The following is a 144,179-nucleotide window of genomic DNA, read 5'->3' on the forward strand; positions in this document are numbered from 1 at the left end:
ATTACATTGTATATATACCAAATCTTCTTTATCCATTCATCTGTCAATAGATACTTGGGATGTTTCCATAATTTAGCGATTGTAAATAATGCTGCAGTAAACATACAGGTACATATAACTCTTTAAATTGATAAATATGTTTTCTTAATCCCTTCATCCTATTAAATCACTTATATTCTTATTGTCTGGTTAAAACTTTCTTTATAACATCTATGAACTTGCTTCTTAATGAAGAAAAACTAGAACTGATAATTTTTCATGACCCAGACAGCACTATTTATAGGCTATCACAGAATAAAACTATCTTAATTAGACACCATCACTACACACATATACCAGTGGTCTATGACCATTTATATCTGGTATTGGTATCTTTTTAGTCATGGAATTAGAAGATTTTTTAGTTGAGTAGGTGGCATTAAGGAAATATTTCCAGCCATCACATACCTGTAACTTGGAATGCCCTTTACTAAGCAACTATTCACAGAGGTTCTGTGCTGAGCAAATCAGATAAAGATCAAGCAGTCCTCATGAGAATAAATGAGGGAAAAATATGTTACTGAAATAAAGAGCAAAGCATCTCCAAAGGGAAAAATTCAAAGATTTTCTTGACTGTACCTGCCTTGTAAGGTCAAGAGTCAGAGTTCACTAACTCATTCCCACACATACGCGGCAAGTTTTTACTGACTGTGGCTAACACTATGTGGAGACACAACATGGTATGAAAGAAATATTATCTCTGCCCATCACTACTGTATCCAAAGGAGAGACAGACTTTGACAAGTAAAAGACAAGTAATTATGGGCATTCCGATTAGTGGGACCATTACATTGGAGGTATTCAAATGGTGCTATGAATTCACACTGAGACCAAGTCCTGTTCCTCAAGACCTCCTTGAATGACAATGACAATCTGGGGTCCCACAGGAGAGGATACAAGATAGCTCATCACATCCCATCCACCAGGGGGTGTACAAGCTGAGGCAACTGGTTTGTGGGACACCCCCACCCTAAAGTTGTACAAAGGAAAGGACAACAAAGAGTCACATAGGCACCCTCTCCTGATCATTGCACATCTGCTTCTATTTTAATGTGTGATATTAGGAGGCTTTAATTCAATTCATCTTTGCCATGCTTGAGAAGGATCTAAGAATTAGAGTATATGGCTGTGTGTTTCCTTTGTCTGAACTCACAGAAGCCAGGGCATTCCTCTGAACAAATCCTTGTTTAAGTAACAACTCACTCAGCAGCAAAGACTGAACACAACCTTATCAATTAATATATTTTGTTGAGAGGGCATTTATGAAATAATGTCCAAATTCATGTCTTTTTTCCATAAAAGGACACTTTCTCTCATTGTCACTTAAAAGACAACTATGTGGTTTTGGGAAGATGGTGGCGTAGGAAGACGCTGGGTGCACTGCGTCCAGATGACCACTTAGATTCCACCCATATCTGCCTAAATAACACAGAAAACCCCAAGAAGACTAGCAGAACCGACTCTCTGGAGCCAAACATAGATGAGAGGCCCACGAAAGAGGGTAGGAAGGGCAGAGAGGTGGTGTGCGCTACACGGACTGTCAGGAGGGAGCTGGGGCTGTGGAGGGGCAGCCCACCCGGCAAAGCAGAGCCCCTGAGTCTGGCTTGCAAAAGCAGAGGGGCCTGACGGAGTGTGTTCTGACAGCCAGTGGGACTTAACATCTGGAATAAGTCAACAGCTCTGCTTGGAGAGCGGAAGGCCTAGAGGACAACGGGAGGGAGAGTTTTTGAGCCCTGGAGGACAGAGCTCAGTTTGGTGGGGAAAAAAGTGCTCACCAGCACCATCTCCCTCACTGATCCCCCAGCCAAAATCCCAAAGGGAACCAGTTTCCCTCACGGATCTTGCTTGCACTGCACAAACACTCAACACTGCTTCTGTGGATCCATTCCTCTGACAGGTCTGCCTCCCTCCCGGTGCTGCAGGGCCCCTCCTGAAGTGGACCACTGGAGGCAAAGCAAGCTGAGTCTGCCCCTCCCACCCCTGTGCACCTTGCGGATCCACCCCAGCTAATACGACAGATCCCATTGAAGCAGCACCACAAACCTGGCAGTGTGCAAGTAGCCCAGACAGGGGCCACCCCACTCCACAGTGAGTCCTGCCCCTGGGAGAGGGGAAGATAAGGTACACACCAGTCTGACTGTGGCCCTAGTGGTGGGACAGACATCATGTCTGACTGTGGCCCTGCCCACCAATGAAAATTACTCCAGACAGCACAGAGGAAGAATCCTGAAGTTCTGCGCCACTCCAGGGACTATCCAAAATGATGAAACAGAAGAATTATCCTCAAAAGAAACTCCAGGAAGTAGCGACAGCTAATGAACTGATCAAAAACCATTTGAGAAATGTAACAGAAAATGAATTTAAAATAATAGTCATACAATTAATTTCTGGGCTTGAAAGAAGTACAGAGGATGGCAGAGAATCTATTGCTACAGAGATCAAGGGACTAAGAAATAGTCAGGAGGAGCTAAAAAATGCTATAGATGAGCTGCAAAATAAAATGGAGGCGACCACAGCTTGGATTGAAGAGGCAGAGGAGAGAATAGATGAATTAGAAGATAAAATTATGGAAAAAGAGGAAGCTGAGAAAAAGAGAGATAAAAAAATCCAGGAGTATGAGGGGAGAATTAGAGAACTAAGTGACACAATTAAACATAATAACATACGCATAATTGGGATTCCAGAGGAGGAAGAGAGAGGGAAAGGTGCTGACGGTGTACTTGAAGAAATCATAGCTGAGAGCTTCCCTGATCTGGGGAAGGAAAAAGGCATTGAAATCCAAGAGGCACAGAGAACTCCCTTCAGACACAACTTCAATCGATCGTCTGCACAACATATCATAGTCAAACTGGCAAAATACAAGGATAAAGAGAAAATTCTGACAGCAGCTAGTGATAAACATGCTCTAACATATAAAGGGAGACTGATAAGACTAGTGACGGATTTACCTACTGAAACTTGGCAGGCCAGAAAAGAATGGCAGGAGATCTTCAATGTGATGAACAGAAAAAATATGCAGCCAAGAATCCTTTATCCAGCAAGTCTGTCATGTAGAATAGAAGGAGAGATAAAAGTCTTCCCAAACAAACAAAAACTGAAGGAAATCATCACCACAACCAGCCCTACAAGAGATATTAAGGGGCATCTTGTGAGACAAGGTACCAGAGACATCACTACAAGCATGAAACCTACAGACATCACAATGACTCTAAACCCATATCTTTCTATAATAACACTGAATGTAAATGGACTAAATGCTCCAACCAAAAGACATAGGGTATGAGAATGGATAAAAAAACAAGACCCATCTATTTCCTGTCTAAAAGACACTCGTTTTAGACCTGAGGACACCTTCAGATTGAAAGTGGGGGGATGGAGAACTATCTATCATGCTACTGGAAGTCAAAAGAAAGCTGGAGTAGCCATACTTATATCAGACAAACTAGACTTTAAGTTAAAGGCTGTAACAAGAGATGAAGAAGGTCATTATATAATCATTACAGGGTCTATCCATCAGGAAGAGCTAACAATTATAAATGTCTATGCGCTGAATATGGGAGCCCCCAAATATATAAAACAATTACTCACAAACATAAGCAACCTTATTGACAAGAATGTGGTAATTGCAGAGGACTTTAATATTCCACTTACAACAATGGATAGATCATCTAGACACAGGATCAATAAAGAAACAAGGGCCCTGAATGATACTGGAACAGATGGATTTGACAGATATATTTAGAACTCTGCATCCCAAAGCAACAGAATATACTTTCTTCTCGAGTGCACATGGAACATTCTCCAAGATAGATCACATACTGGGTCACAAAACAGCCCTTCATAAGTATACAAGAATTGAAATCATACCATGTATACTTTCAGACTACAATGCTATGAAGCTTGAAATCAACCACAGGAAAAAGTCTGGAAAACCTCCAGAAGCATGGAGGTTAAAGAACACCCTACTAAAAAATGAATGGGTCAACCAGGCAATTAGAGAAGACATTAAGAACTATATGGAAACAAATGAAAATGAAAATACAATAATCCAAACGCTTTGGGATGCAGCGAAGGCAGTCCTGAGAGGAAAATACATTGCAATCCAGGCCTATCTCAAGAAACAAGAAAAATCCCAAATACAAAATCTAACAGCACACCTCAAGGAAATAGAGGCAGAACAGCAAAGACACCCCAAACCCAGCAGAAGGAGAGAAATAATAAATATCAGAGCAGAAATAAACAATATAGAATCTAAAAAAACCGTAGAGCAGATCAACGAAACCGAGTTGGTTTTTTGAAAAAATAAACAAAATTGATAAACCTCTAGCCAGGCTTCTCAAAAAGAAAAGGGAGAAGACCCAAATAGATAAAATCATGAATGAAAATGGAATTATTACAACCAATCCCTCAGAGATATAAGCAATTATCAGGGAATACTATGAAAAATTATATGCCAACAAACTGGACAACCTGGAAGAAATGGACAAATTCCTAAACACCCACACGCTTCAAAATTCAAACAGGAAGAAATAGAAAGCTTGAACAGACCCATAACTAGCGAAGAAATTGAATCAGTCATCAAAAATCTCCCAACAAATGAGTCCAGGACCAGATGGCTTCCCAGGGGAGTTCTACCAGACATTTAAAGCAGAGATAATACCTATCCTTCTCAAGCTATTCCAAAACATAGAAAGGGAAGGAAACCTTCCAGACTCACTCTATGAAGCCAGCATTACTTTGATTCTTAAACCAGACAGAGACCCAGTAAAAAAAGAGAACTACAGGCCAATATCCCTGATGAATATGGATGCAAAAATTCTCAATAAGATACTAGCAAATCGAATTCAACAGCATATAAAAAGAATTATTCACCATGATCAAGTGGGATTCATTCCTGGGATGCAGGGCTGGTTCAACATTCGCAAATCAATCAACGTGATACATCACATTAACAAAAAAAAAGATAAGAACCATATGATCCTGTCAATCGATGCAGAAAAGGCCTTTGACAAAATCCAGCACTCTTTCTTAATAAAAACCCTTGAGAAAGTCGGGATAGAAGGAACATACTTAAAGATCATAAAAGCCATTTATGAAAAGCCCACAGCTAACATCATCCTCAACGGGGAAAAACTGAGAGCTTTTTCCCTGAGATCAGGAACACGACAGGGATGTCCACTCTCACCGCTGTTGTTTAACATAGTGTTGGAAGTGCTAGCATCAGCAATCAGACAACGAAAGGAAATCAAAGGCATCAAAACTAGCAAAGATGAAGTTAAGCTTTCACTTTTTGCAGATGACATGATATTATACATGGAAAATCCAATAGACTCCACCAAAATTCTGCTAGAACTGATACATGAATTCAGCAAAGTTGCAGGATACAAAATCAATTGCATTTTTATACACCAATAATGAAGAAACAGAAAGACAAATAAAGAAACTGATCCCATTCACAATTGCACCAAGAAGCATAAAATACCTAGGGATAAATCTAACCAAAGATGTAAAAGATCTGTATGCTGAAAACTATAGAAAGCCTATGAAGGAAATTGAAGATGATACAAAGAAATGGAAAACCATTCCCTGCTCATGGATTGGAAGAATAAATATTGTTAAAATGTCAATACTACCCAAAGCTATCTACACATTCAATGCAATCCCAATCAAAATTGCACCAGCATTCTTCTCGAAGGTAGAACAAGCAATCCTGAAATTTCTATGGAATCATAAAAGGCCCCGAATAGCCAAAGTAATTTTGAAGAAGAAAACCAAAGCAGGAGGCATCACAATCCCAGACTTTACCCTCTACTACAAAGTTGTAATCATCAAGATGGCATGGTATTGGCACAAAAACAGACACATTGACCAATGGAATAGAATAGAAACCCCAGAACTAGACCCACAAAAGTATGGCCAACTAATCTTTGACCAAGCAGGAAAGAATATCCAATGGAAAAAAGACAGTCTCTTTAACAAAAGGTGCTGGGAGAACTGGACAGCAACATGCAGAAGAATGAAACTAGACCACTTTCTTACACCATTCACAAAAATAAACTCAAAATGGATAAAGGACCTAAATGTGAGACAGGAAACCATCAGAACCTTAGAGGAGAAAGCAGGAAAAGACCTCTCTGACCTCAGCCGTAGCAATTTCTTACTTGACACATCCCCAAAGGCAAGGGAGTTAAAAGCAAAAATGAACTATTGGGACCTTATGAAGATAAAAAGCTTCTGCACAGCAAAGGAAACAATGAACAAAACTAACAGGCAACCAACGAAATGGGAACAGATATTTGCAAATGACATATTGGACAAAGGGCTAGTATCCAAAATCTATAAAGAGCTCACCAAACTCCACACCCAGGAAACAAATAATCCAGTGAAGAAATGGGCAGAAGACATGAATAGACACTTCTCTAAAGAAGACATCCAGATGGCCAACAGGCACATGAAAAGATGCTCAACGTCGCTTGTCATCAGGGAAATACAAATCAAAACCACACTCAGACACCACCTCACGCCAGTCAGAGTGGCCAAAATGAACAAATCAGGAGACTATAGATGCTGGAGAGGATGTGGAGAAACGGTAACCCTCTTGCACTGTTGGTGGGAATGCAAACTGGTGCAGCCACTCTGGAAAACAGTGTGGAGGTTCCTCAAAAAATTAAAAATAGACCTACCCTATGACCCAGCAATAGCACTGCCAGGAATTTACCCAAGGGATACAGGAGTGCTGATGCATAGGGGCACTTGCACCCCTATGCTTATAGCAGTACTCTCAACAATAGCCAAATGATGGAAAGAGCCTAAATGTCCATCAACTGACGATTGGATAAAGACATTGTGGTTTATATACACAATGGAATACTACATGGCACTGAGAAAGAATGAAATATGGCCCTTTGTAGCAACATGGATGGAACTGGAGAGTGTTATGTTAAGTGAAATAAATCATACAGAGAAAGACAGATACCATATGTTTCCACTCTTATGTGGATCCTGAGAAACTTAACAGAAGTCCATGGGGGAGGGGAAGAAAAAAAAAAGAGGTTAGAGAGGGAGAGAGCCAAAGCATAAGAGACTCTTAAAAACTGAGAACAAACTGAGGGTTGATGGGGGGTGGGAGGGAGGGGAGGGTGGGTGATGGGTATTGAGGAGGGCACCTTCTGGGATGAGCACTGGGTGTTGTATGGAGACCAATTTGACAATAAATTTCATATTTAAAAAAATACAGTTGTGTACAGGGACACTTTGAATATATTTTTGTAGTCAGAGTCTCCCCAAAACACCACTGTACTTCTCCTTTTCTTTCAGTAATGTGTCCACATTTTAGGTTATTAAAACAAGGCATGTATGTTTAAAAATTAATTTTTTTTCTGTTTGGTACATTGATCTTTCTCTATTCAGCCACAGTTAAGAATCCAGCCATCTATTCAGAAAGAAGGAGTAGAACATTGTAAGTTCAGTAGAAACGCGAATCAAAAATCATGGGAACAAGGGGATTTTAACAATATTTATTGTGGCAGAGCAACTCATTCAGAGCAATCACATCAAAACATCAGGGATACAAACTTGAGATAGTCCCAAGGTCACTGTGCCAAAACCATGTTCCATAGGTGACACTCATGGAGGATGACAAGGAACTGAAGGATGAGAATCACAAGACTGGTGCCAGTGCTTGGCCTTTTGGTAACTCAACTGATGCTTGGTCCCAGGTTGGAAGCAGCCCCAAAGTGGGGGCTGGAGTTCGGGCCACAGTCAGCTGAGGTTGTGGCAGCCCTGGGGCTAGGGTCACAGCAGGAATAGGCTGGAGCAGGGAATCTTGGGAGGACCCCTCGGAGGACACTTTGGGGGGCACTTGGTTGTGGGTCCTTTAAGAGGAGGCTGGCACAGGTGCTGGGTTTGTTGGTAGGACATCAAGGTGGGAGTTCAGTCAACCTGAAACCAATATAGTTGCTTTATAGTCTTGTGAAATCTTAGGTCATTGTTTCCTCTTTGGAATTGACCTCAAGACTGCTGATATCTAGAACTGATCATGAGTACACACACACACACACACACACACACACACACATACAGTCATACTTACACGCTCAAGCCAAAGCCTCCATTGTATTCATATTTATATTCCTAATGTTAAGGCACAATCTTGTCACATAGACGATGTCCAATAAATGTGGTTCCCACACAAAAATGGAAGCTCTATAAGAACAGAGATTCTCCTGCCTGGTTTGCTTTCTTCTATATTCCAGTGTCTAGAACAGCACCAAGTAATTGGTAGGAGCTTGGCAAATAATGGTTGAATATATGAATCATATATGAGTGAATAAATGAATGAGAAAAGAAAGAAAGGCAGACAAGAAAGAAAGCAGGCCAGTAGAAAGAAAGTTAAGCCTCCAGTTGGCATTTCATGGTAATGTTGGCTGTCACCATTTTCTCCACGTGCATCTGCCATTGTCTCTAAGCATCTGCAAATGTGTGTGAGAATAAATGGCCAGGATTTGCCCTTCCAACCAGCTGTCTCAGGTGCCAGAGGCCAGACATTGGCAAGAATTTAGGCTGGCTAATCGCTCATGGTCCAGTCTTAGGGGCTATAATTCCCAGGCTGGACCCTGCTAGACCTACACAGAACCTCTCCTCCTTCCCCTCTTTCTTCCTCCCTTCCTTCCCCATGATCACCAAGAGCTCCCATTTGAAACAACACTCACCCTGGTCAGGCTCAGATATGGACGAGTCAGTCCCTGAGGTTCAGGGTGGATGAGGAGTGGACATCTGAGATGCGTTTTATAAGCTCTGCCCTGGCTGGGCTGCGGGTGAGCCATGGCTCTAGGAGGAGCATGAGCTGGTTCTGCCCACACTTGGGCACCTGTAAGGTGACATCCTTCTCCCTGCCTCTTCAATCCATCCCTCCCAGGGATATTCCGAATTACTCTTCTGAAGCTGAAGATCCAAACCTCATCAAATTATGTTCTTTCCTAAACTCAGACTCCATGGAGCAGTGTGAGAATTCCTGGTCCCTGGGCCAAGAACCTGGTTTCTCAAGACTCCATGACCCTATTCATTCTTTGAAATATATAAATAAATAATTTTCATATCTTCTCAACTTAGTCTATGATCCAGTCTTTAAGAAAATATCTATTTAAACCCAGGGGCAGTTTTTGAGCTGGATAGCTTCCAAGCTGATACCTGGAAAGAAGTCCTCTTTCTCTCACTCTCTCTCTCCCCTGTCGCCTTCTCCTGTGATTGTACATGTAGATAGAGGTAAAATAATTTGGGAACTCCTGCTTGGACTAACTTACTTCTAGATATATACTAAAGGATTATTTGAAAATAACTCTGCCCCAATGTTGACAACCCATGTTTTCATGTGCATCACTTAACTTTTTCAGTCTTCCCAATAACCAAACATGAAGGGCAGAGCTGTTGTCACCATGCATGTTCTGTTGATGGTGATAGGGAAGTTGAGATGGTGAAAGGGTCCCAAGTTGGGAAAGAGCTGGAGCAAGGCCCCGAGTGGGATTCCTGGCTGGACTCCCCTTACTGCTGTGTTTCCTGTGACACTCCTGTCTCCTAGGCATACCACAGCAGGCAGCACCCTTTTACTTAGTTGAAGAATTGGAGTCCTGGTCTTGTTTTGATAAGGTGTTATGCAATGGGAGCCCTGGGAGGTGGACAGAGTGAGGTTCTGCCTTGCTTTTTCTCTGCATCCTGTTTCACCTGCAAGGGCTGAGCTCACTCTGTGTTATACCTTTCAACTGCAACATGGACCTGATGGGGCCAGCCTTGGGCAGGGACTAGAGGCAAGCTTCTGCTCTGTATCTCAGCCCCCCCCACCCCCACCCCAGCATTAACTCAGCCCTCTTTTCTTTGTTGATGAATTAGTGTGGGGATACTTTAAAATAGTACCAGTCTCCAAGAAGCCCCCACAAGTCTTTCCTTCCTCATCACTGTGTCCCTTCTGTGGGTCTGCCAGCTTCTTTTTAGAACCCCCACCTGTTCTCCTTTATTCTACCGAAAGCCAACAATGTTTGCTTTTCTCTTGAGAATATTTCTCACATGGTTCTCTCTCCAGGGCATCTAGCCCTTATGTACGAACAGGGAGCCCAGGGAAGGGGTTAAAATCTGGGCAACTCTAATATAACTAGAGGCAGCTCTAACACTGGGGTTTCTGAAGACCCTGGAGGGCTGTGGGTCTCAGGATGGGGAATGGGCAAAAGGAAGAGGAGGAGGATGTGATGGAAGGGAAGTACCTTCTGCACAGGAAAGTATCATCAAGAACACTTCTGGTGTTGGGACAGCTCCTGAGGTCCTGAGGAGAAGGAACATGAAGACAACTAATCAGACAGTCTAATGTGAGCCTTGATTTGAGATGGGGTAAATAATCGGGTTGAGTAAAATACTGAAAACAGCAATCTTGTGACTTGTTTCCTACATGGTGCTCTGGAAGGAGCTAAGACACCATGCTGAGACAGTACCACCAAACTCCTTGGCTCCTGTCTGTCCCATGGGGAAGGAAGGAACTCAAGGTGCTGACCAATAAAATCCCTGGGCATGTGGGGAGTGGGAGGTGAGAGTGTTACCTACTGGGATGAGCTGAGTATGTGCCTCTACAGTGGCAAGCTACAGGTTGGACTGCAGGGCCAGGATGTCTCAGAGCCCCAGCCAGGGCTCAGGGGGCGACCTCACTGCACAGCCAAAGTGAGCCAGTGTGAACCAGGAGGATCATGGCCTGCCCAGGCAGTAGGACTAAAGCACAATTCACTGACCAGAATTCATCAGCCTGCCCCAGGATAGGAACCCTGTCTGTTCAGTCCTCCTATGGTCGGGGGGCAGCAAAATTCCAAACTCCAACAGAAAAAGCCCAGGCTTCCTTTTTTGTGTGGCCTCCAGCCGATATAACCTTCCTTGCTCTTGAACCCAGGTGCCATCAAGGGTAGAACAATGGGGAGGGGTATAAAGATGTTAATAGGAAGGTAAAATGTACACTGGCCGAATAATTTCCTAAAGCAAGATGTTCTTAAACCAGAAGAGACAGAAGTATAGATGTTTAATCAGTAATCTTACATGTTTTCCCCTTCATCTCCATGCCAAGTGGGTCAGTTGCTCAAGAAACAGCATTATATCCTTCAAAATGCTGTTCTTATTTCACTATAGTGTACAAAATTTCACTACCCCACCAAGTTTTATGAAAAGCCTGGTCTTCCATCCAGCTCTTCTGGGAAACAGTCCACCAGGTGTACCCCCTTCCACCTCTTTCCCTTCTTTGCCTTTTCCCAGGCTCCACCTCACTTCAGATCTCTTCTAGAAGCAGACATGTAAGGAAGTTTTGGATGTGTTTCAGGTGGCCTCCCTTTGACCGTCACCCCACTCACCTGCCCCTTGACCCACTCACCTGTGCCTCACTCTGCCATTAAGGACTAGCTCAGACCCACCCCTCCCAGGGGAGTTCCTGACTCCTGCCAATTGCCATTCCAGCCCATCCCCCAACCAGTCTCTATAACTCTCCTAACTGACCTGCTGGAACCCTGGGAACTTGTATTCTATAATCTACCCTCCATTTGGGATTATTCTCTTGAATAATGATTTACCTGGTCTTAATATATTGTTATTTTCCGGTGTAGTGGCACATACTAAATAAATTGGAATGCTCATGCAACTCTGAGTCAGCAACAGGACTTTGGAACTGGGCCTTCCCAGAGCCCTAGTAAGGCCCTGACAGCTCCTTAAAAATTAGATATAAATTCACATACCATAAAATTATTTATTTATTTGTTTTTTGTTTATCTCCAAGTTAGTTAACATATAGTGTAATAATGGTTTCAGGAGTAGAATTTAGTGATTCATCACTTACATATGACACCTAGCACTCATCCCAGCAAGTGCCCTCCTTAATGCCCATCACCCATAAAATTCACCCTTTTAAAGTATGCAATTCAGTGATGTTTAGTGTCTTCATAAGGTTGTGCAACCATCACAATCTGATTCCAGAACATTCTCATCACTCAGAAAAATCTACTAATAATTATTACCTTTTTCATCCCCATCACTGCCCCCGCCCCCCATCCCCTGGCAACCACAATATGCTTTTTCTCTGTGTGGAATTTCCTATTAAAGAAATTTGTGTGAATTGAATCATATAATATGCAGATTTTCCTGTCTGGGTTCTTTCACTTAGCATAATGCTTTTAAACCTCCTTCAAGTTGTAGCATGTATTTTTTTAAAATTGAATTTTTAAATGTTTTAATGTTTTATTTATTTATTTTTGAGAGAGAGACAGAGAGCAAGTGGGGGAGGGTCAGAGAGAGAGATGGAGACAGAGAATCCTAAGCAGGCTTCAGGCTCTTAGCTATCAGCACAGAGCCTGAAGTGGGGCTTAACCTCATGAACTGTGAGATCATGACCTGAGCTGAAGTCAGATGCTCAACTGACTGAGCCACCCAGGCACCCCTCAAGATGTAGCATGTATTAATACTGTATTACTTTTTATGGCTGAAAAAAAATTTTATTGTAAAGATATATAACATTTTGTTTATTCATTAATACTCACTTTTAACTGTGAATAATGATGCTATGAACATTCAATCACAAGTTTTTATGTGAAAATATGTTTTTGATTCCCTTGGATATATCCTCAGAAGTGAAATGACTGGATAAAAAATGTTTTATTTTTGGAGGAGTTGCCAAACTTTTAAAGATGGCTGTATCATTTTACATTCCCAATAGTAATGGATGAGGACTTCAATTTTTCCAATTCTTTCCAACATTTTTTATTGTCCATATTATTATTATTATTATAGCCATTCTAGAGGGTGTGAAGTATGGAATCTACTCTAGTTTTGAGTTACATTTCTGTAGTGAGTAATAACTCAACATTTTTCATGTGTATACTTTCTTTGGAGAAATGTCTATTTGAATGCTTCGCCCATTTTTAAGCAGGATGTTTTTGTCTTTTTATTATTGAGTTGTACGTGTTCTTTATAGATTCTGGATATCAGATATATGACTTGCAAATATTTTATCCCATTCTTTAGATTGTCTTTTCACTTTCCTTATAGTGCCCTGTGAAGGACAAAAGTTTTACATTTTTATAAACTCTAATTTACCTATTTTTTTTCGTTTGTGCTTTTGATATCATACCTAAAATGACTGCCAAATCCAAGGTCATGGAGATATACCCATATCTTTTCCAAGAGTTTTATAGTTTTAACTCTTATATTTATGTCTTTGATTCATTTTGAGTTAATTTTTGTATATGTTTGAAAGATTCACACTTCCCAATTTCAAAACTTACTTCAAAGCCACAGTTATCAAGCCTGTGTTATTGTCACCCTCCCACTCCCACCCCTACTCCAGAAACCTAAATCCAAATCTCCTGAATATCTCTAACTCCACAGGTGCAAGAGGAGCCTGTCACTTCTTCCTGTGACCATAATTTCTCTCCCCATCTTTGGTTCCTATGAAGGCTGGAACCCTGTGAGTCAGCCCCATGTCATTTGCCCACAGACAGGCACCTAATAATTCTGCACAGTGGCAATCATTATTCTCATGTGGCTTTTTTTTTTACAGCCTCCTAAACCTCCCTTCATCCACCTCATGCCCCTCAGTGATCTACCTTAAAACCACTGCAAGGATAGTAGCTCTAAAATAAACATCTCTGTCTAGCTTAAAGTATTCCTGTGGATCCTCACTATCTAGAGTACAAAAGCCTCCAATCCTTGGAAAGTATAGTCTGTTGATCTCTTTGTGTTGATTTGATAAAGTCCTGAGGTTTTTCTGATACCATATTAGTGAATTCAGTTCTCACAAAGGGCATAAACCCCATAAAGAAAAGACAGTGCTATTGTCATAAGGGTAAATATAGATCAATGGAATAGAATTGAGAATAAATTCATATATCTATGGCCAATTGATTTTTGACAAGAGTGTAAGACTATTCAATGAAGAAAAAAACAGCTTTCAATTAATAGTGCTGAAACAACTGGACATCCACTGGTTATTATTATATATTTTTTGTCACACAATTATTCAAAGTTTTCTCTTATAATCCCTTCTATTTCTGTGAGATTGGTAGTACTGTCTCCTTTTCCATTTCTTCTTTTAGTAATTTGAATCCTCCCTCTTTTTTTCTTGGTCAGTCTAGGTAATAGTTTGTCAATTTTGTTGATCTTTTCAAAGAGTCAACTTTTTGTTTCACTTATTTTTTCTATTGTTTTTCTGTTCTCTATTTTATTAATTTATGCTCTAATCTTTATTATTTAGATTAATATTTGCTTTGGATTTAGTTTTCTCTTATTTTCCTAGTTCATGAAGGTGGACACTTAGTTATTAACTTGAGATTATTTTTATTTTTTAATATAGGCATTTATAGCTATAAGTTTTCCTGTAGGCACTGTTTTACCTGCAACACAGTTTGGTATGTTGTGTTTGTTTTCATTCATCTCAAAATATTGTACAACTTCTGTATTAGTCATTTTAGGCTGCTATAACCAAAATACCATATGTTTGTTGCTTATATACCATATGCTGATTGCTTATTTCTCACAGTTCTGGAGGCTGGGCAATCCAAGATCATGGTGCTGGCAAATCTGGCATTTAGTGAGGGCTTCTTGGTTCATAGAAGGCTGTCTTTTCACTGTGTCCTCATATGGTGGAAGGTGATGAGGGATCTGTCTGGAGATAAAGGCACTAATCTCATTCATGAGGACTCTGCCTAATTCACCTTGGAAATTAGGATTTCAATATGTGAATTTTGGGAGGACACATTCAGACAATGGCAATTTCCTTTGAGATTTCTTCTTTCATCCATTAGATTTTTAGGAGTGTGATGTTTACTTTCCATATATTAATAAAAATTTCCAAAATTTCTTCTGTTCTTGATTTCTAATTTCATTCCATTGTGGTTGGAGAAGAAATTTAAATTATTTAAATTTTAAGACATATTTTATTGCATAAAATATGGTTTATCCTGGAAAATATTCCATGTACACTTGAGAAGAATGTGTATTCTTTTGTAATGGGATGGAGTGTTCTATAGATGTCTGTTATTCATGTTGCTCAAGCATTCTATATCTTTATTGATGTTTTGTCATTATTGAAAGTGAAGTATTATTGTTGAATTATGAATTTCCAATAATTCTATCAGTTTTTGTTTTGTGTATTTTGGAGTTCTGTTGCTAAGTTCATATATGTGTATAATTGCTATTATCTTCTTGATATTATATTTCCTTTTATTAAAATAAAATATTATTTATATGCAGTAATAATTTTTGTCTTAATATGTGTTTTGTCTGATATTAGACAGCCCCTTCATCTCTATTTTGGTTACTTCTTGCAGGATATATCTTTTACCATCCTTTTTGTTTCAACATATTTGTGTCTTTGAATTTGATTCTGTTTTCTAGTAGACAGCATATAGTTTGATCATTTAAAAAATTCATTCTGCCAATCTCTGCCTTTTAATTAAGGTATTTAATCCATTTACACTTAATGTAATTACTGATAAGGTAGGATTTATGCCTACATTTCATTATTTGTTTCCTATATGACTTAATTTTTAAAAATTCCTCTGTTAAAAGTATCTTTTCAGGGTGCTTGTGTAGCTCAGTCAGTTAAGGGTCTGACTCTTGGTTTTGGCTCAGGTCATCATCTATTTCATGGTTTGTGAGTTCGAGTCCCACATCAGGCTCGGTGATGACAGTGTAGAGCCTGCTTGGGATTCTCTCTCTTTCTCTTTCTCAAAAATAAATAAACTGGAAAAAAATTTTTTTAAGTATCTTTTCATTTCTTTTACTATATATATTTTGTTTGTGTGTCTATGTTTCAGTGGTTGCCCTTAGATTACAATTAACATCTAACATAACAATCTAGTTTGAATTAATATAGCTTAATTTCAATAGTATGCCAAAACTTGGTTCCTATATAGTTTCATTTCCTCTTCCCTCCTTTGTGCTGTTATGGTTATATAAATCAAATTTATACATTGTATGTCCATCAATGTAGTTTTATAATTATTGCTTTATGCAATTGTCTTTTAAATCAGATGGGAGGAAAAAAAGAGTTTCAAGCAAAAAAAATATTTATTGTGGTTTTTAAAATTTTTCTTATGTATTTACCTTTAGTGATATTCTTTTTTTTATATTAAAAAATTTTTTAATGTTTTTATTTATTTTTGAGAGAGAGAGAGAGATAGAGCACAAACATGGGAGAGGCAGAGAAAGAGGTAGATACAAAATCTGAAGCAGGCTCCAGGCTCTGAGCTGTCAGCACAGAGCCCAATGTGGGGATTGAACTCCTGAACCACGAGATCATGACCTGAGCTGAGGTCCGACATTTAACCAACTGAGACACTCAGGTTCCCCTCCTTTACTGATATTCTTTATTTCTTGCCATGGATTTGAGTTATTGTTCAGTGTCTTTAATGTAATTCTGAATGACTCCTTTTAGTATTGTAGGGTAGGTCTCCTAGGGACAAATTAATTAGTAGCAGAGTGCAACTAAGGACATTAGCTGTATGTTTTAACCAGGGAGAAAACTTAGTTCAGACACTTTGGTAAAGTATTATTAAATTTTAACTCTTTCTCCTCTAAGAAATCACTTTGGCTCCATAAAAATGTGATGTCAAATAAATCATCTTTCATAAAGATATTTTTAAAGGTGAAGTGGAAACTAATAAGGAATATTATACAGATGTAAAACATAAACAAACAAAACTGCTATCTGCTGCATCAAAAAGCCTGGAAATTAATCAATTGCCTACAATTCTTTCAACAACTGCCCCCTACCACCTGACTAAAAGGCTTTTTGCATAGAATGAGTTCCAAATCAGGTCGAGTACAGTCTTGCAAATGGCACCTTGCAGGAAGTATGAGACAAATAATGACAATGTTCTGGAAATAAGGCTTTAAAAGACTCCATCCCTATTCCCCTTCTGGTTGCTGTGATTACTGATTTTTAGTGTAAAAGTGGGCTGTTATTTTTCAAGACTACCATAAAGCTGGAGAGAGGGAAAGTAAAAATGCTACAAAGTTCTCAGTTCTTAATTAAATGCAGTCATTTTTACTTGAATAAATACTTTGAGACTCCAGAAATTTGATTTTGATTTTTTTTTTTTTTTTTGCCAGTTTTCTCATTACTTTCACAGAGAACAGAGTTTTGGAGGTCCTTACTCCACCATTTTCAATAATGTCTCTTGTAGCGGCTTTTAGGTTTTGAGGCCTATCTTCTCACACTCAAATTTCGCTGTTTTTAGAGTTTGATGGGTTTCATTTAGGATTGCTGATGATCTTAGGGGCAAACAATAAATGAGAAAGCACAAATATTTACATAATTATGAAATTTTATAAAACTGTAGCATGCTTAATTCAATGTACAAAATAATTACTTTTTACCTGGATGGTTTTCTGAATGATCTTCAATTTATAGAAATTATAAATGATTTATGCAATAAATACTTTTTAATGACAAATGAAACTGTATGGACATTCATAGATTACTAGTAATTTCAAAATGTCACTACAGAGCTATCAAAGAAAGATGTTTTCCACTAGACTATGAATAGTGAGTAAAGCATGAATATGAAAAACTTCTAGCAAAGAGATAAATCCGAAATGTAGGAAATTAGGAAGGACAACTTATTGTGAAGTAGTTTTCAAGTGGAGAAATATAAAGCTTTAATAAGTATATGAAAATGTGATTCACTAAGAAGTATGGTGACAATATACAAATATCATACACAAGTCAAATATCACACACGTCACAATATAAAAATATCATGAACAAGTTATAGTGACATCAAACTAAGATTGCCTTTCTGTATATATAACTTATATGTATATACAGAAATAGTACGGGTGAACTTTTAAGGAAAATAATCCACTGAATGGATTCTCCAGATGGAAGGTCACCATGTACAAAGGGCAGTAGCTATGTATGTAATCAAACATTAAATTCTGACACTGGCAAATGGCTCTTAGAGAGAACTTATTGAATGTTTGAAATCAATATTTTATAGATAGAAAATGGGTTTTTTATTTGTCTATTTCTCTATCATCTGGGTTTCAAAAATGCTATATTCAATTTGTTTTCTGTCCCTTAATTGTATCTCCAGCAGATCTTACAGCTTTCTGGTCATTTTCAGGGGTTAAGACTTCAGTACAGCACAATTTAAAGGTGTTCCTACCTAGTCAGCCAGACGTAAACCATGAGCCAGGAACCTATAGTGAGGAGAAACAGATGGTTTGATCTTCCACTTTGTTGCCTGTTCTTTCTTTCTGCCTCTCTCACTGGGCTTCTTTTGGGCATCCTTTTTTCTGTGTATTGGAGTCTCAGTAGATAGGCTGGGCGGGTGCTATAGTAATCCAGCCTATATAACCAGGAATGTTCCCAAGTTCCAGGGGCACATGGATGCCTGTGGCTGTCTGCACTACATTAAGCATCCAAATGAGATTTGATCTATCCATCCCACTTTCCTACAGGCACCACCAATCTCTCTGTGTGGTTTTTGATGTGAAATGTAATGTTGGGGTCTGGGAGCAAACAGTCAAGAAAGAATTCCTGAGATATCTTCAGTGCAAAAAAGGTGATTTTATTAAAACATGGGGATGACCCATGGGCAGAAAGAGCTACACCGGGATTGTGAAAAGTGATTATTTACTTTTCAGTTGGGATGGGATAAGGGATAGCATAAGTCTCTAAGGAATTTGGAATCAAGGCTTTCAGGACCTTGAGGGGCTAGCTGCTGTTAAGATAAGGTCATTTATTATTGTCTGATAAAACTGTAGTCATGAGACCCTTCAGATGTATATCAGTGACTCATATGTTTGGGGGATGATTGCTAACATATATATTGTCTGTGTATGTAGGTGCATAGAGATATAGGAAGTTTCCAAAAGAATTTTTATGTGTTAAAGAAGACTTACAGGATCCTGGAGGTCAAGCTAATTTCAAGCTAAGGTTGGATTTTGCCTCTAGTAAAGCATTAAAATTGACAGCTGAGCTCCTTGAGGTCACTCTGCCTGTCTCAAGGATTTGTCAATGGGTTGTAAATTGTAAGGAAATTTTATTTTATTTTTCCTACATTTCTGCTGCCTTTTTTCTCTACATCAGTTTTCTTGTGGACCCTTCTTTTGACTTGAGAGGTGGGGTAACAAATCCTCCACACTCACAAGGGGTAAAAGGGGAAATAAGCCACAAATGTTTCCCTAAAGATATCAATTCCCTAATCAAAGAAACTTTTCTACTCCAGAAGATGATTCTAGAATGTCTAGTCCATATAGACTGACTGGAGGGGTCAGTGATGGTCTCAGGACTGGCTTCTGTTTTAGTAAACCAGGCAGAATGTCAGGAAACAACTTGGTGAAACGTTGGGGTGCTATGGAGAGGGAATGTGATGGAATTAACTTCTTGGAGCTCCATAGGCTTAAGTTTCAAGGCCCGTCTTCTGGAAACTGCCTAACCTCTCTGTTCTCCTCAGGCTTCAGCATGATCTCTCTCCATCCTGTAAAGTCTGCTGAACCCTTCACAGGGTGGGCATGGGTGTGGGATCTTAGTTTGCTCCCACTACATCTCTCTCTTTGTCCTCCCACCTTGGATGTGTAGGGGTCACTTTTGGTACCCAAGGGAGGCTATTCTTCTCATCTGTTGTTTGGGCTGAATTGTGATCCCTCAAATTCATATGTTGAAGTCCTAACTCCCAGCACCTCAGCATGTGAATATTAGGAGATGGGGCCTTTACAGAGGTAATTCAATTAAAATGAGGCCATTAAGATGGGCCCTAATCTGATATGACTGGTGTTCTTATAAGAAGAGGAGATCATGACACAGACATGCACGAATGGAGGCCATGTGAAGACGAAGGGAGAAAGTGGCCACCTACAAGCTAAGGAGAGAGGGCACAGAAGAAACCAACCATATGGACACCATTGTCTTGGACTTCTAAGTTCAAGGATTGTGAAAAAATAAACTTCTGTTGTTTAAGCTACCCAGTCTATGGCACCTTGTTATGGCAGCTCAAGCAAACTAATACATCTGTCTGCCAGGGGCTTCTCTGTCTAACCTTCCCTCCAACTCTGCCTCTGTCTATTGTTCCTTCATATTCACCAGCTGTGTCACTTACTTGTCCACATCTCTTGGATCAGGATGTAAGCTCTCTGGATCAAGGTTCTTATGCTTTATACTGGCAGAAATTGAGCATCCAATTTGCGTTACACATATTGGACAATAGTGGGAGACAGAATCAAAAGCATGAGTCCAGAATTGGCCTTAGAGATTTTGCTAAATTCCGGCAATGGGATGTAAGAATAGGAGGTTACTGCAGCCATCACTACAAATCTCTTTTTCCTTCAACGCCTAATGTAATGCTACCAATCTCCAGTAACAGAATTAACTATGCCTTCTTATACAAAGCATGCAACTATGGCTGGCCTTCTACATAGTGTATCCAGTTATAATACCACTTAAATGGTGTTTGCTATATGTCAGACACTATTTAAAATGCTCTAATACCATATGATTTCAGTTATGTGTGGAATCTCAAAAACAAAACAAAGCAAAACAGAAACAGACTTATAAATACAAAAAACACCTGGTGGTTGTCAGAGGGGCGGGAAGTGGGAGATGGGTGAAATAGATGAAGAGGATGAAGAGGCACAGACTTCCAGTTAAAAAATAAATGAGTCATGGGGATGAAAAGTTCAGCATAGGGAATATAGTCAGTAAGATTATTGTAACATAGTATGGTAACAGGTGGTAACTACACTTATCATGGTGAGCACTACATAATGTATGTAATGGCTGAATCACAGTGTTGCACACCTGAAACTTAATATATGTCAACTATACTTCAATTAAAAAGAAAATAAAAAATAAAAATAAATGAAATTAATATGGAACTCACCACAATTATCCAAAGAATGAAGACTCTTCATATTTTGGATAGAAAATCAGTCTTTAAAAACTTCTTAGCAGGTCTATGCACAAAATGCTTCCATTGTTTACAATGTTTCTATACCTATTTAGGCTCTTTTGAACAATGACCACTACTTCCATACCTCCTTCAACATAATATCAGAAAGGAAACCAAGGTAAACCTTCAGGAAAAAATGCTGTCTCCTGAGAACTCATGAGAACTGTAACACATTTAGATTTTGCAATGTTTTTTTGTTTTGTTTTGTTTTGTTTTGTTAATATGAAGTTTATTGTCAAATTGGTTTCCATACAACACCCAGTGCTCGTCCCAAAAGGTGCCCTCCTCAATACCCATCACCCACCCTCCCCTCCCTCCCACCCCCCATCAACCTTGTTTGTTCTCAGTTTTTTTTTTTTTTATATATGAAATTTATTGACAAATTGGTTTCCATTCAACACCCAGTGCTCATCCCAAAAGGTGCCCTCCTTAATACCCATCACCCACCCTCCCCTCCCTCCCACCCCCCATCAACCCTCAGTTTGTTCTCAGTTTTTAACAGTCTCTTATGCTTTGGCTCTCTCCCACTCTAACGTCCTTTTTTTTTTTTTTTCCTTCCCCTCCCCCATGGGTTCCTGTTAAGTTTCTCAGGATCCACATAAGAGTGAAACCATATGGTATCTGTCTTTCTCTGTATGGCTTATTTCACTTAGCATCACACTCTCCAGTTCCATCCACGTTGCTACAAAAGGCCATATTTCATTTTTTCTCATTGCCACGTAGTATTCCATTGTGTATATAAACCACAATTTCTTTATCCATTCATCAGTTGATGGACATTTAGGCTCTTTCCATAATTTGGCTATTGTTGAGAGTGCTGCTATGAACATTGGGGTACAAGTGCCCCTATGCATCAGTACTCCTGTATCCCTTGGGTAAATTCCTAGCAGTGCTATTGCTGGGTCATAGGGTAGGTCTATTTTTAATTTTCTGAGGAACCTCCACACTGCTTTCCAGAGCGGCTGCACCAATTTGCATTCCCACCAACATTGCAAGAGGGTTCCCGTTTCTCCACATCCTCTCCAGCATCTATAGTCTCCTGATTTGTTCATTTTGGCCACTCTGACTGGCGTGAGGTGATACCTGAGTGTGGTTTTAATTTGTATTTCCCTGATAAGGAGTGACGCTGAACATCTTTTCATGTGCCTGTTGGCCATCTGGATGTCTTCTTTAGAGAAGTGTCTATTCATGTTTTCTGCCCATTTCTTCACTGGGTTATTTGTTTTTCGGGTGTGGAGTTTGGTGAGCTCTTTATAGATTTTAGATACTAGCCCTTTGTCCGATATGTCATTTGCAAATATCTTTTCCCATTCCGTTGGTTGCCTTTTAGTTTTGTTGGTTGTTTCCTTTGCTGTGCAGAAGCTTTTTATCTTCATAAGGTCCCAGTAATTCACTTTTGCTTTTAATTCCCTTGCCTTTGGGGATGTGTCGAGTAAGAGATTGCTACGGCTGAGGTCAGAGAGGTCTTTTCCTGCTTTCTCCTCTAAGGTTCTGATGGTTTCCTGTCTCACATTTAGGTCCTTTATCCATTTTGAGTTTATTTTTGTAAATGGTGTGAGAAAGTGGTCTAGTTTCAACCTTCTGCATGTTGCTGTCCAGTTCTCCCAGCACCATTTGTTAAAGAGGCTGTCTTTTTTCCATTGGATGTTCTTTCCTGCTGTGTCAAAGATGAGTTGGCCATACGTTTGTGGGTCTAGTTCTGGGGTTTCTATTCTATTCCATTGGTCTGTGTGTCTGTTTTTGTGCCAATACCATGCTGTCTTGATGATGACAGCTTTGTAGTAGAGGCTAAGGTCTGGGATTGTGATGCCTCCTGCTTTGGTCTTCTTCTTCAAAATTCCTTTGGCTATTCGGGGCCTTTTGTGGTTCCATATGAATTTTAGGATTGCTTGTTCTAGTTTCGAGAAGAATGCTGGTGCAATTTTGATTGGGATTGCATTGAATGTGTAGATAGCTTTGGGTAGTATTGACATTTTGACAATATTTATTTTTCCAATCCATGAGCAGGGAATGTCTTTCCATTTCTTTAAATCTTCTTCAATTACCTTCATAAACTTTCTATAGTTTTCAGCATACAGATCCTTTACATCTTTGGTTAGATTTATTCCTAGGTATTTTATGCTTCTTGGTGCAATTGTGAATGGGATCAGTTTCTTTATTTGTCTTTCTGTTGCTTCGTTGTTAGTGTATAAGAATGCAACTGAATTCTGTACATTGATTTTGTATCCTGCGACTTTGCTGAATTCATGTATCAGTTCTAGCAGACTTTTGGTGGAGTCTATCGGATTTTCCATGTATAATATCATGTCATCTGCAAAAAGCGAAAGCTTGACTTCATCTTTGCCAATTTTGATGCCTTTGATTTCCTTTTGTTGTCTGATTGCTGATGCTAGAACTTCCAGCACTATGTTAAACAACAACGGTGAGAGTGGGCATCCCTGTCGTGTTCCTGATCTCAGGGAAAAAGCTCTCAGTTTTTCCCCGTTGAGGATGATGTTAGCTGTGGGCTTTTCATAAATGGCTTTTATGATCTTTAAGTATGTTCCTTCTATCCCGACTTTCTCAAGGGTTTTTATTAAGAAAGGGTGCTGGATTTTGTCAAAGGCCTTTTCTGCATCGATTGACAGGATCATATGGTTCTTCTCTTTTTTTTGTTAATGTGATGTATCACGTTGATTGATTTGCGAATGTTGAACCAGCCCTGCATCCCAGGAATGAATCCCACTTGATCATGGTGAATAATTCTTTTTATATGCTGTTGAATTCGATTTGCTAGTATCTTATTGAGAATTTTTGCATCCATATTCATCAGGGATATTGGCCTGTAGTTCTCTTTTTTTACTGGGTCTCTGTCTGGTTTAGGAATCAAAGTAATACTGGCTTCATAGAATGAGTCTGAAAGTTTTCCTTCCCTTTCTATTTCTTGGAATAGCTTGAGAAGGATAGGTATTATCTCTGCTTTAAACGTCTGGTAGAACTCCCCTGGGAAGCCATCTGGTCCTGGACTCTTATTTGTTGGGAGATTTTTGATAACCGATTCAATTTCTTCGCTGGTTATGGGTCTGTTCAAGCTTTCTATTTCCTCCTGATTGAGTTTTGGAAGAGTGTGGGTGTTCAGGAATTTGTCCATTTCTTCCAGGTTGTCCAATTTGTTGGCATATAATTTTTCATAGTATTCCCTGATAATTGTTTGTATCTCTAAGGGATTGGTTGTAATAATTCCATTTTCATTCATGATTTTATCTATTTGGGTCATCTCCCTTTTCTTTTTGAGAAGCCTGGCTAGAGGTTTGTCAATTTTGTTTATTTTTTCAAAAAACCAACTCTTGGTTTCGTTGATCTGCTCTACAGTTTTTTTAGATTCTATATTGTTTATTTCTGCTCTGATCTTTATTATTTCTCTTCTTCTGCTGGGTTTGGGGTGTCTTTGCTGTTCTGCTTCTATTTCCTTTAGGTGTGCTGTTAGATTTTGTGTTTGGGATATTTCTTGTTTCTTGAGATAGGCCTGGATTGCAATGTATTTTCCTCTCAGGACTGCCTTCGCTGCGTCCCAAAGCGTTTGGATTGTTGTATTTTCATTTTCGTTTGTTTCCATATATTTTTTGATTTCTTCTCTAATTGCCTGGTTGACCCACTCATTCGTTAGTAGGGTGTTCTTTAACCTCCATGCTTTTGGAGGTTTTCCAGACTTTTTCCTGTGGTTGATTTCAAGCTTCATAGCATTGTGGTCTGAAAGTATGCATGGTATGATTTCAATTCTTGTAAACTTATGAAGGGCTGTTTTGTGACCCAGTATATGATCTATCTTGGAGAATGTTCCATGTGCACTCGAGAAGAAAGTATATTCTGTTGCTTTGGGATGCAGAGTTCTAAATATATCTGTCAAGTCCATCTGATCCAGTGTCTCATTCAGGGCCCTTGTTTCTTTATTGACCGTGTGTCTAGATGATCTATCCATTTCTGTAAGTGGGGTGTTAAAGTCCCCAGCAATTACCACATTCTTATCAATAAGGTTGCTTATGTTTATGAGTAATTGTTTTATATATTTGGGGGCTCCGGTATTCGGCGCATAGACATTTATAATTGTTAGCTCTTCCTGATGGATAGACCCTGTAACTATTATATAATGTCCTTCTTCATCTCTTGTTACAGCCTTTAATTTAAAGTCTAGTTTGTCTGATATAAGTATGGCTACTCCAGCTTTCTTTTGGCTTCCAGTAGCATGATAAATAGTTTTCCATCCCCTCACTCTGAATCTAAAGGTGTCCTCAGGTCTAAAATGAGTCTCTTGTAGACAGCAAATAGATGGGTCTTGTTTTTTTATCCATTCTGATACCCTATGTCTTTTGGTTGGCGCATTTAATCCATTTACATTCAGTGTTATTATAGAAAGATACGGGTTTAGAGTCATTGTGATGTCTGTATGTTTTATGCTTGTAGTGATGTCTCTGGTACTTTGTCTCACAGGGTCCCCCTTAGGATCTCTTGTAGGGCTGGTTTAGTGGTGACAAATTCCTTCAGTTTTTGTTTGTTTGGGAAGACCTTTATCTCTCCTTCTATTCTAAATGACAGACTTGCTGGATAAAGGATTCTCGGCTGCATATTTTTGCTGTCTAGCACCCTGAAAATCTCGTGCCAATTCTTTCTGGCCTGCCAAGTTTCAAAAGAGAGATCAGTCACGAGTCTTATAGGTCTCCCTTTATATGTGAGGGCACGTTTACCCCTTGCTGCTTTCAGAATTTTCTCTTTATCCTTGTATTTTGCCAGTTTCACTATGATATGTCGTGCAGAAGATCGATTCAAGTTACGTGTGAAGGGAGTTCTCTGTGCCTCTTGGATTTCAATGCCTTTTTCCTTCCCCAGTTCAGGGAAGTTCTCAGCTATGATTTCTTCAAGTACCCCTTCAGCACCTTTCCCTCTCTCTTCCTCCTCTGGGATACCAATTATGCGTATATTATTTCTTTTTAGTGTATCACTTAGTTCTCTAATTTTCCCCTCATACTCCTGGATTTTTTTATCTCTCTTTTTCTCAGCTTCCTCTTTTTCCATAACTTTATCTTCTAGTTCACCTATTCTCTCCTCTGCCTCTTCCATCCGAGCCGTGGTGGTTTGCATTTTGTTTTGCATTTCCTTTAAAGCGTTTTTCAGCTCCTCGTGACTGTTCCTTAGTCCCTTGATCTCTGTAGCAAGAGATTCTCTGCTGTCCTGTATGCTGTTTTCCAGCCCAGCGATTAATTTTATGACTATTATTCTAAATTCACTTTCTGTTATATTATTTAAATCCTTTTTGATCAGCTCATTAGCTGTTGTTATTTCCTGGAGATTCTTCTGAGGGGAATTCTTCCGCTTGGTCATTTTGGATAGTCCCTGGTGTGGTGAGGGCCTGCAGGGCACTTCCCCTGTGCTGTGGTGTATAACTGGAGTTGGTGGGCGGGGCCGCAGTCCGACCTGATGTCTGCCCCCAACCCACCGCTGGGGCCACAGTCAGACTGGTGTGTGCCTTCTCTTCCCCTCTCCTAGGGGCGGGATTCACTGTGGGGTGGCGTGGCCCGTCTGGGCTACTTGCACACTGCCAGGCTTGTGATGCTGGGGATCTGACGTATTAGATGGGGTGGGTAGGCAAGGTGCACGGCGGGCGGCAGGGGGGGCAGTCTTAGCTCGCTTCTCCTTAGGTGATCCACTTCAGGAGGGGCCCTGTGGCAGCCGGAGGGAGTCAGATCCGCTGCCGGAGGTTTGGCTCCGCAGAAGCACAGAGTTGGGTGTTTGCGCGGAGCGAGCAATTTCCCTGGCAGGAACCGGTTCCCTTTGGGATTTTGGCTGGGGGATGGGCGGGGGAGATGGCGCTGGCGAGCGCCTTTGTTCCCTGCCAAACTGAGCTCTGTCGTCCGGGGGCTCCGCAGCTCACCCTCCCTTTGTCCTCTGGCCTTCCCGCTTTCCGAGCAGAGCTGTTAACTTATGACCTCCCAGACGCTAAGTCGCGCTTGCTGTCGGAACACAGTCCGTCAGGCCCCTCTGCTTTTGCCAGCCAGACTCGGGGGCTCTGCTTGGCTGACGAGCCGCCCCTCCGCCCCGGCTCCCTCCCGCCAGTCCGTGGAGCGCGCACCGCCTCACCGCCCTTCCTACCCTCTTCCGTGGGCCTCTCGTCTGCACTTGGGTCTGGTGACTCTGTTCTGCTAATCCTCTGGCGGTTTTCTGGGTTATTTAGGCAGGTGTAAGTGGAATCTAAGTGATCAGCAGGACGTGCGGTGAGCCCAGCGTCCTCCTACGCCGCCATCTTCCCCCCAAGTCAGTTCTCAGTTTTTAAGAGTCTCATGCTTTGGCTCTCTTCCACTCTAACCTCTTTTTTTTTCCTTCCTCTCCACCATAGGTTTCTGTTAAGTTTCTCAGGATCCACATAAGAGTGAAACCATATGGTATCTGTATTTCTCTGTATGCCTTATTTCAACATAGCATAACACTCTCCAGTTCCATCCATGTTGCTACAAAGGGCCATATTTCATTCTTTTTCATTGCCACGTGGTACTCCATTGTGTATATAAACCACAATTTCTTTATCCATTCATCAGTTGATGGACATTTAGGTTCTTTCCATAATTTGGCTATTGTTGAGAGTGCTGGTATAAACATTGGGGTACAAGTGCCCCTATGCATCAGTACTCCTGTATCCCTTGGGTAATTCCTGGCAGTGCTATTGCTGGGTCATAGGGTAGGTCTATTTTTAATTTTTTGAGGAAGCTCCACACTGTTTTCCAGAGGGGCTGCACCAATTTGCATTCCCACCAACAGTGCAAGAGGGTTACCGTTTCTCCACATCCTCTCCAGCATCTATAGTCTCCTGATTTGTTCATTTTGGCCACTCTGACTGGCGTGAGGTGATATCTGAGTGTGGTTTTGATTTGTATTTCCCTGATAAGGAGCGACGTTGAGCATCTTTTCATGTGCCTGTTGGCCATCTGGACGTCTTCTTTAGAGAAGTGTCTATTCATGTCTTCTGCCCATTTCTTCACTGGATTATTTGTTTTCTGTGTGTGGAGTTTGGTGAGCTCTTTATAGATTTTGGATACTAGCCCTTTGTCCGATATGTCATTTGCAAATATCTGTTCCCATTCCGTTGGTTGCCTGTTAGTTTTGTTGGTTGTTTCCTTTGCTGTGCAGAAGCTTTTAATCTTCATAAGGTCCCAGTAGTTCATTTTTGCTTTTAATTCGCTTGCCTTTGGGGATGTGTCAAGTAAGAAATTGCTATGGCTGAGGTCAGAGAGGTCTTTTCCTGCTTTCTCCTCTAGGGTTTTGATGGTTTCCTGTCTTACATTCAGGTCCTTTATCCATTTTGAGTTTATTTTTGTGAATGATGTGAGAAAGTGGTCTAGTTTCAATCTTCTGCATGTTGCTGTCCAGTTCTCCTAGCACCATTTGTTAAAGAGACTGTCTTTTTTCCATTGGATATTCTTTCCTGCTTGGTCAAAGATTAGTTGGCCATCCTTTTGTGGGTCTAATTCTGGGGTCTCTATTCTATTCCATTGGTCAATGTGTCTGTTTTTGTGCCAATACCATGCTGTCTTGATGATGACAGCTTTGTAGTAGAGGGTAAAGTCTGGGATTGTGATGCCTCCTGCTTTGGTCTTCTTCAAAATTACTTTGGCTATTCGGGGCCTTTTGTGGTTCCATATGAATTTTAGGATTGCTTGTTCTAGTTTCGAGAAGAATGCTGGTGCAATTTTGATTGGGCTTGCATTGAATGTGTAGATGGCTTTGGGTAGTATTGACATTTAGACAATATTTATTCTTCCAGTCCATGAGCATGGAATGTTTTTCCATTTCTTTATATCTTCTTCAATTTCCTTCATAAGCTTTCTATAGTTTTCAGCATACAGATCTTTTACATCTTTGGTTAGATTTATTCCTAGGTATTTTATGCTTCTTGATGCAATTGTGAATGGGATCAGTTTCTTTATTTGTCTTTCTGTTGCTTCATTATTAGTGTATAAGAATGCAAGTGATTTCTGTACATTTATTTTGTATCCTGCAACTTTGCTGAATTCATGTATCAGTTCTAGCAGACTTCTGGTGGAGTCTATCGGATTTTCCATGTATAATATCATGTCATCTGCAAAAAGTGAAAGCTTAACTTCATCTTTGCCAATTGTGATGCCTTTGATTTCCTTTTGTTGTCTTATTGCTGATGCTAGCACTTCCAACACTATGTTAAACAACAGCGGTGAGAGTGGACATCCCTGTCGTGTTCCTGATCTCAGGGAAAAAGCTCTCAGTTTTTCCCCGTTGAGGATGATGTTAGCTGTGGGCTTTTCATAAATGGCTTTTATGATCTTTAAGTATGTTCCTTCTATCCTGACTTTCTCGAGGGTTTTTATTAAGAAACGTTGGTGAATTTTGTCAAAGGCCTTTTCTGCATCTATTGACAGGATCATATGGTCCTTATCTTTTCTTTTATTAATGTGATGTATCACGTTGATTGATTTGTGAATGTTGAACCAGCCCTGCATCCCAGGAATGAATCCCACTTGATCATGGTGAATAATTCTTTTTATATGCTGTTGAATTCGATTTGCTAGTGTCTTATTGAGAATTTTTGCATCCATATTCATCAGGGATATTGGCCTGTAGTTCTCTTTTCTTACTGGGTCTCTGGTTTAGGAATCAAAGTAATACTGGCTTCATAGAATGAGTCTGGAAGGTTTCCTTCCCTTTCTATGTTTTGGAATAGCTTGAGAAGGATAGGTATTATCTCTGCTTTAAATGTCTGGTAGAACTCCCCTGGGAAGCCATCTGGTCCTGGACTCTTATTTGTTGGGAGATTTTTGATGACTGATTCAATTTCTTCGCTGGGTATGGGTCTGTTCAAGCTTTCTATTTCCTCCTGTTTGAGTTTTGAAGCGTGTGGGTGTTTAGGAATTTGTCCATTTCTTCCAGGTTGCCCAGTTTGTTGGCATATAATTTTTCATAGTATTCCCTGATAATTGCTTGTATCTCTGAGGGATTGGTTGTAATAATTCCATTTTCATTCATGATTTTATCTATTTGGGTCTTCTCCCTTTTCTTTTTGAGAAGCCTGGCTTGTGGTTTATCAATTTTGTTTATTTTTTCAAAAAACCAACTCTTGGTTTCGTTGATCTGCTCTACGGTTTTTTTAGATGCTATATTGTTTATTTCTGCTCTGATATTTATTATTTCTCTCCTTCTGCTGGGTTTGGGGTGTCTTTGCTGTTCTGCTTCTATTTCCTTGAGGTGTGCTGTTAGATTTTGTATTTGGGATTTTTCTTGTTTCTTGAGATAGGCCTGGATTGCAATGTATTTTCCTCTCAGGACTGCCTTCGCTGCATCCCAAAGCGTTTGGATTGTTGTATTTTCATTTTCATTTGTTTCCATATAGTTCTTAATGTCTTCTCTAATTGCCTGGTTGACCCATTCATTCTTTAGTAGGGTGTTCTTTAACCTCCATGCTTCTGGAGGTTTTCCAGACTTTTTCCTGTGGTTGATTTCAAGCTTCATAGCATTGTGGTCTGAAAGTATACATGGTATGATTTCAATTCTTGTATACTTATGAAGGGCTGTTTTGTGACCCAGTATGTGATCTATCTTGGAGAATGTTCCATGTGCACTCGAGAAGAAAGTATATTCTGTTGCTTTGGGATGCAGAGTTCTAAATATATCTGCCAAGTCCATCTGATCCAATGTATCATTCAGTGCCCTTGTTTCCTTACTGACCATGTGTCTAGATGATCTACCCATTGTTGTAAGTGGAGTATTAAAGTCCTCTGCAATTACCACATTCTTGTCAATAAGGTTGCTTATGTCTGTGAGTAATTGTTTTATATATTTGGGGGCTCCTGTATTCGGTGCATAGACATTTATAATTGTTAGCTCTTCCTGATGGATAGAACCTGTGATTATTATATAATGACCTTCTTCATCTCTTGTTACAGCCTTTAATTTAAAGTCTAGTTTGTCTGGTATAAGTATGGCTACTCCAGCTTTCTTTTGACTTCCAGTGGCATGATAAATCATTCTCCATCCCCTCACTCTCAATCTGAAAGTGTCCTCAGGTCTAAAATGAGTCTCTTGTAGACAGCAAATAGATGGGTCTTGTTTTTTTGTCCATTCTGATACCCTATGTCTTTTGGTTGGAGCATTTAGTCCATTTACATTCAGTGTTATTATAGAAAGATATGGGTTTAGAGTCATTGTGATGTCCGTAGGTTTCATGCTTGTAGCGATATCTCAGGTACTTTGTCTCACAAGATCCCCCTTCGCATCTCTTGTAGGGCTGGTTTAGTGGTGACGAATTCCTTCAGTTTTTGTTTGGGAAGACTTTTATCTCTCCCTCTATTCTAAATGACAGACTTGCTGGATAAAGGATTCTCGGCTGCATATTTTTTCTGTTCATCACATTGAAGATCCCCTGCCATTCCTTTCTGGCCTGCCAAGTTTCAGTAGAGAGATCAGTCACGAGTCTTATAGGTCTCCCTTTATATGTTAGAGCACGTGTATCTCTAGCTGCTTTCAGAATTTTCTCTTTATCCTTGTATTTTGCCAGTTTCACTATGATATGTCATGCAGAAGATCGATTCAAGTTACATCTGAAGGGAGTTCTCTGTGCCTCTTGGATTTCAATGCCTTTTTCCTTCCCCAGATCCAGGAAGTTCTCAGCTATTATTTCTTCAAGTACACTTTCAGCACCTTTCCCTCTCTCTTCCTCCTCTGGAATACCAATTATGCTTACATTATTTCTCTTTAGTGCATCACTTAGTTCTCTAATTTTCCCCTCATACTCTTGGATTTTTTTATCTCTCTTTTTCTCAGCTTCTTCTTTTTCCATAATTTTATCTTCTAGTTCACCTATTCTCTCCTCTGCTTCTTCAATCCGAGCCGTAGTTGTCTCCATTTTATTTTGCAGTTCATTGATAGCATTTTTTAGCTCCTCCTGGCTGTTCCTTAGTCCCTTGATCTCTGTAGCAAGAGATTCTCTGCTGTCCTTTATAGTATTTTCAAGCCCAGCGATTAATTTTATGACTATTATTCTAAATTCACTTTCTGTTATGTTGTTTAAATCATTTTTGATCAGTTCGTTAGCTGTTGTTATTTCCTGGACGTTTTTCTGAGGGTAATTCTTCCGTTTCTTCATTTTGGATAGTCCCTGGAGTGGTGCGGGACTGTGGGGCACTTCCCCTGTGCTGTCTTGAATAACTTGTGTTGGTGGGTGGGGCCGCAGTCAGACCTGATGTCTGCCCCAGCCCACTGCTGGGGCCACAGTCAGACTGGTGTGTACTTTCTCTTCCCCTCTCCTAGGGGCGGGATTCACTGTGGGGTGGCGTGGCCCGTCTGGGCTACTTGCACACTTCCAGGCTTGTGGTGCTGGGGATCTGGCATATTAGCTGGGGTGGATCGGCAAGGTGCACAGGGGTGGGAGGGGCAGGCTCAGCTCGCTTTCCCTTTGGAGATCTGCTTCAGGAGGGGCCCTGCGGCACCGGGAGGGAGTCAGACCCGCCACTGGAGGGATGGATCCGCAGAAGCACAGCGTTGGATGTTTGCGTGGTGCAAGCAAGTTCCCTGGAAGGAACTGGTTCCCTTTGGGATTTTGGCTGGGGGATGGGCGAGGGAGATGGCGCTGGTGAGCGCCTTTGTTCCCTGCCCAGCTGAGCTCTGTCGTCCGGGGCTCAACAAGTCTCCCTCCTGTTGTCCTCCAGCCCTCCCATTCTCTGAGCAGAGCTGTTAGCTTATAACCTTCCAGATGTCAAGTCCCGCTTGCTGTCGGAACACACTCTGTCCGGCCCCTTGGCTTTTGCAAGCCAGACCCGGGGGCTCTGCTTGGCCGGTGGGCCACCCCTCCGCCCCGCTCCCTCTCGCCAGTCTTTGTAGCACGCACCGCCTCACCGCCCTTCCTACCTTCTTCCGTGGCCCTCTCGTCTGCGCTTGGCTCCAGAGACTCCGTTCTGCTAGTCTTCTGGCGGTTTTCTGGGTTATTAGGCAAGTGTAGGTGGAATCTAAGTGATCAGCAGGACGCGCGGTGAGCCCAGCATCCTCCTACACTGCCATCTTCCCAGGATCTCAGATTTTGAGATGTTAAGGTAGACCATACAAATACATATTTTTTCCAGTGGCTGTGCCATGTTTCATATGCTAATCAGCACTTACTAATAACACATAGGTAGAAAACTGCCATCATCATAAACTGGGTCATTGTCTCAGTTAACTACCACTTAAGGAAAGCTACGGGATTGAGGGAGGGGAAGAGGAAAAACTAAATTTCTACATCTTCCTGGTTTTGAAGTAAAAAGTGTACCTCTACACTCCAATTAGAAGGTGGCACCACCTAAATGGATCTACATTATTTAACAGACTCAAAAATACAAAGCTCGTTTGTAACCATAGAGACATCATTGGTTCCTTGCTATGATATCTGACAGCTGAGAGACACCTAATTATAAATCTCCACAGAAATGTTCAAATATCCACTTGATTTTTTAATTTAATTTTAATTTATTTTTGAGAGAGAGAGACAGAGAGACAGAGCATGAGCAGAGGAGGGGCAGAGAGAGAGGGAGACAGATCCAAGGCAGGCTTCAGGCTCCAAGTTGTCAGCACAGAGCCTGATGCAGGGCTCAAACTTACAAACTGTGAGATTATGACCTGAGCCAAAGTCAGACACTTAACTGACTGAGCCACCCAGGTGCCCCTCACTCTACTTTTTATTTTTTTTTAAATTCACTCTGATATTTGCCAAATGAGAAAGTACTTGTCTAAACTATCTGAGTCTTGGCTTCCTTGTCTGTGAAACATGAGTGAACATGTTTTTTATAAGCTTGAATGTCAGTGAGGACCTTGGGTTAGTCACTAGAGTGGCTATACCTTCTAGCTTTACCCTGGAAGCCTTGACTTCAGATAGTGAGTGTTGTAGCCTGAGAAACTAGCTATTTTCAACTCTGAATTTGCCTGTAGGAGGTTTGTTTTTATTTTTGCTTTTTAAAATATATGTTCTCTGAAATAACAGGTGTAAGTGAGTATGTGGAGAAAAGAGAATGCTTGTGCACTGTTGGAGGGACTATAAATTGGTGCAACCACATGGTAAATGGTATGGAGTTTCCCCCCAAAATTAAAAATAGAATACCATATGAACCAGCAATTCCATTTCTGAGTATCTATCTAAAGAAAACAAAAATACTAATTCAAAAAGATGCACCCCCATGCTTATTACAACATTATTCATAATAGCCAAGACACGAAAGCAATCCAAGTGTCCATCGATAAAAGAATGGATAAAGAAGATTGGTACACACAGACACACACACACACACACACACACAGATGCACACACACACACACACACAGACACACACACACACTGGAATATTACTCAGCCATAAAAAATAACGAAATCTTGCCATATGCAACAACATGGATGGATCTTGAGGATGTTGTCCAAGCTTGAGCAGGCATTCAAATCCAACACTTGCTCCCAAGTCTATGCTTTTAAATATCCACTGAGCCTGCTTCCTGTGCATTTCTTGGCTTTTTACTCTACCACCAGCTTTTATGTTCTTATGTGGCAGAGACCACATCTTTCCCATTTTCATGTCTCTCCCTTTAGTTTCTCTTCTCTCAGTTATCCTTGTATTTGATGCTTGGAAGACATTAGAAGACATTATAAGCTTAATAAATATTTGCTGAATTATTGGCCTCTCTGCATTTTACATACAAGGAAACTAAGACCTCCTAGGCCCTCAAATCTAAGGCCAGACCCAAGGATCCTGACCCCTAAGCACTGGCTGGGCCAAGTTCTAAGGTATCTCAGTCCCAAAGAAATGGACACCTGTATTAATAGAGATGTCTGAGGGTTCCTCTTAAGATTCCACCTTCAGTGTGTCTTGTCTGTTACACTGCTGACTTCCTCCAAACTCACTCCCTGAAATACTGTTACTGTATTTACAGTTATTATAATGCAATATATGGTTATTATAGTAAGGAATGAGTTAAGGAGGGGAAAGGAAGCTCACACTGATTGAGCACCTTCATGTGTCAGGCACTGTGCAGTGAGTTAGATTTGTTATCTCACTGATCTCAGACCAACTCCCAAAGGTTAAGTAATATTTCTAACATCATGGTAGATGTGGAAACTGAGACTCAAAGAGGTTAAATAACTTCCCCAAGACCACAGACCTGACAGTCCAATAGGAGTCTGACCCTAAAGGTTGGATTTTCTCATCACTCCACCAGGGGGCATCTTAAGAGCAGAATGACACAATCAGAGAATCTCAGACAGGGCTCTGGGATGCACTCAGGCCCTCAGGGCCTGGGATGACAAGTCTGGAGGGTCCTGGATGGAGATTAAAGTTCCTTTCCAAGCCCCTGGGTCTCAGGAAAGCAGGCTTCCATCGTTCATCTCTAGTTTTGCCCTTGGCCTATGGGTGCAGGATTGTTACCCACAAGGAAGTTCTTTAGCTGAGTAAGGGCTCCCTGTGGCTTCACCGAGGTCTGCACTGTCTGTACGTTCTTGAAGATGCTGACATAAAACCTGGCTTTTAGGTCTGGCCCTGTCACTTACTAGCTGTGTGACCCTAGGTGAACTGCTTTTCCTCTCACTCTGAGACTCAGTTTCCTCGTCTGGGGAGAAATCTACTGCAGTCATCACCTCCTGCTACTGCCTCCAGACTCCTTCTGGGAACATAAACCTGAAAGCCAATCATTAAAGGTTTATTCCTTTATCTTGGGGTCAGCACCTGTGAAAACACAAATGCACTCCCCGCACTCCCCAGGAAGGAGCCGTACCTAGGGACAGTAAGCTGGGAATGCTTTCAGACTGCAGATTCTGGACAGGAAGACAGCCTGAAGGCATTGGTGGAGGGAGAGGGCACAACATGAGGAAACTAGCAGGGTAAGACTGGCATCAGAAAACTGGCCTTCACAGTAGAGTGAAGTAGACCAGCAGACTGAGAATCTGGGCACTGGAACTCACAAGTTTGTTGCCTTGGCCACTCTCTGGACCTCAGTTTCCACATCTGTCCTCTCATTGTACTCCAAACCCAGGCCAGATTCAGTTCATAGCTGGATGGGCTTGTCTGCCTATGAGGACAAGGCATTAGAGCAATTCAGGTCCCGGCAGGTTACTTGCCATCTGTACTCTCCTGCATGGACCTCTCCCTTCTTCCAGCATCTCGACCAGGCATTAGTCTGCTCCTTTCCTGCTAACCAGAAGCTAAAGAACAGGGCTGGAGTGGAAACTCTGAGGAAGGGGACCCATTCTCTTATCAACTACAAAGCAGTTGAGAGGACCCTGGCTGAACTCTGCGTCTGAGCCCTGAGCTGTGACGCTGCAGGCACAGCCTCCTGGGCTCTCCTGTCCTAGTCAACACACAGCGAGACATATCCCCCTTGACAGTGGTTACGAAGAACATCCTGCCACATAGTAAGATCACAACTGATATTTGCTTTTCATTTCCTCTTTCTCGTATTCTGACTTCCCCAGAAGGGTGGGGAGGCAAAACACACAGGAGATAGAGGATAGTACATGTTCACACTGCACGTTACAGTTTAAAGAGAACTTTCATATACACTGTTTACTGGAATACCCAGTAACATCTCTGAGGAAATGATTCTGCTGTGTGAGAGTTTCTTCCTGCGATTTCATAGGACCCTGTGTTTCTCCTTTTATGGCTGTCAGCACTTATATGATATCCCGGTTTAATGTCTGTTTTCCCCAGTGAACTGTGAACTTCATGAAATCAGGGGCCATGTGTCTGCTCTCCCTCGAGTTGCCAAAGTCTAGTGTATAGCTGCTGCTCAAAAAAAATACTTGTTTTGGGGAGCCTGGGTGGCTCAGTCAGTTAAGCGTCCGACTTTGGCTTAGGTCATGGTCTCACTTAGTGGGTTTGAACCCCATGCAGGCTCTGTGCTGACAGCTCAGAGCCTGGAGCCTGCTTCAGATTCTGTGTCTCCCTCTCTCTCCCTCCCCTACTCATGCTCTGTCTCTCTCTCAAAAATAAACATTAAAAAATTTAAAAAATATATTTAATTGAATGAATAGATGAAGGGCTATCATCATTCCCATTTTACAGATGAGGAAACTGAGGCTTCAGGAAGCTAAGTGCCTTTCTCAAGGTCATCTAGCTAATGGATGGCAGAACTGGCATTCTTTCTGGCTCCTAGGTTAGAGGAGTGGACAAAGGTGTTAGTGGGAGGTCGGTTATATCCCATCAGGCATGGCGGAGTGTTACCTCTCCTGTCTCTCTCCACTCATTCCCCAGTCCTGAGGTATCTTGAGAGATTCCATCAGCACATCTCATACTGTCTTATATGTATACCTTAATGTGGCTGGCCACCCCCACCCTACCCTGATCGAGAATGAAGACTGCTTCAGGACATGGCTGGGCCTTCTCTTATCTCTATCTTGAGGGTCTGGCATTAGTGCCTGGCACAATATAAGTACTCAATGTGTTTTCAAGGACTGAGTGATTGACAGATGGATGAACCTTCCAACAGTTCCAACAGCAGCTCCAAATGTCTTCTTCATATGACAATCTTGGTGCAAAGTTGGAGTGAAGCTCCTCTGAACCGAGTGTGCCCTGAGTGGAGCCACTACTGAGATAGTGTTGGTAGTGTTGGGTGTAGGCTGTGGTTCCAAGGACTGTGAGCCCCTGAGGACACAGCCTGTGAGAACCTGCAAAAAAGTTCCATGGGGTCTGCCATCAGAAGGATAGCTTATAGGGGTTGTCTCCCTGACCTATGCAAGTATGCACTGCTCCACAGGAAAAGAGGCTGCCAGGACCCAGGCATTGCCCCCACCCTACATTCTGTTTCCCAAGGACCTGCAGAACGAACTGGGTAGAGTAGAGGCCAGCCATCAGAGGAGTCCCATAGGGGCAAGTCTGGTCACAAATATTAGCCATCAGTTTATTCTGGCTTTCTCATGCTCTTTGGGCCAAGACAGTGTTGCCCTTAGGACTGTCACCCAGACAGTCGCTAGCAATGCCTGGAAGTGTCATTGACTCTCAGCTGTCACCTGGGGTACTTTCTGTTGCAGGTCTTGCCTTCCTCCACCCCAGGCTTGCTGACATCATGTATGCTGCAGGGTTATGTGAGGGACAGAGCCACTTATAGGTTGGCCTTGATTATCATCATCATCATCATTTAATTATGTTTTTATTATTATCATTATTAGCTCTTATTTTTATAGTACTCTTTAGCTCACTAAATACTTTGTATATGTGATCTCATTGGATTGGGTAGCATAGTGGTAGCCTCCACTGTTGAGATGAGAAACTGAGATTCAGAGAAGCAACTGACATGTTTAAGGCTTTAGAGTTAATATGGCAGAACTGAGACTCAAGAACAGATATCCATGTTTCATACTCAATTTTATTTCACTATACTCACTCTGCTCAACTGATTCTTCTTCTGCTTCCAAGTTATCAGTGGCTCCCCATGGGTCCTCAAGTCTTGTATTCCTAGTAGAATTTACTATGGTCACCTCTGTGTCCTGGATTCCAGTGAGAAACATTGTACCTCAGTGATTGAGGCCTACAGTGCTTCTGAGCTCTAAGACAGTATCCTTCCACTGTGCTAGGGGTAGCTTGTGGGAGAGAGACAGAAATTTGAAAATGACATAGGAAAAGACCGAGCTAGAACGACATTGGAACAAAAGATTTTAGGGCTCCTGCTATCCACAAAGGATGCCTCACTAATAAGTTTTCTGACCCAAGAACGTTTCTGCTCTGGTAAATGAACATTCATGGGATCAGTGGGAGGTGGCCTCTGTTCTGGGAATTTGGCTTTAGCCTCTCACATGAGGTATGGAGATACTCATAGGGGCCCATACTGATCTCCCATCCAGCTCTGTGGTAGCTAGTGCAAACAGTAGCACATGGCTCACCTTTCACCCACCCTCCCTCCTACAAATATTTAACGAGCATCTGCTATGATCCAAGCATCTTCTGGGTCCTGGGAATTTAACAATGACCTGGAAGCCTAGAGAGATCAACTATCTGGTCCATGAAGAGTTTGGTCCAGGGCAAGAGCGCTCTCTGTAACCAGAGAATCCCTGAGCACTAAGAATATTATGATATCTGCCAGAAACTGAGAGAAGATCAGAAAACTGGCCCTACTCACAGGGATTCCACAAAGTAACCTCCTTGGGAAGGTAGTAACTGAACCCACCATATCAGAGGCCCATTCTTCTGCCCTCAGGCAGCAGTAGCAGTACATGGGGGATAAGCTGTGGAAACTAGGATTCACTGTCCCCCATGACCTCCCCAAAATCTGCTAGGGTTTCTGTCATTCAACTGGGCAATTGTCAGTTGAGTAGACACTCTGTTAGGCACAGCACGACTCTGTTCTCACATTACATCTCCCCAGGTCTCCCCTCGGTTCAGGCATTCCCAGTGAATTAAGCTGTTTGGTAAGTGGAACTGGAAAGGGTATGGGGCTCAGTGGCTGGAGCCCTGGGCCCTTGCCCTGACTTCTGGGCAAAGAAGAATAGGCCAGATCTCTGACAGACTCCAGTGACCCCAGTGTCTAAGAATAACTCAAGCAGGACCTGATGTCCCTCAATTTGTCTAGCAGGGATCTGGAATTTTCAGTTTTTGAAGTCTCCTGTTTGCCTAGCTTCCCAGGGAGACCACAGGAACATGATGAAGAGAAGTGACTTCAAGTGAATCAGGCTGAGTCAAGGTCAGAAGGTACCCTGCAGTGACTATACTGGCTTGACCATGACAATGAGCTCTCATTCTTTCATTCCTTCATTCTTCATCCAACAAGTATTTGCTGATTACTATGAGCTCTGCACTGGGTCTTGAGGACACACAGTGATGGGTAATGTGAGGCACCTGCCCTCAGGTAGCTTTCAGTGTGGAAGCAGGGATAAGAGTTTCAGGAAGTCTGAGTATTTATTATGTGCCAGCCTCTGTGTTACCCCCAGGGTTATGAAAGGAACACCCAGACACTAAAGTGGAGGTGCTCAGAATCCAAGAGGGGAGGCCAATCATGAACATAGGGCATGACAGATACCCTGTCAAAGAGGCATTCCATTTCTGGGAGACAGTGAAGGGGCCCTGTCAGTGATGGGATGGATTTTTCAGAGGATAGCCCTTGGAAGCATGTTGGAGTTGGGAAGGAAGGGCATTATAAGCAGAGGGTGCACCTAGGTGTATTCAGGAATGATAATAACTTACTGTAGTGTTCATATGGTACAGGGGAGACAAGCCTGGGGTGGTAGAAGCTGTCAAAATATGAAGAACTTAGGTAACATTTGCAGGGACTTGGATTTTTTTCCCATTGGGGATAATAGGGAGCCACTGAAAGTTTTAAATAGGCTAAGATTCACATTTATTTATTTATTTATTTATTATTTACTTTTTAATGTTTATTTTTGAGAGAGAGACAGAGAGCACATGTGAGCAGGGGAGGGGCAGAGAGAGAAGGGGTGGGGTGACTGAGGATCCAAAGCAGGCTTTGTGCTGACAGCAGTGAGCCTGATGTGGGGCTTGAACTCACGAACCTCGAGATCATGACCTGGGCCGAAGTCAGACACTCAACTGACTGAGCCACACAGGTGCCACTAGATTTACATTTTAGAAAGATGGGAAGGGTCTAAGGAAATGAGGAAGTAGAGCTGAGAGAAGGAAAGGTGGGTGCATTGTTAAATGTGTGGGAAGGAAGAGGGAGAAGCTAGGATGACTCTCAGCCTTGGGTCTTGGGACCATTTCCTCAACAAACTGAGGGGTCTATGGGAAGGTGGTGATGGTGGGTTCTGTGTGCATCAGTTGCTGTCAGCTGTGGGCCACAATTTATGTCATGGGTAGGTGTGGATAGAGGACAGGGGTTGAGAAGAGGGAGAGACCTTTATCCTGCAATGATGGGGTTCCTCAAGGTGGAGGACATTTTGCAGTGCAAGGGGGCTTCTCAGTACCAGGAGCAAAGGGTGAGCAGGGGGAGAAGGAAGAGATTCTGGAGACTGAACTCTGTGCAAGGGGAAATCTGCAGTCCTGGGACAGAGACAATCATATTCCCAGATGGCTCTTTGGAGTTTGGTGGAAGAGGCTGACACAAAGGAGGCAGGGAAAACTTGGTCATTTTGTCACTAAGCTAGAGATTTCAGGCATCTGGTAACTTGTTCAGACTCCTACTCTGTGACTCAGTCATGTTCCACTTGTTTGCCAGAGCCAGGAGTGTGACTTGGAAAGCTTGGCATTTGGGCCCAGAGAGCCCAGGGCTGCGCTGGGCATGAGTGGCCAGAACACATATTGGAGGAAGGCAGTGGGGAGGGCCAGATCCAGACTATAATCTCAGATCTGGGTTGCCAGGGTATATGAATGTCTGTTTTCTTTATTACAAGTGAGATTCACTTTCTACCTTGTTATCATTATTTTATTTATCAGCAGAATCACCACTACTTGAAGAAGAATGACATGTGGTGGGGAAGAGAGAACTATATTTGTCACTCATTTCCCATCTTTGTTTATTTCTCTCTTTCCTTCATTCCTCATTCTTTTCCTTCCTTTTCCCCATCTTTCCCTCTTCTCTACTTTTCTCTCTTCCTTCCCCATTTACCATGGTTAATCAGGTACTCAGTCTGGAGCCAGGCTCCAGGTTTACAAAGTTAAATTAAAATTTTTAGGCTGTGGGCATGAACATAATCAATTGAGCTTTCAGATATCAAGAGGGAAGATGGTGTCTTTGGGTGGAAAGAATCATTTTTATCCCAAATATAGGTGAAGGCCTGCCTCAGGAAGTCATTTTAATTTAATAAATATTAGGTGCCTTGTGTGTGCAAGCCATGGGGCAAAGGGCCCCTGGGTGGTCAGTGGGGAAAAAGAGGCAGGACTCACATCCTCAGTGCACAGCTGGGGTCAAGGTCTTGGGACCAGGAGGTCCTTTGACCTCTGGCACTGAGACTGACTCTTGTTTGGGCCATGATTGTCCCTTCCTTCCAGTTGGCTCCATCTAGTAAACCATCTAGGGCACCCATATTTTCTCAGCTTTGGGCATTCAACAGAAGGATAGCATATAGTTCTGGCTTCCAATGAATTCATGATATGAACATATGAAACAAAGCAATGTTGTGCAAGGTATGATGAAGTCTCCAAGAGAGTGAGTCTGACAGAGAGGGTTACTAGAGATCAGATAGGCAAAAAGGTAGCATCTGAGCTGTAGATGGAGAAGTGAGGGTGGCATTTGGAGCCCCAGGAGCAAGGGGACTATGTGTAGCTCTCTCCCTGTGCCTCCAGTACCAAGCACAGTACCTGGTACTTAGTAGAAACTCAAAACATCTGCAAAATTGAATAAAAACATCAAGTGCCACTTTTGTGAAGACTTCTCTGATACTTTCTATGCCTTTAGTATTTCTGTTCTAAGTTAAAAATTTTATCATCCAAATCATGTGCATTCATGGCAGGAAAATTAGAAAATGTAGGTAAGCAAAGGGAAAAAGGAAATGTTCATGATTCCCCACCCAGAAGTAAATACTGTTAACATTTTAATACAGATCCATCCAGACTTTTTTTCCTGTTTATTTACATGTATTATATATAAATATATGTTATATTCAGAGAGATTTGGATAAATGGGATCATTGTATTGCTTATGCTGTTGTAATTTTTTCTTCTCTAATTATATTTGCTTACACTTTGGTCCATACTCATCAGAGCTCGCTCCTATTCTAGTTGATTGGGAACATCTGTCTCCCCTACCAGACTGACACTCTGGTGGGCAGTGCTGGTGGCGTACTCGCCTCTGTTTCTCCACTGCTTAGCACAGGGCCGGCTTCCTACAGGTCTTCAGTGTGAGTTGGGGGACTAAAAAAATGTCCTGCTGAAGATGTCCACTGATAATCGCGAACACCGGTGATTGCACAGCTGTGAGGGACAGCCCAGCCCCCCAGCAAATGGAGGTGACTTTGCCTCAGTGTGACAAGTGTCTGTGCTCTGGAGCCAGCCCCTCCCTGCTGCCTGCCTGCTCAGCTCACCTGAGCTCTCAGCTTCCAGCCTCTCTCCTGGGAAAACAAGATACCTCAGCCTTCCAGGAGCCTCCTTGGCTATTTTTACTCCTCTGAGTCCCCACCCCGGAAATTTACTTACTCCCCACGAGGAGGAGTCCTCCTTTCTCTGATTACTCACTACAGAGGCTCCCTTGGCATCCCCACCCCCAGGCTCCAGCTATGGAAATGCTTCCAGTTGAGGAGATAACCTTGCAGCTGGCCAAGAGCCCCAGCAGGCTTGAGCATCCCACCCACCAGGGATTCAAGGGCAGGCAGAGCTAGGCTGGTGCAGGGCTGTGAGGCAAGGCTCTTCCAGGAAGTGCTACATGCACCTGGGGGCCCCACACCACTGCAGCTCCATGAGTCAGTCCTAGTGTCCCTGACCTCACACATGTCTCTGGTATTCATTTATTTCTTGGAGGTGGTGTTGCCCAGGCAGGCAAGAGGATTGCTCCGCGACTTGAGACCAGAACTGCTGCAGGGTTCTTCCAGCCAGCACTCCAATCAGGGCAAAAAGAAAGCCCCATTTTAAGGCCATATTGCATCGCCTTTTCAGAAGAGGAGTATTTATGGTCTGCTTATGTGTATATTTCAACTGAGATATAATTGACATATAACACTGTGTAGGTTTAAGAAGTGCAATGTGCTGATGTGATACATGTATGTATTGCAATACTATCACTGTAGTGTTAGCTAACACCTCCATCACCTCACATAATTATCATTTATTTTTTGTGGTGAAAATATTTAAGATCCAGTGTCTTAGCAACTTTGAAGTATATGATATAGCATTGTTGGTTATATCACTATGCTGTGCATTAGATCTCTGGGATTATTCATCATCCAGTTGCAAGTTTGGAACCTTTAACAGCATCTTCTCAATCCTCCCCACCCCCAGCCTCTGGTAACCACCATTCTATTCTCTGTTGCTGTGAGTTTGGCTTTTTTAGATTGCACATGTAAATGACATCATACAGTATTTGTCTGGCACCTCATTTAGCATAATGCCCTCAAGGTTCATCCATGTTGTCACAAATGTCAGGATTTCCTTCTTTGTTATGGCTGAATAATATTCCAGTGTGTGTGTGTGTGTGTGTGTGTGTTAAATTTTCTTCATCCACTCATCTGTTGGTGGACAATTAGATTGTTTCCATATGTTGGCTATTGTGGGTAATGCTACAATAAACATGGGAGTGCAGATATTTTCTTGATATCCTGTTTTCATTTCCTTTGGCTGTATACCTAGATGTGGGATTGCTAGATCATATGATAGTTTTATTTTTAATTTTTTGAGGAACTTCTCTACTGTTTTCCAAAGTGGCAGAACCAATTTACATTTCCCACCAACAGTGCACAAAGGTGCCCTTTTCTCCACTTGTTCCATCTTGTCTTCTTGATGATAGCCATTTTAATAGGTGTAAGATGATATCTCATTGTGGTTTTGATTTGCATTTCTCTGATTGTCGAGCATCTTTTCATGTACTTATGGCCATTTGGATGTTTTCTTTGGAAAAATGTCTATTCAGTTCCTCTTTCTATTTTTAAAATTGAATTTTTTTGTTATTGAGTTTTATGAATTTTTAAAAATATATATTTTGGATATTAACTCTTTATCCAATGTATGGCTTGCAAGTATTTTTTTCTTATTTCATAGGTTGCCTTTCCATTGTGTTGATTGTTTCTTTTGCTGTGCAGAAAGTTTTTAGTTTGATGTAGTCCCATTTGTTGATTTTTGCTTTTGTTGCTTGTGCTTTTGGGATCCAATCCAAAAAATCATTGCTAAGACCAATGTCAAGGAGAGCTTCTTCCTTATATTTTCTTCCAGGAATATGGCATCAAGTCTTATACTTAAGTCTTTAATCCATCTTGAGATGATTTTTATGAGTGGAGTAAGAGAGGGGCCCGATTTCACTTTTCTGCATGTGGTATCCAGTTTACCCAGCCCCATTTTTACATTTGAATTCCCTGCAGACTCTAGGCCTTTCCACCACTTCTGACAGGGCATACAGAAACTGGGCTAAAGGAAACTGTGATTTGAGGAGCAAGCACAAGATCTAGAGCCTGAAGAGCTGGGGTTGAAGCCTGGCATCTTCTCTCATCTTGACCTTAGACAAATTGCTTGGCCTCTCTGAGCATGTATTTTCTTTTTGAATAACAGAGGTGATATAACCCTCTTTTCTACCCAGTAAGGTTGTTGTGAAGATTCAAATAAAAACATGAATGCCAAAATACCTTATAATCAGGAAAATGCTCCCCATAGTGAAAGTATAAGAAGCCCACCTCCTCTTCTTTCCTGAGAAGTACAAAACTATCTTGGCAATTCAAATAGGCCCACAGTGGTGGCAATGTGTCCATCCTATTCTATGGAATTTGTCTAGTCCCAATATAGGAAATAGGAAGCTGGAGGTGACAGGCTGAAAGAAGGTCTGGGAATGTCCTACTAACAATCCTTGCATCTCTGAGTTTCCACTGATCACTGAAAACTATGGATGGGGACAATAGTAATAATGACAGGAGTAAGAAGGGCTAGCAGTTGCTGAGCACTTCCTACATGTCATGTCCAGGGCTAAGGACTTTATAAACATTATCTCAAGGAGTCTTCATATACTCCTATGAGATGGCATTGTTATTATTCTAATTTTATGGATGAGGAAACAGGTTCACAGAGGTTCACACAGCTGGTAAGTGGCAGAGCTGGGACATAAGCCCAGGCAGCTTCATTGTTTATCTTTGAGAATTTTCTTTGTTGTGTTTTTACTGAGTTTTACCCTTGGCCAAAGACATCTTGTCAAACTGAGAGACATGAGGCTTTAATTACAAACATCAGTGGAAATAATTTTAATAAATTTGATTTCATTTTAATTAATTAAACCATGTTCTGGAACTTGAAGGTATTTTTAAACTTAGGGGGTATGTATTAGTTTCTCACTGGTGCTATAACAAATTACCATAAACTTGGTGGCTTAAAACAATCCAAATTTATTCTCTTCTGTGGTCAGAAGTCTTACCAGGGTCTTACCAGGCTAACATCGAGGTATTGGTAGAGCTACATCCTGGCTAGAGATTCTAGGGGAGCCCTATTTCTTTACTGTCTCCAGCTTCTAGAGGCTTCCCAAATTCCTTAGCTCATGGTCATTTTCAAAGCACATCTCTCCAACTTCTTGCTTCAGTTGTCACATCTCCTTTCCCTTGCATTTGACCCTCTTGCCTGCCTCTTAAAAGTACCCTTTGATTACATAGGGCCCATCTGGTTAATCTCAGATAATTTCCTCTCTAAAAACCCTTAACCTAATCACACCTGTAAAATGTTTTTTGCTGTGTAAGGTAACCTATTCATGGGTTCTGGAGATTGGGACATGGCCATCTTTGAGGGGAGAGGCATTATTCTGTTTACTACAATGTGTGTCAGGGCAATAGTGTGTAATGAAAAGAAGACAAATAATGAAATTACTGTCCCAGTGTTAAATTCCAAAATCAGCATGGTATGAATGGGAGCACTACTCAGCAAAAGACTCCGACAGAGCTGTTTCTCTGGACAGGGTTCTGGCAGTGAAAAGGATGGTTTACAAAGAAGCACAGAGGAAGGGCAGGCACCAGAGGTTTTTAGGACCACTCAGATATATCTAAGGCTGGAGGTATCCAGATGACTTGATGGGCACGTATGGTTTGGGTCACCATCAAAACCTGAGGCCATTATGCAATCCCACCTCACCAAGCACCTCCAGATTATGACTCAATTTCTCTGAGGGGTTTTCCTACAGGAAGAGAATATACCCATCCGGCCAATATTTAACACTCACGTTTCTCTTTGTAAGCTGATGTCATGGGTCTCTTGGGAGTTAGTTGCAATGACTCAGCATTACCAGGACTGGTAAGCTCAGAGGCATGGACAAGGTTGGATTTCTGGCCCAAGGAAATGTCACCAAGGTGATGCCACCCTGGGGATGGCTCTTGAGGACTGCCAGCTGGCCTAACTCTTGTAAAGCCAGACACTGCCTTTCACGTGTACGTACTCAATTCCTGGTGACTGAGAGCAGTTGCAGTAAAGATTACTTCCAATGTTTCTAACCATGAGATTCTGACAGTTATTCACCAAGTTTAGGACAATTTTCACCCCAACTTCAATAGCCATGTTTGACAAGCAGATTATATAAAATGAAGCTTGCTAGAAAAAAACATCACAAGGAGAAATAAAATATAAAAGAGGCAGGGTGCTGTGATAGAGGGCTACAGCAGGATCTGAATTCCAGCCCTGCTGCTAAGTCTTGGTGTGATCTGGGACAAGACTCTTCTCATCTCTGAGCCTCGGTTTCCTCATATGTAAAATAGAGTCATGGTCAAAATCAGTGATTCTCATCCTACCGCACATTAGAACCACCCAGTGAACTTTTGAAGACCGTCAGTGCCCATGATTCGCTGGAGTTGAGAACCATTGTCTCTGAACGGTGGCTGAGCTCCTTTACATATCTTCTGTTCTATCATTCCATGAAATATCTGGGATTTGTCAATGAAAATCTGGCTTTGGATTTGTTGGAGGCGCCCCTCCTTCTTACTGACAAGCAAATTCAACTGGACGAGGAAATGAAAATTGAGTGCTGACTACAAAGCATTAAACTGGATTCTTTGGGGTTCCTGACTTTACTGTGTGTCAGCTATTAGATCTACCCAAATAATTAATTATAAGTAAAACGATATGGACATTGCTTCTTTCAAAATTCATCATACCCAAGTATTAAATATATAATTTCTTTAAATTCTATTTGGCTTCTTTTTCCATAAATTCAGAGCCTGTGTTATGCATCCTTTCCTATATTTCTCAGCTAGAGGGGAAGAGGTGGATCCTCTGATGCACAGCTCTAGCAGCCAAAGAAAGCTCCCTGGCTCCTCACCTGGTGGTCTTTACCTAAACCCACCTGCTCACCATGTGCTGATATTTGGAAGTGGACTGCATCACATTTCACTTTTAATATTCATTAAAATGCTTGCTATGCACCAGGCACTATTCCAAGAGTTTTATGGATGTTAACTCATTTAATCTGCAAATGATCCGATGAAATAAACATTATTACTTTCACCATATCACAGGTAAAGAAAGTGAGACAGAGAGCTAGTGTCACCTGTCCATGGTCACACAGCTGGTAAGTGGGGATCTGAGATCCAAACCACGACTGGTTCTAGCACTCATGTTCTTGATCCCTTATAAATGGGTTCAGTGCCTTCCATGAAATATTCTATGGCTACCAAAAATAATGTTTACAAAGAACGAATAACAACATGGAAAATATTCATGTTAAAATCTTAAGTGAAAAATTTGTAAGATAAATTCTTACAGACAGCACGATGATAAAGACTGTAAAGTCCAAACAAAGCACAAATCGGGTGCCTGGATGGCTCAGTCTAAGCATCTGACTCTTGATTTTGGCTCAGGGCATGATCTCACAGTTTGTGAGTTCAAGCCCCACATCAGGCTGCACAGAACCTGCTTGGGATTCTCTCTTCCCCGCCCTACCCTTCTCTGCTTGCACATGTACTCTCTCTTTGCCTCTCTCTCTCAAAGTAAAAAAAATAAACTTAAAAACAGAACAAAACACAAATCACTAAAAAGATATATACAGTAAAGAAGACTGGAAAAAGTGAAACAGAGACTTTAAGGAAAATTGTAAACTATTAAAAATGCTTGGAAGATGGGATTATAAATTAATTTTAAATTCTTCTAATTGTATTTTTTTTAATAATGATTAGGCTGTCTTATAATCTCATCCCACAGTGGCAAGTAGGTACCATGATTTTTTTTGTAAGAAAACATTAAGACTCAGCTCTGATATTGCAAAAAGTAATTTTAGGGTTAAAAAGTGGTAGATCAGTCATTTGAAATTGAAAAGATATTTCCTCATGGATATAAAAGTACCCATAATGATTAGATTGTTTTCAAAGTAGCATTTTGAACTAGTCCAAGGCACAGTTTTAAGAACTTTATCTATACTTCCTTATTTAGTGGGCTAGGATTTGTTTCAGCCCCTTTTTATAGTGATGATTAAGTAACTTGCCTGAGTTTGCAAAGGTGGGAACAAATGCTAGACAGTGTCTCTCCTGAACCTGTGTTATAATTTAGCCATATGCTTCTCACTGCAGCATATGAGCCCAGGATAGAAGCTGAAGATTGTACATTTCCCCTGTCTTATTTCCTCCCACTACACTTTTCATTGTGAACACGCCATATTGTGCCTATGTTTCCAGCTAAATAGAGTTTGATGACTTTCCTAGGGACCCCACTTGCACTCAGAATATTGTTTTTAGAGAAAAAAAGCTGTGGATTCCATGTAAAAACTATGTATTCTTCCTTCCTCACCCTCATCTGAAGGTCATTTAGGCAAAAAGGATCTTCCCGGGTTGGACGTTATTTTCTTAGGGATGACCAGAACTGATGCCTCAGTTCTGGCAACCTCCATGAGTCTAGTTCCCTTCTTCCACCCTCAGCATACACCCGGTCCTTGCCACCTCACCTTGGGCTGTCCAAAGATGTCTTATTTAGAACCATATATTTAGAACCATATGTGGAAAAAGAAGTCATTCCTAGACTTCTTTTTTTAAAAAAAATTTTAATGTTCATTTATTTTTGAGAGAGAGAGAAAGACAGAGCGAGCAGGGGAGGAGCAGAGAGAGAGGGAGACACAGAATCCAAAGCAGGCTCCAGGCTCTGAGCTGTCAGCACAGAGCCTGATGCAGGGCTCAAACTCCCAAGGTGTGAGATCATGATCTGAGCCTAAATTGGACGCTTAACCGACTGAGCCACCCAGAAGCACCCCCCACCCCATTCCTAGACTTCTTCTACCCTTTCAAAGGGATTGTTAGTGCTGAACCAGTGCTATTTGAGAGTTCTCTTGGTGTGCCAAGTTCAGGTAAGGAGAGAAGCCCAACCACCCACACCATCTGCGTTAGATCTGACTAAAATGACATCACTGAGATATCAAGCATTCTTAGTCTGGGTTATGGCATCATCTAAGAATGAAAAAGCCACATTAGATCATTGGCTTGGGCCTAGCATTTTATTCTGGATCTCTAAATCTTATTCTAAAAAGAACTATTTGATTTCCATCTTGGGAATTTTTCCTTCCATTTTCAAACCAAAGAGAAGAGAGACCTTCTCTTCATCCCTGAGGTCTAGAAGTCCACCGACCCAGCTCAGGAAACAGGGAGCATAGCAGAGCTGCCTGTGAGGCTAACATGTGGTGTGCAATCCACAAAGCACCATCACTATCCTAGTGGCCTGCAATTCTCAGGGGAGCTTCCCGACAAGGTAATAGTTGACATGCTTACGGAGGGAGGACTTGGGTCCCTGGGATGTGAAGGGAGGGTAGTCACACGTGCCCCTTGTGAAAGATGCTATTAGCATCCCGCACGTGGTCCACACCTCCTGATACCAGGTCAGAGCTGAACCTATATAAAAGGTGGAAGCTTCTAACAGCACTTCAGTCCACCTGAATCCTGGGTGATCTCCAGTGCTTGAGCCAGGTAAAGTGCATCTCGAGGACCAGGAGGGACTCTTGGTGCTGGTGTTTCAGGCAGAGTGTAGCCCTTGGTGGAGGCTGAGGACAGTCTTCAGAAAGACAAGGAGAAAAGAGGATTTGGATGGGAGGATTCTGTTGGAGAGGGAGGGCGGAAGGTAGGGGAAGGGAAAGAAAGATTGGTGTCTTTTTGAAACTATAAGGAATTCATTTTGAAATTATGGAGTTCTCAGGTTGAAACCTTTTTGCATATTTCTTATAATTGATTTTGGGAGATTGGGTTTAAAAATGTGATCATCATAAAGATGGAATTTCCTGAATTCATAGTTCAGTTTTAAATGTGGGGAAGTTACCTTGGGCTAGTTGAACTTGAAATGCCATATTGTTTTTCAGCCTCATTCAGTTCCTGCCAAGATGTCCTGCCAGCAGAACCAGCAGCAGTGCCAGCCCCCTCCCAAGTGCCCCCCCAAGTGCCCCCCCAAGTGCCTTCCCAAGTGCCCCCCCAAATGCCCCCCTAAGTGTCCAGCCCCTTGCCTACCTCCAGTTTCCTGCTGTGGCTCCAGCTCCGGGGGCGGGGGCTGCTGCAGCTCCGGGGGTGGGGGCTGCTGCCTGAGCCACCACAGGCCCCGCCGATCTCTTCGACACCGACACCAGAGCTCTGACTGCTGTGGTGGTGGTGGTGGTGGCCATTCTGGAGGCTCCAGCTGCTGCCACAGCTCTGGGGGCTCCAGCTGCTGCTCCGGGGGCTGCTGCTGACCCCAGGCCCCAAGGATCACTGAAGAACAGCACTGGAGGAGCCAAAGTGCTGAAGACCCACCCAGCCTGAGACTTCTCTTCCTCCATTTGGAAGAACAGAAGGCAAGGATGGAAGGGCTTCTGAAATGTTCTGGGTTTCCCTCTTCGTCCCACCCATGTCCAGTCCACGGCTGTGAGGTCTTGAGGTTTAACCTCTAACGTTCACTAGCCTGATTCCCTCTCGGACACAGATCTTTGGGGGACTTGGTGTTGGAGTCCAGTTATGAAGCTGCTTCCTCTGTACAATAAAGCTTTTTATTCCTGATGTCACGGCCTCCTGATCATGTCTTGTTCACCTCTCCCACTTACCTCCTCCATCAAGCCCTCTCCTCTGCTGTTCTCTTAAGTGCAAGTGAATACTTTACAATTCAGTTTGGGAAGAAGATTTTGGCCCTGAAGCTTCTGAGACCTCTGGGAAACAATATCACCTTTCATGCTGTGAATTAGGAAACTTTAAGCTTGTAGGAAAGAATCATGTCTGAGACAGTCACCCTGACACAAGCTTTGCATGAGGGGAGTCAGAAATGGGCTTTCAGAGTGAAGAATGGTGGTACCCAGAAAGGTCACAGTGAGATGACCTACTCTGGGTGGGTTTCCTTCAAGCGTGGGTGATAGTTTAAAGAAGACTTTATCTCCTAGGTGTGGGGGTAAGTTCGCCTAATGTGCTCATTCTGGGCTCCATTAAATAAACACCCTTTACTTTTCTGGTGATTATAAGCCCAGGTGCTCCCATCAGTTACCAGAAAGAAGAGCTTGCGGGGTGAGTTAGTTTTGGGGAGGTGAGTTTAGGAGGCAGGTATGAAAGGTCTGAGCCCATTTTCCCTGGATCCAGAAAGCCTGAGTATGGGTCTGAGCAGAGAAGCAAGAAGGATGTCCTTGTCTGCCGAAAACTGTCTCCATGTGGTCAGTGTGTGTGTGGTGAGGGGGAGAGGGGGAACAGGGGGGCTTTATAGCCACTGTGGTGAGTTTTCCATTTTCTTCAGAAATAGGCTGATTCCTTTGGGAGATACTCAGAAAGTTTACAATAGGAATGACAATCCCAAATCAGCCTTTTATAGACCAGAAAAATTACCTTTTCCTCTGATAGGAGTTAACGGTGATGGGGGAAGTTAGCACATGATGGTACAGCAAATCCATATAGCAACTGTACACTTACCCACATCACTTCCAGAAGAGATCCTGTCTCCAGAGGCCTTGTTACTTCATTACTTCCTTCTCTAGTCTAATGCGACCTCACCTTTTGGGATGTCTCACCTGTACTCATCAACAGGTACCCCTGAGTACATGCAACCTGTTAATCAGGCTCTAAAGGCATGTTAAATGAAATGATATCTTTCATGACTTACCTTTTCTTGTCTGTTCCACCATGCCACACCCAGCTCACTCACCTCCAACCTATCTCTCACCACCAACTCTTGAATTCTTAGTCTTTGGTTTCCCTTTTATCTCATTTTTATTGTTGTGGATGCTTGCATTGATTAAGAAGTTCTGAAGCCAGTTGACCTCCAAATTGTCCCTGTTCTTAAAACTTAGTTATTCTAAGAGCACCATTTTTCATGGACACTTTGGACCTTGGGAAAGGACTGGCCTGTCTTCCCTCCCTCTCTCCCTTCTTCCCTTCCTTCTTTCCTTCCTTCCTTCCTTCCTTCCTTCCTTCCTTCCTCCCTCCCTTCCTTCTTTCCTTCCTTCCTTCCTTCCTCCCTCCCTTCCTTCTTTCCTTCCTTCCTTCCTTCCTCCCTCCCTTCCTTCTTTCCTTCCCCCCTTCCTCCCTTCCTCCCTTCCTCCCTTCCTCCCTCCCTCTCTCCCTCCTTCTTTTCTTTCCTCCCTCCCTCCCTCCCTCCCTTCCTCCCTTCTTTCCTTCCTTCCTTCCTCCCTGTCTCCCTCCCTTCCTCCCTCCCTTCCTTCCTTCCTTTTTCCATTGGCTAGTGCCCCAAGGAGAACCTACTTTCAGAAGGATTTTGGTGGGGTTAGGGAGTAAGAGGCAATGAGTCCCACAGGTTGGCTTAGCATTTTGCAATTGGGCCAGAGTTCTGCACACATTTTTCTCTTAGGCCTCCAGGGCTGTATGGGGATATGACAACCTGACTACAATCACAGCTTGTCTGGTCTTAATGGTTCCATAGCTTGGCCTGGGTTTTTCATCCTGCTTCCAGTGACAGAGCGAAATTGCCACTGGGATTCTCATAGGCATATCCCCACCATCATCTTCACTTAGTGTGCTCTGGAAGCTTCTACGTGAAGCTCAGTAGGCTTTTCACATAGCCTGTGGCCTGACTTAAGGAGCAAAGACCTTTGCAAAGCAAGATAATAAAGTAAGTAAACTACCAAAACCAAGTAAATGACTACACAGAGATGGGTGTGAGAACGGGGGACTGTGTGTGTGTGCGTGTGTATGTGTATGTGTGTGTGCATGTACTTTGCAGAAGAGGGCAAAGAGAACAGGTCCCAAAGAGAGGCCCCAGACCCCACCTCACTTGAGCCCCTATGCCTTCCCTTAGCACACACAGCCCTCCCAGCCATGGACAGTCTCTTGTTTGGAAAGTAAACACACCACAGCAATCCTGGCACCTCTGTGAAGTGACTTGAATGCCCACGTGCACCACCTACGGTGCTACCTGAGTGATGAATGTCTCTGGGATGTGAGCATCAGCTGACCATGTCTATTGGGAAATGGGCCCCTCCCAAGAGGCAGTGCCTGACTACAATCTTATAAAAGGTTCTCTGGCTGGACACTGCTCAGTCCACTGCCTAGCAGGTGCCCCATTCCAGGTGGAGAACTGAGAGAGTCTTCCTGTGGAGCTAGGGTCTGGTAAGTCTCCAAGAGGGACTTGGGGAAGGAGCTCTGGAAGAGTTGAAGGCAGAGGGCAGGAGAAGACAGAGCACAGCCAGCAGGTAGATGTGGAAAGAGAGCCCTGGAAAGTGCCTTAGGCTTCAACTGAGACACCCTCTCATGGTACCAGTGAGGTCATGGAGGCCCGAGGGGATGGTGACTTCTGCAAGGTTACTTAGCACGTCTGTAGCAGAATGTGGCTAGAATCCAGGTCTTTGGCTCCCTGGAGTGGGATATATTTCCATCCTCTACACCACAATGCATCCGGGCACACTCTTGTTCCTGTGCTTGTGGAGAATGAGAGGCATAGGCAGGGATGATGACGAGGACATGCTTCTGGTATTTGCTGATTCTTTAGACCCAGGTAGCAGGTCCTCACGTGTGATTTAGGCATTTTCTAACTGATGGAGTGTTTACACGATGCTGATAACTGTGGGAACAGCACTTGGAGGTCTGTGGCCGCAGAGAAGTGGGGGTTGGGAAGTGAAAAGAGCCAAAGGAAGAGTTTGGACTGGGTCATGCAGATAAGTTGCCACCACATCCTCTTTAGTTTCCACTGTGGAGAACTCGGGTGGTCTTCATTTTAGTCGGAGACAGTGGAAGCCCACTGACTCCGCAGACTGTTTCTTTGCCCTATGCCCATTTAAATCACTGGAAACACCTGGCTGGGGTGTGTTTGTTCCACTCTTTTCTCCCCTGCACTGGGCCAGGCTTGCTCGCTCATAGAGCCAGAGCGCTAAAGCCCTGAGTTCAGTAGTTGGGAGGAAAAGGCCTGCTCGCCTGTAAAAGGCTTCTTCTCGTCTTTCAGGTTCACCGTGACTAGCTGAGCCTCACCATGTCCTCCCAGCAGAGCACGGCTTCCGCCAAAGGCTTTTCCAAGGGGTCTGCCCAGGGTCCCTCTCCGTGTCCGGCTCCGGTCCCCGGCCCTGTGCCCGCAGCCTCATCCTCCTGCTGCGACTGCGGGGAGGGCTGCTGCGGCTCCGGCGGCTGCTGCGGCTCCGGGGGCTGCTGCGGCTCCGGCGGTTGCGGCTGCTTCCCCAGGAGGCGCCGCCGACAGCGCCGGAGTGGGTGCTGCGGCTGCTGCGGGGGTGGCAGCCAGAGGTCACAGAGCTCCAGCAATGCCCAGCGCCAAGGCTGCTGCGGAGGCTGCTGAGGCCCCTGCTGAGCCCTGCGGTTCCCCGCCCCCCGTGGAGTCCCGCCGCCTGTCACTTCGCTGTGCTCTCGCACGGGGCTGGGTCGGAGTGTTCCGCTTGTCAACCTACCTGCACCGGATATTCCGAGAGCTACCCTGTTCGCAGCCCCACCGAACACTCTGACCCCCCGTGTGATTATCCTCCCGGGAACCTAAATGCCATGGGTGGGATAATGGAGCCTACTGTCGGCAGGGGCTTGCACACAGTAGGTGCTTAATAAATATCCATGTCGTAATAAAGCTGCTACCTCCTGAGAACACTTTATTTCCTATTCTTTCTTTTGTGTGTTTATTATCATGTTCTGTTACCCCAACCACTCACTACCTTTCACTTAGCCCTGGGCTTGGCATGCATGAAAGGGAGAAAAGTCAAATTCATGCCTGAACAAGAGTGGCTTTCTGGTACTTAATTATGATAGCAGAAATCACGGTGGAGCCAGGCAGTGTTCTAAGGACTTGACGTGACATGCATGACCTCATGGCATTCTCACAATGACTCAGTGAGGTAGGTGCTGCTACCCCATTTTACATAAGAGAAACTGAGGATAAGTAACTTGCTCAGAATCTTTCAGCCAGTGCATGATGAAGACTGGGTGCCCCATTCCAGGGCTTATGCTCCTAACTGCTCTGCCTGGTTCCTGAAACCTTCCAGAGCCTTGGTTTGGGTCTGCAATTCTCTGAGGCTTTGGGATCAGGCAAGCCACACAGGATCATAGACCCACTACTTTCCTTGCTGGATGGGGAAACTTTTTCAAGTGGAAACTTCCAGGGGCCTGGGAAGCTCTCTCTCCAGGCCTCATCCATGCAGCTGAGGCCCCACCAGGAGCCATGGACATTTGGGACTCTGTGGGGTGGGGGATGGGCATGCTCAGAAACATGGGGTTGTCATTCTCTAGAGGTGGTTGTGATGGTGGTGGTGGGGTCATCCTGAGGTCTGAAACCCACACCTGTGGGCATTGATTTTATCCACTCATTTCAGGAAAGAGGAAACAAGAAGAAAGACATCCTCTGCAGGTGTTGACTGGTTCGAAATGGAGAAGGTGATAATAATGGTCGTAATGATAGGAACAATAGCTACCACTTATTGGGCACTTCCTTTGTTTTAGGCACAGGGCTAGGCACTTTCCATATATTGTCTCATCTAATCCCTGTGATAATCTCAAAATGTAGACTTCATTTCCTCCATTTTTTAAATCTGAGAAAATGGGTTCAGAGAGTTTCAGTGACTTGGCCAAAGTCACACAGCTAGTGAATGTCCAAGGCCCCTTGAAGGTGAGTGAGGGAGATGAGATTTGAACCAGTACCTGTCTGATTTCGAAGTCTGTGTTTTCAGATGCAGCATCATAATCTACTGCCTTCGAAGTCACTGTCATCCAGGGGAAGGCACACTCAGGCCTCTATGGACACACCCGCACTGCACTCATGGAAAATTGAAGCTTGGCTTCTTGGTACCGCTCCATCGGTAGCCCCATGACTAGCACGCTCTGTCATGGCATCCACCCAGCAAAAGTATTTGCTCAGAGGTGAGGTCAGAGATGGTTCATTGATTCATCCAGGATATTTAGAGTGGAGCCAATGACCCCCATTGGGAAGCCTCTGAAGGACAGCCCTGCTCTGGGTGGGAGGGCTCCTGCTTCCACCTCTGAGATTCTGTGATTCTCAGTGGAAGGTGACTTGTGGAAACTGTTTACAGATGGTATCACTTGTGGACCTGCCCTTCCCATATCCTTGATGTGTGTTGTAGCAACAAACCCCAGGCCTCGGTGGATGGGCGAGGTGGGAAGGGAACACTCAGAATAGACAGAGTGCAGCCAGACTGAAGGTGGGAGCTGATCCTTGCACAGGAAGCTGAGGCCCAAGTTTGGGGGAAGAAAGGCAGGGACTTACTGAGAGACATGTGCATCTGAATGGGAGTACACAGCTTTGTACCTGGGGCATATTTGTAAGGATCAAATGCCTGGCTGTGGGTGGTAGTACTGCCAAGCTCACGTATCCCTGGTCCCAGCAGGCTACATCAAGGGGGTTTGATGACAGAGATTTGGACATTCGAATAATAGTTTTATTATAGAAACATGGGGAGCTGCTCTGGATGGTCTGGAGCCCTGTACTCACAGCCCCCCAGCCTTTTCTAACTTCTGGCAGCAGGGAAAGCCATAGTGCCCGGCAGGTGCTCCCTGTGAGGTGGCAGCAGCCCCCCCCCCCCGGAAACGCAGGCTGGGATGCTGGCCTTCGGCGTTGTGAGGTCCTACCCAAAGTTGTCACTCAGTACATGGTGACAGCCAGAGTCAGATGTCTTACTATCTGTGGATAAGACAGTAACAAGGGCTTCAGTTTCAGCCAAAATTGTGTTATTATAATGGTAATGGTAACGACAGCTGTTTACATAGAAATCAGCAGGTTATAAGGTGTTATTACTTATCTCTTTTATGATTCTGTAAGATACATCTCTGTTTAACAGGCCCGTCTCCAAGAGTTCGTGACCCATCTGAGGTTATTCATCCAACAAGTGACAGTCTCTGGACAGGCCTTCTAATGCCTTCCAAGAGAGCCAAGAGCCACTTCTTTTTAACCTACACATTGAGATAATTGAATAACGTCCCCAATTAATTATTTAGGGACAGTGCATCCTTAGCATCCCAAACTATGCCAGGTACCTTTAGAGGTCAATAAATAAATGAATGCTTGTTAGTGCATCACATGTAAAGTGTTGTGCCAGACTAGTCTAGGAGATATGCAAGAGTATGTCTTGGCCTCAAGGAATTTGTAGTCTGATTCAGGAAATATGCTAAATAATCATATAAGGTATGAATGATAACATCATGTACAAGAAATGACTTCATATTCGAATGCTGACTATACTTAATAACACAAGAAGCATCGTAAGCTGAACATGGCATAGACAATGGCTATAGGGATTCGACTGAATTTAGACAAGGATTTGTCACAGAGCTTCACATGAGGCAAATTACTGTAGACTGGGTTATTCACGAGAACTTGTGGGAGGAGGGATCTGAGCTGGGTCTGAGGATGGGGGCACTTCAGAGAGGCTGGGATTCTTTGGTTCATTTACTCAAATGTGTCAGATGCTGTTCATGTGCTGGGGGCAGACAAACAATGAAACCATGTGGACCTGTGTGGACCCTGCCATGTGAATCTGTCCATGTGGACCTGCCATGGGGACTCACCTGTGTGGACCCTGCCTATGTGGACTCACTCCTGTGGGCCTGCCCATGTGGGCCTTCCGTGGGGACCCTATCCATGTAGATCCACCTATGAACCTGCCTGTGTGGATGTACCATGGGGACTCACCTTCTAGGGTAAAGACAGACAAGAAAGTGACAAGGAAAGATTATTTCACATGGTGAAAAATGCTATGATGAAAATAAAGAAGATGGAGTATAGACATTAAATGGAGGTGCATGGGGATTTTAGGTAAAGACCAGAGAAGGCCTTTCTTTTTTTTTTTTTTTTTTTGACGTTTATTTATTTTTGGGACAGAGAGAGACAGAGCATGAACGGGGGAGGGTCAGAGAGAGAGGGAGACACAGAATCCGAAACAGGCTCCAGGCTCTGAGCGGTCAGCACAGAGCCCGACGCAGGGCTCGAACTCACGGACCGCGAGATCGTGACCTGAGCCGAAGTCGGCCGCTTAACCAACTGAGCCACCCAGGTGCCCCGAGAAGGCCTTTCTGAGGAAGTACTATATGAGCAGAAAATGTGGGAGCCATTACACAGAGCAGGAAAGCCTGAGGCTACAGTGTTTGAGGGGTGCTCAGTTACATGGGTCCATTAAAGACTTTCACTACTAGGGAAGTCACTCAGAATTCCAGCTGGTGGGCACACAGATTTGATACTGAGATGGATCATATGTTGTGATCTGGGCATTATTTCACTTAATCCTCACAATTATTCCACAGCTAAGTTTCCCCCTACATTTTGTTGATAAGAAAGTTCAGACACACAGCTGTTAGGTAACCATTCTAAGGTTGTTGCACAGCTTATAACTGGCAGAACAGGGCTTATACTGGATATGTCCGTCTGTAAGCCAATATTCTGAACACTGAGCTATGGTATGAATTTCTGGGAAGCAGGGGAATAATTTCAAGTTTGAACAGAAGGAGGAGAAAGGAGATCCAACGGGGAGGTGGTGGTGTAGAAAGACTATCAGGACACATTCTCAGAGAAGGAGGGATGAAGCCAGCTCATAGAAGGTTTTGAGCAACAAACAAAGGAGTTGAGACTGTACATATTTATAGTGTGATGGTAGGAAAATGGCTTTGAAAGAAGTACTTTAGAAAGATAGCAGCTGGTCTACATAACCCTTAAAGTATTCTCTGACATGACCCTAAAATTAATTAGGCAGCACTGACTAGGATGCTCTAGAGGGAGAAGTGAATAGAGAGAATATAGAATATTGTATCTGTGGGAACGTGCAATAGGTCTGGCTTGAAATGAGGACACAAACTCAGTACATGGCAGTGTGTAAGAAAAGGATATGACAGATGTGGAAAGCATTTGTCTGGAAGGAAGAAAAAGAGACAGAATTGGGTGATGTATTGGGACCAAAGAAGAGTAAGTGGTTAGGGTGTCTCTGGGGTCTTGTGCCTAGTGACAGGGAAATGATGGTATCATTGACAAAGCAGAAAGTCAGGAGTGGTATGGGAGGAAGAGGGTAAGTTTGGTCCAGGACATGTTGAGTTTGAGATACTGACAAGACACAGGATGTGAGGCTGGAGCTGTAAGCATAGAATCCTTGAAAACTGAGGTAAACATATAGTAATAAGCCAAACAGAGGCGAACAAAATCCTTGGGAATAGATGTGGTCCCACCTAAACAGTGAAAATTATTGAGAGAACACAGACCTAATCTGTCATGTTCATTGGAGCAAACTCAGCATGAAAAACAGGGACTGGGACATTGAAAACACTCAATAAATATGTGCTAAGTGAGTGAGTGAATGAATGAATGGGCAACACTGAAAGTCAAGAGTTGAGTTGAGGGAGAAATTGAGCAGTTCAGAAGAGGTTGAGTTCCAAATGAAGAGGGCAAAAGTGATGAAGTCAGAGAAATTAGTCAAGATTTGGACTAGACAGTCTTTAAGTCTATTTTAAGGTATCAAGTTCTAGAAATCCAGGTGGAGGGGAGCCACAACAGGGCAGAGTTTCAGAAGCCAAAGGATGTCATCTAGATCAGGTTAGTCACACGGGACTTCCCTCCCATTGCAAGATCCATCTTGGCATCTTTAAAGGATTGAACAGTTATGGTAAGATTCCATCTGGCGGGATAGCAGTTTCATCTGGACCAGGTGGAACAGGTTGAACAGGAAAACTGGCATTCATAATGACTAAGGACAACATCCTCTCTTCTGTGAATGACATTGTAGCAGATCACAATGATTTGGCTCTGATAAATCCCAAGTATGTCAACTTGCCTCAGAATGTGTCCATCCCGGAAAAGCAAGTATCTCCTCTTGTCTTACAGACACTGCATCAGGGCAAGAGCTATGGCTTCTAATGTATCTCACTTAATGGTATATATCATTCCTAAGAATATACTAGGGGCACCTGGGTGGCTCAGTGGGTTGAGCGTCCCACTTTGGTTTAGGTCATGATCTTGTGGTTCCTGAGTTCAAGCCCCACAACGGGCTTGCTGCTGTTAGCCGGTCTGTGCAGAGCCCATTTTGGATCCTCTGTACCCCTCTCTCTGCCCCTTCCCCGCTTGCACTCTCCCCAAAATAAATATTTAAAAAAAGAATATATCTTTGCCAGTAATGTAGTTATCTCAACTCTGCATGTTTAGAAACTTAATTTTCAGTCTTCAAAGGCTATTTTTAATGTGTATTAAATGTGATTATGTGCACCCAAAAGTTAGACATTAACTCCTTCCTCTATCCCCCTCCTCTCAGTGATTTTGTTCACTAATAACTGCAGTCTTTCATTAATTAAAAATTTATTGGCCACTTACAATATGCTAGGTACTGTATAATATAAGCAAGTAACTCAATTTCCAGTAGTGGGAGAGGGAGTCAAATATCACATTACAGTGTAATGTGATAAGTGCTTGATGTCAGCACATGAAATTTGCACCACAGAAGTGGAAATGCTCATTCTGCTGAGGGATTGGCAAAAGGTACTGCTTCAGTTTGGACCTGAAGAATGTGTAGGAGTTTTCCAGGCTGAGAGGATGAGAAAAAATGTTTAAGTTAAAGTAAACAACTTTAAGTGCAAGGGCCGGAGAGGTGAGCATGTGTTTTGTAGCAAAGAGTTTGGCATGGCTGGAGCTCAAGGAAGTCTGGGCAGGTGAGATTATACAGCTGGTCAGGGAATAGATAAGGCAGGGCCTTGTACAACTACCCATGGCTGCTGGAACTTTATCCTGAAGTCATGATGAACCTTGACATTTGGGGGCTCATTAGTTCTCTCCCCTGTTTGCAAACATACTAAAGTTATCTTGGCTTAAAAATGGGGCATTATCTTCACCTCTAGCTATCACGCTCAACTATCTTCTACTGTCTTCCCCAAATTTCAAAGAGTGCCATTCATTGTTGTATCTTGTGTTTATATATCTTTTTTAATCTCACTGACTAATGCTGTCCCATCATCCATTATGCTAGATGGCTTCACTCCAGGGTTACCAGGTGGTTTTTTCCCCAGGGCCCAGGACACTAACCCTCATGCAGCATTCCCACTGTTGATCAGCTTCTGTCCCTCCCTTCATGACACTGCCCTTCCCTCAGGGCTTTCTGATCCTTTGGACTTTTTCTTTACAGTTTCTTCTCTCTTCTTCTCCTAGCTCCACTCTACATTTGCACCTGATAACTTCAGTTCAACCTACAGCCATCTGACTTTCTCTTTCTATAGAGAAATCTTATTAATTCACTAGTTCCTCACACTTCTATCGAGGCCCTAATATGTGTGGGGCTCTTGGTCAGGATTTCAGACAGAAATATGGAGTCTGGATGATTCCTTTACTTGGATGTCTCCAAAATCTTTATCTCCAGCCATGACATGTCCTGCAAATTACAGATAAAAAAGTCTCCAATTCTCATAGAAAGGTCTCATTTGGATATCTCAGACACACCTCATATTAAACATAACTACCTGGCAAACTATTTTTTTCCCTTCATATTTCTTTACTTCAGATGGTGGGGCCATTGTCACCATCTACATTCACAACTGCAGTGAAATATTTGATTTCTTCCTTTCCCTTGATTTTGTATCTAACCAGTCACCAAGCTATGTTGCTTTTTCCTTGCCAGTGGCTTTCCTTTCTGCTCTTTTCTTTTTATCTAGGCCACCATTATCTTTAATCCTCAACAGAAAATGGGCAGGAAGTTTGGAAGAAAGGGATCTATTAAGAAATCTATCCTGTGGTGTCAGAGGGCACTGGAGTTGAAAATCTTAATCCACACCTACCTATGGTGGGAATAAGCCACCTATTGTGGGATCAGGACTCAGTTCCACATCTGCTAGACAGTTCTTTACACTTACACACTCTGGAACAGTTAAATACCTAATTGTCCTCTAATTGCACTCTAATTGTCCTCATTTTGCATTACATTCATTGCCATCATTACTTCTACTATTTTATACTGTCAATGCTTCTTTGTTTCTATCCACATTTCACCTCCCTGCCTCCCTCCTCACCATTGCCTGCCTCAGGTCATTCTTTCTGGATTCAATTTCTTTCTTCCTGAAGTAAATACTTTGGTATTTCTTTTAGCTACTATATTAGTAGTAAAACCAATCTTCATCTGAAAATATCTTAATTTGGTCCTCACCCAGTGATAGTTTAGCTAGATTCCAGGTTGACATATGTGGTCTTGGATTACTTTGAAGATCTTGTTTTTACTATTTTCTGACACTAATGGTTGAGAAGGATTCTGTTGGCCTGTCATTTCTGAGGTAATTGGTTTCATATTTCTGGTGTTTTTTACAATTTTCCCTTGAGATTTGTTTCTGAGGATTCATGACTTTCATTAATTCTTGAAAATTTATTTATTTTATTTTTTATTTTTTTAATGTTTATTTATTTCTGAGACAGAGAGAGACAGAGCATGAGTGGGGGAGAGGCAGAGAGAGAGGGAGACACAGAATCTGAAGCAGGCTCCAGGCTCTGAGCTGTCAGCACAGAGTCCAATGCAGGGCTTGAACTCACAAACTGTGAGATCATGACCTGAGCTGAAGTCAGTCACTCAACTGACTGAGCCACCCCGGTGCCCCAATTCTTGAAAATTTAGAGCCAATATCTCTTCAAATATTTTTCTCACTCACTCATTCTTTTTTTTTTTCTTTTTTTGTCTCCTCTTTCAGGAACTCTTACTGGATGCATGTAGAAATTTTACATTTTATATTCCAGAAACCACTGCCTTCTAAATTATTTCAACGTATCTATCTTCCAGTTCATGATTTCTCTTTTTGGTTCTTTTAAAAATATATTTCGTGCCACCTGCTTATTCCACTAGCTATTCTTTCTTCTTTCTACACTAATAAAACTCATATTTTTCAGTTGGGGCCATAGGTGTCCAGAATAAATATTGCAGCCTCCCTTGCAGCTAAGTGTGACAATATGACACAATTCTGGACAATGTGATGCCAGTGGAAGTATTTTTGGGATTCTTTTTTAAAGGATAGACCCATAATCTTTCCCCTTTTTGTTCTTCATCCTTCCTTCTTCTCCCTGCTTTGACTGTATATTGATGGCTGGAACTGTGTATTGAACCAAAAGAGTAAGTGTCACCCCATAGGTGTTGCAAAGAAAGGTAGAAGACAAATCACTCTTAGACCACATGTGTGGTATACTTTAGATTAATGGAAAACTAATATGAAGCACATGCTCATGGCTATAAATTTTAAAGGTTTATTCTCTCCTTCTACTCCCACCATAAGCCCAGAGGAAGGCAGGCAAGTTTCCTTGTGTCTTGTTTGCTTCCAACATTGTGTCTTTTTCTCTATGACCTTAGATTTCAAACCTCTAGAAAGTGAATCTCTTTGCTCTCAGGCAGCTGCCATATCCACTTATGGACTTCCTAATCTGGTTTTGGTTTTTAATTCTTCTTTAAATTATGGAACTTCAGAATTTTTTTTCTTTACTTTCTTGCAAGCATAGATATGCATCAAAAGGATATTCATTCTATTTTATCTAAAACTTGAGGTGGTTAACAGTAAATATTTTAGAGTTTTCTAATAAGCAATATTGCCAGAACTGGTAGCTGGTTCTTTGAAAGTTCTAGGTTGTCTTGTCTGTGTTATGAGAAATCAAGGGAAAGAACTTCTGCTTTGCTTAGAAGCAAGCATGCCCTGGGGAGGGATCAGTGGTTCTCGACTGAGGGAACCTCAAAGGGAAGCTAAAACCCAGTGACTAATTACTGATTTTAATTCCATTGCTACAGGAGGCTGATTTCTTATACTCTAAGACTTGGAGCTTCTTGGGTACAGTGGCTGTGTCCTATACATTTTCCCTGTCTACTCAGCACTTTGATTTTTATATAGAAGTTGCTCAAAAGCAACTGTTGATTGATTGTCCTGACAGCATAAACGCTATAATTTAATCCTTGCTTTGTACTTTGTACTCATCAGAAAATTACATCAAGGTGTGGTGCATTCTCAGTACAAAGCAGCACATTAACCCTGCACTCCACCCAGTCCAGAAACACAGGGAAGATGCCTGGGATCATTTTTGACATCATATCCATTCTGTAACTAATTCACAATCAATAATAAAGAAGAGATGATGATTGTATTACCTATTTAGTTAAAAGTATGCTTTAAAAAAACTTCTAGACATAGATAGTCTAAAATTCACAACATCTTTGGCACTTGGGATTATTAGAGATCATGTACCCAAGTTCTGTTGCCTGTCCCTTGAGAGGCCATTACTGAAGAGACTAGTTTTTTGTTTTTTGTTTTTTTTTAACTTTTTTATTTTTTATTTTTGGGGGAGAGAGAGACAGAGTGTGAGTAGGGGAGGGGCAGAATAAGGGAAGACACAGAATCCAAAGCAGGTTCCAGGCTCTGAGCAGAGCCTGGCGCGGGGCTTGAACTCACGAGCCGTGAGATCATGACCTGAGCCAAAGTCAGAAGCTCAACTGACTGAGGCACCCAGGTGCCCCTGAAGAGACTAGTTTTGACTGAAAAGGAATATGAACTTTACTCAGGAGGTTGGCCACCTGGGGAGAAAGGCAGACTCTTGTCCAAAGATCACCTCTGAGGTTTCAGCCTGGCTCAGGGTTTTTTTTAAGGGGTTTAGAGAAGTTAATCAGCAAAGGGAGTGCAGTGGCCTGCAACATTTCTTGATTTCGTGGGACCTTGATGATACCAGCTACATCAAAGGTCTGGTTTCTGTTTTGTGATGTGCAGGAAGACTCTGTTCTTTCTGCAAAGGAGGGCAAGGTCTACAGATGCACAAAGGGAGGTCAGTGAGATCATTTATGTGACCTAAAAGAAGAAAAACATTTTGCTAGAAAAATTGCTTGGTTAATCAGAAAGCTGAGGCAGCTTCAAACAGACTTGCTGGCCTCTGTGGCCTGGGAAGATTCTGGTTCTTCACTCTCCAAGGCCAGTGGTCTGCAAATCTCAAAGAAAATAAATTACTCTGTTACAAACCCAGGGTCTTAGGCCAGCAAGTAAGGAGTATGTTATCTGGGCGCAAGTTAACCCATAAGACCAGCTGGAGTGCTGTTACAGTATGTCTCTCAAATTTCCTCTAAATCTGCAGATGTCCCCTCCTCTTTCACATCATTTATTCTTTTTTTAATGTTTATTTAGTTTTTTTGAGAGAATGAGAGAGAGAGAGAAAGACAGAGCATGAGCAGGGGAGGGGCAGAGAGAGGGAGACAGAATCCAAAGCAGCCTTCAGGCTCTGAGCTATCAGCACAGAGCATGATGTGGGGCTTGAACTCATAGAGTGTGAGATCATGACCTGAGCCGAAGTCAGCAGCTCAACTGACTGAGCCACCCAGGCACCCCTCACATCATTTACTCTTTAGAGAAATAGATTATGTGCCTTGAAGAATTTCTCAAATTTTGATTTCAGCTAATTGTGTCTCTCTGCTGCCATTTAACTCTCCTGTGACATTCTCATAGTCAGTAGTATCTCTTGTGATTAGATCCAGAAGCTTAAATTCGTGTTCTTTTTGTGTGTGTGGCAAACATTCTCAGGTGAGATGTTAGGTGCTTCTTCTTGCACCACACAAGAGGCACATGCCATCTGAACATTCTACTTTAGGGATGTTAAGATTGATCTGTGGGGTTGGGTGGTATTTGTACCACCCATCCATTTATTTTAAAATTCTCTATAACCCTTTCTCCTAATTCTATCAGTATATATTGGTGATTGTTGCTGGAACCATTCTTTTATTCTTTTTTTTTTTTTTGAGTTAATAAAAACTCAATTTCTGATTTTTCTATCAGAAATTTTTCTATCGTTCATTCTCCATTTATTAACTACTATTCTTTTATCAAAATCAACTTTCTTCATTAACCATGTGGTAACCTGAAATACAGTTTACATACGAAAGACAGAATAAATGCTAAATTCTTTCTCTTGCCAATTATCAGAATAATGAGTTGGTGGCCAGGCAATTTCCAAAGATAACTGTGTTTTTTTTAAGGAGTATTATTTTGGACATGTGGATTTCTATATTTTTTTTTTTAATTTTTTTTTTCAATGTTTATTTATTTTTGGGACAGAGAGAGAGACAGAGCATGAACGGGGGAGGGCCAGAGAGAGAGGGAGACACAGAATGGGAAACAGGCTCCAGGCTCTGAGCCATCAGCCCAGAGCCCGACGCGGGGCTCGAACTCACGGACCGCGAGATCGTGACCTGGCTGAAGTCGGACGCTTAACCGACTGCGCCACCCAGGCGCCCCAAGGATTTCTATATTTTTGATGTGACTTGACCAATTGCAATTGATCACTTGCAAAAAAGAAAAATTTGATTTTCCAATTGTCCCATTTTTAAAACTTCCTATGCTTTTTGACACTGCCCAGTAGCTTTCTTGCCTTCTGATGTAGTAAGATGTCCCGGGGTCATCGTATGTATCATCTCAGTGTAGCCTTGGAAAGTTCTCCAAGAAGCCCACTTTCTTTTTTTTTTTTTTAATGTTTTTTTTTTTTCAACGTTTTTATTTATTTTTGGGACAGAGAGAGACAGAGCATGAACGGGGGAGGGGCAGAGAGAGAGGGAGACACAGAATCGGAAACAGGCTCCAGGCTCCGAGCCATCAGCCCAGAGCCTGACTCGGGGCTCGAACTCCCGGACCGCGAGATCGTGACCTGGCTGAAGTCGGACGCTTAACCGACTGCGCCACCCAGGCGCCCCGAAGCCCACTTTCTTTTAGTAGAAATGGTATTTAGAGGCCTTAATATGGTCGCTATTGATGAAAATACTGCTAAGTTTTTATTGATGCTGGTCTTTTTAGTGGACAACACTAGGGAATACATTTTTTTTCAAAAACATGAATGAAAGATATTTCAATTCAAATTAACATTAACATATATGCCTGTTCATATTATTCTTGTATCTTTTTCTTCTTATGCTGAAAGTTTGGTTCTTTTTTGTTTTATCCTACAATATAGCCGTAATATTCTCCAAGCGATGATGCCAATATTAGTATTAGAGACAAGATAATTTAGTGCTCTGTGAGGTTTCTTTGAGCTTGGGATATAGATGCGTAGTCAAAATACTGTGTTTTAAAGTTAGTTGAAGTAATTCTTTTCTCAGTGTAGATATGTCATCAGCCTCATGGACATTTAGACACTGTAGGGGAAGGAGAATATTCCTCCTTTCCTCCCAGGTTCTTTTTAAAAATTATCTCTTTTTTTTATTGAAGTATAATTAACATACACTGTTATATTAGTTTCAGGCACACAACATAGGGATTTAACAATTCCATACCACTACAGTCCTCCGCTCTACCAACTGAGCTATCGAAGTCTCCTCTAGGGATTTAACAATTCCCTGCATTATTCAGTGCTCATCATGATAGGAATAGTCTTAATCCTCCAAGGTCTCCTAGGTGGTTTAGAAAGAAAAAGTGATATGAGACAGACTAACAGGCAAAAAAACCTGAAAATTTTATTATATGCACATGGAGGCCCTATAATGCAACTGAGACCCAAAGAAATGACCAAAGTGGGCAGTTTTTAAACATTTTAGGCAAAGAGACAATAAATCTGTGAGGAATTAACAGGATCAATAAAGCAGATGTTTGGGGGCTTCAATTTGTAAAGAATTCTAAGTAGAATCCAGCCTGAGGTAGATTAGAAACAACAACAACAACAACAACAACAACAAGGTTTGTTTCTACGACTTTCTCGGCCTTAAAGTCTTTATCTCTGGTGAGAAGCATGTGCTTTTACTTCTCAGCGCAGGGAGGGTATCTTTCATGTGGGAGATGTGTTTCCTGCTTTCAGGATGGGGTGGTGGGGGGTCAGAGGAGGGTCTGAGTGTCCCAGCACCAGCTGCCTCCCAAGTAGTTCCAGTTCAAAACCACCAGTATGCCTCCAGTGCATTTCGGGTGGCCTGCTCTTGACCCCACCACACATTTGTTGTAGTTTGTTTTCACTGTTGAGAGAGTTTTAAATTTCATACTTCTGTTTTTAATCATGTATTAAGTATTTGCATTATTCTGAAGTCAAAACTATAGAGCAAGTCACAGTTGGTGAGGTCAGGCTTCTTTCCTTGTCCCATTTCCCTATTCCACATGTAATATTTTTATTACTTTTAGGTTAACCCACAGTTTCTTTAACTCTTACTTCTAGTACTTTTATGTAGGCAAGAAAGTGATTATCAGCATCATTGTTTCCCTTATGGAGGAAGCATTGCCCTTTAGACTAAGTACCTTGGGACTGAATTCTGAGCTTCTTCCCCAGCCACATACCCCCTCTGCAGGCTCCCCAAGTTTCATCAGAGACCCAGCCATCTGGTTACCCTTAGGGTAGCCATCAAAATTAAAACAGATTTCTTGCTTCAGTGATTACTCCTACTCTAGAATTACGTAAAATAAGTATGCCAGCTATATTTAGACTCCAGGTGGTGCTTGGTGTCTGGAGTTAGAAAAACACATGAGTAAATATGTGTGAATAAGCATCTGCATATTCGTGTGTGTGTGTGTGTGTGTGTGTGTGTGTGTTGTTAGGGAAACAGATTATCCCCCAAAGCCGTCATTTTCTGCTAAAACCTACTATGGTAATGTGGAATAGTACACAAAAGCATCATCCCTGGAATCACCCTTCAGGCAAATGTGGGGACCATTTAGAAGAGGAAAGTAGATTTGAAATGAATGAGGATGACAGTTCAGAAGACAACATAGCAGAGCCTGTGCTGTCCCAGGTATAGTTTGGATGCATTTCACAGTAGAAATTCCCCAAATGTTCCCTGACTTTATACTGACTGTAGGTTTATTATTTTTCTTTCTAATTCAATTTAATTTCAAATTGGATTGAAAACTAAGAAAAAAAGAGGAACTATAACTTCCTTTACTGGGTGAGTGTACCAGTATGACAGAGTTATGACCATACTGTGTTGTTTAACACCAAAGTGTTTCTCTTGACTTCCATCTGCCCGCTCACTCACTACAGACCTGGGGAAGCAGAGGGGCAGAGGTAGCCAAGGCTGGACAAGGAGACACATGCCACTTTTTTCCAAGGTGATCACTCAAAACCTGAGGAAGCCTCTCCCCTGCTTTACTCTGCTCCTAAGACGTGGAGAGGCAGAAGGTTTTTTGTAGAAAGGGGCTTGATGCAGGCTCAGTATAGAGCCAAAAAATGAGGTGGCTTTCCCACCATCCCTTATCTGCTCAGAAGGGATTCAAGGAAGCATCCCCAGAACCTTTGAGTTGGTTTGTTTGAAATAAGATTTCAAGAACTGAGTGCTTAGCAGTCATAGGGAAATTCACATGTATGCAACAGAATTAAGAGGTTTGCTTTTTAAAAAACAAAAGTGATACCATGTCCATGGAAGGCCATGAGCAGCTGCACATGTGAGCTGGACTGGAGAGGTCACCTTTGAGATTAGGGTCTGGGACAGGCTTTATTTGTTCTGGGCAATGTAGGCCAATCTGGGTCAAGCTTCTGGCTTTGCTGGGAGCTGCTGGAATGGTCCCCCTCCTGGATCACAGCAGGACCAAAGGGAAGCTGCAGGTGGGTGACAGTCCCTCTTCTCTTTCCTTTTTGTTAAGGCACTGCCCTTTCCCTCATAGTGGGCAGAAGAGGGGGGTCACTGCTTCAAGTGACCAGGGAAGAGCAGAGATGTCTGTTTCTTCACTGATGACATGAGGGGGGTGGACACTTAGCCCTACTTCTTCTGGGCCAGGATATATGAAGACCCCTCAAACCCTAGGAATCCATCCGGCCTACTTAAAAAATAAAGTTCTTTTCTTTTTTTTATTTATTATTTTAATGTTTATTCATCCCTGAGAGAAAGAGACAGAGTGCAAGAGGGGGAAGAGCAGAGAGAGGGAGATATAGAATCTGAAGCAGGCTTCAGGCTCTGAGCTGTCAGCACAGAGCCCAACATGGGGCGGAACTCACAATCAGTGAGATCATGACCTGAGCCGAATTCGTACGCCCAACTGACTGAGCCACCCAGGCGCCTCTAAAGTTATTTTCTTATAAAGTAATGCACATTGACTAAATTTCAAAGACGGTGGAAACATGGAAAGTACTGTTTGTGCAAATACAAAATTGACCTAAGTTAAGTCAATGTTGTTTTTTCTAAGTATATGTTGTTTTTTCACATTACACAGTGAGAATCTGTCCATCTTTAAAAGTGGTTTCAATGAGCAAGAATTCATCCATCCACTCATCCATAAAATTCAGTGTCCTTTATTTTTGGACACTGAAGCAAGTTTTACTTTACTGCTCCCCTAAAGAATGTGTCACATATTTAAAAGGTTTGCAGTTGATTTAACCGGGAGCATTTTCCTATGAAGAGTTACTATTCTGTCAAATCCAATGACTTTTTTTTAAATATAAAATTTATTGTCAAATTGGTCTTCTGTTGATTTTCTCAGGATCCACATACGAATGAAAACATATGGTATCTGTCGTTCTCTGCCTGACTTATTTCACTTAGCATAACACTCTCCAGTTCCATCCACATTGCTACAAAAGGCCAGATTTCATTCTTTCTCATTGTCAAGTAGTATTCCATTGTATATATAAACTACATCTTCTTTATCCATTCGTCAGTTGATGGACATTTAGGCTCTTCCCATAATTTGGCTATTGTTGAAAGTGCTACTATAAACTTTGGGGTACAAGTGCCCCTATGCATCAGCACTCCTGTATCCCTTGGATAAATTCCTAGCAGTGCTATTGCTGGGTCATAGGGTAGATCTATTTTTAATTTTTTGAGGAACCTCCACACTGTTTTCCAGAGCGGCTGCACCAGTTTGCATTCTTACCAACAATGCAAGAGGGTTACCGTTTCTCCACATCCTCTCCAGCATCTATATTTTCCTGATTTGTTCACTTTAGTCACTCTGACTGGCATGAGGTGGTATCTTAGTATGGTTTTGATTTGTATTTCCCTGATGAGGAGTGAGGCTGAGCATCTTTTCATGTGCCTGTTGGCCATCTGGATGTCTTTTTTAGAAGAGTGTCTATTCATGTCTTCTGCCCATTTCTTCACTGGATTACTTATTTTTCAGGTGTGGAGTTTGGTGAGTTCTTTATAGATTTTGGATACTACTTCTTTGTCCAATATGTCATTTGCAAATATCTGTTCCCATTCCGTTGGTTGCCTTTTAGTTTTGTTGATTGTTTCCTTTGCTGTGCAGAAGCTTTTTATCTTGATGAGGTCCCAATAGTCCATTTTTGCTTTTAATTCCCTTGCCTTTGGAGATGTGTCGAGTAAGAATTTGCTGTGGCTGAGGTCAGAGAGGTCTTTTCCTGCTTTCTCCTCTAGGGTTTTGATGGTTTCCTGTCTCACATTCAGGTCCTTCATCCATTTTGAGTTTGTTTTTGTGAATGGTGTAAGAAAGTGGTCTAGTTTCATTCTTCCGCATGTTGCTGTCCAGTTCTCCCAGCACCATTTGTTAAAGAGACTGTCTTTTTTCCATTGGATATTCTTTCCTGCTTGGTCAAAGATTAGTTGGCCATACATTTGTGGGTCCAATTCTGGAGTCTCTATTCTATTCCATTGGTCAATGTGTCTGTTTTTGTGCCAATACCATGCTGTCTTGATGATTACAGCTTTGTAGTAGAGGATAAAGTCTGGGATTGTGATGCCTCCAGCTTTGGTTTTCTTCTTCAATATTACTTTGGCTCTTCGGGGTCTTTTGTGGTTCCATAGAAATTTTAGGATTGCTTGTTCTAGCTTCGAGAAGAATACTGATGCAATTTTGATTGGGATTGCATTGAAAGTATAGATTGCTTTGGGTAGTATTGACATTTTGACAATATTTATTCTTCCAATCCATGAGCACAGAATGTTTTTCCATTTATTTGTATCTTCTTTAATTTCCTTCATCAGCTTTCTATAGTTTTCAGCATACAGATCTTTTACATCTTTGGTTAGGTTTATTCCTAGGTATTTTATGCTTCTTGGTGCAATTGTGAATGGGATCAGTTTCTTTATTTGTCTTTCTGTTGCTTCATTATTAGTGTATAAAAATGCAACTGATTTCTGTACGTTAATTTTGTATCCTGTGACTTTGCTGAATTCATGTATCATTTCTAGCAGACTTTTGGTGGAGTCTATCAGGTTTTCCATGTATAATATCATGTCATCTGCAAAAAGTGAAAGCTTAACTTCATCTTTGCCAATTTTGATGCCTTTGATTTCCTTTTGTTGTCTGAAATCCAATAACTTTTTAAGCTTTTTGGACACGCTGCTAAATTGGCCACTACCACTGCCGTGAGTTTGTCCATTCCTGACAAACTCAAGTGCCCGGAATCTGGTAATTACAAAAAGACAGGTGGAAAGAAAATATTTTTGTTGCTTATTGAAGTTGAACATATTTTCATGTTTTTGTCCATTTACAATTCCTCTGTGATTACATTTGTTCTTTCTCAGTATTTCAAAATTGTGAAGTAATTTTTATTCCTTAATATGTTAGGACTTTTTGCATTTGTGCTATATGGGAGTTGTGTAGCACTAATGATATGTAAAGTATTAATGTTGGGGAATAAATACCCTAAACATTTTTACTCTGTCATTTCCTTTTTTAAACTTTGTTAGGGTGATTTTTGCCGCTGGGAGATGCAAATTGTCTGGCCAGGTGGGGCTGCTCCCCACTGAGGTGGAAGCCAGCTCTGGGGAGGGACTGAGGAACACCCACCGCAGATGGCCACTAGGGGGCTCTCATCACCCAGGACATAATGGCTTTGACTCACTACCGGGGTGGTTGCAACAGTCAGGAACTCCAATGCGGAAGAGGGGCAGCACCCTAGAGTACTTGTTGTTAGAACTCGAAGCAGGAAAAGAATTTAGCATCCACTGTTCTCTCTCCCCTGGGAAACCCCTCTCCCCAAGTCCAATCATCAACAACTGCCTACATGCTTCCTGAATTCACTTGGCATCCCTCCTTCCCTAATGTTCACTGCCTCCCTTGGGTCACAATCATCTCTTTCAGGCAGTACTGTGGTAGCCTTCTTGGTGCCTTCCCGCTGTGCTGCCATTTTTGTCCCCAGCCCTTCCCCATGGAAGTTGCTTATTAAAAAATAAAGAAAAACATATATTAGATTTGACTGTCCCTCTGCTTTAAAATACCCATGGTATTTGGAATGAAACCCAAATTCTTGACCTTGGCCCCACAGTCCTATGTGACTGGTGCCTTGTCTGCCTCATTTTCCCGACTTGGCCTCTCCACGTTCTTGACACTGGCTCCCTTTCTGTTCCTAGAACATGCCGAGCCTGTTTATATTTTTGTGGCAGTTTCCTTGGTAGTTTTTGACGAGTGGTTTGACTTGAGCTCCCAGAAGTGTTATCTGCCATGAGGCCAATGAGACTGTACAAAGAAGAGGGAGAGACACAGGTTCTGGGCACTGTCTGGTAAGACCTGGCAAGGACCTAGCAAGGCTACAGACTCTGGAGATGAAGAGGAGGGGTGGGTGTGTGAGTCCTCCTAGAGGCTGACCACTGACTCTCTATGGGTTGCTGGGTATGAGGGATGGCAAACTCTGAAATCACTGTAGGATTTCAGGACCTGTAACTGAGACTCTGTGTCAGTAACAGGACTTGGGAAGAGCTGGTATGGTGGGAGAAGAGAAGAACTGAATTCTACTTACTGACTGGTTGCTGATGTTATAACAACAACAACTACTACTATTTACTAGTGCTAGATACTGTGCTTTGATGCTTTTATCTCAATTACTTTTTGCAGCACTCACTAGGGAGGAGGAGCCAAAAGTGTCTCTTTAGGAATGAAGAACTAGTTGAGAGAAGTTAAATAATTTGTCCAGGCTCAGTGTTTAAAAAATAGCCGAATTGGGAATAAAACCTGGAAATTGACCCTAAAGGTCTTACACAGGCTCCCTACCTCCCAGTGATTCTAAGCATTCTACACCTTTGTAAATCTCACGATGACTTCAAGCTGAGCGTATCTAAGGGCTGCACTTGTTAGTGTCCCCCAAAACCAGTATGTCATCCCGTATTCTTCATTCAAGGATGAAGTAACACCCTAGTCACCCTCGCAGGCTTGAGGCCTAAGGGTCATGCTTGATTCCTCCCTTTCCCTAACCTCTTAGCCTCCAGTCAGGCATGAAATCCTGCCATTTCTGTCCCAAACTGCTCTGTCACTGAGCTGTGTGCCAGACACGTCTCAAGCCCCTCCTCCCTTTTCTCCTCCCTCTGGTCACTACTGCGTTTTGCCCTTCACTCTCTTCATCTGCCTTGGAGCCAATAAAAATACCCAGGAATTAGGAAGCAGTAAGGAGGTCAAAGAAGCCCTTCAATGACAAGAGGAGTCCTTGTCATAGAATCAGAGGTCAGGAGGGGAACACAGGCTCTTTTAGCACAATAAATTCCAAGTTTGAGTGCAGAGAGGTAAGACTCATGTACAGGGACAACAGAAGTTGGAACAGCCTTGTCACCTGGGCCTGGTGACTTTCCATGTGAGGGACAGCCTATGCGTCCTCCTCATGTCCAGCTCCAGTACTTTCCTGGATGGGGTTAAGATATTCCCCCAGAAGGATCCAGGAAGCCCTGCCTCTGCCTCTTAGACCTGCTAGTTCTCACTGACTTGTTCAAGTATGAATATGTGCCAAGCACTTGCAAGTTGCTGGCAATTCTAGGAGGACTCAAACTGTTTTCTAGGATCTCATGGTTGCAGTGAGCACATGTGGAACTACTGAAGTAAAATGTAATGTTTGAAGTGCCACAGCTTCACACAGGCCTCTGTGGTGCTCAGCATGAAGGAGAGGTGAGTGCAGGGTGTACTGTCCCCTGCATGCGGCTGGCGATGCCCTCTCCCTGCATAATCACAGGTGGCAGGGGGAGGGTGGAGGGAGGGTGTAACTCCAGCTTTCCCTGAGGGGTGCTGATGTCTTCTCTGCTCGGGCCCACCGATTTCCCTGAGGTGGGGAGAACATGCCTTCGTCTTCCTCTTCATTCGAAGTCAGTCACTGCACCCTATGCAGAGGCCGGGCTAGGCTCTGCATGTGGGGGAGGGGAGCACTAAGCAGGTGGGCGTGGGGAGGGCACTGGGGAGTCAGAACCAATGGTGTGGGATTAGAGACCTCATGGTTTCACAGGACTGATGGCCACCACCAGATCTACTCTAACCAAACCTAACGTTTTCCTCAGACTGAGATCTTCCCTGAATTTATCAAAGCTATGCTGGTGTCTACTAAAAAACCAGGGCTCTCAAGTAAACAGAAACAAATCGTAATTTGAGGCCATGCTTTTCAATCTTGGAACATCAGTGTGTGTGTGTGTGTGTGTGCGCACACGAGGCATATGTGCACATGTGTGTTGTGTGTTCATGTGTGCATATGTATTACGTATGAAGCATATATATATTATGTGTGGTGTGTGTAGTATCTGAGCCATGACTCAACAACTTTATACCCCTTGGCTGAGTACCACCTAAGGATTTCTTGTGCTTTAGGGTGGCAAATGGCCTCTCTATGCTGTGAATCTAGAGCCTGCTGTAGTGCGAGTCCCATACCTATGTCTTCGAAAACTCCTAGCTCCAATAGTTGAGCCGGGCTGTGTATTTCAGAGCAGATCTGACATCAACTCTGTCTTATGCACTGTGTTTGGTACCTTTATCTTCCTAACATCTAAGGAACTAGTTTTCCATTAATGTTGGAGGAGAAATTGATTTCTACTTTGTCATTTCTCAAGAGCATTTCCCACCCAAAGCTTAATTTTGTGGAAGTATTTGGCACTGTGCCAGTTTGGCTTTACCTCAGGCTCTATCATGTTTTTTCTTTATTTCTTCTTTTATTATGATAAAATATACGTCAACATGAAATTTCCCATTTTAGCCATTTTTAAGTGTACAATTCAGTGGCATTAAGTACATTCACAATGTTGTGCAATCATCTCTACTATTCATTTCCAGAACTTTTTTTTATCACCCCAAACAGAAACTTTGTCCTTATTAGACAATAATCATCCTTCTCCTCTCCCTGAAACCCTGGGTCACTTCTATTCTGCTTTCTGTCTCTGAACTGGACTGTCCTAGATTCTTCATATGAGTGGAATTATACAATATTTGTCCTTTTGTGTTCGTGTGTTTTTAACTTAGCATAATGTTTTTAGAGTTCATCCACATTGTAACATTACTTTTTAAGATCAAATAATATTCCATTATGTGTATATACTGCATTTTGTTTATACATCATCTGTTGATAGACATTTGGATTGATTCTACCTTTTGGTTAGTGTGAATAGTGCTGCTGGGAACAAGGCTGTATAAATATCTGAGTCCCTGATTTCAGTTCTGTAAGTGTATCCTTAGCCGTGGAATTGCATGATGTATTACTGGTTTTCTAGCATCATTTTTAAGGAATACCCTTGCTTAGGTCTGGTTGATCATTTCTGCTTTCCCATTATCTCAACAATTTGTAGTCAATGGAAAATGTCGCTCTGGGTTCACACATGAAATGATGGTTTCTCTAAGGCCTCAGGAGATGTGGGTCAGTTGACAGTTGTATTTTTTTTTTTCTAACATCAGGGATGGCATCTTCCTGCCCCAGATGGGGTCCTGTAGCAGCTATGACTTACATGGTTTGGAAGTTTATTGGTATACAGTTTTAAAAAGCACTATTAAACACATTGAGTTGGGCTGGGAAAAAGTAATTTAGAAAGAATTCTATTTGTTGCTTTGAAGCAAATCAGAATGGTGTGGTGATTACATTGGGGGTCCTGTAGCCAGACTTCTGGGGGACTTTGGCAAGTTAGGAAAACGTGTGATGATTATGTTTCCACTTCTGTGACATGAGATAATAAGAGCTCCCATCTGAGGGTAGTTGGGAGGAGGCTTTGAGGAGCTGTATGCCAACAGAATCATGCATGGCTCAGGGTAGGTCTGAAGTGAATATCTGATCTCATGACTCTCTTCCTTTTAAGAGCAACCACCTGGCTCACTTGCACTTCTCCCTTCTTCCAATTTTCTCACCTCATATCAGACAGCTATTTGCAAGCCAGGGCCCCATTTGTCCCCTGCATCTGCAGTCCCTTCAGACAGGGCTCTCAAACCATTGTGCCTCCAGATCTTTGTTAAAGAAATTGAGTTAATAGTCATCCCTGAGGCCTTCCTTCCCCCCCCCCCACCCCAACAACTTTTCTGCTAGGGTTTGGATTTTTTTTTTTTTGCCTCCCCAGTCCCTGTCTCTCAGCAGGGGGTCCTGGAATACCTTTTCATATCTGATGGTGGTGGTTGCCTCCCCACAGAGGCTGAGAGTGGGTCACAGCCTTTCCCACACCACATTATGGGGAAGATAAGGCCTTTGATTGCTGGGGTCCAAACCAGTACCCCTTCTCTTCATGTCCCAACATTAAGTTTTCCTACAGGCTTTTTTGCAGGAGTTAGAACTGCTACTTTTCTGGTCTTGATTCAGTATGTGTTCCTTATCCAAGGTAGTGGTAGAGGGCCAGCTGGGAGAGACCCACAGAGCAAAGTAAAAGAGAGCTTAGTGGGGAAACCACCTAAGCATTCATTGATGGATGAACATTGCTAGAGGTGGGGAGGTGGGGTGGGCGAAATAGGCAAAGGGGGTCAAAAGGTACAAATGTACAGTTATAATATAAATAAGTCTTGAGGGTGTATGTGCAGCATGGTGACTGTTGTTAACAACACCGTATTGCATATTTGAAAGCTGCTGTGAGAGGAAATTTAAAAAATTCACATCACAAGGAAAAAAAAGTGTAACTATGTGTGCTTATGGATGTTATTGTGGTGATCATTTCATAAGATTACACACATATCAAATCATTTTGTTGTACTCCTTAAACTAATACAATATCATGTGTCAATCATATCTCAATAAAAAAACTAGAAAAAAAAATTTATGCAGAGCATAAGAGAAAGTATATACATAGTATATTTAGAAGAGATCAACTCTAGGCTACAATCAATATAGACTGATTTATAGCTCTACATAAAATACACATACTAAGTTTCTTACCGAAAGCATTAAGGTCAGAATAGTAACAATAGCTACTAACACTGAGTGTTATGTGCTCTGTGATGTTTCCAGCATGCAGTGTTTTCAGCATTTGGATTAGTCTCATTTAATTAAGAAAGAGAGAGAGAGAGAGAGAGAGAGAGAGAGAGGGAGCGCACCCACGCCAGCCTAATGGTGCTGAGGAATTAAAACTTTATTTTTCCATAGGTCCAGACCTGGGTGACGACAATTGATGGGGCGGATACTGCAAGTTCTAGAAGACAGGAGGTGGGTGGGCCTTCAGGCTGGTCCTGGAGAACAGATAGGAGGAGCCACCCCGGGAAGTTTAGCGGCTTCCTGGACATCTCCACTGGCCAAGCGCTCGGAGACTGGGGTATCTGGAGAGAACACACTGGGCTGAGATGGTCCTTGGATTCTTCCTCTCAGAGCGCTTGTCTCGGCTTCAGGATCCCAGGTCAGCAGCCGCCCCCAGAGCCATGGCCACACCCGGAGCCAGCATGGCTGCCCAGACTGCAGCCCACCACCACCGTCACAGGAGTCGGAGCTGTGGCGCCGGCATCCATGGTGCCTACGGTGGTCCAGGCAGCAGCCGCCCCAGAGCTGGGGTCACAGCCGCCCCCGGAGACTGGAGCACAGCTGGGGCGGGGGGGCTGGGGGTGAGCACTGTGCTGAGATCTTGGCGGGGGGTACTTGGGAGGGGGCCGGCACTGCTGCTGGCTGTTCCCGCAGGACATCGCAGCTGGAGGGCAAGTAGACTGGGAAAATAAATAAATAAATAAATAAATAGTCAGTGCAAACTCCAGGCCAGTGTATCCTCTGTGTACAGTTTTATGAAGCCCCTGCTCCTAATACCAGCTGCTTCCTGAGCTCTGGACGTTCAGGAGGAGAATGGAAACCGACGTCGAGTTAACTGACCTAGGAAGACATTCCCCTCACTTTGCCCTCCTTCTAAAACAATGTTGATGTCTTCTTACTGGGCTCCAAGTCTGACTGGCTTTCTAGAAGCTTGGAAGCAGACACACCCAATGAGGTGATAACTCCTGAAGAATGTCTCTTGGCACGAGCACATCTTTCAGGATTAAGGATGGATGGGCTGCTGGGAGCTAGGGTGTGGGTGCATCACTGACCCTGATGCATCTCACAAAGGTTCCTGGTTTACTGTCCCCAGCCCTTTCTTCTGCTGCCCTCCAAGATCTTCTCGCTGCCTCCACAGACATCTCTGCTTCCCTCTTTCCCACTAAGATCTGGGCTTGCCTTCCCAGCGCTCCTACCTGAGGGGACACTCATGGGATTCAGAAAAGATAGGATGAGGCTGTTGCTGAGGAGGCTGTGGATGAGGAGCCCAGGGCAGGAGCGCTTTCATCCAGTGTCATGTTCATGATGCAGGGCCCGAGCATGCTGCCACTTTCACAACCAAGGGAGGTGACTGCCGGAGTCCAGCTCCAGCAGGTCCAGGGGTTCCCGAAGAAAGAACGGCGTCGGTGAAAATAAAATAAAACTAAAATAAAAAACTGGAAAATAAAAAACTAAAATAAAAAAAACTAAAACTAAAATAAAAAGGGACACAGACAACAGCAGCGTGTTGAACTGGCCCATTTATTGTAGCAAACGTGGCTTTATATATGCTAGTGATTTCCTTGTAGCATATGTCATCTATGTTTTTCTAACATTACCTAATTTTGAAAATGTTCCTATGTGTAAACGACCTTTAAGAAATAACATGGTGATTTTCCCCTAACTTTCCTGCCTACCTTTTGATTATAGATTAATTTCTTACATTATTCGATTATGCATCTACGTTTATCTATAATCTACAAAGCATTTGCTTTGCTGTTCTTGTGAAAGGCCCTCCATTTCCTAACACCTCAAGTGGAACAGTTACAGGGACATGATCTCCTAACCACATGAGGCCAGAAGAACAATGTGTTTGCCTTGGTCCAAGGTGCCAGAAAGGGGCTGAAAAAAACCTTAGAAACCCATGCCTCATACATTCTGAGAGAGACAATGCACCTAGTAACCAATGAACCATTCTGTAGCTAAACTGACTAGGTTCAGTCATCACCTGGAATGCCTCCAGGGGCCAGGTGGGCCTAAGGGTTGAAGTCACCTGTGCCCAGAGATACACTCCTTAGTTGCCGGAGTGAGGCTTTCAAAATCCACATGTCTCTACTATACAGGCCCTCTTTGCTGGCAAAGGTACGAGGCTATCCTTCCTATAAGTAGAGGAGTCTCCTTAGGGGATGGCAAGGGCTAAACGTAAGGCTGCACAATTTCTTACGGAACCTTATTTTCTTCCCTAATGGTTCTTTTCCCAGGGGGCCTGCCGAGGGCAATTCTCCAACAGACAATACCCCAGGTAGTTTTAAGGCCAAATTACCTAAAAGTGGGAGTACAAGAAGCTTCACTGTCGGTGGGCCGCCCTGCAGTCACCAAGCCGTCCAAAGCCCGGGCCCTGCCACTCAGGCTTGGTAGCTCAGCTTCCAGCTGGTGACGGCCTGGCACCCTCATATCCTAGTCTCCGGCTGCTTCCTGCATGCTTGCCAAGATGTCTGGCAAGAGGGAACCAGGAACTCCTGATGACTGCTTCCCAGATGTGTTGGGGACCATTTCTTTTTCACTCATGTGTTCAGCTCAGATGCCTTCACTTCAGCTCTGCCCCTTGCATTTTTGCTGGGTAGAGATGCACGTGGCACATTTCCTGATCTTTAGCATTTCAAGTTTAACTGGACAGACCTCAGAGAAGCAAACATGTCAGTGTGCTACCATGTGATTTGTCCTGTGATACAAATGTCTCCAAACAACTCTGTCTTTTGGACATCAGTTTTCAAGGGTACTGATTTTTTTCAGATAAAACCGGCCCCTGACTTCTGGAGATGTTGGGTGACCTGAGAGCACTGGACCCTGGGAGTGACGCATGTTGGGAAATGGGTGGAGGATGGGATCAGGCCCCATCTGGGACAGGTGGGCCCCTCTGATCAGACAGATCTGATCATTTCTAAAGTTTGTGTGTAGTTATGTTTAATAAAATTTGAGGGGCACCTGGGTGGCTCAGTCAGTTAATCATACTACTCTTGATTTCGGCTAAGGTCATGATCTCAAGGCTCACAAGATCCAGCCCTGTGTCAGGCTCTGGGCTGTCAGTGGGGTGATGCTTGGGATTCTCTCTCTCCCTCTCTGCCCCTCCCTCACTTGCACTCTCCCTCTCTCTCTCTCTCTCAAAATAAATAAATAAACTTAAAAAGATAAAATAAAATTTTAATCCTATTTCCCACTGAATTCTATCACAGTACTAAAGACAAATTCTCATTGATCTCATCTTATAATTACTGCATTTTGCTATTTGTATCTAAAAGATTACAGTTAGAACAACAACAGAACATTAATTATTAATATTTAATTTTAATAATTAATGTTTAACATTAATTAAATTATGTGGCAATTATAAATAAAATATTTTTATGGTCAGTACATATGATTCTTTTCTGTACTTTATGGTTTTATTGCTTTTATATATAAAATTCCTTATAAGGGTATGCACTTTACAATTTAACCACTTTTGACCATGGGGGTTCCATGGTTATTTTGAGATACCTGTAGGAGAATGAGTTGCACAACGAATGGTGGCTGGGGATGGAGGAAGGGGAAAAGGGTTGGAGCTGCCTTGGCCATCCTCTATGTTATTCTTCTGTCTCCAGAAGGAGTCTCTTGCTGAGGGGATATTTGTAGGCTTAGCCCTAGGACTATACTAGAGTGTCCATTTCCATCACATTTCTGAGGACTGCACCAATTAATAATACATTGGAAGGAATTGTTCATGAAAGGTAAAATGAGTACTTTCTCATACCAGTCTGGGTGATAAAGCTAAAGAGGTTCATACAGTGCTGAAAATCTCACGGCTATTTCTTCCAGTTTCACTGGTGATGGAGGCCCCAAGAATGCCAGACAGGAAGAGGGCAATTCTAACTACGATATGTACCAGGGAATTCTGAACTTTCTAAAGAGTCCACCCTGGTCTCTGTTCTGTGGCTGTCGATGGAGACAGTCCTATCTTTCCTCTCAGAGGTCCTGTATTTTCCCTGAACCCCCTCCCTTTCCTAACTGCTACCATGAACCCTGATATGAAATGCCTTCTCCTTTAAGTCATTCATTCATTCTTGTATTCTTTTACTTAGTGAAATTCTGTTGAACATCATTAATATTCCTCATCCAAAGACCACCTGTATTGGAACATAACTATAGTAAAACAAAGTTGTGTTGGTTGGATTGTTGCAATAAGGGAGATAGTACACCATGCGGAAGACATTAAGGGGAGTTTGTTATAGGATTTGGACTTGTGTTAGGTAATTTTGGGGAAGGTTCAAGGAAGTGAAGTTTTGCTCTGGCTTGGGTACTGTCAGAAATCAGAAGCATTTCTATTATAGGGTATCTTAATAATTTTTAACTAGAAGCAGGAGGAATGGGGCAAAGCTAAAGATGTAATTGGTTAAGAAGTAGCAATTCCTTAGTTGGCTGAGCAAAGGGGACATTGGTCACTTTTGTGACTTGGACAATGATCTTATTTTGTTGGTGCTCAGGGTCTTGTTTTTGCCTTGCTTCCTCATAATCTCAGACTTAGCTTGTCTGAGGTTGGAATACCATGAACTTGTTTGTATTTAACTGGTGAACACGTAACCTAGCTACTAGATCTAAGGTAGCTTGTTGCCAACAATCTGGGACTGCTCTTTTCTCAGCAACAGTTATGGGTCCAGTGTCATGGCCAGTAGTGGGAATAGAGCAGTGAAAATGGGAGGGGGTATAGTGTCTTTCTTCAGGGAGCATTCAGTATAGCCAATTGAACAAACATAGGAGTATTCATTACACCAATGATAAATAGTACCCATACAGAAGTGAAGTGCCGTGGGGCACAGAAGCAAGCCTTGTCCTTAACACAGCAGCAGCCAGAATGCCATCCTCCCTCCACACTGTGGGTTGCAGTCCTGAGTTACTGGTGAAGCGGGGGATGGGTGGAAAGTAAGGGAGTGGGGTGGGATAGTGGAGGAGAGAAGAGTGAGCAATTTGTGAAAAAGTAACACAAATCACATACTATGAAGAATTTCAAAGGGTTAAAGCTTCCTTGCAAATAACTGTTGATGTTCAGTTTTCCCTGTCCTTCATGAAACACCAACAAATGTCTATTAGGCTCTTAGTCCCACCTCTGTCTGTCTTAGAAGGCTCCACACAAGACCCAGAGATGGAGCCCACTAATCTCACCTCCACTTTGATGAGTTGCTCCTGTATCTTATCCTTCCTTTTCCTCATGCGATCAGGTGCTCTGCAGGTCCCACATGCAGAGTGGCCATCCTGTGTTGACAGAGAACAGCTGTAAGCCTACTCACTTCCCCCAGAGTTCCAGGGCAACTCCCTGAGAATGTCTAATCCCAAGCGTCCCATCCTCAGAGCCTTAGATAAATTTCATGATTTAGTCATTACAATTGCTGTTATAGGAACATTTTATCAGGCAGTGTAGATCTCAGGTTTAGCTCCTTGGAGAGCATTTTGGACATTCCATATCAGCAGTCAAAGATGAATCAACAAACACAAAATCCTTCTTCTTTTGCTTATCTCACAGTTCCTTCTCCATTCTGTTCTGCCTCCTCCCACCCCATAACAAATATATTCCATGGCAAGCAGCTGAGTCATTCTTAAGAAAAATGGAAAGAGGTAGCCAGAAATTGCCACATACTTTCAGTATCAACTTGAAGGCATGTATCTCTAAGGCTCTTATGTAGACCCCAGTTTCCCCTTACAGCTGATACTACTGCAGCCCCCAGAGCTTAGGCTCAGCAGGAAGAGACTGTAGGTGGGTATTGAGCAGGATAGTTGAGTAGGCACTTTGGGGGGACACTTGGGAGGGGCTTGATACTACTACTAGTTTTGCTTCCAGGACATGTTGGGGGAAGTTTAGCTGGACTCTATCTGGACAAAGTAAAAAGACAAAGAATTATATGTGATTTTATCAACTTAAAAATGATTCTATTTACTTCAGAGCTTCTGGTTCTGAACCCAGAGCTTAGGGAAAATTCCTGAGCAAAGAAGAGTAGGGAAATAGAAAGTAACTTGTGTTGAGGGATTCTGGTTCCAGAGGATTGATCAAATCTTGGAGCTCTTTCCCTGTTTTAGTTTGCAGGCAGAAAATGGGTGCTGGGATTGGGAAGGGGTGAGGGTGGAAAGTCCTACTTATGAGGCAGCTTCTTATACTTTCCATCCCCAGGCCCTTTGTGGCAGGTGTTAAGAGTTTTGAGAAGAGAGAGAATCCAATAACCCCCAAGACTGTTCAAATACCTGTTCCTCAGTCTTCTTGTAGGTCTGCCTTCCTTGATTTTCATTAATTTATACATAAAAATTATTCATTCATTCTTTTTAAAAGATTTAAAAATCACATATATTGAGATAGTACACACTCTCCTGAGCAAAGGAGTTTCAAGAACAAAGAAGATGCTGTCCCCATCCTTAGGCTGGCAGCATAGTGAAGCTGAGAAGCAAGTAGTGAAATAAGCATGAGCCAACTGAGGGTGTTGTAATACACATGGCAGTCCTCAGGCCTGAGGTCAGAGTTTTGGGGCATCAGTCCCCTGTTACTCTTCAGTGACTCTGAGTGAATGATGCCACCAGATGTCATCTCCTATCACTTGGGATGATTGATGATGAGTGGAGATATAAAGCCTATAATCTGTCCATGCATAGAAAGCCCAGGTAGGGCAACTAGGAGGAATTCAGGGAACCCAAGAGACCTCCAGGTATCCATCAGGAGAAAGAGATAATGCTGGTGTGGAGGGGAGAAGGGGGCCCGGGGACTGCTGAAGGCATCTAAGACCTTGGGGGCAGAAATATATGCTCATTAAGAGGCTTTTTTTTTAAAAAAATGTTTATTTATTTTTGAGATAGAGAGAGACAGAGCATGAATGGGGGGAGGGCCAGAGAGAGAGGGAGACACAGAATCCGAAGCAGGCTCCAGGCTCCTGTCAGCAAAGAGCCCGACGCAGGGCTCAAACTCACAGACCGTGAGATCATGACCTGAGCTGAAGTCGGAAGCTCAAGCAACTGAGCCACCCAAGTGTCCCTAGAGCATTTATTTTGGAGAGAGATACTGCCAGTTTTGAATCCCTCCCTTCTCTTCATAGCGGTGTTAAGGCAGGAGCATCAGAGGAAAGAAAAACTATTTATAAAGAGGTATGATGAACCAGAGCTGTTACAGGTAAATCTAGAGATGGGGATAAGAAATTGACAAGGGCTGACGTGACAAGTCTTGCAAATTAACACACATTTAAGTACCATTTTGTCAGTCTCTTAGTGACTATAGCATTGATTATAAGAGAGCCAGGAGTAGTAACTCAGAGAAGAGGGTGTTTCAAATTGGCCAGGGTGGCTAAGAGTTTAGACCATAAATGAATGATAATTGATGGGTGTGACAATAATGAGGCAGATAATGGTGATAATTGTGAATACCTGACGTAAAGTGGACAAAGGTTGTGGAAAGTTGTAGTCACCTGAGCTGTGTAGTATTTTTCTCATTGAATTTACTGTAATGATAGATATATTATTTCACCCTGAATCATAAGTTAAAAATCCTGAAGAATGGGACAAGTCATTTACATTTCAGTATATCTTAAAATGACAGATTTTGATAAAACACTACTACATATTAAGTACATCTGATTATCCTGATGCAGGAGAGGCCATTAGTGTGGACATCCTGTTTTAGATGCTCCCATATTTTGTAGCCAAGTAGGAAACTGAAGCACTTTCAAGATTCTTGTATCAGTGTAGGTTTTTACTGAGATTTGGAGACTGAATAAGAAAAAGTGGGAAAGAAACAAGGCCAACTTTCAAACAGACATTTCTCCATTGTTACCAGCACTATATCCCCTTGCCTTACTTTGCTCTTACCTTTGGTGTGGAAGCAAGCAGACATTAGATTTTTTTTGTCACCACCCAACTAACAATATCCAGTTCTCGAAATTTTGCCTGTGAGTGTCTTCACTGGGTTTAGCAACCTTTTACTAGTGTCTATCCAATGTTCAAGTGTGAGAAGCCAACTGAATCTATATTCAGCCACCTTTGTCTAACTATGCTGCCTTGCAAGGAAATCAGAAGATACCTCCAACAGACCCACTGGAATGTAAACTTCCTGAGAGGAGGGGTTTTTGTCTGTCCCGTTCCTCACTGATTCAAGTACCTAGACTGGTGCCACATAAATATGTGTTGAATGAATGAATGCTTGAACAAATGGCTATGGGGTTGGTCTGGGAAGTTGTCTCTCTACAACTATTGAGAACTCACTTGTCAGGGGCAGCTTTTAGTGATAGAATCATAACAGAAAACTCCTGGCTTCTGTCTCAAATCTAAATTTTATTGGTTGATTCTGGTTCCACTTCTCCACACCTCTAAGTTCACCAAGAGGAGTTCTAGTGGCACATAACGAGCACTGCTAAGTCTCTGAACCTGTCTCTAGAGATCCCTGGTAGATGACACTCAAAGTTGATGTCAACCAGAACTAAGGCCACAGCAGCCCCCAGGGCAGGGTCGCTAGCAGGAAACCGGCAAAGGGCTGGGCATGGAGGTAGACACTGTGGGGACATTGAGAGGCTGGCATTGCTGCTGGTTTTGCTAGCAGGGCATCTCAGCAGGATCAAGGACCCTGGAGAGAATAAAGTAAAAGCAGGGTGTTGAAAAAGTCTCTGGCCAATGTCTCTTCTCTGATGGGTTCCATGTTGTACTTGTGAACTAAGGAATGTGGAAAGGCGAAGAAAATGTATTTGGAGTTAATTCAGCCTAGAGAGATGTTTTTTTTCCCCTTTAACCTCCTTCTGTAAAAGAACACTGACTCTTTTCTAATTTGGCTCCCATGGTGTCTTGTCTCCATGTAATCATGGAGAAGAACAAACCCTTTTGGGTAAAGTTTCCTCCAGGATGTCTGGTGGGATGAGTTTATGTCTCAGAACATGTTTAGGAAGAGGATGGGTCTATAAACACCCATGGCATTTGCAAGTCACAGAAGCACTGAAATATCCCATAAACCTGCTCATTAACCCCTCACTATTCCTGCTGTCTCCATTCTGGACCCCCTGCTTCCCTCTCCTCTGATAGAGGCCTGGGCCTGTCTTCCTAACTATCCTTGTTCAGGTCCTGCCCTAGCTGGACATTCAGCTCGTTGGGTGAAAGACAGAGAAAGTTGATTCTAAGTAGGCTGTGGGACTGAGTTGTCCAGGACAAGAGCTCTTGGGTTAGTGTATTGTTGGGGAGGTTGGCAACACCAAAGTCTCCCAGCCCAGCTCCAGGTGCAAGATGATATGTTTGACCAAAAAGAGTTAGGCAACCTTCCACTCATGCCTGTAGACATACTTAACAGAGGCCATGCCCCATATTCACAATTTGCAATGGGATGTAGAGTTGAGGATGATGCATAACCTGGACAGATAGATAAATAAGGAGTCTGTTTCTTTGTTCTAAGTGCTGTAATGTAAACAAATAACTACAAAGTCCATTGTTCTTTGTGTGACCTCTATTTTTCCTGCATGTTCTCTGGAGAAATTGGACACCTATATGTAATCAGCACTTGCTCTTGGGGGTGGTGACTGAGCTGAGGGCCTGGATGTTTTGGATGAGCTGTGTGTGGAAAATGGATAGGGGGTGAAGCTAGAGGAAGTGGGACTCCTGAGAAGAACTTCCTGACACCCAGGAAGTAGCATGGATTCCTTGGGCAGGGAGGAGTGGAACCACATCAGTGTTTGATTGGAGGGTAAATATAGAGAAGAAAACTACAACAGCTGAAGTGACAGACTCACAATTAGCACATTACAAAGGGTGTGACATTTCTATCAAATCCCAGAGAATGTGTGCTCTTTATTCAAATACCATAAACATACAGTCACGAGTGGTTCATCTGCTGGAACTAATTAAGGGAGGTCTGCAAAGGTAAATGATGACAGATGGGTTTCATGGAAGTAGTTTTGTTGAGTGTGTTGCTGCTTATGAGGTCTGTGTGGCATTAGGTGCATTTCATGTAACAGAGTCAGCCTCGAGGTGTCCACGTTTTATGTATGATCAATTGATGCAAACTGAATGCTATTTCCCCTGTGAATTTCATTTTAATTTTATTTTTTATTTATTTATTTTTTCAACGTTTATTTATTTTTGGGACAGAGAGAGACAGAGCATGAACGGGGGAGGGGCAGAGAGAGAGGGAGACACAGAATCGGAAACAGGCTCCAGGCTCTGAGCCATCAGCCCAGAGCCTGACGCGGGGCTCGAACTCACAGACCGCGAGATCGTGACCTGGTTGAAGTCAGACGCTTAACCGACTGCGCCACCCAGGCGCCCCTCATTTTAATTTTAGAGATGAATTCCCCAACCAATGAATTTCTAATATTAGAATAAATATATTTGTCTATGTTTTTTTTAATATAAATCAGAGTCAGTATTATAACCAAGCTTTATCCATATTTAAATTAAATTATGATATTCAATGCCTATTAAATACGTTAATTACAAGGGGGTGCAATTTTCATCTACACATTCTGCCTGGCACTTGAGAATAGAGCAATGCTGTGACTTACTTCAAGTTGCCTGTGGGAGCGTAAATGCACTGGGCCACAGGGAAGAAGGGTGGTCCTGGATATGGATGGGGGAGGGGAGGGTGTGGGCCTTTACATCCCCACCAATCTTGTCCTGCCTCCAGTGTGTGGTCCTTGTCTCTTGCTGGGGGGTAATTTCAGAATCATCCCCAGAACAATGATTGAGTGGCCATTTTGCTCATATCATTGAGGGTTCTTTGAGTATATCCTGCACTGGAAAGAGGCACTTAAAGAAGATGGAATGAGCACTTTTTCATGGTAGCTGTAGTAGAGTGGCCATTTTTGCTTCTTGGGGGATAAGTTCTAAAGTTTCTGAACATCCCAGAACTGTGAATATGGAGCTTTCTCTCTTCATAAAATGCGGTGTTTGTGGGTCTTTCTGAAGCTCCACCCCAGATTGCATGGCTTGGGAGGTTCCATGTGCATCCTGGTGGTGTTGTTCATCAATCCCCTCCATGAGGAGTTCTGCCTTCTCAGTTCTTCCATTTCTCACCAGAGTGGGAGCTCCACAGGCCCTAAGGCTGAACATGTGTCGTGTGATGACATGGCTGGGACACCGCAGGCTGGCCACTTGCTTGCAAGCATGAGGGGGACTCTCTGAGGGTCATTTCTACCAGGAATGTCATCCTTAGAGCTCTGGATTCCTGGAGTAGAACCCAGTGTGGCTGGATAAATTCTAGATGTTTCCATGGTTTGGTAGTGCTGATGGGATAATGGCATTAGGTGGTGGAGCAGTTTAGGTCTGGCTCCTTGGAGTGCATTTTTATCAGGCCACATACTTTATAAAAACATGATGAATCAAACAATGAAAAACTTTTCTCCATTTATCGAAAAACACAGCCCCTTCTGAGCTTAGGACCCTCCTGCAACCAAAACTTCAGCAAGGCCATGATAAACAGCTGAGTCATTCTTAGGAAAATGTCTGCCACCTGTTCTTCTAATTTAAAGACATTTTCCTTTCTTTTCTTTTTTTTTAAAGTTTATTTATTTTTGAAAGGAAGAGAGAGCACTAGCAGAGGAAAGGCAGAGAGAGAAAAAGAGAGAGAGAGAGAGAGAAAATGAGAATTCCAAGCAGGCTCAGAACTGCCAGCACAGATCTTGATGTGGGGCTCGATCTCAAGAACTGTGAGATCGTGACCTGAGCCGAAATCCAGAGTCAGATGCTTAACTGACTGAGCCACCCAGGCACCCCAAGACATTTTCCCTTCTATTCTCTTCTGAATCCTAAACTCCCCTCAGGTAATGTTTTTGCATTTTGAGATATATAGCACTTATATATGACCATGGAGAATGTTCCAGAATGATCCAAGACTTAGAAGGTATTTGGGTTTTTTTGCTATGTCAGAGTTTGGCTAAAGTGCCAGACCCAGAAACAAAAGGATCTATACATAGTCATCATTGAAAGAAAGACTAGAGAGTCTCAGATTCATCCCCCCAGAATTTGTTCAGAAGATGCAGAGCTGTCCTGGCCCCTGCAGTTGCCCCACCAGCCTGGTCCAGGATGCATACCAGAGAGATGACAACTGCATCATGTTCTTCAGCTGTGGTTTTCCATCATCCAACAGAGGGGCAGGACTGTGCTAGGAAAGGGAGCATTTGATGTAGGGATTTTATGTAGAAGGCAGTGACTAAACGAAAGTAAAACTGTTTTCCTCTCAGAATTCACTGAGTTTAGATTGTTCTATAAAGCAAGTAGAAGGCCTTCTGATGATCTCTTTCCCAAAGTTTCTCTGAGGTCTCTCTCCCTTTCTACTATCAACTCATCAGTAACATAATCCCAAGGCTTGGGGCATGTTCCCTGAGCTGCATTCAGAACAGTGTTCCTTCTTGATATTCTTAATCATTACTCCAAGAAAACAATGCTTCATGGACAAAGATCCTGTGAAATGCTGCATAAGATATCAATCCTGAGAAGCTTTATGTCCTCAAACTTCACCTTGTCCCAGACCTCCACTCCTATGGCCACCTGCAGGTGATCAGGAGTTCATCTCCTCCCTTCCAGAGCATTACTCCAGGCTCCAGCCTTCCCTGCGTGTTCATTTGGGGATCTGGGAGTGCTGATGAGTGAGTGAAGTCACTGAACAGAGAGGGAGGGGGTTTTAGGTGCCCAAGATAGTAGAGGGAGGGCAGGTGGATGGAGTAGAAGGGAAGAGTCATTCACTCACAAAGGCACACACCTTTATCCCAGAAGGGGGAGCCATGTAGTTATAGAGGAAGATGGGCTTTGAAGATCAAAGATGAGGTCCCTGGAGCAGCTTAGAACCTTTGATGAGGACTTCTTAGAAAATCAAGTCCCCTGAGATGGAGGTTTAGAGGGTATGAGCAGCCGTGTGCTACTCACCTATTTTCAGAATAGCCTGGAATCTCTCTGCTTCACCTCCTGCCAGATGCTTCCTTTGTATCTTGACTCCAGTTTTTCACCTGCCTTGCATTTTCTCACAACTTCTTGCACATCCTCATGGTGTGTAGGAAGATGGACACACCAACAACCTGAAGAACATGTGCCTGTGCTGTGAGCAGAAGGGACATTTAATGATGGATCCTGGGTTCTCAGGGTCCTCCGATGCCCTGACAGAGGCACAGGCATCACAGGGAAGGGAGGAGCCCTCAGTGCTACTCCTTGTGGGCTTCTTTGCCTGATGATTGGGAGGAAAAGGGGAAAGGGAGCAGGAGGTTTTCTGATGGGAAGGATTCAGGAGTCCCCAAATTGTTCAAATTCCTGCTTTTTAAACTTTCTGTGAGTCTGTCATGTCTTATTTTTCTCTTACTCGTGCTATCCTTCTTTCTATCCTTTCTCCCCCCTTCCTCCTTCTTTAACATGTGTTGAGCTGATTCAGCTCCTTGTGATCTCCAACCTTGGATCCCCCATAGCTTCCAAGGTAGGTGCCAGGAGTTTTCCTGTGAGGAAAGTCACAGGACTCTTTTCCTCATTTCCTGTAGGCTTGCCATTTTATTTTCCCATCCATCCATTTATCCATCCATCCATCCACTCAGTTATTCACACAGAATGTGTTGCCTTGGGGCGCCTGTGTGGCTCAGTCAGTTAAGCGTCTGACTTCAGCTCAAGTAGTGATCTCATGGTTAGTGAGTTCGAGCCCCACGTGGGGCTCTGTGCTGACAGCTCAGAGCCTGAAGCCCACTTCAGATTCTGTGTCTCCCTCTCTCTCTCTGACTCTCCCCTGCTCACGTCTGTCTGTCTGTCTCTCTCTCAAAAGTAAATAAACATTAAGAAAAATTAAAAAAAAAAAAAAAAAAGAACGTGTTGCCTTGATACAGCAGCCCACCAAGCATTCTGCTGTACCCAAGGAGATTCAGAAGTGAATAAGATCTGGTCACTGTTAAGTAACTAACACACTGTGTGAGCAGGGCAGATGGACAAGTAATAAAATAAGCTTGATCCAAGGGTTAGTGCTGTCATATAGATGTGTGGGGAGTCCTCAGGTCTCAGGACAGAGCCTTTGGGTGTCAGACCCCTTTGTCTGCAGTGACCCTGAGCAGTAGAATGTGTCCAGATGGCATCACCTGCTATCACTTGGGCCTGTAGGTGGGATGAGGCCCCCGGCCTGTAAGAGCAGTACTTGGACAAGCAGCAGGAGCAGGGGTGTAGTTCCTTGCTCTGTCCATGCGTAGTCAGCCCAGATGGCAGTTCCAAGAGGAACTCATAGAACCCAGGAGTCCTCACGAGGAGGAAGAGCTAACACTGGTACTGACAGTGAGTGTAGTTGAGGGGACGGTGGAGGATCTAAGACAATGTGGAGGCCATGATAATGGGCTTTTTAAGCATTCATTTGGAGTCAGGCATTCCTGCATTGGAATTCCTTCTTCTCCAGTTAACAGCCAGCACCTGGTAAAGAAAACTCTGAAAGGTGATAGAGGCACAACAGACCAAAGATGCAAGGAATGAAATCAGAGACAGAGACAAGAAATTTACAGAAGCTGCAGTGACAAGGTTTGCAAATTGAGATACATGTGAGGACCATTGTATCAGTATCTCTGTGACTGTGCTATTTATCCTAAGAGCTCCAGGGATAGTTCAGGGGAAGGAGTGATTCAAGTTGGCTGGGGTGGCTAAGGGAGGTTAGCTGAGCTATGAATCATGCTTAGTGGGCATGGTGACGGTGAGGGTGATAAGGATGAGGCTCGTGAACAATTTGGGAAATTACGATTACATAAGCCATGCGGAATTTCTCCATTGAATTTTGTTATAACATTAGAGATGCATTGCCTTCTGAAACATCACATTTAAGAAAGGAAAAGATCTTTTTAAAAAATATTTATTTATTTTTGAGAGAGGGAGAGACAGCACAAGTTGGGGAGGGGCAGAGAGAGAAGGAGACACAGAATCCGAAGCAGGCTCCAGGCTCTGAGCTGTCTGCACAGATCCCCATGCAGGGCTCGAACTCATGAACTGTGAGATCATGACCTGAGCCAAAGTCAGATGCTCAACTGAGCCACCCAGGTGCCCTGGAAAAGATCTTTTAAGTCACAAATATTAATTATAGTGGTTATGAAGAATTATTGTTTTTTATAAACATTGATGAAAATGATTTGTCTGGTTATCCTGTTACATTAAACCTAGAGGATAGCTGTCCCTTTTTAGGTGATCAAATAAATGATATTCATGGGAGAAAAGGAGAACCTGAGCAGATGGTTTTCCAGCGGGGCTGCGGAGAGAGGGAGGGGAGGACACAGGGACAGAGGCTGCTTGTGCACCAGCATGGTCCCATTAATATTAACAACACGTGCCCTCTCCTTTCTTGGCTGTTGTCTTTTGATGTGGTAGCTAGCAGATATTCACATCCTTTTTGGTCTCCACCAAAGCCACTATCTCAAAGCCCAGGCTGGATGTCTTCTCTAGGTTTATTAGACCAGCCTCAGTGTCCCAGAAGGTAAATGGCCAACTGAATAGAGTGCCACTGCATTTCATTTTGCATCGTGTAATATCGGGGACTGTCACCCACACACCTATTTGAATGTCAGTGCCTGAGAGAAGAAACTTGTTCTGATTCTCTGCTGTATCCCTAATGCCTAGAACAGAGCACATAGATGCTCAATAAAAATTCAATGAGTGAATAAGTGGGTCCAGGGCTAGGACGTGGTGTCACCCTGCTCAGGTTTGGGGAATCTACTTTCCTCCATTGCTGGGAACTCCCCGTTGGGACTTCATTTGAAAGATTTGTTTTGTCATTTCTAGTTTCCCAAGATCTCTCCAGTGTCCCAGCAGGCAGCTCTGTGGGTTAACCCTGATCCCTTTCTACTTAGATTGGATTCAACCAGAGGGATAGCTGTCAGTTCTTGAGAGTGGCAGTGAGGGGCACTTCTGAGCCTCCAAGGCTGCTTCCCGGGCCCTGCCAGCCAGTGTGCTCCCATTCTCCAGGTTTGCCACTGTAGGCATGCATGGAGCTGAGGGTCTAATAAATGTTTGCTCCTGAAATTACATACATTTATAATCCCAGCAGCACTACTCATTTTCTCCCTTTTTCTTGTTCCTAAAGTTTAAATGTCACACACTCCTACCATCTCACTGATGGAACTTCCCGCCACATCACTCCCTCCAGACCTTATTAATTTAAACACTTCTCTCCTTTCCATCTCTCTTCCTGCACTTCACAGACCCTTTAGTTTAACTTTCCTTCTGGAGGCTTCTGTCTCCTTCCTCCATCTTTTCATTCAGCTCTTCCTGTGCGTATTTTGTTCATTTGCCTCCCGATTCCTTGTTTCTTAATTAAGACACAGAAATAGTTTATCAAAATAAATACAAGTACCTTATCACACAATAGCCATTTCCAGATTGGATCGACACTCAGATTTCACAGGAAAAATCTGTCCCTTTACTGAGAGTTGCGGGGCTTCAAATAAATACACCCCTCATCCTCTGTCTCCATCAGGCCTAAAACCTCTCCACTTCCTTTCTAAGTGTGGGGTGGAGAACTGATCTGCTCTTATTCCTGATCCAAGTGAAGATTCTGTCCACAGAGCTGGGTAGTGTTGGCAAAAGAACTGAGGGTAGGGGCAGAGTGGAATGACACAGGAATCACCCAGGGTAACAGGAACAGAACATTTATTTTTTCATGACCTCAGGCACAGGTGCTGACAATCACTGGCAGGTGCAGCAGGGAGGGGGCTGTGCCATCCTGGACCAGGCAGGGAGAGCTGGGACCCTCCCCGGGGACAACCCCAGCTCAGCCTGAGCAAGAGAAAATGGGGGGTGCAGGAAAGGCTGCGTCCTCATGGGGTGGGAAGGATGGCTTTTTCTGGCCTTTTGGATTCCCATTTCCTCTAGGAGCTCTTGTCTCAGCATCAGGATCCCAAGTCAGCAACCACCCACAGAGCCATGGCCACACCTGGAGCCCCCGGACTGCAGCCCACTGCCACCATCACAGGAGTCAGAGCTGTGGCACCAGCATCCATGGGATCCGTGACACCCACGGTGGCTCAGGCAGCAGCCCCCCACCCCCCGGAGCTGGGGTCACAGCTGCCCGCGGAGCCTGGAGCACAGCTGGAGGAGGCTGGGGGCAAGCACTGTGCTGGGCTCTTCGGGGGGCACTTGGGCGATGGGGGGCACTTGGAAGGAGGCTGGCACTGCTGCTGGCTCTGCTGGCAGGACATCGTGGCAGGAGGTTGATCTGGAACAAATAAAAGAAACATTTTTTTATGTGAACACAGAAGCTTCAGACAAAAGTCCCTTCCCTCTGGGTTTTGTCAAACACTGGTCCTCATGACCAAGCTGCTTCCTAAGCCAAGCTGTGTGGGACGGACATGGGGACACGGAGTGGACACGCACACTAAGACACCAGATGGGTCTGTGTGCACCCCTGACCACATACTCAACAAGAATGGAAGGAATCCTGAAGACCTGAGGCTTTGAGGGTTCACAGCCCCCTGACAGGTGCCTCAGTGGCTCTTTCCTCACCACCACCCCCTCCCCCACTGCCGCCCCTGTCTGGGTCCCCTCCTGCTGGTTCTGATCACATCTGGGCTCGTCTTCCCAAAGCTCCCAGCTGAGGGGACACTCACCAGATACAGAGGAGGCAGGATGAGGCTGTTCCTGAGGATGCTGCGGGTGAGGAGCTCAGGGCAGGAGCACTCTTATCCTGTGGCTGGGTTTGTCATGCAGGCTGGAGCCCTCTGCTGCTTTCACAACCAGGGGAGGGGACAGCCTGGCATGGTTCCTAGTTGTCTACCTCCAGTGTCTTCCTGGGCATGACCCTAAAATTCTTCTAAGGTAGAACCAGGATGTCCTGTGACTACCAAATTACTTCCCACTTTAGTCTGCTTTGGACCAGCTGCTGTGCCCTTATTCAGTCCTTCACTTCCATGCTTTGGCATAGGCTCTGTCCCTTTTTAGTACATGCAACACTAATAATACAGAGAGATAATACACATTTCTTCCCTTAAGTACCTCACAGATCATGGACAATCACATGGAAAAGCAAATATATTGCATCTGATAACATAAATGCTAAACAGAAGTGTTTCTTAAGACCTCAAGCCTAAGATCCCAGGTTTTGGAGGTCAGTCCCCCATTGCACCAGAAGGGTGATGTTTTCTGGAGGTGACAGCTGAACAAGGTCATTGTCCTGTGAGGGTGTGATGGGTAGGGTAAGATATGGAGGTTGGGAGCCAGTTCATGTCTAAGAGAGAAAGGTTCCTAGGGGGACCTCCTGGTTCCCATACGGTAGTAGGGAGAACAGCATAAAAGTTAGAGTGGAGAAGGGACCAACGACTTTTGATGGGACAAGATTCACAACTGATATTATTAGGAAGAAGGGGGAAGAGGGAAATGGGGAGGACGAGAAGTAGGAGGAGGAGGGGGAGGAGGAGAAGTAAAGAATAGATCCACCTCTTCATTGTTGTTCCATGTGTCCACATCTCTCAGACTGTGGGATATATACTATTGATTCTAACACTGTAGAAGGTGATAGAAGATAGTGGCCCATGTGCTTGGAGGAACTAAGGAAAAACTATGCAAATGATGATAATGAATCATTTTGCAAACATGGTTGGTAATTGTGAGGTTGATGGTGGTGGAGGTGGTATGTGGGCCTTGCTTGATAGCATAAACCTCATAATGGCTAAGCTTTATGTAAACTGAATACTATCTTTCCATTTTTTAAAGATTCATTTTATTTGTAGAGAAAAAGAGAGCACCGAGCAGGGGAGAGGAGCCGAGAGAGAGGGAGAAAGAGAGAGAGAGAGAGAGGGAGAATATCTCAAGCAGGTTCCATGCTCAGTGCAGAGTCCGACATGGGGCTCAATCCCATGACCCTGGGATCATGACCTGAGCTGGATGCGCATTTGACTGAACCACCCAGGCGCCCTTATTGTTCCATTTGATTTAATTGTGATATTACACATATATTCCTCAACAAATTTTATCTCAAATATGATAATAAAATGGATAATATACATTATATATAACAAAAATAAAATTATCATTGAGACTTCAACATTCACATATTTAAATTTAATTAAATTAAATAAAACTTCATTATAGCAAATGTAATACATTACATTTTGATTTGTTGTTAGCTTAAACACCCATTTGTAGATACTAAATTCATAGGCTATAGTTTTGTTTTTCTCTCCAATCCACAACTTACTCATTCTGAATCAGTGATTCCTAAAGTTCTTTGAAGATCCATGTGGGAGCCTGGATGGTCCTGGGGTACAGAGCTGGGTGCTGGCAGTGGGGAGGGGAAAGGAGGGCACAATTGCTGTCCTCTCTGCTTCAAAGGAGATCCCAGTTTGTCTCTGGGTATGATTTCACACAAGCATACAGTTAGGACAACAAACAACAAAGTATTTACATTTGTGATAACTGAACCCTAAGGCTAAATGTAGGTGTTACAGGGTAAACTGAAGTGGAACTGTCTCAGGGTTCCAGACCGGCTGCAGAGGGAATTAGTATTTTCCATGTTGTGTGGTTCTCCAGAAATTTGCACAGAGGCTATGCTTAATCCCAGCGATGTGGAAATTGAGTTGCTATGGGGCCGCACTTTTGGTGTAACAGGTGTCCCCAATCAATGTGACCCAAGCCACTCTAAAACTTGTCAGCAAAGTGCTTCTGTTCCTCAAGAATGGACTTGAAGATGGTCCATTTCCAGTCCCATGCCTGAATCCCTGCCTTAGTGCCTTATTTCCGTATCCTCAGATATCCCTCCTTTCCTTTCTCCAGATGAGCTACTTAATCTGGAAACTGCCCACCTCAGGGTCCACACTTTCCTTCTCAGAACAGAGTCCTCAGTCCAAACTCACAGAACACTTGAGCCCACAGCCCAGAGCCTGGGGAGGCTGCATTGAGCTGCAGTATGAGGATGTCTTAGCAGCCCTGACATTGTAAGGAACCTGGAGTCACACACGGAGAAGACACTCACCTGGTTTTATGAGAGGATTTTATGACCTAATAACCTGTGTGTTAACTTTGGAGCAGGAAGTACTTAATCTGAGGTCCAGCTCCAGGATAATCTTCCCAAGACAGACATATTAGTAATAACAGAATAAACAAAGAAAGAAACAAGGATCAGCCCTTTTCCATGGCAATTAATGACTGATGCAGTGAAAGAGGAAGATGAGATGAGTAAGCCCAAAAGTAGTATTCTGGGAAGATATTTACTTCTGGAGTTTCACTCAGCTCTGTTATTATCAGATCTCAGGTGCACAGATATGGATTGACATCTTGGTTTGTAATATATGTTCATCATCAGTCCATGCAAGGTTCTCTTAATGAATTTGTCTATCTATCTATCAATCATTCTATCTATCCTATCATCATTTAAATAGCAAAAGTGCCAAAATCCACCCCCCACATGAAAATGAGGACGTAATCACCATTCTGAGTCTTGTATTTACTATTCTTTGCTTCCCTTCTGGTGTTTTTTATCATATTTACATGTATTCCTCAAAAATATTAAAATTTTTTTCTCTATTTTTAAGTCAGATTTTTTGAGGTATTTATTTTACACAGAGAAAAAAACCATCCATTTAGGTACACAATTCTGTGAGCTTTGACTAACACATACAGCCATGTAAAAAAGCAACGAAAAGTTCCATCACCCCAAAACATTCCCTCGTGACCCTATATAGTGAACCCCTCCTCCATGCAGTCCTTGGCAACCACTGATCTGCTTTCAGTCCTTATAGTTTTGCCTTTTTCACAATGCTGTGTAATTGCAATTACATGATATGTAGCATTTAAAGTCTAGCTTCTTTCACCTAGAATAGTGCATTTGAAATTCATCTGTATTGTTTTATGTAATAGTACTTCATTCCTTTTTCTTTGTTAAGTAGCTTTATATTGTGTAAATGTATCTTATTATTATGTTCTTAATGTTTATTTATTTTTGAGAGAGACAGAGAGAGACAGAGAGAGAGAGAGAGAATGCACAGGGGAGGGGCAGAGAGAGAGGGAAACACAGAATCTGAAGCAGGCTCCAGGCTCTGAGCTGTCAGCACAGAGCCCAACATGGGGCTCAAACTCATGAACCATGAAATCATGAGCTGAGCCAAAGCCAGATGCTTAACTGACTGAGCCACCCGGGTGCCCCAAATGTACAGATTATTTTTTAATCTATTTTCCAGTTGAAGGACACTGGGGTTGCTACCAGTTCAGGGAAATTCTTAATAAAGTCACCATAAATACTGACTTACAAGTTTTTCTGTAAATATAAAATTTATTTCTCATGGGTAAATATCTAAGAATAAGGTTTCTGGGGCAAATTATAAGGGTATGTTTCATTTTTTAAGAAACTGGCAAACTATTTTCCAAAGTGGTTGTACAATTTTGTATTCCTACCGGCAATGATTAAGTGAACTAAATGCTCCACATATTTGATAGTACTTGGTATTATCAGTTATTTATTTTTTTTTATTTTAGCCATTCTAATGTATGTAGAGTGGTATCTCATTTTGCTTTTAATATTTATTTCCCTAATGACTAATAATGTTAAGGGTCTTTTCATGTATTTATTTGCCATCCATATATCTTCTTTGTTGGAATGTCTGTTCAAATCTTTCACCCATTTTTTAACCAGGTTGTCTATTTTCTTATTATTTTTTTGAGCATTTTATGTATGTATGTATGTATTTATTTATTTATATTTTAGAGAGAGAAAGAGAGCACAAGTGGGGTAGAGAGACAGAGGGAGAGAAAGAAGGAGAATCTTAAGCAGGCTTCATGCTCAGCACAGAGCCTGATGTGGGTGGGACTTGATCCCATGAGTCTGAGATCATGACTTGAGCTGAAATCAAGAGTCAGATGCTCCACTGACTGAGTCAGGAGTCCCTATTTTTGGAGCATTTTAACATATATTCTAGCCATAAGTCCTTCACTGCATATGTATTTTACAAATGTTTTTTCCAAGTCTGTGAATTTTCTTTACCTTTTCTTAACAGTGTCTTTTGAAAAGCAGTTTTTTTTGTTTGCTTTGTTTTTTGTTTGATTGTTTATTTTGTCATCTAAAGAGAGCATTATTTCTAAGGCCCTTCCTTTTCTAATTTTTATTAAAATTTCAGTTAGTTAACATACAGTGTAATATTAGCTTCAATAACTACTGAACATTTCCATACAGGTTTATAGCAGCATTATCAACAATAGCCAAATTATGGAAAGAGCCCAAGTGTCCATGGATTGATGAATAGATAAGGAAGTTGTGGTATTATATATATGCATATATATATATATATATATATATGTAGTGGAATATTACTCACCCATAAAAGGATGAAAAGCAGGGTTTTAAAATTTTGACAATGTTGAGTTTATGAAGGTTTTCTTTTGAATCACCCTTTTATTGCCATTTCTAAAATTTTTTTTGTGTAACTCAAGTCACAAAGATTTTTTTTTATGCTTTACTCTAGAAGTTTTATAATGTTTTGTTTTACTCTTTGATCCATTATTAATGTGGAGTTAATTTTTATATATAATAATTTTTTACATATAATATGAGATATTTATTTTTTTAATATGATTGTCCAACTGTTTCAGCACCATTCGTTGGAATGACTGTCTTTCCATTCAGATGCCTTTGTACTGATAAAAGAAATTTTTAAGTTTTATTTTTTGTTTTTTTAATGTTTCTTTATTTTTGAGAGAAAGAGAGAGACAGAGCATGAGTGGGTGAGGGACAGAGAGAGAGGGAGACACAGAGTCCGAAGCAGGCTCCAGGCTCTGAGCTGTCAGCACAGAACCCGACGTGGGGCTCAAACACATGAACCGTGAGATCATGACCTGAGACGAAGTTGGACACTTAACCGACTGAGTCACCCAGACACCGCAAAAATTTTCAACTTTTAATGTTTGTGGGCCCTGATCCTCAGCTCCCTGGGAAGCTATACCTTTACCAAGGTCAGAATGACTTCACCAAACTTCAGAGCATGGGCTCTGTTTCTGCCCCGAACACACGTTGTGCATCTGCTTTTTAAACAAATAACCTTAGGGGCGCCTGGGTGGCGCAGTCGGTTAAGCGTCCGACTTCAGCCAGGTCACGATCTCACAGTCTGTGAGTTCGAGCCCCGCGTCGGGCTCTGGGCTGATGGCTCAGAGCCTGGAGCCTGTTTCCGGTTCTGTGTCTCCCTCTCTCTCTGCCCCTCCCCCATTCATGCTCTGTCTCTCTCTGTCCAAAAATAAATAAACGTTGAAAAAAAAAAATTTAAAAACAAATAACCTTAAAGCACGCATTTCAAACTAAAGAGTAAAATCTCTTTAAATTCAATTCCCATGCCTCCAAAGCCTGCAATCTTGCACATACTAAAAGCTTAAGATAAAGTTTGTAATTTTCTGAAATTTCCTTCATCATAATGGTTAGTAACTCTTGATGTAACAAAAAACATATGTAACCCCTCGTTAAACACTTCTCAGGAGCACTCTCTTCTTTGTGAAGATTGTGTATCCTGGTCAGCTGTTCTCACCTAGACTTGAATAAAACTCTTCCTTTTTTAAAAGAAATTCTAAAAGGTTTGTTTAGGGGTACCTGGCTGACTCAGTTGGTAGAGTGTGGGGCTCTTGATCTCAGGGTCATGAGTTCAAGCCCTATGTTGGACATGCAGCCTACTTTAAAAATGAAATAAAATAAAGCGCTATTAACAAAAAGGTTTGTTCAGTTTTCATTGACAGTACCTTTGCTCAAAATAAATTAATCATGTATTCTGGGTCTACTTTTGGACCTGTGTTCTTTTCCATAACTTTCTACCCTTGCCTTACTCCTGATCTTAGGAGGAAAGCATTCATTCTCTTAAGTATTGTATTAGGGGTAGAGCTCTTCATTAGGTTGAGGATGCTCCTTTATTAGGTTGAGGAGCTCTTTATTAGGTTTATTTGCTTTCTGAAGGCTTTTTTTAAAGCTTATTTATTAATTTTGAGAGACTGAGAGAGCATGAGCAGGGGAGGGTCAGAGAGGGAGAGACAGAGAATCACAAGCAGGCTCTGCACTGCCAGTGCAGAGCCCTACTCGGGGCTCGAGCTCATGAACCATGAGACCTGACCTGAGCCAAAATCCAGAGTCAGATGATTAACCAACTGAGCCACCCAGGTTCCCCTTTCTGAGAGTTTTCTTTTTAATCATGAATTGGTAATGGATATTTTCAAATGTTTTTATGCATCTATTGAGATGATTATATGTTTTTATTTTCTCTTTAGTCTGATGTGAATGTAGTAGTATCTCAACTATTCCAAGACTGTAAAATTTCTGGCTCATCTAAAATTTTTTACATTTACAAAAGAGGCATAATTTTACAAGTTATGAATGGCTCATATAATGTGCAACCTAAACATAAGCTTTTTTCAGCCTGTGAGTTCAAGATGAGATCACAATAAATATATTTGCTCAAATCACAGTAGCTGGAAATAACCTGCTGTCTAAATAGTCATTAAGTAGCTCCATGTAATTTCTTGGAACCTCCAAAGGGATGTGTCACATGGTCATAGAGGCACCTATGTCACCACACAGCTCTCATTACCACACAGTGCACCTGGATCCTCCTGTCCTGACCCTGCCCACATCCTCAAAGTCCACCCTGCCTAGAGGAGTTAAGGAGCCACCCCTCCCCACTCTTCTGCTAGGAAAAGCATCCTCTATTCTGACATTTTCCATAAAATTCTTAGCTTTCTACTTCCACATGATGGTGTTAATGGCAGGTCTTCCTCTATAATGTCTTAATACATGTGGAAGACATCTGGGACTCTTTCAGGATCTCTTTAGGAGTTGCGAGTATTGAGGTGCTGTGGTTTCAGGGTTGGGGCTTGTGTTGAAATTCTCATACCAAGAAAAGTCACAAACTGGCATCCTGTTAGAGCCTGGATCCATATGGAATGTGTTCAGTGGTTGTGAGGAGATACTTTCCATGCCATAAATGCTAGACCCCATCTAAGTTGGTATGTGAATAAGCCAGGATCAAATATCCTCAAATTAGAAGATTAGGTGGTAGTATTTCACACTGCCTCACCCCATTTTTCTGAGCCATTTGTCCTGGGAAGAGGCTTCACACAGTTCTGTCCTTTCGTGGTCCTGTCCTTGAGATGAGGGAGAAGAGTTTTGTGTTTGCTTCATTTCTTAATCTTGATGAACCAAGGTTTACCTCTTCTGAGTGCAGTTAAGAGACAATGCAGCAGAAATAAGCAGGGTTCCTTCTGATAGCTCCATGCCCCAGGGTGCTGGGCTCTTGGGGATGGGCTGCTGTCAGCACTGACCCTCAGGGAACTATCCTCTGGGCCAGGAAGGAGACACCTGGTGGTGGCCTCATTGCTGTGCTTCTGCCATTAAGGACATTACTTGCTCTGCAGGCCTGTGGAACAGCTGCTCTGGGAGACATGTGAGGGCTTGTGAAGAGGGAGCTCCTCTTCCTCATTGATGTGGACTTCAGATCAGTGAGCAGCAACTCCAGGACTAAAACAGCCTCTTCCCTAAGACAAGGAAAACCAGGGATGGGCCCAGAGGAAGCCACATCGAAGTCCACTTGCATTTCCAGAGAAGAGGGGAAAATCTCCCTGCTCAGAGCCACTCAGAAACTTTGCAACTTACTCTACCATGAAGACAGATGTGACCCTCCAACCCTTATTGCCTAATGACTCGAGATTAAAACCATGTAGACCAAAAAGAGCCTTTGTACTTGCTTCTGTTGAACCCCTGGCCAAAGCTAAACTATCCATTTTTTGCAGAGATCTGAACCCCCGGACTAGATTAGGCCTTCCCTTTACATGCCCCCAGCACCTGCAATTTCTCCTTAATGGACACTACAGCTGTAATTCACCATCTGTCTTCCTCCTCTCTGCTGTATTGCCCATCCTGTGAGGACAGGCTGTTCTCACTCCTCTGTCTGCATGCCCCGTGTGGCACACAATGCCTGACCCACAGCTCATGCTCATTCAAGGTATATCAAATGTAAGAACTGGGGAATTCATGACTGAATGAGATAAAGTGGTGAGGGCTAGCACTACGAGTATCAGGTCGGTGAGAAAAAACACAGTGGGTGATGTCCCTCTCCTGGCCACACCCCAAGGTCAGGCTGCATATTCAGGAGGATCCAAGTGTGATGTTAGCATCACTTCCATTAGGCCAATCTTTTGATATTATTGGCCAAACCAGGACTCCACTGAGTAGTTACACTAGGACACCAGTTGTAGCTAGGACCCCCCAGGTGCACCAGGAGGGAGAGTAGCCTTATTTTTGTGGCATTATCTAAGGGTCACCTGCCCAGCAAAGCTGATGAAAATGGAAATGACTTTCTATCCCCTCTCTGTGCAACCTCACTGGAGACCTCACGAAAATGATGCCTTTTTTCGCCCTCATATTTTGCTCTTTCCAATCCAGTATCTAGTTGCGTGTTCCCATGGAGTGAGGGAAGTGGCCTCTGAGCAGAATTGAGGATGAGGCTGAAAGCCTGGCCTCAGGGGGTCCAGAGCCTCTCCAGAAGACAAGAGAATGTCAGGAGGGTGCAATTCCACCCCACCCTCACCCCCACCCCACCCTGAGTTAACACTCCAAAGGCCCCTTGCCAGTTCTTCCTCTGTGGGGAGTTGAAACAACTCCTGGGATCCTGCTTCAGTGTGGGTAAGTTTTACAGTGAAGTGAGGAAAATGAAATCCTCTAAAGGCAAGAAACCAGTTCTATAGGTTTAAATAAGACACATCCCCTATACAAAAGACTGCATTGGAAATACCATTTAATTAACTGTGTGTACTGCTTTTTACCAGTTCACAAAAGGCCATGAACATTTTTCTCAGTAGAAAATATAAATCCGTGATATAATATCTTTTAATAGTAAGAATTATTTGCATCATATATAATTACAGTTTGTGTAGTCCTAATTACCTTTCCTTGACTAATAGTTTCAAATATGTGAGAAGTTTTGAGTTTAGATGACTTCACTAAAAGAAAGTAAACATTTTCGGTTCTGACCAATTTATTTATTTGTGCAAGCCAAGTTATCAACACCTAACTTGGCTCTGCTCCTTTCATTTGTGAAATTCTCTGCTGCCCCCTGGGTACCATGAGGTCTTCTGAGGGCTCCCCAGGGAAGGCTGTAACACCAGTCCCCCACCCTTGCCCATATCTCAAAGCCAAGGGCTCAAGAGGTAGTAGTGGATTACTTGAGAAGGTCATGGTCACAGGGGCAGCCTGGAGACACTGAGCAGATTAAATTACATTTTATTACTTGGAATTTGTGTTATGAATTTTTCATCTATCTATGTGTCTGTCTTGGTAGACTTCTGAATACAAGAAGAAAATTCTTTCATAACCATACCTGTTCCCAGGAGGGTACATGAGACAGAATCTGAACTAAGTAATGTGAGTAGAAGGAAGAAAGGAAGCAAGAAAGGGAAGGAGGAAGGAAGGGGTTCAGGAAAGAATGCGGGAAAGACTAGTGTTAGGTTCCCAGCAGTTCCCAGGGGGATGTGTGTGGGCAGTCATCAAGCTTCCTGGTTGAAACTAGTTAATTGGACATTGTGCAAGTGCCCAGGAAAAAGGCTGAAAGCCTAGTCCAACATGCCAGGATGTCCCCTCCCCTGGTTGTGAAAGCAGCAGAGGGCTCTGGCCTGCATGACAAACCCAGCCACAGGATAAAAGTGCTCTTACCTTGGGCTCCTCACCCGCAGCATCTTCAGGAACAGCCTCATCCTGCCTCCTCTGTATCTGGTGAGTGTCCCCTCAGCTGGGAGCTTTGGGAAGACGAGCCCAGATGTGATCAGAACCAGCAGGAGGGGACCCAGACAGGGGCGGCAGTGGGGGAGGGGGTGGTGGTGAGGAAAGAGCCACTGAGGCACCTGTCAGGGGGCTGTGAACCCTCAAAGCCTCAGGTCTTCAGGATTCCTTCCATTCTTATTGAGTATGTGGTCAGGGGTGCACACAGACCCATCTGGTGTCTTAGTGTGCGTGTCCACTCCGTGTCCCCATGTCCGTCCCACACAGCTTGGCTTAGGAAGCAGCTTGGTCATGGGGACAAGTGTTTGACAAAACCCAGAGGGAAGGGACTTTTGTCTGAAGCTTCTGTGTTCACGTAAAAAAATGTTTCTTTTATTTGTTCCAGATCAACCTCCTGCCACGATGTCCTGCCAGCAGAGCCAGCAGCAGTGCCAGCCTCCTTCCAAGTGCCCCCCATCGCCCAAGTGCCCCCCGAAGAGCCCAGCACAGTGCTTGCCCCCAGCCTCCTCCAGCTGTGCTCCAGGCTCCGGGGGCAGCTGTGGCCCCAGCTCCGGGAGTGACTGCTGCCTAGGCCACCTCAGACACCACGGATCCCATGGATGCCGGCGCCACAGCTCCAGCTCCTGTGATGGTGGCAGTGCACTGCAGTCCGGGGGCTCTGGGTGTGGCCATGGCTCTGTGGGTGGTTGCTGACTTGGGATCCTGATGCTGAGACAAGAGCTCCTAGAGGAAATGGGAATCCAAAGGGCCAGAAAAAGCCATCCTTCCCATCCCACGAGGACACAGCCTTTCCTGCACCCCCCATTCTCTCTTGCCGAGGCTGAGCTGAGGTTGCCCCTGGGGAGGGTCCCAGCTCTCCTTGCTTGGTCCAGGATGGCATAGCCCCTTCCTACTGCACCTGTCAGTGATTGTCAGTGCCTGTGCCTGTTGTCATGAAAAAATAAATGTTCTGTTCCTGTTACCCTGGGTGGTTCCTTTGTTATTCCACTCTGCCCCTCCCCAGGTGACCTGATGTACACCCTCTGTCTGCTCCTCAGGCCCAGTGCTGCCGTACAGAGGGTGGTGAATCATAGCTCTAGACTAGAGAAAATGGAAGGCTGTGGGTCTTTTATTCTGCCGTGTGGTGCAGTGGGTGAGAGGAGGGTCCAACTGAGCCTGTAACCATTAGTAAAAGGTGAGGTGGATGGGTGTTCCCCTCACATTGGGCTCCCTGACTCCTGTGCTGTCTCTAGCCTCCCCATTAAAAAACGGAATGCATAGTAGGCAGTTACCAGAAAATAGGCAGATAGGCAGTTGTCAATGTGGGGGAATCTGTTCCTTCTAGGGACATTTGTCAGTATTGAGAGACAGCTTTGGTTGTTTCTAGATATCGAGGTGGCAGCGTCTCAGACTACTGGCATTCAGTGGGGGAGGCCAAGGCTACAGCTACACATGCCACAGAAGCACCTCACAATGTCCCCAACCCCATCACAGGGAACTATCTGGGTCAAAATGCCAAGGTTGAAAATCATCAAGGTAGGTTAAAGAGCTAGGGAGAGGAAGGAATGGCATCAGGACAGCCAACTCCATCTGCTCAGTAAACATCCCAGAGAAAGCTGACATGACAGAGGAGGGAGAGAGAATTAGAGAGAATTAGAAAGAATCTAAGAAGTTATGGTTTTGAGAGAGGTGGAGATGAAAGCTTAGGAGGTGTGATAATGTGAAAGTGTGGATTAGGAGACAGGAAAAAGGGTAAGGGATTGTGAGAAGTGATTCTGGGACTTAGATGAGAAACTTACTGTTGCCTGTCATATGCTTGGAACCCCTAACTGACTTACATGAGCTCATTTAGTTTTCTAAACAACCCATAAGGTAGGTGCTCTTAAGAGCCAGATTATAAATGGGGAAACTAAGAATCCAGTTTTGTACCAGGTTGGAAGGCACATAGCCAGTAGGTGGTGTAGCTGATGGGCTGCAGAGGTCATGCTCTGGACCGCCTTGCCATTTGGTCTTCGCCAGAGACTTTTCATGGGATCTTTGAAACAATGACTTTTTTTCACTTAGCATTTATGTTGGCTTGTTTGTGTTTGGTTTTTATTTTTGTTTTATTATTATTATTTTTTTTAGATCTGCAGAGCAAAAGCCCAGCCATGTGTTATAATTTCAGTAAAACTTAAAAAAAAATTACTCTTCCATACTTGGAACTTTAATATGAAATTCAATTGCCCTTATGTTGAGATCACCTGCTTAGAGATTAGTCTCACTCTCTTAGACTGTTGAAATATTGGAGTAGAAAGCATTCCAACCAAGCTATCCAAATGGTTGGATAAAGCCAACAAATGGTTGGAAAAAGCCAAGGGAACATCACAGAACCTGAATGAAATCAAAATTGAAATCTTGGGAGAAATCAGTGCAGGGCAAGATATAGAGAGCAAAACAGTAATGCTGTGTAGCACTTTGGGAGTACATTGAATTTAAAAAAAGGTTTTTTTTTGTTCTTAGAAAATATCAAACTGGGTATTTATTTTCACTTTAATATCCAAGGACTCAAAGTTTCTAAAGTCTTCAGGATTTAATTTTAATAAAGGGTTCCCAAGGAGTTTGCTGTTGAGACATACTCTGACCAGGTGTGATCCACTCTCCAGCTCAGCATAATTTTCCAAGGTGGGAACCACAGCTTCTATATCTGGATCTATCACCACGAACTACTTGCCCCTCAAAACCTTAGAAATTCCTGGGTACTGCTTCCCTATGGGACCAAAACAATATGGTGTCATGATGAAAGTATGCCTCAAAAAGTGTACAGGGTGTGGCACAAAAACAGACACTCAGATCAATGGAACAGAATAGAGAACCCAGAAATGGACCCACAAATGTATGGCCAACTAATCTTTGACAAAGCAGGAAAGAATATCCAATGGAATAAAGACAGTCTCTTCAGCAAATGGTGCTGGGAAAACTGGACAGTGACATGCAGAAGAATGAACCTGGACCACTTTCTTATACCATACACAAAAATAAACTCAAAATGGATGAAAAACCTAAATCTAAGACATGAAGCCATCAAAATCCTTGAGAAAGCAGGCAAAAACCTCTTCGACCTTGGCCGCAGCAACTTCTTACTCAACACATCTCCGGAGGCAAGGGAAACAAAAGCAAAAGTGAACTATTGGGACCTCATCAAAATAAAAGTCTTCTGCACAGCAAACAATCAGCAAAACTAAAAGGCAACTGATGGAATGGGAGAAGATATTTGTAAATGACATATCAGGTTAAGGGTTAGTATCCAAAATTTATAAAGAACTTATCAAACTCAACACCGAAAAAACAAATAACCCAGTGAAGAAATGGGCAAAAGACATGAATAGACACTTCTCCAAAGAAGACATCCAGATGGCCAACAAACACATGAATAAATGTTCATCATTCATCATCAGGGAAACACAAATCAAAATCACAATGGATACCACCTCACACCTGTCAGAATGGCTAATGTTAACAACTCAGGCAACAACAGATGTTGGAAAAGATGCAAAGAAAGAGGATCTCTTTTGCAATGCTGGTGGGAATGCAAATTGGTGCAGCCACTCTGGAAAACAGTATGGAGGTTCCTCAAAAAATTAAAAATAGAAATACCCTAGGACCCAGCAACTGCACTACTATGTATTTACCCAAGGGATACAGGTATGTTGTTTTGAAGAGACACATGCACCCCAATGTTTATAGCAGACTATCAACAATAGTCAAAGTATGGAAAGAGCCCAAATGTCCATCAATGGATGAATGGATAAAGAAGATGTGGAGTAAACACACTCATATACAATGTGGAGTATATACTCATATACAATGGAGTATTACTTAGCAATCAAAAAGAATGAAATCTTGCCATTTGCAGCTACGTGGATGGAACTAGAGGGTATTATGCTAAGCGAAATTAGTCAGTCAGAGAAAGACAAATATCATATGACTTCACTCATATGAGGACTCTAAGATACAAAACAGATGAACATAAGGGAAGGAAGCAAAAACAATATAAAAACAGGAAGGGGAACAATACATAAAAGACTCTTAAATACAGAGAACAAACAGAGGGTTGCTGGAGGGGTTGTGGGAGTGGGGATGGGTAAGGGACATTAAGGAATCTACTCCTGAATTCATTGTTGCACTATATACTAACTAACTTGGATGTAAATTAAAAATATAAATGTAACAAATGCCAAAAAAGTGTTTAGGGTGAATAGGCTTGATTGAGAGATCAGAGTCATAGGATGGGAGGTTGGTGGACTCAAAATCACAAAATACACAGAATCTGGGCAGAACTATCACACTTGTACATAAGTGGCTGGGAGCTTGGCCCACATTCCTAATAGCACACCAACTACCAGAAAAATAGGATTCAGCCTTTGAGAAAATAAAGCCTGACATCCACTAAGTACTGTAGAATGATAGTTGGAGCCTCAGAAGTACCCGTTGGTTTCAAGCTCTCAATGCCAAAGTGTCCAAGAACTCCTGCAGTCAATAAGTCCACTCAGGAGGGGGAAGAAACAGGAGTTGGACAAACCCATAAGGTTTGGACCTGCAACACCAGGACAAAAAAAGCCAGAAGTTATGCAGTTTACAATGCTGCCCCTAAGAGAGGACCCCAACAGCTGAGAGCTCAATGGGTAGAGAGATGCCCAGTTTTCATCAGAAGACTGCCCCCAACACCCAGTCCAGGACTCAATAGTCAATAATTCATTGATTCAGAAAATATTTATTTCCTATGTGCAGAAACCACTGTAGGTCCTGAGACATAAAGGAGAACAAGAAAGACAGTCCCCTTATTTGTTGGCAATACAGTAGAATAAGGCACAAGTAGCCCTCTGTCTAGCTGGCTTCCCATACTCTTGGACTGGGGAGGCAGGGATGTACGTTTGGTTAACACAATGAAGGACCTCAACTTGGGAAAAATATCGAGGCTTAAACATACTGGCTTTGCTGGTGGAAAAAAGTTCATGTGGCGACTTGTTGCTTCCATACCACAGGCAATTGTCAAGTAAGAACAAGGGATGAATTATTCACTATGATGGGGAGCCTACTAGTGCACACATAGGCCTCTGCCCTTATGCCTTTTTGGATTTCTCTCCTTTGCTCCTTCCAAAGTCCCAGTGAAAAACCATGCCTGCACCAGTGCTGTGTGAAAGGGCGGGCCTACGCCGGCGGACTCCATCTTGTTCTGTGTCCTTCACCTTGACCACACCTCCTCCCCTTGAGTAACCTCTCGCTCACCCGTTCAAACTTCCTGATCAAAACACGCCCAGTGACCTGCGTAACAGGACTCCGACCCTTCCCCAGCCAATCGGCTGAGGCCACAGCCATTACCTCACCAACTGCCCCTAGACCCCAATAAAACCAGGATTCCTAGGACCCCTTCCATGGCGTGTGGGGTCGTGATCCAGATCTCCTGTCCTAGGGTCAGCTTGTCTGCATCCTTGACTAGGAGTGCTGTCGCCGCAATAATTCTTAGGCATGGCGGCCAGCCGGCAGCCACTGGGTCTAATTTCTTAGACAGGTAAGCCACTGGGCGGTTCCAGGGGCCTAAGGCTTGAGTTAGAACCCCTTTTGCTATCCCTTATGTTCGTCTACAAAGAGGTGGAAGGGCTTCGTAATGTCTGGTAGGCCCAGGGCTGGGGCACTTAGGAGGGCCTTTTTTAACTGATTAAAGGCAGTTTCTTCTTTTTCAGCCCATTTAAATGTTTTCCCCTCTTTGGTAGCTTCATATAGGGGTCTGGCGATCTCAGCAAAACCTGGAACCCAGAGGCAGCAGTATCCGGCCGATCCTAAGAATTCCCTTACTTCTTTTCGGGAGGTGGGAGTAGGGATCTTTAGGACAGTTTCTTTTCTGGCATCTGATAACCGCCGCTGTCCGTCCTCCAGGATATATCCCAGGTAACTTACCCTCTCCCTGCATATCTGAGCCTTCTTCATGGATGCCTGGTAGCCTAAGACCCCCAGGGTAGCCAGCAGGTCCTGGGTCCCTCGCTCACAGTCTTTGGCCCTGTCGGCAGCAATCAGGATGTCATCTACGTACTGTAGAAGGGTGAGGCCAGGGTGCTCCCTTCTGTACTGACCCAGGTCCTCGTGTAGTGCCTCATCGAAGATGGTGGGTGAATTTTTGAATCACTGAGGTAGCCGTGTCCAGGTGAGTTGCCCACTGTAGCCCTCCTCCGGATCATGCCACTCGAAGGTGAACAAGGGTTGGCTCTGGGGTGCCAGCGGCAGACTGAAGAATCTTTAAATCTAGTACAGTATACCAGACCCTGGAGGGCGCCAAGGAGCTCAAGAGAGTATATGGGTTGGGAACAGTTGGGTGTATGTCCGCGACCCTCTTATTTACTTCCCGGAGGTCTTGTACCGGTTGGTAGTCATTTGTGTGAGGCTTTTTGACCAGCAGTAGGGGGGTGTTCCAGGCAGACTGGCAAAGAACTAGTACCCCTAGGCTTCGTAGTCTCTGGATGTGTGGCTGGATCCCCTTCTGGGCCTCCTGAGACATGGGGTATTGTTTGATCCTTACCGGACTCTCTCCTGGCTTGAGCTCTACCAGGACTGGGATCCTGTGAGCGGCTAGTCCCATCCCCCCCCCATCTCTGCCCAAACTGAGGGGAATTCTTGTAGCCATCTGTCTATATTATCCTCTCTCGGGAGCGCCTCCTGGTGGAGGAGGTATTCATCCTCCAGTTTCATGGTCAGGACCTAGATGGGGTGGCCCTTGCCATCGGTGACCTGAGGCCCCCCCTTGTCTGAAAGTTATCTGAGCTCCAATCTTGGTCAGTAAGTCCTGTCCTAACAGCGGGTAGGGGCATTCTAGTATTACCATAAAGGAGTGGGATACCCGGCCCATTCCCAAATCTACTGTTCTTCGGGTAGTCCATGAATACTGGCTCATACCAGTTGCTTCTTGTACCCAGGACTTCTTGCTGGCTAGTTTTCCTTGTGGGGTGTGGAGGACCGAATGTTGTGCTCTGGTGTCGACAAGGAAGTCAACAGGGGTCCCCTCCACTTTAAGAGTTACCCTGGGTTCGGGGAGAGGGTCCAAACCCCGACTCCCCAAATCACTTAGTTCATCTAGCTCTAGGACTTTTACTCGATCAGTCTTGCTTCCCTTCCCGCCGGCCCTTTTTGGACAATCTTGGGCCCAATGCCCTATCTCCTTGCAGTATGCGCACTGATCCTTCTGCAGCCTCTGCTTCCCCCCCCCTTGGTGGTTCTTTTACCTTTCCTTGCGTCGTCTGCCAGCTGCCGGAGATGGCGGTCTCATTCCTCGGGGAAGTCAGCAGTGGTAGCTAGTAGTATTCTGGCCAGGTCTCGAGTCTGCTTACTGCTGGCAGCCACCATGGCGCGAGCCTGCTTGTCCTCAGGAGGCTCCCAGTTATTATATACCTTTTCGGCTACCACCAGTAAGTCCTGCAGACTTTTTTCTCCTAGTCTATCTACTTTCTGTAATTTTCTCCTAATGTCTATGGCCGATTGGTTTACAAAGGCCATGATAACAGCTGCCTTGCTTTCCAGAGCCTCTGGATCCATGGGGGTATAGGTACGGAATGCCTCCATGATCCGTTCTAAAAAGGCAGCTGGGGATTTATCTTTTCCCTGTTGTACATTTCCTACCTTGGCCAAATTGGTTGGCTTTCTAGCAGCCATTCGGAGACCCCCCATTAGAGCCTGGCGGTAGACCTGGAGCCTCTCCTTACCTTCGGCCGTGTTGAAATCCCACTGGGGCCGAGTTAAGGGGAAGGAGGCATCTATCTGAGCCTGGTTGGTGGTGGGATTCCTGTCTGCACCTGGAACTAGTTTTCGGGCCCCATTGAGGATTCTTTCTCTTTCTTCAGTCGTGAACAGGACCTGCAAAAGCTGCTGGCAATCATCCCACGTGGGCTGATGGGTAAAAAGAACAGAGTCTAATAAATCAATAAGCCCTGCCAGTTTCTCGGAAAACTTAGGATTCTGAGCTTTCCAATTGTAGAGGTCACTAGTGGCGAAAGGCCAATAGTGATGGGGCTGATTCCCCTCCGCGTCTGGGGGTCCGGTGGCTCGCAGGGGCAGAATAGTGGAGTCGGCGGTGGAGGTGGATTGCTCCCTTTGAGCCCTTTGTCTGGTAAAGGGCAGGCTTCCCACTGGAGCGTTTCCGCCTTCCGCTCTCAGAACAGCGTCTGCCTCCCCGGGGGGGGGGGGGGGAGGATGGTGTCCTTCCGGCATCCTAGAGGGGTTATACGGGGCAGGAAAAATTAATTCTTCTTCAGTACCCCCCTGTAAGACAGGGTAGAGGGGTGCTGAAGGCTTGATAAGACTTTTCTTCTTCTTTGTCCCCTGCAAAGCAAGAATGGGTTTTGGCTCCGGAGGGAGCGGGGCTAGGAAGGGCTTAAGCCAAGAGGGTGGGTAGAGGGGTAGTCTGAGTCTGTCCCATAACGTCCGTCCAGTAAGTCCACAGAACAAAACAGAGAAACACAAAAACAGACAGAGGGCCCCTAGAAAGTCTTCCAACTCCATGGAAGCAAAACTGAAAGCTAGCTTAGACCTTTGAGGGGATTCCATGTCCCTCCAAAACCAATGAGGGGATTCCACGTCCCTCCAGAAGGGAGGATCGGAACGTCTTCCGAAACTCCCGGCCCGTGGTCCTCCTGTGCGTCCACTTAGACCGCGTCGGGCACTACCAGAATTCCAGAAATGAGCTCACACAGAAAAGACAGAACAAACAGACAGACACTAACCGTGGCCAGTCAGGCTCTCCGGGTCGGGGGGTCCCTCGGGGGTCTTGGGGATCCCGGGCCGAGCCCCCAAATGTTATGCCCAGAATTCGTGATCCCCAAATACCGCCAGGGAGCCGAGTCCGATGTAAAAGCAAAAGAGCTCACACAGTCATGTAGTGGAGCACCTAGGTCAGGGTCGGGCAGCAGGGTTGCAGGATTGAGGGCTGCACTGGGGTGGAACCGCACTCGTGGAGGGTTGAGTAGGAGGCTTTGGTAATGAGTCATACGTGTGTTGCTCATCCATCTATCGGGAGGCTGTTTCAGGACCCCTTCAATTCCCCTCCAGGGAATCCTGGAACAAGTACATGGGTTCCAGACGGACCTGACCAACCTGCCCCTCCCCGATGCCGAGGCTACTTTGTTCACTGATGGCAGCAGCTTTGTGCGGGACGGACACAGGTATGCGGGTGCAGCGGTGGTCACCGAAATGGATACCATATGGGCAGAGGCTCTACCCTCCGGAACGTCAGCCCAGTGAGCAGAGCTCATAGCCCTCACCAAGGCGCTGATGCTGGAGCTGGAAAATGGCTTAACAGCTACACAGACAGCCGTTATGCATTTGCCACAGCTCATATTCATGGGGCAATTTATCAGGAGAGGGGGTTACTGACGGCAGAAGGATGGACTATAAAAAATAAGCAGGAGTCGGGCGCCTGGGTGGCTCAGTCGGTTAAGCGTCCGACTTCGGCTCAGGTCATGATCTCACAGTCTGTGAGTTCGAGCCCCGCGTCGGGCTCTGTGCTGACAGCTCAGAGCCTGGAGCCTGCTTCACGTTCTGTGTCTCCCTCTCTCTGCCCCTTCCCTGCTCATGCTCTGTCTCTCTCTGTCTCAAAAATAAATAAACATTAAAAAAAATAAATAAATAAGCAGGAGATACTTAACTTGCTTACGGCCTTATGGCTTCCTGCCAAGCTAGCCATTATCCACTGCCAAGGGCACCAAAAAGCTGATAACCCAGTAGCTAGAGGTAATCGAAAGGCTGACCAGGCAGCCAAGGCAGTAGCCCTTACTTCAGTCCCCACCATGACCATACAACTACCGTACCCGGGAGACCCAGTTTTACCAGACCAGCCCAAATACTCCCAGGAGGAGTTACAGCGGATCAAGAAACTCCCCATGGCCCAGGAGATAAAGGGATGGTGGTATACACCTAACAAGGAGCTCGTGCTGCCAGACCAGCTTGGAGTCTCAATATTAGAGCACATGCATCAGTCTACTCACATGGGGGCCCGAAAATTAAAAGACTTAATCCGAAATGCCGGAATCAAGATTCACCAACAGGACACCAAAATAGAGCAAGTTGTATCTGCCTGCAAGACCTGCCAACTCACCAACGCGAGAGCCACATCAAATAAAAAAGGAACCAGGCTCAGAGGCACCAGACCAGGAGCCCAATGGGAAGTCGACTTCACTGAAGTCAAACCAGGAAAGTATTGGTTATAAATATCTTTTAGTATTTACCGACACCTTCTCTGGCTGGGTGGAGGCATACCCAACCAAGCATGAAATGGCTCAGACGGTGGCTAAGAAGCTACTAGAAGACATCTTACCCAGGTATGGTTTTCCTGCCATGGTAGGATCAGACAATGGACCAGCTTTTATCTCGCAGGTAACACAGGCAGTAGCCAAGGCGGTGGGGGCAAACTGGAAATTACATTGTGCTTATAGGCCCCAGAGCTCAGGACAGGTAGAAAGAATGAATAGAACCCTAAAAGAGACCCTTACCAAATTAACCATGGAGACTGGCAGGGACTGGGTGACTCTCCTACCATATGCCCTTTACCGGGTTAGAAACACTCCTTACACTCTGGGTTTTACTCCCTACGAGATCATGTTTGGCAGGCCACGCCCTGTTATTCCCAGCCTTCGAGCTGAACTTATTGCTGAGTTTAAAGATCAAAACTTTTTCTTTCCTTGAGAGGGCTCCAGAGGGCGCACGAGGACATTTGGCCGTGCCTCCGTGCCATCTATGAGCCTGGCCCAACCCCGACACCTCATCAGTACAGGCCTGGAGACTGGGTCTATGTCAAGAGGCACCACCGAGAGACCCTCGAGCTGCGCTGGAAGGGACCCTACATCGTGGTGCTGACAACCCCCACCGCTCTCAAAGTAGACGGCATTGCGACCTGGGTCCATCACACCCACATTTGGCCAGCGGACCCCTCCTCGATCCGGAAGGACTTCGTCACGCGATGGGCCATCAGTCGGGACCAACACAACCCGCTCAAGCTCAAGCTACAACGCATTTGACCCACCTAATATTGGTAACTCTGTTAACTCTGCTTGTCATTGCTCATGCTGCCGGGAGTCCCCACGCCCCCCAAAACATCACCTGGCAGATCATAGACACCAGCTTGGGGACAATACTTAATCAGACGTCCCAGAGCCACCCCAGGGACACTTGCTTCCCAGAACTTTGGGTAAACCTCCAAACTCTGTTCCCCTTGTCACCATAAATGCAGCCGGTCCCATGATTGGGTCCCTAAGCTACATGACAAGGGGGGAATGAAAGGGCGGGCCTACGCCAGCTGACTCCATCTTGTTCTGTGTCCTTCACCTTGACCACACCTCCTCCCCTTGAGTAACCCCCCCCTCACCTGCCTAACAGGACTCGGATCCTTCCCCAGCCAATCGGCTGAGGCCATAGCCATTACCTCACCAACTGCCCCTAGGCCCCAATAAAACCTTTGTCCTTTTGAAACTTGCTCTCTCTCCCTGGTATCTCACCACTGCGTCGGTGCAGGTAGGGGATTGAGCTCAAGCTAGCTCGAATAAAGGCTCGTTTGCTTTTACATCGGACTCGGCTCCCTGGCGGTATTTGGGGATCACGAATTCTGGGCATAACACTGTGCAGGTACTCTCATTTGCTCCCTGTTATGCTGTGTTTGAGTATCTCAAAGTGGGTGGCCACAACCACAGGTCTTCCAGTGGCAGGTAAACAGACACATTTACTATTAATAATATTTTATCACAGCTATTATTTTTAATTATAGCTGTGATATAAAACATCTGTCTATTCTTATGCATAATTATATCCCAGAATCTCTAGTGTTATAATAAAATGAATGAGACAATTCTACACAACTGATTTAAATGCAATTTCTACAAATGTTAGTCATTCACATCAGTTGCATCATGTCAAGTGTAGATAATAACACTACCACAGGTACCAATTGTTATTCACCTTCTACCAATGATAACTCACCTTTCAGCTAAATTTTCCCTGACTACTCCAGCCTAGATGAATCACCTCCTCCTCTGAACTACTCCTAAAACCTGAAACCCAGAAACACACAGAGTGAGTGATTTACTGACACATCATTCATTAGATGTAGGTTAGTTTCTTGTTTCTATCTCTATTTCAACTCTGAAAACCTATGGTCCATTTTGCCTTGATAACATTGTAGCCTTTTCCCTCCCTAAACCGCTCTACCTTAAGACAGCCATTACTTAAAAAAACCCAAGGAAACAAAGCCATGGATATCTAACTCTATAATTAATGCTCTTAATGAACATAACATTCTAGTCCCTTCCATCAGCCACATCTGCCCTCAATCATCAGCTTTATCACCTCTCTCTTTGCAGGGATCCCTGTGACTCCTGGGTTTCATGAATTCCTCTTAGTGGCCCCACCCTAAACCAGGTAGGGATGGAATTGAGGGAAACCCAGCAGAAGGTGACTTGTATTTCAAGAATAGAGAAACATCCAATGATAGTTTTTGAATGCTTTGAATTCGGAACTTTACAAAAAAATTGTTGGGGTTACTTTTCAACTGTTGCCCCAAAGGACTCAAGATTTCACCCATTTGGCCAAAACAGGCCTCTGTCCTTGCTTCTGGAAAGTCACAAAATATGTAAAATAAGTGTTCATTTCTGCAAGAGATTTGAACATTGGTTTGTTCTCCATGTTAGGACATTAGCTCAGCCCTCCTGCTCTCTTTCCCAGGAATCCCAGTTCAGTCCCTGGGTGCCATGAATCTTCTTTGAGGCCCCAGTCAGCCCAGACAGGGTCTCAGCTCTATACTTCCATTGTTGTACCTCCTCATCTCACTCTGGGAGCTCAGGAGACAGTAAGCAATTCTCTGTGCATGTACCAGAGTGCTGGGCTGTGTGCAGGGTGAAGGAAGGCTGACACCAAAGACAGTGACCTCACGACTGAAGATGTTATGCACAGTTGCATTACAGCATTTAGCATGTGATGTTTGACTCCATATTTACGAATGTGTGTGTATTAATAGTTCTGTCGCTCTCTCCTGAAAGACTGTGAGCTACCCAAGAACAGACAAGTGTGATATTCATCCATGTATGCCTGGTTTCCTGCAAAGTCCTTGAGCAGAGCCTGGTGTTAAGAAATGTGAGCTGAATGAATGATGCAGGTGGCATGAAGGTAGACAGTGTGCAAATTTCCTGTTTCCCTTATCAGATGTCCTGCTAAGTCACAGGAAGGTGACGAATGCAAGGACAGTCCTAGGAGTGTGCCAGGCTGTCCACTCCCTGGGTTGTGAAAGCAGCAGAGGGCTCCAGCCTGCATGACAAACCCAGCCACAGGATAAGAGTGCTCCTGCCCTGAGCTCCTCACCCGCAGCATCCTCAGGAACAGCCTCATCCTGCCTCCTCTGTATCTGGTGAGTGTCCCCTCAGCTGGGAGCTTTGGGAAGACAAGCCCAGATGTGATCAGAACCAGCAGGAGGGGACCCAGACAGGGGCAGCAGTGGGGGAGGGGGTGGTGGTGAGGAAAGAGCCACTGAGGCACCTGTCAGGGGGCTGTGAACCCTCAAAGCCTCAGGTCTTCAGGATTCCTTCCATTCTTGTTGAGTATGTGGACAGGGGTGCACACAGACCCATCTGGTGTCTTAGTGTGCGTGTCCACTCCGTGTCCCCATGTCCGTCCCACACAGCTTGGCTTAGGAAGCAGCTTGGTCATGAGGACAAGTGTTTGACAAAACCCAGAGGGAAGGGACTTTTGTCTGAAGCTTCTGTGTTCACGTAAAAAAATGTTTCTTTTATTTGTTCCAGATCAACCTCCTGCCGCGATGTCCTGCCAGCAGAGCCAGCAGCAGTGCCAGTCTCCTTCCAAGTGCCCCCCATCGCCCAAGTGCCCCCCGAAGAGCCCAGCACAGTGCTTGCCCCCAGCCTCCTCCAGCTGTGCTCCAGTCTCCGGGGGCAGCTGTGGCCCCAGCTCCGGGAGTGACTGCTGCCTAGGCCACCTCAGACACCACGGATCCCATGGATGCCGGCGCCACAGCTCCAGCTCCTGTGATGGTGGCAGTGCACTGCAGTCCGGGGGCTCCAGGTGTGGCCATGGCTCTGTGGGTGGTTGCTGACTTGGGATCCTGATGCTGAGACAAGTGCTCCTAGAGGGAATGAGAATCCAAAGTGCCTGGGAAAGCTCCTGGTGATGCCGACTTTCCAACATCCCCTAATCTCCCTTTCCTGGCTGAGCACATGATCTGTTCATGGAGATGGGGAAGTGGTGAGCTCTCCCCAGAGGGTTCTGTAGATGTCTTTTCCAGGAGCCCACATGGTGCTTCATAGCATTATCACCTCTGTTTGACAAGGTAGAAAAATAAAGCTTCTTGTTACATCAACTGTCTCTCACTTGTCCTTTGACTGCATTGTTCCAGGATACTTAGTGGGTCCCCTCCCTGAACTCCTGCGGGTCCAGCATGCCAGCATGAGGACTAATCCTGGCATGGGACTAAGACATTAAGCGCTCGTATGTTTCTCATACAGAGGGACCCTGAGAACTTCAGGGTGGAAATGTGGACAGGGGCTGCTAGCCACGGCCTGACCGTGCTTATGTGATATGGTGGGAAGAGACCATCTGATGCTGGAATCCACATTTCTGTTGAGGGTAGTAGAGTGGATCAGAAATTGAGAAAAATGAAACCAAAGAGGCAGAAAGGAAGATCTGAGGGAGGAAGATCAAGTTAACCTACAAATGATGGGTTTGAGAAAGAGAGGTGAGCTGCAAAGTTAATAAATCCCAAAAAAATCTGAGTTGAGCGTTCCCTGAGAGAGTGCCTGGTGCATTCAGTGTGTGAGGGGCTCTGAGCTCTGAGAAAACTGAGAAAAAAAATAGAACATGAGAAATGTCTCAGGGAGTTACAGATTGGACACCTATAAATTTCTTTCAAGAGATCTCAGGTAGGATGAAACTCATTTTCATTATTTTTTGGCCGTTGAATGCCACTTTTCAAAGTCAACGTATCAAGGAGACATGGCCTTGCTACAGTTACATGGAGTCCCAAGTGGGGGAGATCCCACCCCAAATTTGGAATAGAGCAACATTTATCTGTATGCCAAACTGACTTTGTCATTCTTGATGAGAACCAAATTTGCTGTTTCACTTGTATCACTAGATTTTTGAAATAGATGGTACAAAACAATGGGGGTCTGTTACACCCAAGCCAGGATGGCTCTTGAAATGATTTCAGAAAGATGAAAAGACATTATGTAACTATAGCTACAGGCAAAGTTGAAATATTTGAGAGAAATCAGAGTTAGAGTTTGGAAATTATAGACAAAGCACAAGATCTGTGTGATATTTTGGGAATTCAACTGGATTAAGTATATTTTTGTCATTTCATTTTTTAAAAGTAGTAATCTGAAAATTAGTTTTGCTACAATATTCTTGGACATACAATTTCTTAAGAAACTGAAATAAAAAGTGTCAAAATGAACCCAAATCTGTTGTCAGTCCAATCACTCAACTTGCTTACACTTGCTTAGAACTCCTTGAGGAAGTGGCCACAGACATGGGGCCTACATTCAAGCAGAGTTTGAAATGAACGTGATTGGCTACTTGATCTTGGATATTTGAAACATTCTTGAGAGATATTCTTTAAATGTAGGAGTTAAAATACACAACAGAAAAAAGGAAAAAGGACGCATAAGCTCTGTGCAGAGATTTGCTGCCTGCTGTTGAAACATGCAAGCCACCACATTCAACTATGTTTACGCAAAGCCACAAACATTGATCAGTCTGTTCTGCTTGGCCTCAAATCCACAGGGGCCATGTACATTTCAGGTGGCTAGCATATGAGATTCATCAATCAAATTCTAGCTGCATAAAACTAACTCAGGAAACAAGAGATGTTGTTGAGGAGGTGGAGAAAGGGGGACCCTCTTGCACTGTTGGTGGGAATGCAAACTGGTGCAGCCACTCTGGAAAACAGTATAGAGGTTCCTCAAAAAGTTAAAAATAGAGCTACCCTATGACCCAGCAATTGCAGTACTAGGTATTTACCCAAAGGCTACAAAAATGCTGATTCGAAGGGACACATGCACCCCAATGTTTATAGTAGTGCTATCAACAATAGCCAAATTATGGAAAGAGCCAAAATGTCCATCAACTAATGAATGGATAAAGAAGATGTGGTATATTGCTTGGCAATCAAAAAGAAAGAATGAAATCTTGCCATTTGCAATAACATGGATGGAACTAGAGGGTATTATGCTAAGTGAAGTAAGTCAGAGAAAGACAAATATCATATGATTTCACTCATATGTGGAGTTTAAGAAACAAAACAGATGAAAATAGGGGAAGGGCAGGAAAAATCAGATAAATACAGAGTGGTATGCAAACCATAAGAGAGTCTTAAATATAGAGAACAAACTTGAGGATTCATGGAGGGGAATTGGAAGGGGGGATGGGCTAAATGGGTGATGGGGATTAAGGAGGGCACTTGTGATGAGCACTGGGTGTCATATGTAAGTGATGAATCACTAAAGTCTACTCCTGAAACCATAGTTACACTGTATGTTAACTAACTTGGATTTAAATAACATGAAAAAAATGCTAGCTGCACATCAACTGGGGAGCAGTGTAATAAGAATACAGAGTGCTTAAATTCAAATCCCAGCTATGCAACTTAAGAGCTCAGCAAATGACTGTCAGTGTCCTCATCTAAAAAATGAGGATAATAACATTGTGTTTTGTGTGGTGACTAGATTATGTTAATGCATGTAAATAATGCAGAAAATTACTTAAATGTTAGTGTTTATTGGCATTTAATATGAAGAATGAAAGAACAAAGTCTGAAATTCAGAAGCTTCCAAGGATTCCTGCTGTTGGTATATCTAATCTGGTTGAAGAAAGAAAGAAGCAGGGTCAATGAATATAGTTCAGACATGAGACACTAGAGCAGTCACAGGAAGTCAGATGTAATTAGGCATGGTTCCAACACTAAACATTGTTTCCAGTAGCTGGAGGAAAAATCCATTCTTTATACTTGGTTAGGGTTGTATCAAGCCATCCTGAGACCATCAATTCATTTTTTCAGTCATTCATAACACAAATACTTACTAAGAATGTGTTGCGTGCCACCTACCATTCTAGGCAGTGGGGATACAATGGGAACCAGACGAAGTTGCTACTCACTTGGAGCAGACACACAGGTGGGGACTTTGCAGGTAGGGACTGATTTTCTTGGTGTGCATCCAGTGTCCTATGGTCTCAATATTTATGTCTCCCCCTGCTGGAAGCCCAGCTATCCCAGCCCGAGTGGCAGGGCCCGGGCTTTGGATGGATTGGTGACTGCAGGGCAGCCCACCAACAGTGAAGCTTCTTGTACTCCCGCTTTTAGGTAATTTGGCCTTATTAAAGTACCTGGGGTATTGTCTGTTGGGGAATTGCCCTCGGCAGCCCCCTGGGAAAAGAACCATTAGGGAAGAAAATAAGGTTCTGCAAGAAATTGTGCAGCCTTACGTTTAGCCCTTGCCATCCCCTAAGGAGACTCCACTTACAGGAAGTATAGCCTTATACATTTGCCAGCAAAGAGGGCCTGTAAAGGAGAGACATATGGATTTGAAAGCCCCACTCTGGCAACTAAGGAGTGTATCTCTGGGCACAGGTGACTTCAACCCTTAGGCCCACCTGGCCCCCGGAGGCATTCCAGATGATGACTGAACCTAGTTGGTTAAGGTACAGAATGGTTCATTAGTTCCTAGGTGCCTTGTCTCTCTGAGAATGTATGAGGCATGAGTTTCTAAGGCTTTTTCAGCCCTTTTCTGGCACCTTGGACCAAGGCAAACACATTGTTCTTCTGGCCTCATGTGGTTAGGAGGTCATGTCCCTGTAACTGTTCCACTTGAGGTGTTAGGAAATGGAGGGCCTTTCACAAGAACAGCAAAGCAAATGCTTTGTAGATTATAGATAAACACAGATGCATAATGGAATAATGTAAGAAATTGATCTATAATCAAAGGGTATGCAGGAAAGTTAGGGGAAAATCACCATGTTATTTCTTAAAGGTTGTTTATACATAGGAACATTTTCAAAATTAGGTAATGTTAGAAAAACATAGATGACATATGCTACAAGGAAATCACTAGCATATATAATGCCACGTTTACTGGAATAAATCGGCCAGTTCAACACGCTGCTGTTGTCTGTGTCCATTTTTATTTTTTGCTTTTATTTTAGCTTTTTATTGTAGTTTTTATTTTAGTTTTTTATTTTAGTTTTGTTTTATTTTCACTTTTTCGCTGATGCTGTTCATCCTTCGGGAACCCTGGACCTGCTGGAGCTGAACTCCGGCATCCCCTAAATTCATATTTTGAAGTCCTAACCCCCAGGGTGATGGTGTTAGGTGGTGGGGCATTTGGGAGGTGATGAAGTCCCATGGGATTAGTGCCCTTATAAAAGAGACCCCATATCTTCATCCATGTGAGGTTGCAGAAAAAAATGGCCATCTAGAAAGTGGGTGCCCACCAGACAGTCTGTTGGTTCCTTGGCCTTGCACTTCCCAGCCTTCAGAACTATGAGAAACCAATTTCTGTTGCTAGCATTTTGTTACAGTTGACCAAATGGACAAGCTGGATTCTCATCTGGTGTGTGCTGGGCACCAGCATAGGTGGGATAAACTCAGCCTTGGCAAAATCTGAGGCATGAAGATGTTGAATTGTGTGGGAGTTAACAAGGGCATCTAGTGACAATGGGCCCCTCAGCAGAGCCAACAATAGTAGAGGGAGAAAGACAAGTCATTAATGGAAAAAGGTTAGTGGGGGCCCTGCCTACTATTGTTGCATCACAAACCACCTCAAACTTTAGTGGTGTGAAACAACTACTGCAGTTTTCTAACAGTTTTGTGGGTCAAGAATTCAGGAAGGGGTCAGCTGGGCAATTCTTTTTTGAGTCTTTCAAGTATTTATAGTTAGATGTCAACTGGAACTGTGGTCACCTGAAGGTTTGACTGGGCTGGACACCCAAGAAGGCTCACGCAGATGGCTGGATATTGATTCTGGCTGTCAGCTGGGGGATCTACAGCTGGCACCTATACATGGCCTCTCTGACATTATAGGGTTGTCCTGAGACTTCTTACAAGATACCTGGTGTCCCCCAGGGACACCTCCCAGGGAGAGCCTTCCAAGAGCACCAGATGAGATCTGCATGACCTTTTGTCATGCAGAAGTCACATGGCATCATTTCTACCATATTTGGTAGGTTAAAGCAATCACAAGCCTGCTTAGATTCAAAAGGGGAGAATACAGTCCCCATTTCTCAATGAGATACATGTCAAAGAATTTTGGGAAAAGTTAAAAAAACTATCATATGGGGGTATTGAACACTCTCCTCGTCCTCTCTCCAGTTCACATTACTTATTACTGGAGCCCCAGTGTAAACTTGTGTTCCCACAGTGTTTTTAAAGGACTCAGCTTTGGCCATGGTTGTAATATATTCAAGCTTTGAAGAGGATGGCTGGTCCTGTAGCTCTGATGTACCTAGAATGTCCAGAATCATTATTGCAATGATAACGTCTTGTCAAAGATATCAAAGGTTTTTACCTATGTCACGTTAAATTATTATTTCATCCTAGGAAACGAAAATAAAGTACAGTGAGAAAATATTATAAAACTAATATATATCTACCAGAAACACTAGTAAAATGATATCAGCCACTTCTATTACCAATCACATCATTATTATTTCCACCAATTGTTATTCAAATCTCGTCTTCCTTTTCCCCCAAAGCTTTCTGGCCAATAGGACATGAGCATCCCTATCTCTGACCCACTCCCATGACTCTTTGATCAATAGCACAAACAACATAGTTAGATTTGCGAGTCTTGTCACATTGCCAAGTGTAGACTGCTAATCTCTGGCTCTGCTTTTAATTCCAACATCTCTGGTTCATTTTGCCTGTAGTGGTTGTGGTTTTAGCTTTGTTTTTTGTTTTTTTTTCTTAGACGTTTCTAGCTTTATCTTCCTATTTAAAAGAGAAGAGGAAGGATGGAATTTTTGACTCCAATGTCTATGTTCTTAGTTAGCACATTGTCCTGCCTCCCATTATCTTAGTTTCCTCCCCTTTCAGATTCAACTTCCCTCAGATGGCAGCTTTATTTCCTCCTTCTTCCAAGAAACTTCCTGCCCAGGCATTCCTGGCTCGTGGGTCCCCTGTGTCCTTTTAAACAACCTTAACGGGACCACCACAGGACATCTCAGCTTCTGCCTCCTACTCAAAAGCCATTTTGAAGGCCAAAGACCTCACCCACTACCCACAAGTGAGACCAGTTACAACGTCTGGACACCTCACTCCTGTCAGGGCAACGGGAAATTGATACCAAAGGCTATGACATAAGTCCTCTGGAATTCCTACACACTTACACTATAGCAGGTATCATTCTAGCTCATAATAACTTTGTTACTCATCACTCTGCACTATGCCTGCTGCACTGTAAGATTCTCAAGAATGGGAACTGTTGTATACATTTCTGAAATATGCACTCAATTCATGTTTGAATGAATGAATGAATGAATGAAAAACTAGCCTTCAAAAGTCCTGAGGGTCAGGGCCAGATATTTTTGGGCCATGGAGGGACTTCCCTGCTATCAGAAAAACATCTGGCCATCTAATGAGGAAATGTTGAAGGCCTGGACCTAAAGATCTGCTACTCAGATTATAACTTATCACTGTCACCACTCTCCATGTCTCAGCACCTTTTTTCCTGCTTAAATCAAAGGAGTAAGAAAGAAAATTTTGGGATTGATCAGTAATCATCTCGAGCCAGGTCATTTCTGCCTGAGACCCTTTCTATTTCCCTGCTGCCTGTAGATGACCTAAACTGTGGGCTGAGGGTCATAGGGTCAGGATCTGCAATAGTGGTAAAGGGGCAACAGGATAGGGTTTATAGTAATTTTTACATTTATACTCCTGTATCAATGTGAGGTAATGGATTACTTTATTCTTTATTTCCTCCAGTATTACTGGACTGAGAAGTCCTGTCAGGATAAATCAATAGCAGTGTCAGCCTGTCCCAACTGCCTAACCTCAAATATCCTTTAGAAGTCTGGCTCTACCTCTCTTTCTGTTGTGATTCCAGTTCTAGGGGAAGCTGCTCCCTGAGCCACTATGAGACCCACAAATGCTACTGACAGCACCATAAGAGCATTCTGGAGGCCATAGCTGCTGCTGTGGCCCTGCAGGGGGAGGGGCTATTCTCCTGGGTCATGAGGACCACAGAGCATCAGAGTTGGAGGAAACAAGGAAGCACATGCCTGTCCCAGTCTGGAGCTTCTCTTCCTCTTCCTCTCTGCCACATCTGGGGTTGAGCTTTCACGATGGCACCCTTAAGGGTCTGAACTGGCCCATGAAGCTCATTCCTTTTGCTCTCCAAAGGTCTGTGTTATCCCAACTTATGCCACTGTCTCTGGCCTTGTGGAATCATAAAGATTCTCCACTTGAGCACTATCTGACTGTGGGCTGCATTTGTACCCCTCCACTACCCACCTTCCCCTTCCCAGACAACCTGGGTTTTTCCCTTCTTTTCTGCTGCCCAGAGAACAGCCCTATGCTACATGTGATGGGGACCACAGGACCAGAGGAGGGTGAAGAAGTAGGTTTTCCTCCATTCAAAGGGAGTCTTTGGAAACTGAGTCAGGTAAAACATCAGGAATCATGATGGAAGTAGGCCTTGTGTATTTTGACCCTGATATGAGCAGGACCCTGCAGTCATGGGACATCTTTGCTGCCCCCACTTCCTCCTCTTCTTCACAGTGCTCCTCCCCATCGACCCAGGCTCTCCATCGTGCATCTGCCAGGCCCACACCCTTAGAACCCCACCCTTGGCAGGCTTTTCCCCTGTCCCCCATTTCAAATTCTTCACTTTTTATACACTGCAACCTCTCCTTTCTTGGTCTTCATTTGATGGGTGGCTTAATGCTCTCCTCCACCATCCACTTTGGTCTTATTCTTCTTTGCCCACTTCTGATTCCCTGTCCCTCTCACCCCGTCATTCAGTCAGGGACCTCAGAACCATGTTCTTATAGGAACTCGGTGAGCAGACCCTGGGCCTCCCAACATCACATTAGATCTCACCTCATTTCATACAGGAAAACTCCAGGCTTTCACCAATCTGTCTTCACCAATACCTCTGCCTAACCCCCTTCTATGTAATGCACAAACCCCCAAAGGTTCTTGTCAGCTGGGGAGATGGGTATGAATGGCTATGTTTCTGTTCCCGAGACAGGAGGAGGCCTGTTGGGGCAAAGACTTGGACATGTTAGACAAAGGTTGCAATGCTAATGAGAAGCTTTGTTTTTTCACAGGGACATAAAGGAGAGGGGAAGCTTTGACCTCCTGGAGACCTCCCTCTGGAGGTCTGGAGATACACCCTCTGGGGGAATACTCTGAAATCCAAGGAGTATCTCAGCCAGAGAGAGGGGACAGGAAGGAGATGCACCCCCTCAGGTGGCTTTCAGTCATTTTGGAATTTTTTCCCCCCAAATGCTTTTACTTAATCTCATGACCAGGGTCAGCAGCCGCCCCCAGAGCCATGGCCACACCCGGAACCCCCGGACTGCAGCCCACCGCCACAGGAGTCACAGGAGTCGGAGCTGTGGCGCCGGCATCCGCGGGATCCGTGGCGCTTGCGATGACCCAGGCAGCAGCCACCTCTGGAGCTGCTGGCCACAGCCGCCCTCGGAGACTGGAGCACAGTTGGCGGGGGCTGGGGGCGAGCACTGTGCTGGGCTTTTCGGGGGGCACTTGGGAGGAGGCCGGCACTGCTGCTGGCTCTGCCCGCAGGACATTGCGGCGGGAGGGCAGGGAGCCTGAGCAAACCACAACCCAAACCAAGTGTGTGTCAGTGCAGAGGCTTCGGGCCTTGTTTCCTCGTTCATCTGTGGATCCTTCTTCTCTGGTCCACTGTTCCCCAAGCCGAGAGCAGGTGGGCACCGGAAACTCTCTGGAGTAGCGCGGGGGGCGGGGGTATGCTGTCCTGCCCCATGCTCTGTGCAGGAGTCTCCCTGACCTGCACATCCTCTCTCCCCCACGACGCCCCCAAAAAGGGCCTGTCCCGCAGACGCAGTGAACAGCGCCCCCCTGTGGGCATTCGGTGCGCACTGCAACACTGCCCGTCGTCTCTGCACCTGTCTGAGGATGTAAACCACCCAGGGGTGAGCAGGCGGGGAGGAAGCGTCTGGAAAGACAAGGAAGGAGAGGCCCCGAGGTCAAATGAGTCACAGAGCCCCTCTCAGGGTTTGTGGACGCTTCCTTCTCATAAGCCCGGTTCCCATCAGCTGCCCGCCGTGGGTCTCTTCGCCCACCTCCATCCTGTCTTCCGGCTCCCCTCTCTTTGCTGAAGCACAGACACATCTGCTCAACCCCATCAGCTCAGGCTGCCCCCAGCTGGACATTTACTGATTCTGTGGAAACAGAAGAAGGCTCCGCCTCAGGCAGTTGTGGACCAAGGAGCCCAGGACTTGAGCCCTCGTATGCTGAGCGTTATGACCAGAGGCACAAGCGTATGTGTCCTTCTTCTCAACCCAGGACTAAGCTTTCCACATTTTCCACGGATTTTGAGGAATGACAAAAAGGAAGCAGGAAATCTCAATAACAGTCCAGTTACCCCTGGCTCAGTCGCACTAGCTGCCATTCTGCTTTTATTTATACATTCGGCTCACATGGCCTGCCCTCAGGATATATCCTTGTGGGCACTGGTAATATGGAGACAAACAGAGCTGCCTTTGGCTAGCTCAGTGTCTCAGAAAGACAGAATGGACCACTGGACAATTATGTAGAGCTTATGTTCTCACTGACATAGCACAGGGGTGTGCAAAGGCATCAGGCCCAGGGCCACTTTGGGGGTCAATCCCCCACTGCTCTGTAGAGTCCCTCAGAGGGTGAACTTTTAGGGGTGTTAATTAAGCTGAACTTACTGGATCTTGGGGAGCAAGTTGGTAAGAAGTGGAAGAATGGAGCTAGGACCATGGCTTTTGACACAGAGACCTTAAGAGAACCTGTGGCATCTGGAATGCAGTGGTGGGGGGGACGTGGGGGTGGGGGAGAGTGGAAGAGAAGCAGTGCGGGGTAAGTCTCCTTGCAGGAGCAAGATGATGTAAAAATGTGACCTTCATCTGTGGGGCTAACGGAAATCACAATTAATGGAAAACACAAAGGACATCTGTTTGCAGCTATCTGTGGGATGTGTGAGGCTGAATCTAATTCTACGTGTTATATTGGTAATCAATGAAGATTTTGTTAAATTAGTTGATAATGATGAGGTCAATGGAGCTGTATGCATTTTACTTAATGAATAGCTTTGGTAATCCTTGAGGTTTGTATATGGTGAATTCATGTAAACGGAATTTTATTTTCCATTTGGTTTAAATTAAATTAATATTTGTGATAAATTCATATTGAATCTTTCTGTAATAATATAATAAAATATGTTATAGCTTCCCAAGGAAAACCACTGTCATGAATCAAAAAGAACTATTTATTATACTAGACGTTTTCAAAGAAAATCATCACAATTAAGATGGTGTTAAGTTTCTAATAATCATGAGCTTAAATTATACTGTGATCTTAAACATAACATTATTTTGGTCAGAGTAAATGGAAGACCGTAGAATAACATACTTCTCCTTTGGCACAAAATACAACTAAGAGGATGTTAGTTCGTTCTTCCCGTTTGCCTCTTGCTCTCCTTTGAACAATTGCCATACTATGCGTTCATTCAAATATTCTGTGGAATTGAAAACAGGGAATTGGGATTCAGATGGGGAGCTGGTGAGAGGCTGGGGCAAGCAAGCATGTTTTGAGGAACACACTCCTGCCTGCAGAATGGGGTCCCCAGGGTACTAGGTTCTGATTTACCCTCAGAGCTAGGTTGGAAGCAACACTACCTTTATATTATTAAGAGCTCACACCCACTCATTCCATCCTCCCATGGAGATACTATCATGAAAAGAGACAATTACAAAGGATGAAAATAAGCCCTTGTGGAATGCCAGACTAAGTGATGTGGCTCAGGAGAGGAGGGAGTGGAAGGAAACTTAGCTCTATTTGCACCACCACCCTCACTCTCCCAGTGGAGCTGGGCATGAGAATATGGCAGAGGGAGGAGGGCAGCCTGAGGGAAAGGGTACCATCAGGGAACCCTGGGCCTTCTGCCAGCCCAGTTTTGTTTCCCTGTCTTCCATTACACAAGACTGAGATTTGGCCTGAGCCATCACCTGCTTTCTGTTCTGGAATTCTTTCTCACTCATTCATCCCCATGCTTCTTTATTGAAAAACCACTTGTTGGGCATCAGCTGTAGGCCAGTCACTACACTCAGCATCAAAGATCCACCAGTGAAAGAGAGAGATATAGCCTCTGCCCTCAGAGAGCTTGGTAACTAACCAATAGGACAGGCATCAAACACAACAGTGATGAATGTTCCTAAAGGGAAAATTCAGCTCTTTTGTGGGGAAAAGGGGTCAACTTAATCTAGAGCTCAGAGAACTCCAGGAGTTGACATTGACTTTTTTTCATCACCTGTGGTTTTTAGGAACAAGCATTTTCAGTCCAAACTTAGGTGATCTTGTGTCCTTGCCAGGCAAGAATCAGGGTGTGATACAAATCACAGGAATTGGTCAAGAGCTAAAACATCTTAGAGACACTAGGTGGAGTTCTTATGAAATGCAATGGATTTTTTTTCTTTTCTTTTCTTCCAAGATTTTATTTAAATTCAAGTTAGTTGATCACTTCTTTGGCTAAGATCAAGTATAAATTCAAGTTAGTTGACATATAGCAAGTATTGGTTTCAGGAGTAGAATTTAGTGATTCATCACGTACATATAACACTCAGTGCTCATCACAAGTACCCTCCTTAATGTCCAAGACCCATTTAGCCTCCCCCCCGACCCAACTCCCCTCCATGAACCCTCAATTTGTTCTTGATAGTTAAAAGTCTCTTATGGTTTGCCTCCCTCTATGTTTTTATGTTATTTTATTTTTCCTTCCCTTCCCCTATGTTCATTTGCTTTGTTTCTTAAATTCCACATATGAGTGAAATCATATGGTATTTTTTTCTCTGACTGACTTACTTCACTGAGCATAATACCCTCTAGTTCAATCCATGTCAGTGAAAATGGAAAGATTTCATTATTTTTAATGTTTATTTATTTTTGAGAGAGAGAGAGAGAGAGAGAGAGAGCACAAACAGGGCAGGGGCAGAGAGAAGGGACAGAGGATCCAAATCAGGCTCTGTGCTGACAGCAGCTAACTTGATGTGGGGCTCAAACTCATGAACCGTGACATTATGACCTGAGCTGAAGTTGGATGCTCAACTGACTGAGCCACCCAGGTGCCCCAAGGTTTCATCATTTTTGATGACTGAGTAATACTTCTTTGCATATATATATTTGTATATATGTATACATATATACATATATGTGTGTATGTGTGTGTGTGTGTGTGTGTGTGTGTATGTATATATATATATAATTCCACATTCTTTACCCATTCATCAGTCAGTGGACTTCTGGGCTCTTTCCATAATTTGGCTATTGTTGGTATAAACATCGGGGTGCTTATGTCCCTTTGAATCAGCATTTTTGTAGCCTTTGGATAAATACCTAGTAGTGCAATTGCTGGGTCATAGGGTAGTTCTATTTTTAACTTTTTGAAGAACCCCCATACTGTTCTCCAGAGTGGCTGTACCAGTTTGCATTCTCACCAACAGCGCAAGAGGCTTCCCCTTTCTCCACATCCTCGCCAACATCTGTTGTTTCCTGACTTGTTAATTTTACCCATTCTGACAGGTGTAAGGTGATATCTTATCATAGTTTTGATTTGTATTTCCCTGATGATGAGTGATGTTGAGAATAGTTTCTTGTGTTTGTTAACCTTCTGGATGTCTTCTTTGGTGAAATGCAATGGATTTCTTTCTTTTTAAAAATGTTTATTTATATTGCGAGACAGTGAAAGAGCAAGTGGGGGAGAGGGGCAGAGAGAAGAGAGAGAATCCCAAGCAGGCCCCTTGCTGTCAGCACAGAGTCCCACCTGGGGCTTTATCTCATGGACCATGAGATCATGACCAGAATGGAAACCAAGAGTCTGACACTTAACCGACGGAACAGCCCAAGTGCAACCACATGGATTTCTGAGTTGCTTTCTAAATCCTGCCATTGGCTCCCTACATTAATGCTTTTATGACAGTTGCCTTAAATCTCTTCATTCTGGTGCAGAGGAGTCATAATCCCCACTTTAGAGCTCAGAGAGGCAGATGGTCAGACACAGAGAGGCAGATGTCCTGGGCTGACAGAAGAGTGACTCCTCAACTCCAGCATGAAGGCAAATCAGGTGCAAATCATGTAGTGGAGCATTCATCCCTAGTCGTCCTAACACTCTGGAGTCCTGTGGGTTGAACCTGGGTTAGCTGATTGAAACTTTGGAAGATTTCATCATCTGGTTCTGCCACGTGGTGTAATAGGAAAATGCAGGGCAGCGTTGCAGACTTTTTATGCTCCTTCCAGACACCAAGTTGTCTTTATTAAAAGGAATATTGAATTACAGGTAAAGAGCAAGCCATTATAGATTTAATTCCAGGAAGTGCACCTTGACCAAAACGGGTCAATGACAAACTGATCAACCAACCAAGGACTGCACATACTATCATATGTGAAACATTTTTTCTTTAGTCAATCAGTTAATCCCTTCCTAGTTCAAGTCTACCCCATCACCAAGACCGACTGTATCCTATGAAATGCAGTTAAATCATTTATAGAGAAGATGGAATGAGGGAGCCTCAAAATGCTGTCTTGACTTCCAATTTGTGCATGCTTTTCCCTGGGTTCCTCTCTGGGTCCTAATTAACCCCTTTGGTAGATAAGGACTGGCCCTTTCCTACTGAATATGCTGCTGATTCATTCTGACAAGCTCTAACAGGGTTTTGAAGGCACACATACTATTTTATGAAGATCTTGGTTAGATCCCCAAAGCTGAAAACAACAGGAACCACAATGCCTCTCCTTCCACAGACACCAGTATAGGCAGAGCCCCACGGGACTCACAGTGCAGTGGTAGGACTGGCCCTGCCACCCTCACTGCCCCCCCTCCCGCCCCAACATTCTAACATATATAAAGGGGAGACTAGGAATAAGGGAAAACTGTCACATAGAAGCTCATCATCTTGGGAGAAAGGTCTGTGGCATTTTTCTTCTCCTCCCTATGGGGTATGGGAGGAGGATGCTCTCCACATACAGCCACACAAAGAGGCTCCAAAAGGACCATTCACTGTGGTTAGAGATGTCTGCAAGAAAGAGATGAACATCTTAATCCTTCTTTAGGCTATCACGTTGTATCTGTTGCCTGTTCCTATGGTGCTGGGATGAAAGGATTGGACAGTTTAGAGACAATTGGCAGTTGAGGCCAGCCTATATATTTACTGTTTGATGGGGCAGGTGGACTTAGGGGGTGGCAGCCAGGATTGAGCTGTGCTCTGCTCAGGAGGGTTGTCTAAGGACAAAGGGATGCCTGCAACAGATCAACACAGAACCCATGCCATCATGCTATTGGGAGATCCCAGCAGGTCACATGCCTCCTACAAGGTGTTGTTTGGTGGCACGACCAGTTAACAGGGCATATTTCACCCTCTCCCTACTCTCAACCCTTTGTCTGCCTTTACATAATTTATATGGGAAGAGACAAACCTATGCAGACCTGGAGGGGAGGATCTTAAAGTTTAAAATTGTGTTAAATTGGACTGGGCTGGGCTCTTTGTTTTGTTTTGTTTTGTTTTGTTTAATGTATACTTACAAGTGAATGGAATGGCATGGAATGAGCCTCCCAGTGATTGGAAAGGATGATTCATTTTAGCACTGGAGAAGGCAGCATTTGAGAAAAAGTAAAGATGTTTCATGTTTGTGTAGCACTGAGCTCAGACCCTTCACTTTTGTATCAAGCATTTCTGGGGTCCTCCTCCACATCAAAAGATGAAGGATACATTGCTTAACCAGGACCATGTCTCCCAAGAATTGGTGCTGTGAAATCAATGTGTGTCTGTGTGTTTGTGTGTGTGTGTGTGTGTGTGTGTGTGTGGTGTGCACATGAGTGCAGGCACACATGTGTTTTTATCAAGAAGGTTGGGAAATGCTACACATATCAATGAAAGCTTTGTGTTCCCAAATGTTCCCCTTCCCCCTACCTTCTCAATTCCTAGAGGCCACTAATGAATGAAGTAGAGTCAGATTTTCATGTTTTTCTGGTCTTGAACTGGCTTCCATACTTAGAAAATGGCAGAGCCATTTCTGCAGTGGTGAAGGTGTGGAAAGTACCCTTGAATACGGTGAGTGGAGATGTAAGAACCTAAGAGGCAAGGCATACCCAGAAAAAAGAAGTTTTGTAATTTCACATATTCATATGTAGCCTCTGAATGGGGTCTGGGAAGCAGGGATTGAGCAGTTCTAAGGTACAGAGAAAATGATATATTTTGGAAGATCAGAGTAGGTGAGACTTTTGGCGATAAACAGATGTCTTCCCCATGAGCAATGCAATCTGCTCAGCCCTGAAAAGTTGAGGAGGATGGGTGGGGGAAAGTTTCAGGCAAGGCAAGTCACTTGCCTCTTGACTTTGGGTTCATCTAATGCTGTTCCTCTAAGTCATCAGGTCCCAGATTAGCAATAGTCCCTGGACCCGTGGCAGCAGGCAGAGTCCTCAGCTACTGACCACTGCACTGCCATGGAAATAGGAATTCTGGTGGCTATGGTAGGGTTGCAGGTAGGTCCACTCAAGCAGATGCCACACCCAGAGCTGGAGCCATGGCAGGAAGATGCTACAGATAAGGTGTTTGAAGGGCATTTGGGAGCACTTGGAGGTGTTCAGTACAGCCAGCAGTTTCACTGGCAGCATATCTCAGCAGGACTAATTCAGATGCATCAGATAATAATCAAGCTTTTTTTTTTTTCCTATGAAGTTTAACCACATTATGTGGTTAACATATGGATAAAATAAACAAGAATATGAAAGAAAACTCTACCCAGGGTACCTTCTTTAAGAAGATTCCTTCTTTTTTTTTAATTGTTTTTTACATTTATTTATTTTTTGAGAGACATAGAGAGACAGAGCACAAGTTGGGGAGGGGCAGAGAGAGAAGGAGACACAGAATCTGAGGCAGGCTCCAGGCTCTGAGCTGTCAGCACAGAACCTGACATGGGACTCAAACTCACAAACCGTGAGATCATGACCTGAGCCGAAGTCAGACGCTTAACCAACTGAGCCACCCAGGCGCCCCAGAAGATCCCTTCTCTAGGCAAATACAGATAGATGTGAATGTGTGTATATATATAAATAAATCTCCATAGATCTATACAGCCTCAGTTAGACTCCCAGCTCCTTGCAGAAACTCAGCCATTAGATGTTTAAGAGTGTCTGGGATGCTTCAAGGGTTTCATTCCAAGGCTGGTGCCTTTCTGTTTGAACTTCACTCTAATGCCCATTCTTTCCCCTTTTGTCTTGCTCCTTCATTCCCACCTCTTCTTCTTAGGCTTGTGAGTCCTGCTACACAAAGGCTTCCCTGGTTTCAGATAAGACCTCCTTCCTGTGAAGTCAGATCAGAGGAAGATCTTGCGACAAGGGCACTTTTCCTGGGATATCTGAGCTCTGAGGTGTGGTGTGGCTCTCAGAGGTGCAGGTGGGTGCTCTTACACAAGCAGGGAGGGGGAGAGCCATTCCTGGCATTCTCCTACCTCCTCACTCATCCCTCCCAAGGTGGCTGCATGGGAGCTCCCAAGTGGCCTTTCCAGTGCCTGTGGATGAGGAAAAGTTTCATCAGGGCACATCCTTTACTGAGGCTGGGTCCCCACTGGAGCCTGGGGATCCCCATGGAACCAATCATTGGATTAGAAATTTGGGGGCTCCAGGTCTCAGTGTGTCTGTCCTTTCTTAGGAAATATCTAGTCATACCCTCTCCTTTGACCCATTTGAAAGAGGGCAGGAGAAAGGAAGATCAGTTGGTGGCAGTGGGCCTGAGAGAGCAGAGTATATTAAGAGAGACTTTGTAGAAGGTATATGTAAAACTTAGTGACTCACTGTCTGTGAAAGGTGAAGAATGTGAGGTAATCAGGAATGATGCCATCCGTGCCCAGTCTGATGGCTGGGGTAACAGAATTATCATGAGTGAGATCAAGAAGGAAGGTGGAGAGCTCATTTTACAGAATTTTGAGCTTGAGATCACAGTAGGATTCTGAGGTAGATATATGCCCAGGATGTTTGGAGAGATGAGCCTGGAATCTGGCAACTTTCTAGGCAAGAGAGACTAGAGGGAAACTTCTGAAATGTACTCTATTTTCTTCCTCCTCTCCCCCTTCCCCCTTCACCTCTGCCATCTTTAAAAAAATTTTTTAATGTTTATTTATTTTTTAGAGACAGAGAGACGTAGAGCACAACTAGGCAAAGAGCAGAGAGAGAAACACACACATAATTTGAAGCAGGCTCTAGGTTCTGAGCTGTCAGGACAGAGCCTGACGCGGAGCTCAGACCCACAAACCATGAGATCATGAGCCAAAGTCAGATGCTTAACAGACTGAGCCACCCAGGCGCCACTTCCTCTGTCATCTTCTTTTTCCTTTCTCTTTCTTTTCTTTTTCTTTCTTTCTTTCTTTCTTTCTTTCTTTCTTTCTTTCTTTCCTTCTTTTGTTTCATTGCCCTACTCACCAAGAACATATTTGATCCCATATTTGATCATGGCTCTGTTAGAGTCAGTAGATAGCACCCATATTTCTATTGTCACAAGATCTCCAATTAGCTAGAAGTGGTGGGTGGGCACAAAAAATATATATAATTATAAACCACTGATGTCAAAATCCATGGACGATGTGTCCACTGTATTAACAGCACAATGTTCTTAGTGGTTCCCAGCTTGTGGAACAACTATGAGTATCCCTGGACATGATGTACTAGAGACTTTTAATTTCCCTTTCTGAGCACATATACCCCCTACACATCCTCCACATATACACCCCCACATACTAACCCCTCTGTTATTCTGCTACAAATGCTTCTGTAACAGAGTGAATACACCATGGATGACATCACCAAGGCTATTTCCAGTGTCCCAACAACTTCACTGGAAAGTGACTCAGAGCTGTTCAGTCTTCAAACCCATGCACAGGTTGTGTACGTGTGTTATAAGATGGTTTTCAAAAATCCACAGAACTAGGAACAACTTAGGGGCAGGGGACATGTGTTATTTATCACCTTTGAATTCCTAAGCAATGATGGACTGATCATATGAACATGTTTAATTAACTTTTGCTAAATTAAACTAAAAGATCTGAGAGACAGGGATCATGTCTGAGAACACATTCAATGAGAAGTTGAAGACCAGAAAGATAGATCCAGAGAAGCCAAGGGTTTTGGCTAGGTGCTGGAGTTCCTGTGAGTACTCCTACCCTTCTCATGTGCTCTGCTATGCTTCTATTTCCTGTATTTCCATCATGTCCACATAGCACTTGAGTCTCATCAGATATTTTGGCCTCAGGACTGAAGATGCTCTCTTGACCTTGGAAGAGCTTCCCCCTTACCCTGTGCCTAGAATAGAATCAGGGATCTAGCAGGGGATATCCTGTTCTAGCTACAGGCATGGGGCCAGGAAGCAGCATCTGAAGTAATCATGGGGATATTCATGGGGTCTCAGTAGCAGTCAGAGTGCAAGGAGACTGAAATCTAATTTAGGACTCTGGGAAAGGAGCAGGGAGGCAATATAGTACCAGAACCCCTCAGAAAAGGGGCAGCTTCTTGGAAATGTCCAGTCCCCACTTCTTCAGGATTCCCTCACATAAACACAAGTGCTTTGTCCTTTGTTCCCAGTCCTTTGTTCAGATCCCTTGGAAAGACTTCTTAAGGATTATATTCAATGAGAAAATAAGTGTTAGAGAAAAAGTTTGAATTTTGCTGACTGAATGTTCTTTCAGTCACTGAATGTTTTCAGTCACTGAATCTTCTTAAACCATGTGAAGGAGTCTATGGGATGGAATCACACTTATGAGAACATCAGGGATCTGCAACTGATGTTGGTAGTGGTTGAGCCAGTTTCAGATAATGGCACAGGGAGGTGAAGGTGGGCAAGAGTAGCAGAGATGAAAGATGGGGCCAAGAGCTGAGTGGGATCTGGGGCAAACATGAAAGAAGTCTCTGTGAGCTTCTGCAACTGACTTCCAGCAGATTGCCTAACTTCTTTGTGCCTCAGTTTCCTTATCAGTAAAATGGGGGTCAAACTAGTAGTGTGGAATATAAGTGCTTTATAGTGATAAAATAAACAAGGCAGTGAGATGGGTTCCAAAATGTGCATTTGGATCATAGACTCTGAAGAAGTACTGCTTGATGTCCATGGGTTCCATGCTCTCAAGGATCAGTGGAGAGTCATCCCAGAGTAAGTCTTCATCTTACCTGAGCTCCCAGGAAAACGTCAGTATGAACAGATGGACCTGAGCTTATATATCTTAGACTGGCTTCACTCTCTTTGCTCTTGACTGGTTACTTAATCCCAGAGATGTCCAGCAAAGCAGTGTTACTTTCCTCTCCAGTACAAATTAAGTCTAGCAACAGAAATACAGTTATGGAAAAGAGTCATTTGTTACAAAAGCAATTTCCAATTGGAGAGAAGTTATGAAAATATTCCATAATGCATAAAAAATATTAGGTACTTCAGAAATCATTGAAGTTTGAAGTCAATATAAGTTACATGGCAAAACTGTCATTTGTAAACTTACCTAACTTATAAATTTATTCACTCAAAACCTATTGTAGATAAAAGAAAATATATAACATTTATTTTTATTTTATTTTTTTATTTTATTCATTTATTTTGAGAGGGGGGAAGGGGCAGAGAGAGGGAGAGAGAGAATCCCGAGCAGGCTCTTAATTGTCCATGCAGATCTTGATGCAGGACTCAAACTCATAAACCATGAGATCACGACCTGAATAAATTTAAAGTTTATTTAAGTAAAAAACCAAACAAATGCCAGGAGGGAGGCAGACCCACCGGAGGGATGGATCCACAGAAGCACAGCGTTGGGTGTTTGCGTGGTGCAAGCATGTTCTGTGACAGGAACTGGTTCCCTTTGGGATTTCGGCTGGGGGATGGGAGAGGGAGATAGCGCTTGCCAGCTCCTTTGTTCCCCCTCCGAGCTGAGAGCTCTGTCTTCCAGTGCTGAAAAACTCTCCCTCCCCGTGTCCTCTCACCCTCCCAGCTCTCCGAGAGCAGAGCGGTTCACTTTTAACATTCCAGACGTGAAGTCCCGCTGGTGGCTGTCAGAACTCCTGCAGTCCAGCCCCTCCGCTTTTGCAAGCCAGACTTGGGGCTCTGCCAAGCTGCGCGGGCTGTCCTTCCACCGCCTGGCTCCCTCCCGCCAGTCCGTGTAGCGTGCACCGCGTCTCTGCCCTTCCTACCCTCTTCTGTGGGCCTCTTGTCTATGCTTGGCTCTGGAGAGTCCGTTGTGCTAGTTTTCTGGCGGCTTTCTGGGTTATTTAGGAAGGTGTGGCTGGAATCTAAGTGATCAGCAGGACGAGGTGAGCCCAACTCCCTCCTATTCCACCATCTTCCCTGAATTTCTCCACGATATATTTCTCTATTTACTTAAATCTTCAGTGCCTTTCAAATTTTATTAAAAAATATCTTGCAAGTTTTCAAATTTCGAGGTTAGATTTATTTTAAAATACTTGATATTTTTAACAATAACATAACAGGAACTTTAAAAAAGTTTCCCTGCTTATTGTTTGATTTTTATATATTCATTTTATGTACAGACAATAAATTCTATCTTAATAGTATATCTATGTATTTGCTTGATTTTTCTACATACACAATAAGATCATCTAAAGTAATGAAAGTTGTGTTTTGTTGTTTCTAATCCTTATGTGTTTTATTTTTTCCCCTAACTTTAATGCTTCGTTTGAATTGAAAAACAGAATAAAAACAGAATAAAGAATAAAGAAAAAAAAGAAAACAGAATGAAGAAAAACAGAATAAAGAAAACTTCATTTACTAGATTAAAAAAATTATTTAGAATTTTTAATAATTAGAACTGTTTGATAGTGCCATAAAAACAAATACCAGACCAATGCATCAGTGAAACAAAATATAGCATGAGAGCAGACCCACTAATATATGGGAAGTTAATATATGACAAAGTTGGTATTTGAAAATGGAAGCCCTTAGTAGTCACCAAAAGAGATTTTAGATACTTTAAACACCTAAATGAAAAATCAAAACTGAAAGTTTATGGAATAAAACATCCAAGAATACCTTTACAACCTTGGAGTAATGTGGGCTATTAAAAACAAGACACAAAAGAAAACACTATTAAGTAAAAGGCTAATAAATGTACCTACATTCAAAATTTTTCTCTGCTTCCAACTATTTTTTTTTAATTTTTTTTTCAACGTTTATTTATTTTTGGGACAGAGAGAGACAGAGCATGAACGGGGGAGGGGCAGAGAGAGAGGGAGACACAGAATAGGAAACAGGCTCCAGGCTCTGAGCCATCAGCCCGGAGCCTGACGCGGGGCTCGAACTCACGGACCGCGAGATCGTGACCTGGCTGAAGTCGGACGCTTAACCGACTGCGCCACCCAGGCGCCCCACCAACTATTTTTTAAAAGGCTGAAACATCAGCAATACATTAAAAGAAAATATTTCTAGCACACATTGTAATCAAAGAAATAAATTCAGAATATAGAAATAACTCATATAAGTTAATATAAAAATTATCCTAAGAAAATTAGACAAGTGTATGGGTGAGACTTTTACAAAAGAGGAAAATCATGTAGCAAATATAAGTGTAAAATGACATGCCAAACCTCTTAGGTATTTGGAGGACTACAAGTTAAATAAATAGCTTGATATCATTTTTGCCCTTCATTTTGGCAAATATTAGAAACAATGGTTTTATGATATTAAACACCGAGCTTGAGAAAGAGCTATCTGTATAGACCATGGTGGGAGTGTTGTTAATTAGCAGGAATGTCATATAGTCACAGATAAATTTTCCATAACTATTCCAACAAAAAAAAATGACATATTCTCTATCTCAACAGTTTTAAATTTTGATGTCTTAACTACTCAAACACTTGTGTATACACATGAGGACACTTATGAGATGCCGGTCTATGGCAGCGTTTGTAGTTAAGGAAAAATCAGGAACAGTCTAAATGTCTGACATGAAGAGAAGAGATACACAAACACTGACATAGTATTCAAGGATTCGGAGGTGAGGGCAGGAGAAAGACTGGGTGTCATTGCAGTTATGACCTTCAATGAACATGCCCTTCTCCACCACCAGGTGGCAGCACCTGTGGGAGTAAGAACAGGTTTGGCTGACTAAGATTTTGTCACTGCTGTCACCATCACCATCATCATCACCATCAGTAGCTATAGCATCAACAAACTTGTAAGTTAATATCTAATTTGCATAACTTGCTACCCTGTAATCACTATAAAAATTCTTTCATTCCACTGTTATTTATCTGTTAAACAAGTATGCACTGGGCACCTCCTATGAGACAGGCATTGTGATTGAATATGAAGCTTTTAGACCAGTGGGGAAGACAGCACGTCAACAATTCCAATACAGATCATGTACATGAGCACTTTATGAGGAATTCTAAGTAGTCTGAGGTCAGAGAAGGTCTAACAGGAGCTGGACACCCAGGTCCACTTACTGCGACTTCTCTGGAGTGAGAACAGACTGCTTTTTTGCCCCAGTGTTACTTAGGTTTTCTTGAGATGCTTTTGTGATGAGAGCTCCTTTATTTATTTATTTTTTTTCAACGTTTTTTATTTATTTTTGGGACAGAGAGAGACAGCGCATGAACGGGGGAGGGGCAGAGAGAGAGGGAGACACAGAATCGGAAACAGGCTCCAGGCTCTGAGCCATCAGCCCAGAGCCTGACGCGGGGCTCGAACTCACGGACCGCGAGATCGTGACCTGGCTGAAGTCGGACGCTTAACCAACTGCGCCACCCAGGCGCCCCAGAGAGAGAGAGCTCCTTTATTTATCTGTCTCTTGCACATATGTATGGTATAAGCTCTGGCATGTCTGCATTTGTAGTGTACTCTGTTTTTATGTTTGTATATAGGTCTGTGCTAAAAATTTAGTTTGGCTTCTAGTAACAGAAACCTGAAAATCGCAGTGCTTACATAAACTAAATGATTAATTTTATTTCACATGCTGAACATCTAGAGAGATGTAGTCCAGAGATGTTTGGTAGCTCCATGGTGTCATCAGAGCTCTGGGTTCCTTTTCCTTTCCTCCTTCCTCCTCCATCTTTAGTTCTGGCTTCTATCTGTAAAATTGCTAGAGCACCAGTGTGATGGGGCTCCACCTGTGATGTCTGGGCTAAGACTCAGGCAGGAAGAAGAAAAGAGGCATGGCAAAGTGTGTCCACCAGCTTGGTGAATCCTTTTAGTGAATTTTCTTAAAGTTCTACCTTTGGACATTTTCATATTTTTTGTCAATTATAGATATGGCCAAATCAGTAGTTTTCCCCCTCAAAAGTGTCCCAC

General features: G+C 43.6%; 4 protein-coding genes and 2 pseudogenes across 4 annotated transcripts; 3 read left to right on the top strand and 3 right to left on the bottom strand.

Moving 5' to 3' along the window:
* Positions 1–54,952: 54,952 nt before the first annotated feature.
* On the top strand, positions 54,953–55,270 carry CRCT1 (cysteine rich C-terminal 1). The gene has a single exon (XM_030325320.1). It carries the CDS (start codon positions 54,953–54,955, stop codon positions 55,268–55,270), a length of 318 nt encoding a protein of 105 aa, XP_030181180.1.
* A 24,077-nt stretch (positions 55,271–79,347) lies between these two features.
* On the bottom strand, positions 79,348–79,626 carry LOC115519796 (late cornified envelope protein 2C-like). Its single transcript, XM_030323673.1, has one exon. The coding sequence runs from the start codon at positions 79,624–79,626 to the stop codon at positions 79,348–79,350; it is 279 nt and encodes a 92-aa protein (XP_030179533.1).
* Positions 79,627–95,818: 16,192 nt separating this feature from the next.
* Positions 95,819–96,114, bottom strand: LOC115520585 (annotated as a pseudogene).
* Positions 96,115–107,045: 10,931 nt separating this feature from the next.
* LOC115520174 (late cornified envelope protein 3D-like) lies at positions 107,046–107,336 on the top strand. Its single transcript, XM_030324294.1, has one exon. It carries the CDS (start codon positions 107,046–107,048, stop codon positions 107,334–107,336), a length of 291 nt encoding a protein of 96 aa, XP_030180154.1.
* Positions 107,337–120,441: 13,105 nt separating this feature from the next.
* LOC115521608 (late cornified envelope protein 3C-like) lies at positions 120,442–120,732 on the top strand. The gene has a single exon (XM_030326929.1). It carries the CDS (start codon positions 120,442–120,444, stop codon positions 120,730–120,732), a length of 291 nt encoding a protein of 96 aa, XP_030182789.1.
* An 8,431-nt stretch (positions 120,733–129,163) lies between these two features.
* On the bottom strand, positions 129,164–129,440 carry LOC115521609 (annotated as a pseudogene).
* Positions 129,441–144,179: the final 14,739 nt, after the last annotated feature.

The sequence above is a fragment of the Lynx canadensis genome, chromosome C1 (genome assembly GCF_007474595.2).
Source record: "Lynx canadensis isolate LIC74 chromosome C1, mLynCan4.pri.v2, whole genome shotgun sequence".
Lineage (NCBI taxonomy): Eukaryota > Metazoa > Chordata > Mammalia > Carnivora > Felidae > Lynx > Lynx canadensis.

Bases quoted from the DNA above. Each gene is read 5' to 3' on its own strand.
- CRCT1 (XM_030325320.1), top strand. From the start codon at position 54,953: ATGTCCTCCCAGCAGAGCACGGCTTCCGCCAAAGGCTTTTCCAAGGGG.
- LOC115519796 (XM_030323673.1), bottom strand. From the start codon at position 79,626: ATGTCCTGCGGGAACAGCCAGCAGCAGTGCCGGCCCCCTCCCAAGTAC.
- LOC115520174 (XM_030324294.1), top strand. From the start codon at position 107,046: ATGTCCTGCCAGCAGAGCCAGCAGCAGTGCCAGCCTCCTTCCAAGTGC.
- LOC115521608 (XM_030326929.1), top strand. From the start codon at position 120,442: ATGTCCTGCCAGCAGAGCCAGCAGCAGTGCCAGTCTCCTTCCAAGTGC.